At 47.4% G+C, this 143,007-nt stretch overlaps 6 protein-coding genes across 8 annotated transcripts in view; 5 read left to right on the forward strand and 1 right to left on the reverse strand.

The window, feature by feature from the left end:
- The first annotated feature begins 2,211 nt into the window (after positions 1–2,211).
- Positions 2,212–18,542, forward strand: LOC125740164 (tripartite motif-containing protein 16-like). Its single transcript, XM_049011015.1, has 6 exons — positions 2,212–2,919; positions 3,743–3,838; positions 4,875–5,107; positions 5,279–5,439; positions 5,819–5,878; positions 17,588–18,542. Exons 1-6 carry the CDS (start codon positions 2,329–2,331, stop codon positions 18,121–18,123), a joined length of 1,677 nt encoding a protein of 558 aa, XP_048866972.1. The 5' UTR covers positions 2,212–2,328; the 3' UTR covers positions 18,124–18,542.
- A 12,196-nt stretch (positions 18,543–30,738) lies between these two features.
- On the forward strand, positions 30,739–43,454 carry LOC125740157 (tripartite motif-containing protein 16-like). Its single transcript, XM_049011005.1, has 6 exons — positions 30,739–31,371; positions 32,192–32,287; positions 33,303–33,536; positions 33,708–33,867; positions 34,247–34,306; positions 42,577–43,454. Exons 1-6 carry the CDS (start codon positions 30,781–30,783, stop codon positions 43,107–43,109), a joined length of 1,674 nt encoding a protein of 557 aa, XP_048866962.1. The 5' UTR covers positions 30,739–30,780; the 3' UTR covers positions 43,110–43,454.
- Positions 43,455–49,487: 6,033 nt separating this feature from the next.
- LOC125739858 (stonustoxin subunit beta-like) lies at positions 49,488–50,937 on the forward strand. Its single transcript, XM_049010376.1, has 4 exons — positions 49,488–49,562; positions 49,814–49,926; positions 50,037–50,637; positions 50,913–50,937. The coding sequence occupies exons 1-4, from the start codon at positions 49,537–49,539 to the stop codon at positions 50,935–50,937; spliced, it is 765 nt and encodes a 254-aa protein (XP_048866333.1). The 5' UTR covers positions 49,488–49,536.
- A 1,186-nt stretch (positions 50,938–52,123) lies between these two features.
- On the forward strand, positions 52,124–61,213 carry LOC125740160 (metalloreductase STEAP2-like). Of its 3 annotated transcripts, XM_049011011.1 has the most exons (6): positions 52,124–52,945; positions 53,147–53,349; positions 54,242–54,753; positions 56,163–56,690; positions 57,938–58,102; positions 58,634–59,027. In XM_049011011.1, the coding sequence occupies exons 3-6, from the start codon at positions 54,250–54,252 to the stop codon at positions 58,916–58,918; spliced, it is 1,482 nt and encodes a 493-aa protein (XP_048866968.1). In that variant the 5' UTR covers positions 52,124–52,945; positions 53,147–53,349; positions 54,242–54,249; the 3' UTR covers positions 58,919–59,027. The 3 variants fall into 3 exon arrangements, with proteins under 3 accessions (XP_048866968.1, XP_048866969.1, XP_048866967.1); XM_049011012.1 differs by lacking the exon at positions 58,634–59,027 and adding an exon at positions 61,072–61,213 and having other exon boundaries at positions 52,124–53,349; XM_049011010.1 differs by having other exon boundaries at positions 52,124–53,349.
- Positions 60,412–79,643, reverse strand: ankmy1 (ankyrin repeat and MYND domain containing 1). Its single transcript, XM_049010999.1, has 17 exons — positions 79,568–79,643; positions 70,281–70,489; positions 69,359–69,505; positions 68,833–69,278; positions 68,432–68,645; positions 68,166–68,348; positions 67,137–68,080; positions 66,836–67,007; positions 66,118–66,453; positions 65,816–65,923; positions 65,588–65,719; positions 65,377–65,490; positions 65,122–65,287; positions 64,727–64,820; positions 64,537–64,572; positions 64,086–64,240; positions 60,412–61,308 (listed from the first exon to the last, which is right to left on the reverse strand). Exons 2-17 carry the CDS (start codon positions 70,437–70,439, stop codon positions 61,184–61,186), a joined length of 3,531 nt encoding a protein of 1,176 aa, XP_048866956.1. The 5' UTR covers positions 70,440–70,489; positions 79,568–79,643; the 3' UTR covers positions 60,412–61,183.
- Positions 79,644–85,794: 6,151 nt separating this feature from the next.
- LOC125739859 (ephrin type-B receptor 1-like) overlaps positions 85,795–143,007 on the forward strand; it is a 62,102-nt gene continuing 4,889 nt past the window's right edge. The window contains exons 1-2 of the mRNA XM_049010378.1: positions 85,795–86,049; positions 137,051–137,115. Coding sequence (XP_048866335.1) covers positions 85,992–86,049; positions 137,051–137,115 — 123 coding nt within the window. The 5' untranslated portion in view covers positions 85,795–85,991. The remainder of the gene's footprint in view (positions 86,050–137,050; positions 137,116–143,007) is intronic.

Below are 143,007 nucleotides of genomic sequence, written 5' to 3' on the forward strand. Positions count from 1 at the left end.
TTAAAGCAGACTTACAGTTTAGAGACGGTGCTTCAGAACACTGTTGAGGGACACGCAGAGGTAGCCTAATTCATACAAGCTCTCTCTCTCTGTTTCTCTTTCTCTGTGTCTCTCGCTCTCTTTCTAATAACTTCATTATTAACTGCATTAGTCTGCTATCAACGGCTGAAGCCTCCATTGCCAGCTTTAAAATGACGTTTTGGAACTAGCAAAAGAGTCGTTGGATGAGATGTGGAAGAAATAATCCTACTCACAATAGCGATTTAGGTAGAAAAACTGGACGAATCCCTTGAAATATATCATCTGATCGATGTCTTGAGGTGTGGCAACCGTAGTATAAGCGGAATAATTGACTCCGGACCGTTGAATTATTAAAAAATAATGCACACCCGAGGTGTCCCGTCGTCAATTATTCCTTACATATTCAATATTATTAACACCCTGGATAGAGGGACGTAGCAGGGGTGTCCGCTCTCACTGACCCTTTCTAACTTGTATATAGAACTGCTGTCCGAAGCTGTAAGACAAGATCTCTCTGTAGAGGGTGTAACAATAAGGGAAAGAGAACATAAGGTTTCTGTGCATGCTGGTGATGTGATGGTGTATCTCAGCAATCCAGAGCTCAGCCTTCCAGCCCTAATGCAGATTTTGGATATACAGTAAAACCTTGGGTTGTGAGTAACTTGGTCTGCGAGTGTTTCGCAAGACGAGCAAACATTTTAAACACATTTTAACTTGATAAACCAGCAAGGTCTTGCAATATGAGTATTAGATATACGCTTTGTCTGCCGAGCATCACATGATCACAACTGAGCTGATGGTTATTCTCTTTCTCTGGCTGTGGGATTGTGGGTAATTGTCTCCCAGGCTTGGTCTCAGTCGGCGTCCCTCACTCATATAAATTTAATAGAAAACACCGCCAATCAGCAATCAATAGGAATTGGATCGATATTGTTAAGGAGATGTTTAATATGGAAAGTATAACCTTTATGTTAAGACTGGAAGAATAAGCAGGACAGAAACTTTGGTGGAAATGGACCAGTTATTTGACGCAGGAAAATGTGGAACTTGTTTCTGAAAATAACAATGTTTTATGGGTTTATGGGTTTTATGGGAAATGTAAATTTAAATATATGTAAGTGAGTATGTCTGCTTTGAAGGCACAGCGATCACGTCTGCTTAGGTAAAGGGTGGGGAAACAGGTCAGTCCTGTAAGTTAACATTCTTAAAGTGAACTTCAGTTCCAACACAGTTCTTGAAAACTTTGGTGGAAGAAATTTTCACTCTGAATCTGGCCACCTTCCTAAGACTAATATACTGTCAGCACAGACACAGAAACAAAATGAAGAAAGATGATATTTATGTGCTACATCCTTTATTTTCATGTTTATTATATTGAACAATGTAAAAAACAAATTGGTGGAGTAACTGCTTACAAAAGCTTGTTCTGTCTAAACCTGACACAGTCTGTCTATAATTGTTCACACAGCCATTTTCTCTAGGCTTATGTAGGGATAAATTACATCATTTTTGTACGGAGGGAAAATGATTACACTGCTCACATCGGTTACTCGTAAACCAGAAAGAGGAACTTCTTTATTGGTGCAGAACAAATTTATACAAACAGACACGTAGTGCGTATAACGTACAGTAGGAGATCACATACGGTAACAATAATTCTTCAAACCTGCATGTTACACCTGATATCACACAGCACATTCAAATCCTATTAATTTTTTTATGGTAAATTTGCATCATCTACAGAAACACGCAAAGACAATCTTCTAAACAAACACAGAAATTCATTTTCAACAGACCTGCTCTCATAACTTTCTGTCTTATTTATGTGTACAAAATGAAATAGCAGGATTATAGCTTGTTTGCGGAAAAGCAATTTCAGTAACAGTCATACTCATAAAAGCTAAACAAATATCTGTTGTGTGTAGGTTGTGTACAATGTAATATTTAAATCACAAACTCCAGCTTCAGTGTTTGCCCAGTCTGCTCTTCTCAGTCTGGCCTCATTCCAAAACCACATCTACTGCAAACCACACCTAATGTAAACCACACCTACTGCAAACCACACCTACTGCAAACCACACATAATGTAAACCACACCTACTGTAAACCACACCTAATGTAAACCACACCTACTGCAAACCACACCTACTGTAAACCACACCTAATGTAAACCACACCTACTGCAAACCACACCTACTGTAAACCACACCAACAGCAGCCTGAGAAGCAGGAAGCTCCTCCCACTCTCACAAATAAAAGCAATTGTAAATGAAAACAAAAACTAATTCAATCAGTGTTCTTTGGAAAATGGCAAAAGCCAATGTCACACTGGATCAGAATGAGTTCACCTGTCCAATCTGTCTGGATCTACAAAAGGATCCAGTGACTACAGCCTGTGGACACAGTTACTGTATGAGCTGCATTAAGAGCTGCTGGGATCAGGAGGATCATCTTGGAGTTTACAGCTGCCCCCAGTGCAGACAGACCTTCACACCCAGACCGGTTTTGAAGAGAAACACCATACTGGCTGAAGTGGTGGAGAAACTGAAGAAGACTGGACTACAAGAAGCTACTCCTGCTGACCATTATGCTGGACCTGGAGATGTGGAGTGTGACGTCTGTACTGGGAGAAAACGCAAAGCTGCCAAGTCCTGCCTCGTGTGTCTGGCCTCTTACTGTGAAACTCACCTCCAGCCTCACTATGAGTCTCCAGCTTTTAAGAAGCACAAGCTGACTGATGCCACTAGACATCTGCAGGACAAGCTCTGTTCCCAGCATGACAAACCCCTGGAGGTCTACTGCCGTACCGACCAGCAGTGTATCTGTTATCCCTGTACGATGGATGAACACAGAGGCCATGATACAGTCTCAGCTGCTGCAGGAAGGACGGAGATACAGGTCAGGCCAAAAATACTCATATAAATGATAACATTTCTTTGAAATAAAAATGGCTTTTGTCTTAATGCATTTGATTTTATCTGCTCTGAAGGCACCAAGATCAAGTCTGGTTTGGAAAAGTGAAAGTAAAATGAACTAAATATGCAAAATGTTATAAAGTTTAAAAAGTTCTCATTGAATTCCTACTGAAAACTCCTTTAAACAGTGAATCATGTGGCTGCAGCTGGACACATACAGCAAGCAAACAGGGTTCAGAGGTTCACATACTGTTTGCCTGAGCATCTGAATGGCTGAGATGTCTGAGCTAAGAGGTTGTGGTGTGATTGTTACTGCCAAATGCTGTGGGTCCAGCATCTCAGAAACAGCCACCATCCTGGGATTTTAACACACTGCAGTGTGTAGAGTTTACTGAGGATGGTGCAATAAACATTAACACCTGTGGTGGGTCTTTGGGTGAAAATACCCTGTTAATGAGAGAAGTCAGAGGAGAACAGCCAGACTGTTACAGCTAACAGGAGGGTCACAAGTGCAAAAATAACAGCTCAGTACAATGGTGGTGAGTCAATGGGTCTATGTCCAGTTTATCCTACCTACAGTCAATAAATCATTAAAGAATATCCATTCATCCCTCCCTCGATCCATCCCTCCCTCCATCCATCCATCCATCCATCGCTTATCCCGGTCAGGGTCATGTGGAGCGCCTGGAGCCTTTACCAGGCAGCATAGGGCACAAGGCTGAGGTCCACCCTGGACAGGATGATTAAGGCATTTTATCTCTGCTGATGAAACAAACTTGTTTTCTCATCTTGTTTGCTGTCTGTAGAAACAAATGGGAGAAACACAGAAGGAATTTCAGCAGATAATTCAGATGAGAGAGAAGGACCTGCAGGAGCTGAGAGAGACTGTGGGCTCATTCAGAGTGAGTATGAACCTGAGGAGAAGATAACAGCTGGCTTGTGATCATCTTGAATCTCGACTCCTCCCCAGAGTCAACAGATTTATAGAGCTGTGTGGATTAATCACACTAAGGTCACTGTGGGTTATTCTGGGTCAGAGGTTTGGTGTGACAAAGGTGCCAGATATCAGTGTCACGAGACAGAACAGGAACAGGGCACCCAGACAGGGTGCAGTCAAAGAGCCAAATCACAGTATGGGAATCAAAGTCGGGGTTGCTAACAGAGATCGGAAAGCGGGTTAATCTACCCAGGGGAGTGAGGGAAAAGGGGAACATTCATGGGGACACAGTGAAGGTGAGACACTCAGGCTCACCTAGATGGGGGTCGGGATCAGCAGTCACTTGGGTGGGAGGGTCTATGAGATCAGGCAGACAAAGAGTCACAGGAGGAACCTCACAGAACCAGGGAGAACCGGGGCAGAGAAACGTTCAGCAGTCTAGCATGATAAGATGAAAACATCGATAAAGCCAGTTTACCCTGATTTATTCTACCAGTAACCAGGACTAAAAGGAAGCAGCTGTTAGTATTCAGGTGAGATACATCGGGCTGGGGGGCGAGGTTCCTGCAAGCGATGCAGGCTCCTGCTCAGAAACAGGGTTTAACTAACCTGGGATTACAGGGCTTATCCTATTTATATAGAAAAATGTCATTTTTATATTCATTTGAGAAAAAGAAGGTTTTCATATACCTGTGCAATGGAAATAAACACCATGAAGTTACCAATTAAACTGAGACCTAAAGGTGACACCCAACCTGCCACCAGTCTCTGCCAAATCCCTGCAGCTGACAGTGTATGAGCTTAATGAGTGATCATTTCCAATCAGTGCTGCCTGGGTTTCAGTACCGGAGGCATCCAGCATGGTGACGCTCCAAACCCCAGCCCTGTGCTGTTTTTATACCTCCTGTCAGCTCACATCACTATTGTACAATGAGTCTCTCTGGAGTCTCAAAAGGGGCCAATTTTAAATTGCCGTCCTCTGCTCCCTGTGTCACCAACAGAGCTCAGCACAGTCAGCAGTAGAGAACAGTGAGAGGATCTTCACTGAGATGATCCGCTCCATTGAGAGAAGACACTCTCAGGTGACAAAGCTGATCAGAGATCAGGAGAAGGCTGCAGTGAGTCAGGTTGAAGGACACATGAAGAGACTGAAGCAGGATATTGATGAACTGAAGTGGAGACACTCTGAGCTGGAGCAGCTTTCACACACAGAGGATCACATCCATTTCCTCCAGGTAACAGAATAGCTACTTTGGCAGTAAGAAAACCAGAGTATTCAAATAGATGAATATTTTAATTTGTATTTCAACTAGTCTGTCATTTTTCAGATGTTAATGGTCCTGCTCATTCCATTATAATACACAACTGTTATGATGAAGCTGTTTAATCAGACTGTGTGTCTGTCGAGGTGCCAGAGTTTTCCTGTTGTCCCTGACGCTGGATTTGGACCCAGAATCTTTGTCTATCCATACTGCTCTTTTGAGAACGTGAGGAAGGTGGTTTCTGAACTGAAGGATCAACTGGAAAATGTTTGCGAAAAGAAAACAGCAGAGATCCATCACACAGGTTAATGAATAAATACATTTTCCTGTCTGTTCATATAAATATAGACCATGCAGAGAGAGTATGCAGTGCAGTCAGCCTCATGTTTGTGTGACCACGTCAGTTTCTGTTTCTAATAAGACTCAATCTTTGTGAAAACTGATGATTTAGCTCCACATTCTACAGGCTGCAAAACCCAGATCACAGGAATGATGTTTCTTCTGCATCATAGAATCCAAAAATTTCTATTATGAGTAACTTACAATGAATTACAGCTTGTTGCCTGTTATTGTCCCTCATAATGATAATACCCTACTACTGGTGTCTCCACAGTGAGTGAAGTCCATCTTCCACAAGTAAATTCCTTTTACTCACATCCCTGTTTCTCTCTGTCTCCTTCTAGTTACCAAAGACACCGTCCTACCAGTATTAGTGCCCAGGACCAGAGCAGAATTCTTACAATGTGAGTCTGTTCACACACACACTTCTCTCTCCCTGTATGAGGTGGAGTGTGTTTTACTGTGTTTTATTGTGTTTCATTTTCTTCTGCTAGAGGAGCTTCTCTTTCTCTCTCCTGCTGCCTCCTTTCACATTTACATGAGCTGTTTATGTCAGTAGCCTTTGGATCCAATTGCAAGGCAAGTTCATTCAGGGGCTTTTCCACAGCACAGGAATGGTACATTTGGTACTTTACCTTTTCCACTGACTTCCAGCTAATGACCAAAAGGGCAGCGTGTGGCTCAGTGGGCAAAGCCTGCGTGCCTGTAATCTGACGGTCGCCAGTTCACACCCACCCTCAGCATGTCTGTGGGTTCCTGAGCAAGGCCCTTAACTCCCAGCTCCCTGGGCGCCACTACAGGTGGTAGTTCTTCACAGACAACTTACTCTACAAAGAGCAAGGTGAGGGAGGCATAAAAAGAGAATTTCCCCACAGGGATCAATAAAAGGTATCAATTATTATTATTAAAAGTTCCTGTACCCAAAGTACCAAAGCAGCTGCGGTACTTTTTTGGTACTTGAGGTGGGACTTGCAAACATGTTCATTGCATAAAACAAACAAATAAATGAATAGTTAATTGAAAAGAAGTTACATTGTAGAGGCAGCATATGACTAAACTCCTGCTGATTTAGTGCATTGAAAATAAACAGCAAATATTAATATTTTAAGCTCTGTTTATGATGAGCTGACAGTGTTAGCAGACCTTAGGTCTTCAGGAAACTTGTTTCACAGACGGGAGCATAGAGACTAAAAGCTGCTTCACCCTGCTTGGTCTTGATTCTGGGACACTGAGTAAACCTTTCCCAGATGCCCTCAGGGGTCTGCATGCTGTGTGACATTCAAGGAAATCAGAAATATATTTATGTCTGAGACCAATTAGTACACATGAATAATATTTTACAACGAATCCTGTGATGCTCAGGAAGCCAGTGCAGAGATTTAAGGACCAGGTGTAATATGCTCTTATGCTATTATGCAATATTATCTTATGGTCAACCATGCTGAACGGAGCACTGAGATCCAATAATACAAATCAAAAACAAGATTTGTGATTCGTCACTGCTGAGATGGATGTCATTTAAAACCTTAACACCTGTAGTGTCAGTGCTATGCTGTGGTCGAAATCCAGACTGAAAAGCATTTAAGGTCATTGTTTTGAACCATGAAAGAACTAAGTTGCTAAAAAACAACCTTTTCAGTGATCCTATAGTTACTTACTAAAGAGGAATCTAGGTTGGACTTTTCTAAAAGAGGTTTGATATCTCAGGTCTTCAGGGCCCTTGGAAAACGGCCTGACTGAAGAGAACTATTGACTATTTGTAGCACCTCTCATGCTGTACAATTAAAAACATCAGCATTAAAGGAGCTTGTAGGTGTCAAGGCAGCTGGTTGGAGGCCTAAGGTGTTGAACAGTTTCTGTCAAGGCTGCATGGTCTAGGTCAGGGGTCAGTAACCTGCGACTCGCGATCCACATGCGGCTCTTTGGCCTCGTGGCTCCAGCTCTTCTCAGAATGAGAGACACATTCACATTTTCATTCATCCATCCATCCATCCATTTTCCGAACCGCTTATTCCACTGGGTCGCGGGGGTCCGGAGCCTATCGCGGAAGCAATGGGCACGAGGCAGGGAACAACCCTGGATAGGGGGCCAGCCCATCGCAGGGCACATTCACACACCATTCACTCACACATGCACACCTATGGGCAATTTAGCAACTCCAATTAGCCTCAGTATGTTTTTGGACTGTGGGGGGAAACCGGAGTACCCGGAGGAAACCCCACGACGACATGGGGAGAACATGCAAACTCCACACATATGTGACCCAGGCGGCGACTTGAACCCGGGTCCCAGAGGTGTGAGGCAACAGTGCTAACCACTGCACCACCATGCTGCCCCTCAAATTTTCACGTCTTACATATTATTATAATACTTTCATGAAGATAAATGATTTATTTATGGTTAATATTATTATTATTCATTTAGATATTTCTTTAGCTATATGTGAGTGACTCGATCCAAATCGCCCTTCTGTGACGTCTTAACTGCATCATTTACATCTTCCTCAAAGTTATTCTCTACGACTGGATTACATCTCTGGTCAAATGATATTCTCTCGGGAGTTTTCTTCGGAGTTTATTCCGAATTCTTTCTTATACTTTCTGTAGTAAATTGTTACCATTCCTTCCTGAGTCTTCATAAAACCGGTATATTTTCTCTGATTTACTTATTATATCCTGCTGAGTTCAGAGTGGTGAGGACATTTTGCGCTGCTCGGTCAGCAGTTACAGTAGTGAAGTGCAGAGTGAAGGGCAGACAACTGCAGAGCCATAGGAACTTAACTCTAGAAAGGAGGTGTGACTGTGAAGACTATCACTACAGAACTGAATGTCGTAATATTAGTCACCTTTGCGCTCTTGCATGTTCGAGTGATTTACAATTGACATGCCCCCCCCCCCAAAAAAAAACTGTCTGTCTTTCTTTTTCGTAAATACGTCTAGTTTTGTTTTTGCCTTAATTGCATGTATACCTCTATACCATTAAAAAGTCGTATCTCAAACCCCCTTCTCTACCCAGCAGCTCTTTGTAAATCTTGGGTCAGACATTTAGGATAAAATGGCTCTTTGCTTTAAAAAGGTTGCCGACCTGCCGATCTAGGGGGTGGAAAAGTGCCACATATAGTGATTTGCCAGCCAAAGACCTGATACTCAGTAAAGCTTCATGTATTAAACACATTGTCTGACCCAGTCTGTAGGTGACACACAACTGCAGTCAGATTAGATAGAGTAGCTGTGGGCTTTGATGCACTTTGTTCCCCCTGAAGTCAGTCAGAACAGGAATGGCTGACACTGGGGCTACTCCTCACTGCCTAGTGTGGGCTGTAGCTACAGCAGTGGATCCAAACCAAGTAAGCGGGGGGGCTTAAGGGCCCAGGCTGTCCTAGATGTCAGCCTGCACTGTAATGCTGAAAGCAGGGAGGCTGCCCTCGCTTTGTTTGGGTAGCAGGAACTTTTTGGTGCCACACAGTAACTACTAATCAAGGCCTTTTATCTACATCCTTAAGCTAAATTCACACTACATGATTTTAGCCACAATTTTCTGCTTGATGACAATTTTTGGAGTTCGCTGACAAAACTCCCAGATTGGAGGCAAAATCAGTGTTCGATTGGTGCCGGCAAGTCAGAGCTCAATCACCATTTGTGACTGTTCAGAGATGTGACCTGACAGAGGCGCTGTTGCATTGCAGACAGCAGCCAAATTTTTGGAGTTGTAAATATCTCGACTTTGTTGACGACTCCAAATCCTGTAGGTGTGAAAGTGTTGTGCCTGATAATGAGCTACAGCCAATAAGGGCACAAGACACTGGGTGAGGATTGGTGTTAAAAAGGGGAAAAAAGTTACATTTATTTAGATACTGTTCTTATTGTTCAGGTATGTGTACGTGTTTATACATTCACACAGTTATTGTGATGTGTGTGTGTGTTTTTTGTCCTGTATGTAGATGGATTTCCATGCATTCAGGTGAATTTCTGTGTGAGTGTGATTTTAGACAACATCCAAAGATCCACTGAAACAGAAAATCAATTTCATTTGTCAGTTTCTTTTTTCTCTTTTTAGAAATAGGGTAGGTTTGTGTCTAAAGATGCCTAGTTTCTTAAAAATGGTAGTTTTAATTGGTAATTTAAGAGAAAAACCTTCTTTTTGTGCACTTGTCACGCGAAGTGCAGGACGGGCTGGACTGAAGATTGCTCAGGGAGCGCGAGCGATCCAAAATAGACAGGCAAGCAGGAATCGGGGTAAACGAGGGTTTAATCGGGCTTCGGGGAGCCGGGAACATTGGACGCAGACTAACATCAATGACGGACACAGGACTCGGGTAAGACACGGACTGAAATACACAGGACTGATTGAAAATAAGCAGACACAGCTGGGTACAATCCGGGAAACACACGTGGGTAAGCAGGGGGCGTGGCACACAGGAGGAGCCGACGAGCAGGGCATGACAGAACCCCCCCCCAAAGGCGTGCTTCACCGGGCGCGCCAGGGAGGAGGCGACAGACGGGACAGGGGAACTGGGACCTGGAGCAAAAAAAACAGAACCATCAACGAGAGACGGGAAACAGGACCGATGCACAAAACAGGGCAAGCGTGAGACGTGAGACAGGAGCCGACACAGGACAGGGAAGGCAGAAAGACAAACCAGGAAAGGGGACACAGCGGGAACAGGAGGAACAAAAGGACCAGGAGTGAACGAAGGGAACAGAGGAGGACGAGGAGCAGAGACGGGAGGAACAAAGCGAAGGGGAGCAGAGACAGGCGGGACCAAGAAAGGGGAAGCAAACGAAGGAGGGACCAGGGCAGGAGAGAAGGGAGAGAAGGCGGGGGAACAAAGGGGAGCCCGTGGGAGCCCCAGCGGGCGACGGGAGGCAGCCGGAGGGGCCGTAGGCGGCCGGGAGGCCGGAGCCGGAGGGGACCGAGAAGGGGCCGAGGAGACAGGGCGAGGGACCCGCGGAGGGGCCAGGGAGGGAGCAGGAGGGAGCACCGGGGACGGGGACGAGGGAGCTGGAAGGGGCCAGGGCGCCATTTGTCGATCCAAAATAGACAGGCAAGCAGGAATTGGGGTAAACGAGGGTTTAATCGGGCTTCGGGGAGCCGGGAACATTGGACGCAGACTAACATCAATGACGGACACAGGACTCGGGTAAGACACGGACTGAAATACACAGGACTGATTAAAAATAAGCAGACACAGCTGGGTACAATCCGGGAAACACACGTGGGTAAGCAGGGGGCGTGGCACACAGGAGGAGCCGACGAGCAGGGCATGACAGCAATAAGTGTACCTGTTTTGAGATTCGTTATTATTGTCCTAAGTCGGCACCCATAGTCTCCCCCAAACTGGCTGTGACACAGAGCATCTCCTCAGTCTGCGCTTAGCGCTGCTGGAGGGAGGTGAGTGTGCGAAGTGGTTCACAGGATGTTCATATTATGATGTAAAGACAAACTCACTTTTAACAGTAATGTTTGGTGTACAATTATATGGTTAAGCATTTGAAATCTATCCATTTTGAGAATGTTTCTATGCCTTTCATTTTAGGTTTATCATACAGGATGTACATGAGTTATTGTTTTTATTTTTAGGTTATTCTGGGCTACTCATACGTCATAAGTTGATGTGTTAATGCTGACGCTGTCTTGATATTTTTTGTCTTGGCATCATTGATGTCATTTTTGTATGAAGATAAACTACTAGCGCCTATTGAAATTTCTCACATTTTAGTAAATTAAAATATATGCCTCATTGCGCACAGGGTTACTGTTGACAGAAATGAATAATGTGGTCTCAAATTGTCAAGTGTATATATGTGAATGAGTTTGTATTGATGACCGATGGGTGGCAGCTGTGAGCTAAGCCGATGTTGTAAAAGTGTTAATAAAGTTTTTCCTCTTGACGGTAAAGAGACGGGAGTTTAACGTGTGTGTCAGTCCTCCATAAAGATATATACATTCGGTTTAGTATAATATTTTACACGCCATAACCGCTGTAGCATGTATTTCTGCTAACAGGTTATGGGCCCAGAGCAAATGAAAAGGTTTTCAACGATTATTTTTCTCGCTAAGAAAACCGTGGCAACATACCGAGTCCGTTTTTGTTGCGTGATATACTAGAACCATGAGCGGATGGGTAACCAAGTCAAGTAGTCGCTGGTCCCGGCTAATCTTTAATGGAGATGAGTGTAATTATGAACTGTGGGAGACAAAATTTTTGGGCCATCTTCAGCTGCAAGGGCTAAAGGATACCATTTTAACAGGGCCCATCCGCGACGAGGATGAGGAAGAGAAGAAAAATTCGGAGGCATATGGTGAATTAATCCAATTCCTGGATGATAAGAGTTTATTGTTGGCGATGCGAGAAGCAACAAACGATGGACGAAAAGCGTTACAATTACCGCAGGACTACTATGCAGGCAAAGGGAAGCCGCGTGTACTTAGTCTGTATACTGAACTAACCTCACTCCGAAAGTTAAGCAGCGAAAGTGTGATCGACTACATCATACGGGCAGAGTCGGCCATCACGGCACTGAGAAACGCTGGTGAAACATTGAGTGATGGACTATTAGTAGCGATAATTCTGAAGGGACTGACTGAATCATTTAAACCATTCGCGATTCATATTACGCAAAGCGAAGTACCGATTCCTTTTGCTGAATTTAAAACCAGATTACGGAGTTACGAAGACACAGAGAAAATGCACGCTGCAATGTCTGATGACAACGTGATGAAAGCGCGGATACAGCCGAGTGCAAAACCTGCTTCGGTGAGTATGAGTGATCGGGGAACCGAGAGTACCGATATAGTGTGCTTCAGATGCGGTATAAAAGGACACATGGCAAAAGCATGTCGACGCAAACAGTGGTGCAGCCGGTGTAAAAACTCCACGCACCGCGACGCGAACTGCAGACGGAAACAGCGAAGCGACAATGCAAGACAAGTGTCAGAGGAGATGAGTAGCAAGGAATGCGCATTCCGTATGAGCGGGGGAAACGCAGAGGTCCAACCGAGGCGCGACATAAAGCTGACTGGGGCAACCTCACATATCGTCACGGATATAACGAAGTTCAAGAAGTTTGACGATAGCTTCCACGCTGAGACACACTGTATAGAGCTGGCCGATGGCACAAGATGCAATGGGGTGGCAGAGCGCAGGGGTGATGCAGAGCTCAGCTTGATTGACAGCAAAGGACAACGCCAGACCACGACATTCAGACAGGCGTTGTACATACCCACAGTACATCTTTTCTGTAAAAGCAGCCACAGCCAATGGAGCAACTATTATCTTTAAGCAAGGGAAAGACATCCTTCAACATAGAGATGGTACAACATTCCTAATTAATGAACAGAACAGACTGTACTATTTACAAACACTGAATGATGAGTGTGTTGATCATTGTAAGAATTGTCATGACATGCAGACATGGCATGAGATTTTGGGGCACTGTAATTATGATGACATTCAGAAATTACAGGGAGTTGTTGATGGTATGGCAATCAAAGGTACACCAGACAAACCAGTACTACCCTGTGTATCCAGGGAAAATTTGCTCAGATGCGTAACAGGGAGCCAGATGTAAGGGCCAAAACAGCTCTTGAGTTAGTGCACATCAATTTGGCTGGTCCAATAGACTGGGAGTCTAGAGATGGGTACAGATTTGCATTGTCACTCACTGATGATTACTCCAGTACGATTTTTGTGTACTTTTTGAAAAATAAGAGTGACACAACGTCTGCAACAGAAAAATTTCTTGCAGATACTGCCCCATATGGGACAATTAAACGTATTAGGTCAGATAACGGTACAGAGTTCACAGGAAGGAATTACCAAGCCTTATTCAGCAAGAATAGGATTAGACATGAGACCTCAGCTCCATACTCGCCTCATCAGAATGGAACTGCTGAGAGAAATTGGCGGACATTGTGTGATATGGCACGGTGCATGTTTATAGAGAGTGAATTGCCAGAAGATTTGTGGACCTACGCAGTGCAGACGGCAGCTGTAATAAGAAACAGATGCTATAAGCTTGATTCAAAATGTGAGAAAGGAATCTTTGTCGGGTATGACAAAAATAGCCCAGCTTATATGGTTCACTATCCTGAAAATGGGAAGGTACAGAAACACAGATTGGTGAAATTCGTGACCAAGACCAAGTAGAGCGGGAAACACAGACGGACATTGACGATAATTTGGAAATGTTGAACAGAGTTAGTGTCACGCGACACTGCAGCCCGGTAAGGCGAGCCGACAGGAAGCAGGCAGACAGGCGAAGTACGGGGTAAACTGGGATTTAATAAGGGAATTGGGGGAACGGAAAGCAGGAAACATCTAACGCGAACTAACATCAATGACAGACAAGGCAAACAGGTAAGACCAGGACTTAAATAAGACAGGACCAAGCAAAGTAAATGGACAAAGCTGGAGACGATCAGGGAAGCACACGTGGGTAATCAGGGGGCGTGGCACACACGAGGAGCGGACGGATCGGGCGTCACAGAACCCCCCCCCAAAGGCGCGCTACACCGGGCGTGCCCGGGAGGAGGCGAAGGACGGGACGAGAACGGGAAACCAGAACCTGAAAGACAAAAGCAAAACCAAATCAACGGGGACCAGGGAACAAGACAGACAGGCAAAACAGACAAAGAGGCAGGAGCCAGGACAGGACACGACACAGGACAGAAAAGGCCGACAGACAGACCAGAAACGGGGACACAGAGGGAACAGGCGGGACAAAAGGAGCGGGAGTGACGGGAGGGAACGACGGGAAACCAGGAGCGGAGTGGGGCAGACCAAAGGAACGAGGAACAGAGGACAGCGGGACAGAGGCAGGAGGAGGAACAAACACAGGCAGGACCGGGGCAGGAAAGAAGGGAGAGAAGGAGGGGGAACTAAGAGGAGCCGGAGGGGCCGCAGGCGGCCGGGAGGCCGGAGCCGGAGGGGCCGCAGGCGGCCGGGAGGCCGGAGCTGGAGGGGCAGAGGAGACAGGGCGAGGGACCGACGCAGGGACGAGGGAGGGAGCCGGAGGGGAGACCAGGAAAGGGGACGAGGGAGCAGGAAGGGACCCTGGCGAAAGCAAGGAGAGGGGGGGAGCCACTGCAGGCAGCGACGTCGTCCGCCGCGCCGGAGCGGGAGGACCCGGACGCGACCGAGGAGCCGCCCTCAGGGGACCCGCAGGCGACCGCCGAGGAGGGAGCGAGGCAGGGCGACGAGGCCGGGAGGAGGAACCCGCAGGCGGACGCCAACCAGGCGGACCAGGACCCGCAGGCGCCGACCCAGCCGTAGCGCTGGCGAGCGAGGACGAGCCAGGGGGTCGGGCGGGAGGGACCCCAGTCCGACGTCTGTGCCCCCTCCCCTTGCGGGACACAGACATACCGACCCCCGGTCGGGGTCGATGTCGCCGGGGTGAGGGTGAAGGAGTCACAAGTAGGGTCCCCGAGGGGTCCCATTCAAGCTCCTCCACCTCCGAAGAGGAAGGAGCTAAGATGGAGTCCTCTGGGACCTCCTCGGGGACTAGGGCAGAAGGGACTGGAGTGGGGTCAGGGACTGGAGCTGCAGGCAGGAGGGGCGCCCCAGGCGTGGGCGCTGGAGCTGCTGCAGGCACGGGGAGCGCCCCGGGCGTGGACGCTGGAGCTGCTGCAGGCACGGGGAGCGCCTCGGGCGTGGGCGCTGGCTCTGGAACTGCAGGCGCGGGGTCCACCGGCAGAGGCGGTCGTGCCCCTGTGGGAGCCCCCTCTCCAAGGCGCGCTTCTCCGGGCGCGTCAGGGAGCGAAGGCGGCTGCTCAGGCGCCGGAGCCGCAGGCAAGGGCGGCGGATCGGGAGCCGCTGGAGCGCGGTCAGGACTTGGAGCGCGGTCAGGACTTGGAGCGCGGTCAGGACTTGGGGCTGCAGCAGGCGGAGGGAGCGCCTCTGGGGCTGCAGCAGGCGGAGGGAGCGCCTCTGGAGCGGCTGCAGCAGGCGGAGGGAGCGCCTCTGGAGCGGCTGCAGCAGGCGGAGGGAGCGCCTCTGGAGCGGCTGCAGCAGGCGGAGGGAGCGCCTCTGGAGCGGCTGCAGCACGGTCGGGAACTGGAGCGGCTGCAGCAGGCGGAGGGAGCGCCTCTGGAGCGGCTGCAGCAGGCGGAGGGAGCGCCTCTGGAGCGGCTGCAGCAGGCGGAGGGAGCGCCTCTGGAGCGGCTGCAGCAGGCGGAGGGAGCGCCTCTGGAGCGGCTGCAGCGCGGTCGGGAACTGGAGCGGCTGCAGCAGGCGGAGGGAGCGCCTCTGGAGCGGCTGCAGCGCGGTCGGGAACTGGAGCGAAAATGCCAGGGACGAAAATGCACTAAAGATTGTGAAGGAAATGCTCACTGGAAAATTTAAAATGAAAGACATGGGTAGACTGAAACATTTTCTTGGTATTGATTTTGAGCAAGACCATCAATGTGTAAAAATGTCACAGAAGAGATATGTGAAGAAAATTCTAGAAAGATTTGATATGCAACATTGTAAACCAAGAATGACTCCTAGTGAACAGAATTTGAGCTACCATGGTGGTACGGAAGTGATGCAACATGTCAAGAAATACAGAGAGGTTGTAGGTAGCCTTATCTATCTAGCTACATGTACAAGACCAGATCTCAGTGTTATTGTTAGTAAACTGTCTCAGTACTTTACAGAACCGACAGAAGAGCAATGGTGTACAGTTAAACACACACTGAGATATCTAAAAGGCACATCTGAGAAAGAGTTGTGTTACAGAAGAAGTGACAGTGACAAACTGGGAATTTATGCTTACAGTGATGCGGACTGGCAGCCGATGTAGCCGATAGACGCAGCACAACAGGTTTTTGTGTGAGCCTTAATGTGAACGGTCCTTTGGTTTCATGGAAAACCAAAAAGCAACCAACAGGTCTACGTGTGAGGCAGAATATATGGCTTTAGCTGCAACTACACAAGAATGCATGTACCTAGTTCAGCTGTTAGAAGGTATTGATGGATATCAGTACGAACCACCTGTGATATATGAAGATAATCAGGGTGCGATTGCATTGGCGAAAAATCCGGTAAGCAGACAAAGATGCAAACATGTAGATATAAAATACCATTTTGTTAGGTCATCGATGAATGATGGAAAAATACGTTTGATCTATTGCCCTACTGAACAAATGATAGCAGACGTGATGACAAAGCCTGCAACAACATTTAAGTTGATTAAGTTTGCAAAGTTTATGTTTGGAGAGTAGATGTACACAGGAGAGTGTATATGATGTAAAGAGAAAATAGAACCTACTGTATTTTTCTTTGAAGGTGATAATGTGAGAGCAAGTGGGGGTGTTGACAGAAATGAATAATGTGGTCTCAAATTGTCAAGTGTATATATGTGAAAGAGTTTGTATTGATGACCGATGGGTGGCAGCTGTGAGCTGAGCAGATGTTGTAAAAGTGTTAATAAAGTTTTTCCTCTTGACGGTAAAGAGACAGGAGTTTAATGTGTGTGTCAGTCCTCCATAAAGATACATGCATTCGGTTTAGTATAATATTTTACACGCCATAACCGCTGTAGCATGTATTTCTGCTAACAGTTACTCTGGAATACTTTAGCGCACAATGTTGCATCTTGCACACCCGGATCAGGTACATTCTCTCGATCTTGTCTGTGTGTTTTATCTATTCAAAGTTACCAGCCTGAGACTGAGCGCGAAAAGCAACACATTTTCCTTTTGTCGGGTTTTAAGGGTTATTTTTTGACAAAAGTTTATAGTTTTATTAACCTGTAATTAAGCCTGTTAATTTAGCATGCGCAGCATTTCGGCGCGTCTTCCCGCCTGCATCGCGCGGGTGTCCGACATTTCCTGAGCTATTTCACATACTTGAATTCCCACTTCGTTTTTATATTTTATGTATCGTACAGAATAATATCTTTCAGCCTAAACTGCAGTTGGGTCCCCAGCGAGTCTCTCAGCGCGGCGTGTCTCACAGCGCAGGGGGCAGCCGGAGCGCCGCAGACTCGGGCGGCTACATGAGTATATTGGGAATAAAATGTGTGTATTGGAGCGAGTTCTGTGTTAGTGAGTGTGTGAGGTGTGACAGTGATAATGATGGAGATGCTGGGCTTCGTCATGGGATTAATCGCTCTTCCTCTTGCCTACAGACTCCTGCCAGCTGACGCTGGACCCCAACACAGCAAACAGGTTCCTGTCTCTGTCAGAGGGGAACAGGAAGGTGACACGGGGGGCAGAGCAGCCATATCCTGATCATCCAGAGAGATTTGACAGCTGGTGGTGCCAAGTTCTGTGCAGAGAGAATCTGACTGGTCGCTGTTACTGGGAGGCTGAGTGGAGTGGATATGGAGTCTGGATAGGAGTGACTTATAAAGGAATTGGGAGGAAAGAAGGGAGGGATGACTGTGAGCTTGGAGCCAATGACAAGTCATGGATGCTGTGCTGCTCTCCTGACAGTTACTCTGTCCGGCACAATAATAAACAGACTGACATACCCATAGAGCCCTCAGACTCCCGCAGAGTAGGAGTGTATCTGAACCAGGCGGCTGGAACTCTGTCCTTCTACAGGGTCTCCTCTGATGGACTGACCCTCCTGTACAGCTTCACCTCCTCATTCACTGAACCCCTCTATCCAGGGTTTCATGTTTTGTTATTCTCCCCCGTGTCCCTGTGCATGCTGGGATAGCTCACTGTGTGCTGGAGGAATCATTTTTACCTCAGAGTGTCACATGTCGCTGCTTCTCCGCGGCAAAAAGGTAAAATCTCTGCTTTTTAACCAGTATAACCCTTTTTACTCTGAAGTGTGACGTATGTTAGACAAAATCAGTGACTGGGTTCAGGAAACTGAACAAACATGCAAATGACTGTTTTTCTCTCTGATTAAAATGTAATGAAATGTAATCCTGATTGGGGATTCATTGAGTTAAAAACAAAAAAGTTATAAATCACATTAGTTACGTTAGATTAAATCACTCAATCAAAATATAAGCAAGAATAAAAATTTCGTAACTAAAACGACGACAATCGACAAGCTAATTAGCAAATGGCATCTCTCTCACCCCCATTAAAACACAGGAAAAGAATCATTAAACGCCGTCCTTACTGTTTTGATATTGTTTGGTAAACAGACACATAAGCCGAGTGTGCTAGTGTCAGCTGTAGCTATATTTAAAAAAATCAACTTTTATAGATTTTTATGGCACTACCTTCATTGGAACTGTCTTAGAGCTTTCCACCAGTAAAAAAAATGTTGCTAGGCCTAATATTAATGCTTTTAGGAATTTTAAATTAGTGAAAAATAGCCATTGATTCGGTCACTGAAAAATAGGAATTTGTACTTGACTTTGTAATCTGATTCTTGGACGCTTCATTTCAAAATGCTCTAACTTGCTTAATTCTTACCCAAATTGCACAACTGAGGTACCATTGGGCAGCTTATGAATAGGATAATATAGAGTATTTTCACATTGTCTTAACCTAAATTAACCCCTTCCTTTCTAATGACAGTATGATGAGAGAATCTTCAAGGTTGATGAGGCATTTAGCAGATGGTTACCACACAATGATACTACTTTACATCCATGAAATTAGATGCTTTGTTAATGTAAGAGTTATATCTCATTTCTAAATTGGAAAAGAGAATAATTAAAGCTTGAAAAGTACTCAACCTTTAAAGAGTGGAAAGAAATCACATTTTAGACATTTGATCAAGATCTAAACTATGATTCTGGATGAGGTAAATAATCTTGCGATTAAACTAACATTAAATGTCCTTGAGGTGCTTTATTTCTCCCTGGATGGTTGGCCTTTTTCCCCAGGATTTTCGTCCGCCATGATGGATCCGCTGATCGGACCACCAGTCCTTTCGGTCCCTAAGAAAAGTACCTTTTGGACATGTATTTTTACATGAAACTTTGTCAGTGTATAGTTTAAACATAGTATAAAATGTAAACTTACCTTTTACACTATGCTAACAGACACGAGAGTTAGAATCAGCTGAATACGAGACAAATTCAGTATGTGCGAATCAATGGAAATTGTTGACAGATGTGAAATTCGAAAACGATGTTGTAGATGGGCATTTCCTCTATACCATAGCAGGGATTTCCTGGGAAATAGGCTTCAAACAACTAATAGAAAGCGCGCTTTCTCGGAGACACTCATAGGCAAGACCCAACCTCGCTAGCAGGCTACCTGGAGAAAATCGCTACCGCTGAACGCCGTAATTGTAACATAGCTATCAACGGTCCATGGTTATTTTTCTGAGCTCCACCCCATCACTCCCATCATCCATTTGTGTATCAGGATAACAATTTACATATAATGACTCTTACGTGTGTAATTATTTACTTGGTAATTAAAAATAAAGCGTAACACATTTTTACTCATTAAAAATACGGTTTAACTTCAAACAGCTGAGCCGCACGCCCCCTACTGCCATCCTGAGGTAACTGTGGGTTACTTTCTAATGCCAGAGATGACCATTAACGTATCTGACAGTTTCTCATTGTAGCGAGTGGTGGAATGCAATACTGCCAAATAGTACCAAACAATGGTACCAATAGCCACAAGTTAGCCCGACTATGCCACCCCAGGTATTACACCCAGAGAAAGTTCAATCGCCCTACCCCCGGGCAAAGGCACACTGGTCCGTTCACCATAGAAGCGAAGAGATGTTGTTCCAAACCCACACAATTTTTATGAAAAAGCAAAACCATAAAAGGAGTAGTCCGTCAATCGGAACACCATCGGCTTGAAATACAGCCCGCATATCAGCAGCCACTTCTTGCCGGAATAAAACTGGGCGCTGGAACCTATGACAGCACAGCTGAACCAGCAAGAATCATGCGGGTCACAGGTGGGGAAAAAAAAATATATATATATATAAAAAACTGCAAGCCACAATAACAAAAATCACACAAAACCCAAAAAAAACACTGCAGTCTAAAAAGGAAAAACAAAAAATACAAACCATTTACATTGATACACAATAAGAACATTTCTCATTCAACACATGACACCAAATATACCAAACAAAACAAACACAAGGCAATTAAAACAAAAGGAAAAACACAAACCTTTGAAAAGCAGGGGACCAGTCAGCCCCTCCAACACCCACTCTCACGCATGTGGATGCACACACCCCCCCAGCCAAACAGTCCCCCCCAGCTAAGGACCCGCTGACGAAACAGCCACCGCTAGGCAGAGCAGCAGTGGTTCCACGCAAGATGCAGCCGCAGTCACCACCGCGCCACTGCACACGAGACCCTGTGATAATAAGACAATAAGGTAAGGGCTAATTAATTATAATGTAACGCTATCTGCCCACATACAAACCAGGCAAAACGTTTAACTCACACCGCAGGAGAAATCCAGCCGTATTAATCCCAGCGTCAGGCGTCCTATCACAGCTTGTAACATTCACCATCCAGGGGCTAAACACACTGGTGTAAGATGTCCCGCCCACTAGTCTGTGGACAAACAGGGAATCCAGCAATTGAACTGACTGCCGAAAAGGAGCATAGAGCATCTGTGCCGGGGTAACCCTTATAGTCCGTGCGCCCTCTCCTATTGGATACTCACCTCCTGAACTTAATTGGGCACCCACCTCGTTTCCTCCTCCTGATACACCATGTATCATAGGATGACATCAAGTGACCTTCAAAAGGAATGGGAAACATTAAGTGCAGGTGTGAAGTGCACTGCTAGGACAGTTCGTATCAGGCTACTAGAAGCAGGACTGAAGTCCCATAAAGCAAGGAAGAAGCCCTTCATTAATGAGAATCAGAGAAGAACCAGGCCGCAGTTTGCAAATATATAAATTATTCACAGGCAAACACCCATAAACTGAGAAATGAGTAAAACAAACAATTCTGCTCTGTCCCACAATACACTTACGCTTGTTTGTTTCTCTCCCCCCTGTCTAATTTAGACGTGGTGCACTTGTTCCCCTGGGGGTGGGTGTATAAGGTGGGACCCCGGCTAAGGGGGGAGGAATCGATCCTGTGGCAGCCACCACGCCGGCTTCGGCTCTGCATCAGTGTTTCATTCTCCTTTTCTGTTCTGTTCTCTCCTGTTTGTGCTCTTTGTTAATAAATCACCCCTGACAATCCAGCATCCCGGGTCTGAGTCCGTTTATGCTGCGTCTGACAGCAGCCGGAATGTAACACTTACAGAGACTGAAATGCATGAGCATGAGGGTTTACAGCCTATATGCACAAGCATTTCTCACATCTGTGATATACTTACAGACAGCGACACACATGCAAACAGGGATATTTATCCCTCTGGTGACACAAACACAGACATTTCAAAAGCATACAAATTACCCCAGTTCCCCCCTATCATTTTTTTAATCACAAATAAAAAGTATAGATGCACATTTTCTAATAAATTATTAATCACACATCTATATATTGTACTGCTGTTTCTTGCACTTTTAAACTATTTTTTACTTTTGTTTTAAATGCCAATGTGCATTTTATGTCTGAGTTCTTGTACTTTGCGGAATGATGATACAGATAAATCTAAAAAAGTGTGTCGAATGGCAGCATATCACTATTCTATCAGCTCTACAAAATGCGCAGAAAATAAGGGGTCAGATCTGAGAGAAAGAAACGACTTAATGCAGCTCTTAGTGCAGCTCATACAGTAACTGTGTCCATAGGGAATAGTCACTGGATCCTTCAGTAGATCCAGACAGAGTTTACAGCTGAAAAGGTTCAGTTCCATTGCAACACTGGCTTCTGTCATTTTCCAAAAAACACTGATTGAATTCATTTTCATTTTATTTCCCTGTTTTTTACCCTGCTTCTCAGGCTGCAGTACAGTAGGTGTGGTTTTGGACTGAGGTCAGACTGGACAAACACTGGAGTTGGACTTTATGAATAAAACATTACATTATACAAACTACACACACAGCTGACATTTATTTAGCTTTTATAGGTATAACTGTTACTGATATTGTTTTTTCCCCAAACCAGTTATTATCCTACAATATGATATTGCTAAAAGATATATGGGGGGACGAGTTGCCGCAGTGCTTAGCACTGGTGCCTCACACCTCTGAGCCCCGGGTTCGAGTCTCTGCCCCAGCTCCATGTGGTGGAGTTTGCATGTTCTCCCCAAATTGCCGTGTGGTTTCCTTCAGGTGCTCCCGTTTTGCCCCACAGTCCAAAAACTGTCATGGATCGCCCCGGGGAATCCTTATCGTCATCCCAGCCACGCTCCCCGGGGATTCTGACCGATTGGACTTGCCTGAGGTGAAGAGCCCTATCGCCCCATTTTATCATCTTGCTGGTAGCTCCAGTTTAAGACATACCTCTCCCAGCTGTTTCAAGTTCTCTCTTGATCTGTACTCTATTTTTGGTGACCTGGCTTGCTGATCTATGCGAGATCTTCATGATGTGCCCTGAGGTCGAGCAGTTTTTCCTGTGTCCGGTTCCCTGTGTTTCGACTCCTGCTTCGCCTCCTAGATTCTGTCTGTCCCTCTCAGTACCGACGCCAATCGCCCGACCCTCACCCAGATTACTGGCCACGGTCTTTGGCTTTGCTCCCCACTTACCTGTACCTGAAGCTGATCTGCGTCAGTGTCTCTCTTCTGACATTCACAACAGAAAACATATTGAGGTTAATTGGAGTTACCAGCTCGTCCATAGGTGTGTGTCAGTGTGTGACTGTGAGTCTGAGTGTCAGTGTGACTGTGAGTGTTAGTGTGATCTGCAATGGGTCAACACCCCATCCTGGGCAGCTTCTACAATAGACTCCAGTCTCCCACAACTCTGTATAGGACACAGTATAGAAAATATATGGAAAGAGAAATTTTGAAGAAGGCAGACTGGTAGGAGAGAGCAGTTATACTTAGAATGAATCTCTGTCCATTTAAACCTTTTGTTAGTTTTTTGTTTGCTTTCTTCCCCAGATGAAGCTTATTTACATCAAAAAGCTGATGGGATTTGAAGCTGTCATGTGGCATCAGGTGTAACATACAGTTACAGTAGATGTGTGTGGAGTTTGCATGTTCTCCCCATGTCGTCGTGGGGTTTCCTCCGGGTACTCCGGTTTCCCCCCCACAGTCCAAAGACATGCTGAGGTTAATTGGACTTGCTAAAATTGCCCGTTGGAGTGCATGTGTGAGTGAATGGTGTGTGAATGTGCCCTGCGATTGGCTGGCCTCCCATCCTGTGTTGTTCCCTGCCTCGTGCCCATTGCTTCCGGGATAGGCTCCGGATCCCCGAGAACCAGTAGGATAAGCAGTTTGGAAAATGGATGGATGGAGGTTTAATATGTTAACTTATGATACTATGTAGTCCTGATTGCGTTGGTTGGGATGACTAATTCTCCCTGACCGGGTGACATAAGGCTGGCTGTTCACTGGACCTGCTGGGCACACAGGTGTATGTGCTGAAGGGGTAGATGATGGACGTTCAGGTTCAGCAACAGGAGCAGCAGCAGCAGATGTGCCTTGGGAAGGAGTTGGCAGTGTGTCGTCCTCCTCCACGGGAGCAGGTTCCGGAACCTGGAGGAGTTGTCGCCTGTTTCTGACAGGCAGTACCACGCGAGGCCACAATATAACTGTTAGGCTGAGGTGCAGGGCTGCGCATTACTGATAACCGGTCACACCCACAGGGTCATACCCACAGGGTCATACCCCGGGGCAGATTGCGCGTTTGCAGAAGAGCGGCCTGAATGTCCGTCCTCTCACGGTGCCATTTCTCCAGCAGATGTTTCGCGGATCAAACTGCCCGTTCTGCTAAACCATTGGATTGAGGATAGTGGGCACTGCTATGGATATGTTTGAAGTCCCATGAGTGGGTGAAGTCAAATAAGTCCTTGCAAACAAACTGGCTAGTGTTGTCCGCCATCAGGGTGGAGGGAACCCCATGGGTGGCAAAGTGCCTCTTCAGTTTCGCAATAACTGTGCGGCTTGTCATGTCATGGAGGTAATCCAGCTCATACCAGCCAGAATAGGAGTCAATGAGAACCAAATACATTCTTCCCCTCCACTCGAATATGTCCGCTGCTGTTATGCACCAGGGAAGGTCTGGAACGTCATGCAACGGCAGAGGTTCCTTTGTCTGATGGGGTCTCAGTGCATTGCAGGGTGCACAGCAGGAAAGCTGATACCATGTAGAATGGGTTTAATAAGGTAATAAGTGATAAAACACTTTATCCTAATTTAAGGCAAAGATAATAATAATATTGCTCAAACAGTATCAGAGCAGCAGCCTGATATCTATTGGCCACATCAGGGACAGGATTGCTGCTGCCCGTGTGCAGCTGTGCATTTGCCAGAGAAGCTGAACTAACATGATAATTTGTGAATTTTATCCATGTGTTTTGTTGGTGATTGAGTTCTGTGCGTTTCTCATTTCATGAGATAAGGATGACTTGACTTGCGAATTCATGCTTCACTTTTCCACTTTCGGTTGTGAATGAGGCAAAGTGGCCTAAATTTTGTCATTACAGGTTGGCTGCGGACGGCTGCAGACAGTGTGCGTGTCGCTGAGATTATTATGTCTAGTGTAAACTGCAGACGTGCAAGGAAATTGATTAGATATTTCCAGTAGGTGGCAGCACCGACTTTCACAGGTCAGCGATCAATGATGAAAGAGTAAAGGAAGAACAGCTGCTGTTGGTGTAGCAGTTGTGGTGAGCAGCTGGATGAGGAGGGAAATTTCATTGTAAGGATTTCAAAATACCGTGGAATTACCTTATTACCATAATACTGTGCAAGCCTAAACTAATAACTTTAAAAATGTTCATAAAAGCTTATCTATTTCACTATACTGCTTGTATATCTGTTTGTTGCAATGCATCTGCCCTCTCCTGGTCTGATTGAGTATCACTCTTGTACTGTACGGAGCACCTGACATGACCATCTACATCCACAGCCAAATGTAGCATGAACACGAGTTGCCATGTGCAGATCATCCACGAGGCTGAAGTTGGCTACTTATTCGCAGCTTCGAATTCTTTTGGGTTCTAATTAGCAGCGTCTTAAAACGTGGCTGAAGTTTTTCATTCACAGCTTCTATAGAGTTCAGGGCGGAAAAAGCTGCACAGCACATGCTGCACAGTTTATAATGAAGACATTTTGAAAATACAAAATAATGTATGAATAAAAAGTTTAAGTTAAAACACATTTATTTATTTAATTTCACAAATATCACTGTAATGTTAGTGGTGAAATTGCCCAAGCTTAATGTGATTTTCTTTTGGGACAGTAATCTGACAGCATGGCATGGTGAGCTATTGTACACATTGATTTGAATAAGAAGTCAAACTTCCATGTGAAATCTGGGGGTCTTATTCATCATGGGCCAGGCAAATGTGAATGCATAGTACACGGCAGATACACCTCCGTTAAGAAGCACTTTTTTGTTTGCTGAATAGGACTAGGTGTTACAGTCACTGACAATTCAGCACAGCACTTGCTTTGAGTGGGTTTGGAGATGTCTTCTGTGATGGGATGACTTGATGATGTCCATGCAGTGATGCTTCCACCAATATGACACATCCTCACTTGTGTAGCCCGGACTCATTGGATTTTTCGTCCTTTTATCACAAGACACTGTCAGCTGAGGCAGACCAACCACAGGCTGATCAGATCTGGGTGTGTGTCGCATGCTGCCTATGTGGTCATTTGGCAGCCCATACTGACTCCTTTCACTTCAGCCACAGCCAATGACTGCTACTTTCAGCTGATTTAGGTCAACACACAATTCCCAATCCCTGGCTGTATCCAGCAGGAATGAGTCAGGAGGTGAAGCTTTAGTCTGCTGTTTCTCCCCTTCCTGGATGAAGGATGTTAGTTGTGGGAAGGTGGTCTGGGCATTTGGGGGGATGGCACTGGTTGGCACTCTCTTGTGCTGTAGTGTTGAGGCCAAGCACTTCAGTACCTGGTTGTGGCGCCAAGTGTATCTTCCTGGCATTGAGGCAGGGGTGGCCAGTCTTATCCATAAATGGCCACTGTGTATGTATGTTTTTCCTATAACTCCCCAATTGGATCACAAATTAGAGGACTGATTGGCTGAAGAGTCTTCACACCTGGGTTTGAACAGCTGACCTAAGGTTTTCCCCAAAACCCTGCATACACACTGACCCTTTGTAGATAAGTCTGGCCACCCCTGCAATAAGCTGTTCTTATAACCCACTAGGATCTGAGCCTTTCTTCCATCCAGCTTTCTTACTACTGCTGGCTATGGCTGAATGGACTCTGGGCTCATGATTATTGAGTTTGTACCAGGTTGTGTTTTGGGTTTTCTACCTAAACAACAGCTGTAAACATGAATATGAAATCACATTTCCAATTGAGATTTGGTGGTCTTATAAATCTTGGGCAAGGCAAATACAAAAGGCATAGTACATAGTATGTGCGCCTGTGTTAGGAAACACTGAAATTAGCCAGTCCAGATTGGTTTGGTACCTGAAAAACAGCAGAGCCAAGAGACGAAAAGGGATCTAGTTCTGGGCGACTCGTCTGAAGAGCGTGTCCCTGTCTCTTTCTTCTGAAGATGGACACTTGGCTGGCTCCTCTTAAGGGCCCTCATTTGCCTTGGAGACTGCAGTGAAAATTAGGATCGGCTTGGTACATACATGGGGCTGAGGTGGGGTCCACAGACCAGGAGGGGGAGCTACGTGATTGTCTGCAGATGATTGAGGTCCCCAGCAAGCCAAGGGTGAAGACCCTATGGAGGGTGGAGACGTGTTGTTTGTGGACTGGTGCTCGCTCCGGTTGGAGGATGGTAGCCTGGCCATACTGTATGGCCACCTGGTGGAGGGAGCTAAAGTCCCCTCCCAATGGGCAGCCCAGGCTGCTGAATTGTTGTATTGACCTAAGAGTGTCATCTTGGAACAGGGAAGAGACTGAATGTATACACTGCTTCTCTGTATGCTTTTGGGGGGTGCCATGACCATGGGGCATTGTGGTGTGGAAAGATTTTTGAGGGAACTAAGTGTGGGGCAGCCTGGATGGGTGCTTAGTGTGATTCACTTGTGTTTTAGGTCTTCGGCACCAAGATCAAGGTCTGAACATACTGTCCTTGTGCTGTGCTTAAGCTACTGGTACAGAGGTTGTTTGCCTGTGCCTGCGACCTTGCCAAGAAAGAGAAGCTTCCTCAATCACGCGTTAATCATTCATTTGAGAGCAATATTGCATCTTATGGCGTGCCTAGTGTGTGGTGTGGTGCATGATCTCAGGGCGTTGAGATGACTGGAGCTGTAAAACATGCTGTTAAAAGTGTAGGAGGCTGGATGTGGGGGATCATGCAGGCCCCATGGGATGAAAGCCTGACCAAACCCTGCAATAGAATGGAAGGGGATGTCCCTAGGCCTATAGTTTTAAGGTATATAAGGAATTTCCTTCATTTCACTTTTTATGATGGAGATACTCTGCTGCTGTGACCACATACGAAATTCTTAACTCCATATACGGCTTTCTTGGTAAAATTAATGTAACCCTACTGCTAGAGTAGGGATCAAGTCAGATGGTGTTAGAGATACAAGTGTGCCAGTATTGAAGGGAAAGGAAACAAAGATAATCACATGACTCTAACACACTACTCTATGTCCCGATGGGGGGGGCAAGAACAAAGGTATATGGAGTTAAACAAGTTTATTATAATAAGAATATAAATCATATTATTAGTACCTTTAATGACAACTGAAATGACCGGTACAATAAATAAGAAAAGCTACTCCACAAAAGAATAGAAAGTATGTGTGGTGCAAATTGTCCTCTACCCAGGTACTTTATATGACCCATAATGAGCAGGTCCAGCTTATCTGAATCCTGTGTTGAAGAGAGGGTGGCCGATTTTCTGCTCCAATCCAAGGCTGAGACGATGTGCAGGGCTCCAGTGCCAAAGCAAAGCAGAGGCTGTGTGCTCAGAGATCTCAGGACCAGCTCGCCATCACTTTCCGAAATCCCAAAAAACCTGTAATCTGTAGTTCAGACAGTGAGCAATTCAACTAATTCGGTTCTGAGACCTCATTCATTTCCCAAACTGTTCAAGGTTAAATTGTTCCAAGTATTTTTATTAAATCAGTTGAAATAACTTAATTTTAAATTAATTAAATACTGCAAAAACATCTATTGACAGTCGTTAAAAATAGCTGACAATCCACATCTATGCACTATATAAAGTTTTACAAAATAGTAAAATATACAATATAGTGATCCCCCGTGTCATGCCCGGCTTGTCCGCTCCTCCTGTGTGCCACGCCCCCTGATTACCCACGTGTTTTCTCCCGATTGTACCCAGCTGTGTCTAGTTAATTTGCTCAGTCCTGTGTATTTCAGTCCGTGTCTTACCTGAGTCCATTGTCTGTCATTGATGTCAGTCAGCGTTTGATGTTTCCTGGACCTTGTCCTGAGAATAAACCCCGTTTCCTCGTCTTTTTGCCTGCCTACCTGTTCCTGCTCGCTCGCCTGCCCACCCGCCTGCCCACCCGCTCGCCCTGCGATCGCGAACGTATTATGGCGTCGCGTGACACCCCGCCTATCACGGAAGATGCATTCCACACTCATCAGCCAGAGGTGAAAATCCGCGATATAGAAAGACTGTATAAATAAACATTTTTTTCATATAGTTTAAGCCTTAAAATACCTCTCCCACACAATTTCAACATGTGTAAGTTTTACCTTCTCCTGAATGATCAAGGTCTTCCTCTGGCACTTAGGCTCACTACTACCAGAAGGCTTACAAGATGCCGGACGCTTGGGAGCCATCGTAGGGCTTAAAACAAAACTAAAATAATCGGACCACAAGCAAGGTACGTCATACGCAGAGAACTGGGACGTGTCAAGGAATAATCCACGATATAGCGAGGGCGCGATAGCTGAATCACGATAGAGCGGGGGATCACTGTATATTTCATGTGTGGGCTTTCAGGGTGAATCCTCTGGTTCTGCGCTTGCCCCCAGACCTTAGACACTCTGTGTGTGAAGTTTGCATGTTGCTCCAACATGAGTTTTCTCCTCGTCCTTCAGAGACTGAAAACATGTGATCAGCCAATTGTGATCTCTAAGCTGTCCTCAGTATATTATTGTGTGTGAGTGTGTGCTCTGCTATAAACTAGTATCCTATCTATTGTGTCCCCTGCCCTGTGCCACCTGGGACAGGCTCCAGGCTCCCCACCCCCCTGTACAGGATAAGCAGTAATGGAGGACGGCTCCACACTGTTCCAAAGAAAGGGCGCTCCAGCTCCCTTCAGGACTTCAGACCAGCTGCTCTCACTTCACGCCTCCAAGCTTGTGGGTGTGGTTCCCACTCCTGGTTCTGCATGTACAGCTTGCATGTTCTCCCCGTGTTCCTGTGGGTTTCCTCAGGTTTCCTCCCGCTGTCCAAGATCATGCAGTTTGGTGAATTAGTGTCTCTAAATTGTTCTATGAGTGAGTGTTTGCCCTGCAATGGACAGGCATCCCATCCAGGGTGTCCCTGCCTTGTACCCTGTGCTTCCTGTGACAGGCTTCAGGCTGTATCCCATAACCCTGTACTGGATAAGCGGTTATCGGAATTTGTTGGATATTTTATCTAGTATTTAATCGTTTTGTCCCTGGGGTTGGATGAAGCTGATCCATTAACTTTTGGCTTAAATGTGAGATTTTAACTTAATAGTGTTTAATAAAATTTATGTCTAAACCTATAATTGCACAGACCTGCATGTCACACATGATACCACATGATAGAATCAAATCCCATTACTTTTTTTGCAGTAAATCTGACACACAAATTTATTCTCAATAGTACTGCTCTCTTATACCACTCTACCTATTTTCCATCCACAAAATGAAATAGTGGGATTATAGCTTTTTTGAGGAAAAACGATCTCAGTAACAGTGGCTGGGATGACGATAAGGATTCCCCGGGGCGATCCATGACAGTTTTTGGACTGTGGGGCAAAAAGGGAGCACCTGAAGGAAACCACATGGCAATTTGGAGAGAACATGCAAACTCCACCACATGGAGCTGGGGCAGAGACTCGAACCCGGGGCTCAGAGGTGTGAGGCACCAGTGCTAAGCACTGCGGCAAGTCGTGCCCCCATATATCTTTTAGCAATATCATATTGTAGGATAATAACTGGTTTGGGGGAAAAACAACATCAGTAACAGTTATACACATAAAAGCTAAATAACTGTCAGTTGTTTGAGTAGTTTGTATAATATTATATTTTATTCATAAACTCCAACTCAAGTGTTTCCCAGTCTGCTCTCCTCAGTCTGGCCTCAGTCCAAAACCACACCTACTGCAGCCTGAGAAGCAGGAAGTTCCTCCCACTCTCACACACAGACGACTGTGAGAGAAAACAAAACTGAAACCTATCAGGGTTTGTGGTAAAATGGCCGAAGCCAGTTCAGCACTAGATCCGAACCGGTTTAGCTGTCCAATCTGTCTGGATCAACTGAAGGATCCAGTGACTACAGCCTGTGGACACAGTTACTGTATGAACTGCATTAAGAGCTGCTGGGATCAGGAGGATCATCTTGGAGTTTACAGCTGCCCCCAGTGCAGACAGACCTTCATACCCAGACCAGTTCTGAGCAGAAACACCATACTGGCTGAAGTGGTGGAGAAACTGAAGAAGACTGGACTACAAGCAGCTACTCCTGCTGACCATTATGCTGGACCTGGAGATGTGGAGTGTGATGTCTGTACTGGGAGAAAACACAAAGCTGTGAAGTCCTGCCTGGTGTGTCTGGCCTCTTACTGTGAATCTCACCTCCAGCCTCACTATGAGTCTCCAGCTTTTAAGAAGCACAGGCTGACTGATACCACTGGACATCTGCAGGACAAGCTCTGTTCCCACCATGACAAACCCCTGGAGGTCTACTGCCGTACCGACCAGCAGTGTATCTGTCTGCTGTGTGTGATGGATGAACACAGAGGCCATGATACAGTCTCAGCTGCTGCAGGACGGACGGAGATACAGGTCAGGCCAGAAACTTTCATGTAAATTGTAAAATTTATTTAAAATAAAAATAGCTTGTGTCTTTATGCATTTGAGTTTATCCGCTATGAAGGAACCAAGATCAAGTCTGGTTTGGGAAAGTAAAAGAAAAATGATGTAAAAATGCAAAATATTCTTATTAAGTAGAAAATGTTCTCATTGAATTCCTACTGAAAACTCCTTTAAACAGTGAATCATGTGGCTGCAGCTGGATACATACAGCAAGCAAACAGGGTTCAGAGGTTCACTTACTGTTTGGCTGAGCATCTGAATGGCTGAGATGTCTGAGCTAAGAGGTTGTGGTGTGATTGTTGCTGCCAAATGCTGTGGGTCCAGCATCTCAGAAACAGCCACCATCCTGGGATTTTAACACACTGCAGTGTGTAGAGTTTACTGAGGATGCTGCAATAAACATAAACACCTGTGGTGGGTCTGTGGGTGAAAATACCTTGTTAATGAGAGAAGTCAGAGGAGAACAGCCAGACTGTTACAGCTAACAGGAGGGTCACAAGTGCAAAAATAACAGCTCAGTACAATGGTGGTGAGTCAAGGGGTCTATGTCCAATTTATCCTACCTACAGTACAGTCAATCCATCCCTCCCTCCATCCATCCATCCATCCATCCGTTCGCATCCATCCATCTCCTGATCGCTTATCTGGGTCAGGGTCATCTGGAGCACCTGAAGCCTTTCTCAGGCAGCATAGGGGATAAACCTGGGGTCCACCCTGGACAGGATGGTTAAAGAACTGTATCTCTGCTAATGAAACAAACATCTTTTGTCATCTTGTTTCTTGTCTGTAGAAACAAATGGGAGAAACACAGAAGGAATTTCAGCAGAGAATTCAGATGAGAGAGAAGGAGCTGCAGGAGCTGAGAGAGGCTGTGGGCTCAATTACAGTGAGTATGAACCTGAAGAGAAGATAACAGCTGGCTTGTGATAATCTTGAATCAAGACTCTTCCCCAGAGTCAACAGATTTATAGAGCTGTGTGGATTAATCACACTAAGGTCACTGTGGGTTATTCTGGGTCAGAGGTTTGGTGGGACAAAGGTGCCAGATAACAGTGTCACGAGACAGAACAGGAACAGGGCACCCAGACAGGGTGCAGTCAAAGAGCCAAATCACAGTATGGGAATCAAAGTCGGGGTTGTTAACAGAGATCGGAAAGCGGGTTAATCTACCCAGGGGAGTGAGGGAAAAGGGGAACATTCATGGGGACACGGTGAAGGCGAGACACTCAGGCTCACCTAGATGGGGGTCGGGGTCAGCAGTCACTTGGGTGGGAGGGTCTGGGAGATCAGGCACACAAAGAGTCACAGGAGGAACCTCACAGAACCAGGGAGAACTGGGAAGATGAAAACATCGATAAAGCAAGTTCATCCAGTTTACCTGGTTTTATTCTACCAGTAACCAGGACTAAAAGGAAGCAGCTGTCAGTATTCAGGCGAGGTACATTGGGCTGGGAGGCGTGGTTCCTGCAAGCGATCCAGGCTCCTGCTCACAAACAGGGTTTAACTAACCTGGGGTTACAGGAGTTATCTTATTTATTTAGAAAAATGCCATTTTTATATTCATTTGAGAAACAGCAGGTTTTCATATACCTGTGCAATGGAAATAAACACCATAAAGTTACAAATTAAACTGAGACCTAAAGGTGACACCCAACCTGCCACCAGTCTCTGCCAAATCCCTGCAGCTGACAGTGTATGAGCTTAATGAGTGATCATTTCCAATCAGTGCTGGCTGGGTTTCAGTACCTGAGGCATCCAGCATCGTGACGCTCCAAACCCCAGCCCTGTGCTATTTTTATACCTCCTGTCGGCTCACATCATTATTGTACAATGAGGTTCTCTGGAGTCTCAAAAGGGGCCAATAGTAATTTACCGTCCTCTGCTCCCTGTGTCACCAACAGAGATCAGCACAGTCAGCAGTGAAGGACAGCAAGAGGATCTTCACTGAGATGATCCGCTCCATTGAGAGAAGACGCTCTGAGGTGACAAAACTGATCAGAGATCAGGAGAAGGCTGCAGTGAGTCAGGCTGAAAGAGACATGGAGATACTGAAGCAGGAGATCGATGAGCTGAATAGGAGACACTCTGAGCTGGAGCAGCTTTCACACACAGAGGATCACATCCATTTCCTCCAGGTAACAGAACAGCTACTTTGGCAATAAGAAAACCAGAGTATTCAAATGGATGCATGGTCTCATTTGTATTTCAACTAGTCTGTCATTTGTCAGATGTTAATGGTCCTGCTCATTCCATTACAACACACATTTGTTATGATGAAGCTGTTTAATCAGACTGTGTGTCTATAGAGGTGCCAGGGTCTTCCTGTTGTCCCTGACGCTGGATTTGGACCCAGAATCTCTGTCTATCCATTCCACTCTTTTGAGAACATGAGGAAGGTGGTTTCTGAACTGAAGGATCAACTGGAAATTGTTTGCGAAAAGAAAACAGCAGAGATCCATCACACAGGTTAGTAAATAAATACATTTTCCTCTCTGTTCATGTAAATATAGACCATGCAGAGAGAGTATGCAGTGCAGTCAGCCTCATGTTTGTGTGACCAGTTTCTGTTTCCAATAAGACTCAATCTTTGTGAAAACCGATGATTTAGCTCCACATTCTACAGGCTGCAAAACCCAGATCACAGGAATCATGTTTCTTCTGCTTTATAGAATCCAAAAATCTGTATTATGAGTAACTTACAATGATTTGTAGCTTGTTAAACTGCCTGTTATTGTCCCTCATAATGATAATACCCTACTGCTGGTGTCTCCACAGTGAGTGACGTCCATCTCCCACAAGTAAATTCCTTTTACTCACATCCCTGTTTCTCTCTGTCTCCTTCTAGTTACCAAAGACGCCGTCCTATCAGCATTAGTGCCCAGGACCAGAGCAGAATTCTTACAATGTGAGTCTGTTCACACACACGCTTCTCTCTCCCTGTATGAGGTGGAGTGTGTTTTATTATGTTTTATTGTGTTTTATTGTGTTTTACTGTGTTTTATTGTGTTTTATTGTGTTTTATTGTCTTTCGTTTTCTTCTGCTAGAGGAGCTTCTCTTTCTCTCTCCTGCTGCCTCCTTTCACATTTACATGAGCTGTTTATGTCAGTAGCCTTTGGATCCAATTGTAAGGCAAGTTCATTCTGGGACTTTTCCACACACCAGGAATGGTACATTTGGTACTTTACCTTTTCCACTGACTTCCAGCTAATGACCAAAAGGGCAGCGTGTGGCTCAGTGGGCAAAGCCTGTGTGCCTGTAATCCGACGGTCGCCAGTTGAAACCCACCCTTAGCCTGTCTGTGGGTCCCTGAGCAGGGATCAATAAGCAGTTTCAATTATTATTATTAAAAGTTCCTGTACCCAAAGTACCAAAGCAGCTGCGGTAGTTTTTTGGTACTTGGTACTTGAGGTGGGATTTGCAAACACTATCATTGCCTAAAACAAAGAAACAAATAAATAGTTATTTAAAAAGAAGTTACATTGTAGAGGCAGCGTTTTACTAAACTCCTGCTATTTAGTGCATTGAAAATATAGAGCAAACATTAATATCTTAAGCCCTGTTTATTGTCACGGGAACGGCGGCAGCGATCGCGAGCAGAGCGGCGATCGTGCGGAAGGAGCAGGCAGGCAAGCGGGATACGGGAAAACGGGGTTTATTCTTGGTACGAAGGCAGGGACACAGGGCGAGAACAGACATCGGGAAACATCAATGACAGACACTGGATTAGTACACAACAGGAACTTAAATACAAGAAACAAGGCAGCAGGAAACAAGACACGACTGGGCACGATCAGGAAATCACACGTGGGTAATTAGGGGGCGTGGCACACACTAGGAGCGGACGGAGCGGGCGTCACAGAACCCCCCCCCAAAGGCGCGCTACACCGGGCGCGCCCGGGAGGAGGCGAAGGACGGGACGAGACCGGGAAACCAGAACCTGAAAGACAAGGGCAAAAAAAATCAACGGGGAACAGGGAACAAGACAGACAGGCAAAACTGACAAAGAGGCAGGAGCCAGGACAGGACACTACACAAGACAGGAAAAGCCGACAGACAGACCAGGAAGGGAGAAACAGAGGGAATAGGCGGAACAAAAGGAGCGGGTGTGACGGGAGGGAACGACGGGAAACCAGGAACAGAGCGGGGCGGAACAAAGGGACCAGGAACAGAGGACGGCGGGACAAAGGCAGGAGGAGGAACAAAGACAGGCGGGACAGGGACAGGAAAGAAGGGAGAGAAGGAGGAAGGAAGGGGAGCCCGAGGGAGCCCCAGCGGGCGACGGGAGGCAGCCGGAGGGGCCGCAGGCGGCCGGGAGGCCGGAGCCGGAGGGGACCTCGGAGGGGCCGAGGAGGCAGGGCGAGGGACCCGCGGAGGGGCCAGGGAGGAAGCAGGAGGGAGCACCGGGGAAGGGGACGAGGGAGCAGGAGGGGCCCACGGCGAAGGTCCGGAGGAAGGGGGAGCCGCAGCAGGCGGCGACGTCCGGTGGAGGGCCGGAGGTAGGGGCCCCGCAGGCAACCGAGGAGCCGCCGTCGGGGAGCCCGCAGGCGACCGACCAGGCACCGGAGGGGGGAGCGAGGCAGGGTGACGAGGCATCGGAGGGGGACCCGTAGGCGACAGCCGACCCGGAGGGCCAGGACCTGCAGGCGCCAACCGAGCCAGAGCGCAGGCGAGGGAGGGCGAGCCAGGGGGCAGGGCGGGAGGGACCCCAGTCCGACGTCTGTGTCCCCTCCCTCTGCGGGACACAGACATACCAACCCCCGGTCGGGGTCGATGTCGCCGGGGTGAGGGTGAAGGAGTCACAGGAGCGGGGCCAGGGACAGGAGCGGGGCCAGGGACAGGAGCGGGGCCAGGGACAGGAACCGGGTCAGCAGGCGGAGGGGGCGCCTCGGGAGCTGCTGCAGCGCGGTCAGGGGGCGCCTCGGGAGCTGCTGCAGCGCGGTCAGGGGGCGCCTCGGGAGCTGCTGCAGCGCGGTCAGGGGGCGCCTCGGGAGCTGCTGCAGCGCGGTCAGGGGGCGCCTCGGGAGCTGCTGCAGCGCGGTCAGGAACAGGAGCGCGGTCAGGAACAGGAGCTGGCTGCAGTGGGGGCGCCTGCCCGGGAGCTGCAGCAGGCGGCTGCAGAGGGGGCGCCTGCCCGGGAGCTGCAGCAGGCGGCTGCAGAGGGGGCGCCTGCCCGGGAGCTGCAGCAGGCGGCTGCAGAGGGGGCGCCTCTGCAGGAACAGGAGCACGGTCAGGAACAGGAGCTGGCTGCAGTGGGGGCGCCTGCCCGGGAGCTGCAGCAGGTGGCTGCAGTGGGGGCGCCTGCCCGGGAGCTGCAGCAGGCGGCTGCAGAGGGGGTGCCTCTGCAGGAACAGGAGCACGGTCAGGAACAGGAGCTGGCTGCAGTGGGGGCGCCTGCCCGGGAGCTGCAGCAGGTGGCTGCAGTGGGGGCGCCTGCCCGGGAGCTGCAGCAGGCGGTTGCAGAGGGGGCGCCTCTGCAGGAACAGGAGCACGGTCAGGAACAGGAGCTGGCTGCAGTGGGGGCGCCTGCCCGGGAGCTGCAGCAGGCGGCTGCAGAGGGGGCGCCTCTGCAGGAACAGGAGCGCGGTCAGGAACAGGAGCTGGCTGCAGTGGGGGCGCCTGCCCGGGAGCTGCAGCAGGTGGCTGCAGTGGGGGCGCCTGCCCTGGAGCTGCAGCAGGTGGCTGCAGTGGGGGCGCCTGCCCTGGAGCTGCAGCAGGTGGCTGCAGTGGGGGCGCCTGCCCTGGAGCTGCAGCAGGCGAAGGGGGCTGTGCAGGCAGCGAAGGCGGCTGCACAGGCGGCTGCACGGGAGCGGGGTCCGCCGGCAATGGCGGCTGCACGGGAGCGGGGTCCGCCGGCAATGGCGGCGGCTGCTCGGGCTGAGCGGGGTCCGCCGGCAATGGCGGCGGCTGCTCGGGCTGAGCGGGGCTGCAGGCACAGGAGGCGGCTGCTCGGGCTGAGCAGGGGCTGCAGGCACAGGAGGCGGCTGCTCGGGCTGAGCAGGGGCTGCAGGCACAGGAGGCGGCTGCTCGGGCTGAGCAGGGGCTGCAGGCACAGGAGGCGGCTGCTCGGGCTGAGCAGGGGCTGCAGGCACAGGAGGCGGCTGCTCGGGCTGAGCAGGGGCTGCAGGCACAGGAGGCGGCTGCTCGGGCTGAGCAGGGGCTGCAGGCACAGGAGGCGGCTGCTCGGGCTGAGCAGGGGCTGCAGGCACAGGAGGCGGCTGCTCGGGCTGAGCAGGGGCTGCAGGCGGCGGGACCGGTAGATCCCGTGCGGGCAAGACGGACGTGGTCCCTTTAAGTGCCCGGGGCACACGCGGGATAGCGTCCCGCACCGCGCGGGCCCCCTTGTTGGCCAGCCGCTCCGGCCGGAAGTAGTACCGCTCGAGGGGCGGTAGCAGCTCAGCGGCAGCTGGGTGCTCTCCCCGGACTGGGGAAGCTGCCAGCGCAGGCAGCTTAGCTGCGGTGATGACGTCGAGGTCAGCCGGGGAGTCCTCCAATTCCCCGGTTAGGAGAGAAGCGGGGATGAGCGCGCACGCTCCCAAAACGATTGCAGGGGCGATCGCGTGCTTCTTCTTCTTCTTCTTCTTCCTCCTCTTTGTCACGGTGTCCGCGGGAGGCTGCTCCACGTCCGACAGGACGGACGGCTGGGGAACAACCTCCGGGACGCACCGTGCGTCCAGCCCCAACCTCCGCGCTGTTAGGCGCTGAACCAGCTGGTTGAGGTGGGAGCGCACCTCTCCTAGACGATGCCCGCCCTCCGATGGGGACATCGCCAGCAGGAGATCGCAGCTGTCAGTGGCCAATTGCAGCGCGACGGGGTCCTCCTGGACGTCGGGCTGGTTCAGCCAGTAGTGTACCTCTTGCAGCAGACCGAGACGTTGGCTCTCGGTCTGCTGCTGTGCCTTGTTGAGTTGGTCTGTCATTCTGTCACGGGAACGGCGGCAGCGATCGCGAGCAGAGCGGCGATCGTGCGGAAGGAGCAGGCAGGCAAGCGGGATACGGGAAAACGGGGTTTATTCTTGGTACGAAGGCAGGGACACAGGGCGAGAACAGACATCGGGAAACATCAATGACAGACACTGGATTAGTACACAACAGGAACTTAAATACAAGAAACAAGGCAGCAGGAAACAAGACACGACTGGGCACGATCAGGAAATCACACGTGGGTAATTAGGGGGCGTGGCACACACTAGGAGCGGACGGAGCGGGCGTCACATTTATGATGAGCTGACAGTGTTAGCAGAGCTCAGGTCTTCAGGAAGCTTGTTCCACAGACAGGGAGCATAGAGACTAAAAGCCGCTTCACCCTGTTTGGTCTTGATTCTGGGACACTGAGTAAACCTTTCCCAGATGCCCTCAGGGGTCTGCATGCTGCGTGATATTCAAGGAAATCAGAAATGTATTTATGTCTGAGACCAATTAGTACACAAGAATAATATTTTACAACGAATCCTGTATCACTCAGGAAGCCAGTGCAGAGATTTAAGGACCAGGTGTAATATACTCTTATGCTATTATGTAATATTATCTTATGGTCAACCATGCTGAACGGAGCACTGAGATCCAATAATACAAATCAAAAACAAGATTTGTGATTCGTCACTGCTGAGATGGATGTCATTTAAAACCTTAACACCTGTAGTGTCAGTGCTATGCTGTGGTCGAAATCCAGACTGAAAAGCATTTAAGGTCCTTGTTTTGCACCATGAAAGAACTAAGTTGCTAAAAAACAGCCTTTTCAGTGATCTTTCCTACAACAGGCAGGTTTGAAATAGGTCTATAGTTACTTACTAATAGGCCATCTAGGTTGGATTTTTCTAAAAGATGTTTGATATCTCAGGTATTCAGGGCCCTTTGAAAAAGGCCAGATTGAAGAGAACTATTGACTATTTGTAGCTCATCTGATGCTGTACAATAAAAAACATCAGCATTAAAGGAGCTTGTAGGTAGAGTCTCAAGGCAGCTGGCTGGAGGCCTAAGGTGTTGAACAGTTTCTGTCAAGGCTGCATGGTCTAGGTCAGGGGTCAGTAACCTGCGACTCACGATCCACATGCGGCTCTTTGACCTCGTGGCTCCGGCTCTTCTCAGAATGACAGACACATTCACATTTTCATTTATTAACAAATTATGATAATAAATTATTTATGGCTTAATATTTATGGAGGATGGTCCATTGCGCACTTCTGTAATGTCTTAACTACATCATTTACATCTTCCTCAGCATCATTCTCTTCGACAAGATTATGTCTGGTGAAATGATATGCTCTCCGGAGTTTTCTTCAGTAACTGAGATTGGATGTACGCTTTCGTGCTTTTTGGGATTCCTAATTCTTTCTTATACTTTCCGTAGTAAATTGTTACCATTCCTTCCCGAATCTTTATAAAAACCGGTATATTTTCTCTGATTTACTTATTATATCCTGCTGAGTTCGGAGTGGTGAGGACATTTTGCGCTGCTCAGTCAGCAGTTTCAGTAGTGAAGTGCAGAGTGAAGGACAGACAACTGCAGAGCCAAAGGAATTTTACTCAAGAGAGGAGGGGTGACGTCTGTGCGCAGGGCGAGTGAACCGGGAGCGGGGAATCAGAGTCAGGCAGACAGAAGTTCCCAAACGGAGTTTAATGTGGGCTTAGCACATAAACACGGAGAACACTTCACAACACTTTTATTGACTGGACTTGGGTAAACTGACCTGAATGCAGACTAAATACACATGACTAAGGGACGGAAGTGCAGAACAGCTGAGAACAATCAGGAATTCACATGAGGTAACTAGGGGGGCGTGGCAAACAGGTGGATCGGACGAGCAGGTCAGGACAGGAGGTGTGAGGGTGAAGACTTTCGGTACAGAACTGAACAATGTCGTAGTATTAGTCACCTTTGCACGGTTACATGTGCGAGTGATTTAAAACTGAGATGCCCCCCTCCCCCCTGAAATAGTCTTTATTTTTAGTAAGTACTTGAAGTTTTGTCTTTGTGTTAAATGCATATACACTGATATTGCATTAAAAATCGTATCTCAAACCCCCTTCCCTACCCTCTTTGTAAATCTTGAGTCAGACATTTAGGATAAAATGGCTCTTTGCTTTAAAAAGGTTGCCGACCTGCCGATCTAGGGGGTGGAAAAGTGCCACGTATAGTGATTTGCAGCCAAAGACCTAATATTCAGTAAAGCTCAGATTAATGTATTAAACACATTGTCTGACCCAGTCTGTAGGTGACACACAACTGCAGTCAGATTAGATAGAGTAGCTGTGGGCTTTGATGCACTTTGTTCCCCCTGAAGTCAGTCAGAACAGGAATGGCTGACACTGGGGCTACTGCTCACTGCCTAGTGTGGGCTGTAGCTACAGCAGTGGATCCAAACCAAGTAAGCGGGGGGGGGGCTTAAGGGCCCAGTCTGTCCTAGATGTCAGCATGTACTGTAATGCTGAAAGCAGGGAGGCTGCCCTCGCTTTGTTTGGGTAGCAGGAACTTTTTGGTGCCACACAGTAACAACTAATCAAGGCCTTTTATCTACATCCTTAAGCTAAGTTCACACTACATGATTTTAGCCACAATTTTCTGCTTGACATTGCTGCCAAGACCCCCAGATTGCATATCGATTGGTGCCGGCAAGTCAGAGCTCAATAACTGTTCAGATATTTCACCTGACGGAGGCGCTGTTGCATTGCAGACACCCGTCAGGTATTTGGAGTTGTAAATATCTCGACTTTGTTGACGACTCCAAATCCTGTAGGTGTGAAAGTGTTGTGGCTGATAATGAGCTACAGCCAATGAGAGCACAAGACACTGGGTGAGGAGTGATGTTAAAAAGGAGAAAAAACTTACATTTATTTAGATACTGTTCTTATTGTTCAGGTATGTGTACGTGTATATACATTCACACAGTTATTGTGATGTGTGTGTGTGTTTTTTGTCCTGTATGTAGATGGATTTTCATGCGTTCAGGTAAATTTCTGAGAGTGTGATTTTAGACAACATCCAAAGATCCACCAAAGCAGAAAATCACTTAATTTCATTTGTCAGTTTCTTTTTTCTCTTTTTACAAATAGGGTAGGTTTGTGTCTAAAGATGACTAGTTTCTTAAAAATGGTAGTTTTAATTGGTAATTGAAAAAAGACTTTTTTGTGCACTGAGTATATCTTTATTGAGAATCGTTAGTATTGTCCTAAGTCGGCACCCATAGTTTCCCCCAAATTGGCTGTGACACAGAGCATCTCCTCAGTCTGCGCTTAGCGCTGCTGGAGGGAGGTGAGTGTGCGAAGTGGTTCACAGGATGTTCGTATTATGATGTAAAGATAAACTCACTTTTAACAGTGATGTTTGGAGTACAATTATATGGTTAAGCATTTGAAATCTATCCATTTTGAGAATGTTTCTATGCCTTTCATTTTAGGTTTATCATACAGGATGTACATCAGTTATTGTTTTCAGGATATTCTGGGCTACTCTGATATGTCATAAGTTGACGTATTAATGCTGACGCAGTCTTGAAATTTCTTTTTCTTGATGTCATTGATGTCATTTTTGTATGAAGATAAACTACTAGCGCCTATTGAAATTTCCCACATTTTAGTAAGTTAAAATACATGCCTCATTACGCACAAGGTTACTCTGGAATAATTTAGCCCACAATGTTGCATCTTGGACACCCGGATCAGGTAAATTCTCTCGATCATGTCTGTGTGTTATATCTATTCAAAGTTACCAGCCTGAGGCTGAGTGCGAAAAACAACGCGTTTTGCTTTTTCGGGTTTTAAGGGTTATTTTTTGATGAAAGTTTATAGTTTATTAACCTGTAATTAAGCCTGTTAATTTAGCACGCGCAGCATTTCGGCGAGTCTTCCCGCCTGCGTCGCGCGGGCGTCCGACATTTCCTGAGTTATTTCACATACTTGAATTCCCGCTTCGTTTGCATATTTTATGTATCGTACAAAATAATAGACCGCAGGCTAAAGTGCAGTTGGGTCCCCAGCGAGTCTCTCAGCGCGGCGTGTCTCACAGCGCAGGGGGCAGCCGGAGCGTCGCAGACTCGGGCGGCTACATGAGTATATTGGGAATAAAATGTGTGTATTGGAGCGAGTTCTGTGTTAGTGAGTGTGTGAGGTGTGACAGTGATAATGATGGAGATGCTGGGCTTCGTCATGGGATTAATCGCTCTCCCTCTTGCCTACAGACTCCTGCCAGCTGACGCTGGACCCCAACACAGCAAACAGGTTCCTGTCTCTGTCAGAGGGGAACAGGAAGGTGACACCGGGGGCAGAGCAGCCATATCCTGATCATCCAGAGAGATTTGACATATGGTACCAAGTTCTGGGCAGAGAGAGTCTGACTGGTCGCTGTTACTGGGAGGCTGAGTGGAGTGGAGATGGAGCTGAAATAGGAGTGACTTATAAAGGAATCGGCAGGAAAGGAGGGAGTGATGACTGTGTGCTTGGAGCCAATGACAAGTCATGGATGCTGATCTGCTCTCCTGACAGTTACTCTGTCTATCACAATAATAAACAGACTGTCATACCCATAAAGCCCTCAGACCCCCGCAGAGTAGGAGTGTATCTGGATTGGGCGGCTGGTACTCTGTCCTTCTACAGAGTCTCCTCTGATGGACTGACCCTCCTGTACAGCTTCACCTCCTCATTCACTGAACCCCTCTATCCAGGGTTTGGGGTTTATGACGACTCCTCCGTGTCGCTGTGCATGCTGGGATAGCTCACTGTGTGCTGGAGGAATCATTTTTACCTTATCAGAGTGTCACATGTCGCTGCTTCTCCGTGGCAAAAAGGTAAAATCTCTGCTTTTTAACCAGTATGACCCTTTTTACTCTGTCTGAAGTGTGACGTATGTTAGACAAAATAAGTGACTGGGTTCAGGAAACTGAACAAACATGCAGAATGACTGTTTTTCTCTCCGATTGAAATGTGATGAAATGTAATCCTGATTGGGGGGGGGGGGGTTCCCCCTCCCCTGTAAATGTACATTTTATATATTTCTGTATGTATATTGTATTTGCTCTCTGTACACTGACAATAAAGGCTTCCTGTTCCATCCTGTTAATGTCCTGGTTCAGCTCTGCTCAAAGTGTAAATGAGTAACATAACGTATAATACAATTAAATAAATTCACTTTACTGTAATTGAACATAACTAACACGATTAGATTAAATAAGCATATATAATAACCATGTAAAAGGAGATGGGAGACATAATAGCAAAAACAAAAAATATTCAGAGTTACAAACAAAAAGTTATAAATCACATTTGTTACACGTTAGATTAAATCACTCGATCAAAATACTACAAGCAAGAATAAAAATTTCTTAACGAAAACGATAACAATCGACAAGCTAATTAGCAAATGGCGTCTCTCTCACCCCCATTAAAAACGGGATAAGAATCATTAAAAGCCGAACTAAGTCCTTACTGTTTTGATATAGTTTGGTGAACCGAGTGCGCTGGCTTCAGCTGTCCATCTTTATGTTTCAGGATAATTATAGATTATTTATATATCATGACACTTACTATCTAAGTACATAATTACACAGGTAATTAAAAATAAAGCGTAACACATTTTTACTCATTAAAAACACGGTTTAACTTCAGACGGCAGAGCCGCACGCCCCCTACTGCCGCCCTGAGGTAACTGCGGGTTTCCCGTTGGTCGCAGCACGTGAAACGCTGCGGTCCCTCAGTTAACGTCCTTATGACAACACGCCAGATATGGTTAACGGGTACAGTCATTATTTAACGCACAATAGAACATTAACCTGTTACAATTACTCAAAAGTAAACCTGTAAAATTAAAATGCATTAAATCTTTCTTGAATGAGCTTATGTAATATCAAGGAGAATGGACATAGTTGAGTTGATTTGCTGTTCTGACTGCAGCCTATTTTTACTTTAGTCTAATGTGGACAGCTTCCTGATTTACATCAGTAATCCACTGTATGTGATTCCAAATTACTAAACCATACATATATTCCCTTTTTTAGAAATCATGATTTGAGTGTCTTTTTTAAGCCACACAATTTAGGAATAAGATCAGATACAACAGAGGTGAAAAATAATTAAGAAAACACTCTATATTTTAAGAAGCAGAAGGTCACACTGAGCAGCAGGTTTACTTCCCGGTTCGAAATTTCTAAGACAACAATAACAAGAATAAGATGAAGCAGGAGACACTGGGAACGACCAGAAACCAGCCATAGATGACCGTTAACTTATCTGACAGTTTCTCATGAATCGTAGGATGACATCAAGTGACCTTCAAAAGGAATGGGAAACATTAAGTGCTGGTGTGAAGTGCACTGCTAGGACAGTTCACATCAGGCTCCTAGAAGCAGGACTGAAGTCCCACAAAGCAAGGAAGAAGCCCTTTAATGAGAATTAGAAGAACCAGGCCGCAGTTTGCAAATATATAAATTATTCACAGGCAAACACCCATAAACTGAGAAATGAGTAAAACAAACTATTCTGCTGTGTCCCACAATACACTCACAGCGGCATTGCAGCAATACAGATACATCACTGAACACAGTGGAAAGGTGGATTCTTACTCTGACGTCCCTCCCCATCCTCTAGTGTCGAGCTCCACATTCTGTGCTGCTGCCTCTGCTGGCGGCGTGTTTGTTTCTCTCCCCCCTGACTAATTTAGACGTGGTGCACTTGTTCCCCTGGGGGTGGGTGTATAAGGTGGGTCCCCCTAAGGGGGGAGGAATCGATCCTGTGGCAGCCACCACGCCGGCTTCAGCTCTGCATCAGTGTTTCATTCTCCTTTTCTGTTCTGTTCTCTCCTGTTTGTGCTCTTTGTTAATAAATCACCCCTGACAATCCAGCATCCCGGGTCTGAGTCCGTTTATACTGCGTCTGACAGCAGCCGGAACATAACACTTACAGAGACTGAAATGCATGAGCATGAGGGTTTACAGCCTATATGCACAAAAGGGGGGGGGGGGGGCTTAAGGGCCCAGGCTGTCCTAGATGTCAGCCTGCACTGTAATGCTGCAAGCAGGGAGGCTGCCCTCGTTTTGTTTGGGTAGCAGGAACTTTTTGGTCCCACACAGTAACAACTAATCAAGGCCTTTTATCTACATCCTTAAGCTAAGTTCACACTACATGATTTTAGCCACAATTTTCTGCTTAATGAGAGCTTTTGGAGACTGCAGACAAAACCCCCAGATCAGAGGACAAATCAGTGTCCAATTGATGTCGCAAGTCAGAGCTCAATCACCATCTGTGACAGTTCAGAGATGAGACCTGACGGAGGCGCTGTTGCATTGCAGACACCCTTCAGATATTTGAAGTTGTAAATATCTCGACTTTGTTGACGACTACAAATCCTGTAGGTGTGAAAGTGTCGTGGCTGATAATGAGCTACAGCCAATGAGAGCACAAGACACTGGGTGAGGAGTGATGTTAAAAAGGAGAAATAAAGTTACATTTATTTAGATACTGTTCTTATTGTTCAGGTATGTGTACATGTTTATACATTCACACAGTTATTGTGATGTGTGTGTTTTTTGTCCTGTATGTAGATGGATTTTCATGCGTTCAGGTGAATTTCTGTGTCAGTGTGATTTTAGACAACATTCACAGATCCACTGAAACAGAAAATCACTTAATTTCATTTGTCACCTTTTTTTCCCTTTTTTTTACAAACAGGGAAGGTTTGCATTTAAAAATGACTAGTTTCTTATTTTAAAATGGTATTTTTAATTGCTAGTTTTAAGAAAAAAAACCTTCATATTTGTTATTTTTCCGCATGCGCTGAGTGTACCCGGTTTGAGATTCATTAGTATTGTCCTATATCAGCACCCGTAGTCTCCCCCAAACTGGCTGTGACACCGAGCATCTCCCAGTGTTGCCAACTTAGCGACTTTGTTGCTGTATTTAGCGAGTTTTCAGACCCCGCTAGCGACTCGTTTTCAAAAGAGCGACTAGCAGCATATCTGCTGCCGTGGGCTCCCCTCCCGTCCCAAAGTGCTCACAGACGGCCGGTCTGCACACAGCAGCCCCGCCCAGCTGCAGTCAAAGCAGGAGATGTTCACCCCTCCGCATCCAGACTGCAAATAAATCGCACATGTGCGAAGCCGCCGCTGGCTGATCCTGCCCTGGCTTAGTCAGGGCGTGATGTACAGTAAATGTAAAAACCTTCTTTTTCTAAACTGGAAAAAAATAAGTCACCGATGTGACTCACACAGCCTCAGTCACTTACTCACCTCGTCCACTCTGTATGCGCCTCTCTGTGACATACGCTAAACATTCATCATGTCTCAGTCTAAACTGTACTCTCAGACATACAGAAAGGAGTGGGAATCAAACCCTGAATTCAAAGGCTGGTTGAAGCTGTGTATTGGAGATGCTACATGGGCAAACTGCCTGTATTGTAAGGCTGATTTCTATGCCAAACTTAGTGATGTAAAAAAACACACGACAATTCAAAACAGTTCCACCCAAACCACACTGCCATCAATGGTTAAAAACATTAACCATTTAGACATTTCTTTAGTTATATGTGAATGAGGCTGCTATCACTGAACACTGTTCTATGCTGGCATGTGATCACACTGGAGAAGCATGTAGAGCTGCTTTCCCAGACTCCACTGCTGCTACCCACTTCAAAATGCACAGGGCAAAGTCTACAGAAATGATTAATGGTGTTCTAGCACCATACTTTCTAAAAAAGTTGGTCGCAGATGTGGGTGAGCATCGTTCCAGCCTCCTCCTCGATGAGTCCACAGATGTAAGTGAGTCTAAGTACCTGGTGCTGTAATAAGATACTTTAGTGACACCAAGCAGACAATCGTGTCAACATTTCTGGGGCTGGTTGAGTTCGAGGGAGGAGATGCTGAGTCTATAGCCAGTGCTGTTGTGTACAACTTTTTGCCACATCAGCTGCTTACTCATTTAAGTCACTCAGTTGCTGAACATAGAGAACCTTGACCAAAATGATTATGAGCCACTCTTTCTGTGAGCCAGCACAGCCTGTGTGTATGTACTCCGCCAGAGTGTTTCTTTGGGGTCACTTTAGCCGGTTCCAAGCCCCGATTAAGGAGGAGGGTTGGAAGTGTGATATATAAAAAAACAGGAATCAACAGAAGAAAGTTTATTTGTGTCACGCCTGGCTCGTCCGATCCTCGTGTGCCACGCCCCCTCATCATCCACGTGTGCTTCCCTGATCATGCCCAGCTGTGTCCTGTTATTTTCGCCCTGTCTTATGTACATCAGTCCACGTCTTTCTCAGTCGAATGTCTGTCATTAACGTTATGTTATGTTGTGTAATGTCCGTAGCTGTCTCCCCTTCAATAAATCCCCAGCTTTCCCCGTCTTCCGCCTGCCTGCTTCTTCCTTCCCTGCTTCCCGCCTGCCTGTTTGCACGTCCTTACCTGCGAATTCATAACAATTTGTAATTCTAAACATATTTAGGGTGTTTTAAACCACTTGTTGTCTCTCCCACAACATTATTCCTCTCTCTTACAGCATCCATCAGAATTACATGCATATTTTATATTATGCAAATGAGGCGATGGCGCCGTTTAGCGACTTCTAGCGACTTTTGGGACAGACATAAGCTACTTTCCTTGCTGAGGAGTTGGCAACAGTGGCATCTCCCCATTCTGTGCTTGGGGAGGGAGGTGTGTGTGTGAAGTGATTTGCGGGATGTTCATATTTTGATCATCACAGAAGCACGCGACGGACCACCCTCATTCTCATTTATGTAGAGACTTCATAGACTAACAGCGGCCAGAGGAGACGAGGCAGGATGCCATGTTGGTAGATCCAGGCCTTAAACTTTCCAGGAAGCCCAGACTTGTCCACAGCCGAGAGCCACGTGTCAAGGTTATCTTGGCGTGCAGCGGTGTCCCTCAGATTGCTAGTGAAGAGCTTGCCCAGGCATCACATGGAATCTGAGTGTCTCCCAGGGTGAAATGGAACTGGTCAGTCACTTTTCCTTTCCTCAAGACTAAGGACCTGCACTTGCGGGCTTGAAGCTCATTCTTGCTCATTTAGTGAGTCGTTCAGGACCTTGGAGAAGTCACCTGCATCTGGGCACTGACGTTGTAGTTACAGTCCATATATGAGATCGTCCATATATGCTCTAATTGCCGGTTGTCGGGTGGCAGATCTGGACAACGGATCTCTGCAATCAACCTCCGCCGACTTCACAAGCATATTCATGGCCAATGCAAACAGGAACACAGAGATCATGCAGCCGGTGATGATGCCCTTCTCTAGACGATGCCACTCCAATGTTGAGGTCCCAGAGGACACCATCAGACTAAAGTTGTTATAATAGTCAAGGATGAAATTCCATATCTTCTCTGGGACGTGGTATCTGCTCAAGGCCAACTTCACCAGCTTGTGTGGTATTGATCCATAAGCATTGGCAAGGTCGAGCCACAGCACTGCCAGGTCCCCCCTTGCTCTCTCGTGCCTCTCAGATTAATTCAGTCACCAGCTCTGTGTGCTCAATACACCCTGGGATGCCTGGAACTCCTCCCTTCTTGTCAATGTAGGTGTTCTTCAGGAGAAATCCCATGAGGCGATTGGCAACAATCTTGAAGAAGGTCTTGTCAATATAACCTACAGATGCATATAGACAGATCAGTGTGGCCAAACAATATTTAATAATCAATAAAAAAGAAAAAAAATATATATTTAAATCCAGCATAATGGACTTCTGTATATAGATCCGGATTGAAATTCTCGAAACACTGCCATTTCGCGTATTGATTTCAAATTAGACCATGACCGCGCATTTTAAGGTGAAACAGACGGAAAGTGAATTTCCCGGAACAACGGCATAGCAGCTGGGATTCAGCCGTTACGATAATGGATGGACAAACTCACTTTTAGAGGTAATGTCTAGTGTACAATTATATGGTTGACCATTTGAAATCTTTGATTTTAGGCTTATTGCATTGTATCTACATGAGTTCGCCATATGTACTTTATCTTTTCATTTTCGGGACATTCTGGGCTGCACAGATATACCATAAGTTTATGTATAGATACTGACAGTCTTGATATCCTTTTTATGAGGAAAAACTACCCGTGCCTATTGAAAATTCTCAAATTTTAGCAAATTAAAATATATGCCTCATTGCGCACAGGGTTACTCTGGAATACTTTAGCGCACAATGTTGCATCTTGGACACCAGATCAGGTAAATTCTCTCGATCATGTCTGTGTGTTATATCTATTTAAAGTTACCAGCCTGAGACTGAGTGCGAAAAGCAGCGCATTTTGCTTTTGTCGGTTTTAAGAATTAATATTTTTAATAAATGTTGTTTATAGTTTTATTAACCTGAAATTCATCTTGTTAGTTTAGCACGCGCCGTCCGACATTTCCTGAGCTGTTTCACATACTGCAATTCCCGCTTCGTTTTTATATTTTCATTTCTATGTATCGTACAGAATAATAGCTTTCGGGCTAAAGTGCAGTTGGGTCCCCAGCGAGTCTCACAGCGCAGGGGGCAGCCGGAGCGCCGCAGACTCGGGCGGCTACATGAGTATATTGGGAATAAAATGTGTGTATTGGAGCGAGTTCTGTGTTAGTGAGTGTGTGAGGTATGACAGTGATAATGATGGAGATGCTGGGCTTCGTCATGGGATTAATCGCTCTTCCTCTTGTCTACAGACTCCTGCCAGCTGACGCTGGACCCCAACACAGCAAACAGAGTCCTGTCTCTGTCAGAGGGGAACTGGACGGTGACATGGTGGTTAGAGCAGCCAAATACTGATCATCCAGAGCGATTTGACTACTGGTCCCAAGTTCTGTGCAGAGAGAGTCTGACTGGTCGCTGTTACTGGGAGGCTGATTGGAGTGGAGATGGAGCCTGGATAGCAGTGATTTATAAAGGACTCTGGAGGAAAGGATCGAGTTATGACTGTCGGCTTGGATTCAATGACAAATCATGGAGTCTGTTCTGCTCTCCTGACAGTTACTCTGTCTGTCACAATAATAAACAGACTGTCATACCCATAAAGCCCTCAGACTCCCGCAGAGTAGGAGTGTATCTGGACTGGGCGGCTGGTACTCTGTCCTTCTATAGAGTATCCTCTGATGGATTGACCCTCCTGTACAGCTTCACCTCCTCATTCACTGAACCCCTCTGCCCAGGGTTTTTTGTTTATCCAAACTCCTCCGTGTCCCTGTTGCATGCTGGGATAGCTCACTGTGTGCTGGAGGAATCATTTTTACCTTATCAGAGTGTCACATGTCGCTGCTTCTCCGTGGCATAAAGGTAAAATATCTGCTTTATAACCAGTATAACCCTTTTTACTCTGTCTGAAGTGTGACGTGTGGTAAACAAAATAATTTACTGGGTTCAGCAAACAGAACAAACATACAAAATGACCGTTTTTCTCTCTGATTAAAATGTAATCCTTGGGGGAGGGGCTTTTCCCCTCCCCTGTATGTATATATTTTATATATTTCTGTCTTTATTGTATTTACTGCCTGTACACTGACAATAAAGGCTTCTTATTCTACCCTGTTAATGTCCCGCTTTAGCGCCTCCCAAAGCGTAACTGAGTAACATGATTAATCCGCGTCTCTGCAGCTTTCTAATCTGACATTTTATTAACTGCAAATCGACAAGAGAGTTAGAATAAAGGAAAATCTCTAGAATTAAAAACAGAAAAACGTAGTAAATCACATTAGTAACACACGTTAGATTAAATGACCAAAATACAACAAGCAAGAATAAAAATTTCCTAACTAAAACAGTGAACTGTCATAGCTGACAATCGACAAACTAATTATCCTGCTGCGTCTCTCTCATCCCTATTAAAATACAGGGAAAGGATAATTAACAAACCGAACTAAAGCCCTTACTAGGTAAATTAATGCCAATAAGTAATTATTTTTAAACAATATATATATACATATATATATATATATATATATATATATATATATATATATATATATATATATACTTTTATAAAAAATTAGGGTTTAACTTGAGAGAGCAAGCCACTATCCTCTGGATTTTGTGGGGCTCTATTCCCCCCTAAAAAGTGTTAAAACTTTCGGATCCCCCAATGAATCAAAAACGCTGAAAGGATGTGCAGTGGTTAGCACTGTTGCCTCACACCTCTGGGACCCGGGTTCGAGTCTCTGCCTGGGTCACATGTGTGCGGAGTTTGCATGTTCTCCCCATGTTATCGTGGGGTTTCCTCCGGGTACTTCGGTTTCCCCACACAGTCCAAAGACATGCTGAGGCTAATTGGAGTTACTAAATTGCCCTTAGGTGTGCATGTGTGAGTCAACGATGTGTGAGCGTGCCCTGCGATGGGTTGGCCCCCCATCCTGGGTTGTTCCCTGCCTCGTCCCCATTGCTTCCGCGATAGGCTCCGCCCCCCCCCCCCCCCCCGACCCTGTAGGATAAGCGGTTTGGAAAATGGATGGATGGATTCTGAAAGGACTTTTAAGTTTGAAACACAGTGTGTTTGTGGAACACTGCCCTCCTATGGGAAATAACAGCAAACTAATGCATTATTGAAGTACAGGGAGAAAATGCAAAGAGAGTAAACGCTGCAGCCTACAAATGAGACATCCATGAAATGTACTGTACAGTGATGCGATCCTTTTATGATGCGAAGTGTTAGCCGTAAGTGTTTGCAGGAGATCCTGGCAGGTTCTCCGGGATTCTCGCCCTCGTCGCCATTCGCCGGTTTCTCACTTAGGCTCCGCCTCCCGGATCTGGCCACGCCCCTTGTCTTCGGCGCTACTTCCTGTTGGTGCAAAGAAATGGCCGCAGTTCGCACACCTCGAAAGCTTTTGCTTATTGCTTGGATTTATTATTGGATTGTTGTTTGGTTTGATTACGTGTGTATGACTATTATTTTGGTTTTCGGATTCTGATTTCTGGCTTTGCCCTCTAGTACCTTCGCTCTGCTTTGATTTCTTTCCTGGTTTCGTTGATGTCTCGCCTGACTCCTGACTACTCTTTTGCTCGCCCCTTTGGATACTGTTGCTTTGGATTGTGTGTTTACTGTGTGTGTTTGTAACTTGGTGCGTAAAGAGTGACTGCTTTTTTGTTTTTGCGAGACGTGGTGATTTATTGTATGTTTTGGTAAGGAGATAGGTTTAGCCTTGTTGTTTCGTTTCCATTTGTTTTCGGTAAACAAATTGGTTTAGCTTAGTTTGGGTTATGCTCGTTAGATGTGTTTTTGTTTGTTGTTTTGGTCCGTGTCACTCCGGAAGTCTTGCATCTATTGTTGTGAAGTGTCTGTGTATAAAATATATATTTTTAAAAAAGATCCCTTTGTGTCCCGTGTTCCCTTTCCTCCGCCCCCGGTTGTCCTGTTCTTCCTTATTCCCTTTCATTTCTGCTACGCTCCAACCCTAGACTGGACAGTAGCAGAAGTTATCAGTTGATTAATGTTCCCTTTATTTCTGATGTGTTGCGGCACGTTCTGTCTAGCAGTTGTTTCTGTGGCAGTCAAATTCATATCTTAAGATATCAGAATTTGCGTTGCTATGACAAGAAATTGCCGTGCATTTTAATGTTTAATGAATCATGCATTCTCCATATTGAGGTAATTTCCTCTCATAACAGCGCAGAGGCATGTAAAATCAGTAATAATGTAAGCTATTGTGACAAGCAATCCTTTTGTGTATCAGTTATATGCTGTGTCCCTGGATATAATTCTCCTACTTATTATACAGTATTCTGTTAATGTAGCAGGTCGCATCATAATTGCGATTTACAACATTATGATGGGTTTAAATAATTTCAGGCCCCTAGAAATCTGCATAAAATTACCACACCGCCTTCCCACATCTCGGAGCAGATGCGCTTGCAGTTGCTCAGTGATGCGAGGGGTGGCGCTGTGAGCGGTACCCGCGCAGCATCTGCCCACACCGGGGACGTGACCGGGCGCAATGCCGTCGCCTTCTGCATGCTGAGCGATCCAGCCACCAAGGGCAGGGCATCGGCAAGGTAAGGAGGGGGAGGTTGCATTCAGTCCGTTAAACATTTGAAAAAGAAATCGGTGCAGACAGCATTACGAGTCCGCGCCTCGATTAGAAGCGACGTATTAATAAATGAAAATATCGTCTAATGTGCGGGGTCTCTCATTGCCTGTATAATCGGGACCACAAACAAACAAAATACACGCAGTGTTTCTTTTTTGGCGTATGTGCATCTAAATATTATAGCGATCACAAATAATATGCATTTTATTGGTGGATTCGCATCTTTGTAAACGCTTACAGTAACAGGTCCAATAACATGGAAACTAGTAATACGTCAATTGACTTAAAACGTGTCCTTAATGCACAGAGCTCGACATATAATGCGCGTTTTCTGTGAGCTGTAAAAACCACAAGGTTACATCATCGGCAAATATTTCGCTGGCATAATGTATGCAGCGAACAAGGTGCCATTACAGGGTGTAGCAAACATGAACGCCAGCGCGGAGCATCATCCACATTTGAAGAAGTTTCTCCTAAAAAATGCAGAAAAACGCGGTGTTGTTTTATAAAATGCAGAAACGCGATTTCAGCGATTGCTGGCACACCAAAAAAATAAAATGATTTATACAACGAGAACAGGCGGATGCTGATGTTAGGCGCCGGTGTGAGACGCACTGTCATACGCAACAGCATCCTTGGTGAATCCAGAAAGTTAAAAAAATATCTCAGCATGTCACAAAGCCGCTAGTTTTTGTACCAGGAGGCGTCACACTGCTGTCCTTAATCGCCTCTGCCTCTTGCTCTGAGTGGGTATGAAAAATTATAGAAAGATATTTATATACCAAGTTGATAAATTACTCACCCAGCTCTAAATCACAGGTGTGAGTCACTCTTATTTGTACCTTTGTGCTACCCAGAGGACTACATGATGGAGGCCATCTCCATGTTGAGTGGCGGCTCTCCAAGCTCCAAGGACGCGTTCCTCTCCGACTTTACCAAGAACGGGCCCAAGGGGGCGCCAGCGAGACCTGTGGTGGCCATCCTGGGATCGGGAGACTTCGCCCGTGGCCTGGCGCTGCGGCTGCTCCGTTGCGGGTACCGCGTGGCGGTGGGCAGCAGGCAGCCGCGCCGGGCAGCCGACTCCTTCCCGCACGTGGTGGACGTGACGCACCATGAGGACGCCGTCGCCAAGGCTGATGTGGTCTTCCTGGCGGTGCGGAGGGAGCACTACGCCTCACTGTGGGGGCTGCGCCACCTGCTGGCTGCCAAGGTGCTGGTGGACGTCAGCAACAACAGCCGGCCCAACCAGTACCCCGAGTCCAACGCAGAGTACCTGGCCTCGCTCTTCCCCGACTCCCTGGTGGTGAAGGGCTTCAACGTCATCTCCTCCTGGGCCATGCAGTCCGGACCCAGAGAGGCCAGCAGGAAGGTGGGAAACCGTGGGATGGGAGCACGTCCACCATTTTTAATTGGCACTATTGCTAGAATAAGCACTGCCCATCTAGCTTCAGATCATTAATGAGGCATATATATAATTACACAGCACATATTAATACAGCAAGAGACATATAAGGAGTGTATGTGAAATACACCATGTCCAGGGTGAAGCCCAGCCTTGTGCCTGTGTGAGGCTCACCAGCATAAGCAGGAAGATGGAAAGATATAATCTGTAAAAAAAATACTCCAGATATTTGTACTTAATTAGACCATTTGCCTCGAAGATGGATGGATGGATAATTTGCCCATGTTATAGATTAGTTGATACATAACTGGACACGGCATTATAATCAAAGTGATTATGAACTTAAGGTCATGTGCACAGGCGGCTCTTTCATCCTCCACTGTGAATACGGGGCTGTTTGGATGCTCATTCTGAGGTTTTGTAGATTTAATGCTGTCCCAAACGATTATTCTTTAAAGATTAATCTAGTGATTATTTTTTCGATTATTTGGCTAATCTAACAACTATTTTTTCCGATTGATCTCAGGACAAATTTATTAATAAGCAATTATTAGTCATTTAATACAACAATTCACTCTCTCCCTCATACACACAAATCTGAAATTCCCATTAACATTTCAATTTCTCCCATGTGCGAGCCTTTTTGCCACGTGTTTCTCCAGAGGCTCTGCTGGTAGACGCAGCCATGTTGCCTCGTGTGCGGGGAGGGGGGGGGATGGGGTGGAGCGGGTGGCAAATTTGCTTTTTGCAGGGTGGTAGGTGTTGTCTCATTAATATTTATGAGAGAAGTGCTATATGATTGGCCAGTGCATGCCTTACAAAATAGTGCGGCATTGTTGGCACCGGCGATATTAGACAAAACTATATCGGAATTCAGTCTATAATTGATATAATTTTAACGGTGCTAGCAGTGAAACAACTAGCCAGCTTATTAGCGGAATAACTTTGTATTGTAAATGAAAACCATGCTGCAGGTTCGATAAGTAACATGCAGTAGCTTTCGAGTGGTGAAGAGATCATCAGGTGTACAGTAAAGTTCAGTTATTAGCAGACAGATTGTGCGATTCTTAAAAGTGCTCCTGAGGGGATAAAGTACTTTCCCTTGCAATATGTTTAACTTATAACATTGCAATTACGAAACATTTACGTAGTTTTATGGGATGGATGGATGGATGAATGGATGGATAAATACTTTAGAAACCTCTGTAGAGAAATTCATCAGACACTATTTCCATTAAATCTGTGAATCTGATTCTCGATGCTTATGAAACCTTGTGCAGATATAAACAGCACTGACATACAGTGTCACTGGGGTGACAAGTCACATGACATGTCTCCATGGACACTGGGAAACAGCCCCACCCCCATCCCCCCAGGTGTACATTTGTGGCGACTCAGTGGAGGCCCGCGGGCAGGTGCTGGATCTGGCCCGGCGGTTGAACTTCGAGCCGGTGGACATGGGCGCCCTGTGCTCGGCGAGGGACATCGAGGACACGCCACTGCGGCTCTTCAGCGCCTGGCGCGGCCCCGTGTTAGCCGCCGTGGGGCTCTCCGTGCTCTTCTTTGCCTACTCGTTCACCCGCGACGTGCTGCACCCCTACGTACACAGCCGACGCAGCGACTTCTACAAGATCCCCGTGGAGGTGGTGAACCGCACGCTACCGGGCGCCGCGCTCACGCTGCTGGCACTCGCCTACCTGGCCGGCCTGCTGGCCGCCGCCCACCAGCTCTACCACGGCACCAAGTACCGTCGCTTCCCGGCCTGGCTGGAGGGCTGGATGCAGAGCCGCAAGCAGCTGGGCCTGCTGGGCTTCTTCCTGGCCTGTGTTCACGTGCTGTACAGCCTGTGCCTGCCGCTCCGGAGGTCCGAGAGGTACCAGCTGCTGAACACGGCCTTCCAGCAGGTATTGCTGTGCAAGGGGGTGTCATGTTAAATGCGTTAAGTGTTAAACCATATTGCAGCATGGTACACAGCATTAAATCATAACGCAGCGTGGTGCACAGAATTAAATCATATTGCAGCGTGGTACACAGCATTAAACCATATCGCAGCGTGGTGCACAGCATTAAATCATATCGCAGCGTGGTGCACAGCATTAAACCGTATCGCAGTGTGGTGCACAGCATTAAATCATATCGCAGCGTGGTGCACAGCATTAAATCATATCGCAGCATGGTGCACAGCATTAAATCATATCGCAGCGTGGTGCACAGCATTAAATCATATCGCAGCGTGGTGCACAGCATTAAACCGTATCGCAGCGTGGTGCACAGCATTAAACCGTATCGCAGCGTGGTGCACAGCATTAAATCATATCGCAGCGTGGTGCACAGCATTAAATCATAACGCAGCGTGGTGCACAGCATTAAATCGTATCGCAGCGTGGTACACAGCATTAAACCGTATCGCAGCGTGGTGCACAGCATTAAACCGTATCGCAGCGTGGTGCACAGCATTAAACCGTATCGCAGCGTGGTGCACAGCATTAAACCGTATCGCAGCGTGGTGCACAGCATTAAATCGTATCGCAGCGTGGTGCACAGCATTAAATCGTATCGCAGCGTGGTGCACAGCATTAAATCATATCGCAGCGTGGTGCACAGCATTAAATCATATCGCAGCGTGGTGCACAGCATTAAATCATATCGCAGCGTGGTACACAGCATTAAATCATATCGCAGCGTGGTACACAGCATTAAACTATATCTCAGCGTGGTACACGGCATTAAACTGTATCGCAGTGTGATACACGGCATTAAACCGTATCGCAGCGCGGTGCACCGCATTAAACCGTATCGCAGCACGGTACACGGCATTAAAACGTATCGCAGCGCTGTACTCAGCATTAAACCATAGTGTGGTACATGGTGTGAAATTTTATCACACATCAGTACATCATGTGAAGCTGTATCATAGAGGTATATTACATAAAAACATATCATACTACATAACATTACATAATATTATATTGTTCAAACCAATTTACATTATATAGGTTTAATCTCCCCCACGACCCAGTAGGATAAGCAGTTTGGAAAATGAATGGATGGAGGTTTAATCTCTGCGACTGGGGACATTTTCCTAACAGTTCTGCCCAAAATATATGGTAAACGGTTAAGCTGCAAGTTTCACTTACCTTCTCTCCTGCAGGTCCATGCCAATGTGGAGAACTCTTGGAATGAGGAGGAGGTGTGGAGAGTGGAGATGTATATCTCCTTTGGGGTCATGAGCCTGGGCCTGCTCTCCCTGCTGGCCATCACATCCATCCCTTCCGTCAACAGCGCCCTCAACTGGCGGGAATTCAGCTTCATCCAGGTGAGCGTGTGACACGTGTCCTTCGCTGCTGCTGATTGGTTGGCACACTTGCCTTCCGCTGCTGATGATTGGGTAGCTGAGAATCGTGTAATGGACTGTGACGATAGCTGCAGAAAAACATAGGCATTCACAAACCCCACCCACATAAATTACATACACACCTACAAACCCTGCCCACATCAGTGACATAGGCATTACCAAACTCCGCCCACATCTGTCATATATGCATCCGTAATCCCGCTCACATTTGTTATATGCGTCCATAACCCCACCCACATCTATTATACACACTCTGTGACTCCACCCACGTTATGTTATATATGCATTCATAACACCACCCACGTTAAATATTCCCCATTACTCCATCCACATCCATTATATATGCATCCATAACCGTACCCATATCTCTTAAATATGCTTCCATAACCCACCCACGAGTTGCACCCATAAGTTGCACACATAAACCCCACCCCCACGTAAGCAAGTGAGCCTGTCTGACCTGCAGACTAATTCCCCGCCCCCTCTCCCAAGTCGACGCTGGGCTACATCGCCCTGCTCATCGGCACGCTCCACGCGCTGCTCTTCGGCTGGCGCCGGGCCTTCGAGGAGGAGTCGTACCGCTTCTACCTGCCGCCCAGCTTCGCCGTGGCGCTGGCCCTGCCTGTGGTGGTGCTGCTGGGCAAGGGGCTGCTGCTGGTGCCCTGCGTGGCTTGCCGCATGCGCCGTATCCGCCAGGGCTGGGAGGCCTGGAGGCACCGCCGGGGGGGGCTCGGCTCGGCCGCCCACGTGTCCCCAGAGAGGGTCACCATCATGTGAGCGCGCCGCCCGGTCCCCGGCTGCCCGCTCGCCACCACGTGACCACGTTTCACTTTGAGTTTCACGCCATTCACACCCCCGTCTTAGAACCCAACCTCCCCCCCCCCCCCCCCCCGGAAATATCAGCAAGAACCCCTCCAAGAATCCCAGCCCATAATCCATGACCTTGTCCACATGACCTCCCTCATCTTCTCTGATTAACCATGACAACAGGCTAGCGATATGGCCCCCTCCCCCATCTATCACCGGGGAAACCCTGACAGACGTCAGTGCTATCTGCTCCCTCCATGCCTTTGTAAAGAGAGCGAGGAAGAGGCAAACTGAGGAGGGGCCCGTCTCAGTGGGCATGCTGGGAAGGGTGTTCCATTTTAATCTCACCATGTAAACAGCCATGAGCGGCCGGCGCTGCCTTCCCCAAATATGTATAAACGGGAGGACCTGGCTCTTCTGATCCGAGACCTGAAGATCAGGGGGCTGGGGGATGAATTTTACTACCGTTTGTAAGGCCTTCTGGGACAAAGAGACTCACAAAACAAGTTTCCCGCTCCAGCTGAGCTGAATTGCAAAGCCAGAAAAACACAACTACTGCACAAAACTGCGTTAAGCTAATAAGCCGGGTTACAGGTCTTGGGTGGGATGTGGGGGGGTTTGCTCAGTTGTGCTCTCTGCACCTCACAGTAAAATATATAAAGCAACTTCCGACTCAATATGAGAAAATATTTAGACGACTAGGAAACTGGCATCAAGTACTTTTCAAAAATGCTTGTACAAAGTCATGGGCCTCTTAGACCCCGTTGTGGGCGTCTTTTTACATGCCCGCCCAAAATGTTTAGATCCCTTTCGCATTCATTGCATTCGGTGTCAGGGCCACGCTGGTCTCCAGAAAGGCTACTGACTGACCACCAACACACAAGCCGGTCCTGCTGCTGCTTTGCTGCTTGTGGTCCCCGTGCAGAGAGTTTGCAGTGGACGTCGTCAAGCTGGCACCTCCTCCTCCTCCTCCTCCTCATGCGGCCTTTTGTCACTTTTGTCACAGATGAAGTGATTTGTTGTAATGTGTAAAAAAAAAAAAATCACTCACATAGACAGGACAATTGTCACAGGTTACCGTTTTTTCTAAGTAATATAACCATCCTGTGGAGTCAGTGTTTTGTACAGTGACCCAGTGATGCCAATAGTGCCCAGTAATGGACTGTTCAGTCTATCCCACGTGTCGTAAAATGACATCATCAAAATGCGACACCATTCCAGAATGTATTGTGTAGTGCTAATTAGGGATTTTCAAAGGGTCTGTGATAACTGTCAAACATACCACTTCCTAAACTTTTTTTATATTTGTTTTGTTTATTTTATTGCCATGCTTGTGAGGTCAACCATCTGTTATAGATGTGCCTATCCCACAATGCTCTGCCCTTACTCTAATGCCCTGAGCCATCTGCAAATTAGCCAGTGAGTTTCAGTTCATTACTACAGCACATTATTAAAGATGTGGTAAAGCTCTATACTGTTTATTTTTTATAGGGTTGGAAGAAACAAAATAGCCTTTGTTAGTATGCAGAAAGGTCAACCTCAGTCTTACACGCTATAAATGTTATCAAGCACTAGAGAAAACAAATGGTGATATCTACTGCAAAATTCAAGTACTCCTTTAAAGGCACAACAGCAGTTGCAACGCCTCTAAAAGTGAGTAATGATTACTTGTGCATTAACAGACATTTGTGTACCTTTTTTTACCCTAAACAAGAGAGTATACATGTTCTGAAGGCACACAACGCTGTGTATATATACTCCGCCAACTTCATGCCTTTCAGTAAGTATACGGCTAATATTTCAGTGAGTAACGTAGCCCATATGAGCTCAGGTTGTGTATGTCGTTCCAGAGCTTTCGTGACACGCTCAGTACTCACGTTCACTTTCTGTGCATGGCTGTATACTCATATATACACTATATGCCAATTAAAGGCGGTTTGCAGAAAGGTGTAACGTGCGTCACTCTTGCACAAGTTTTTTCGACCAGGCACGACTCACTAGCTGTGACGTGAGCAGAGTGACTTTCCTGCCAGACTGGCACCTCGTGGTAAACGTGAGATCATCCAGAGGGGAAGGAAATTCACTGCACATCTTTCACAGTGTGGCTGTATTGTTATTTTCAGATCACGGCAGTGTTCCAAAGATTCTCTGGAACCTCAGAGTACCCTGATTGCTTTTGCTTCATTGGACGGCCACATGTCATGTGATAAGTCTGATGACTCCCAGAACTGAGTCTCAGATGAAGCTGTAGTTTGCAGTGAGTGGCAGCGATCGCGGGGGATCGGATGGTGACTTCTTCCCCAGAACAGCGTGGGCGATTCTCGATTTGTCCTGTGTGCTGCTCCTGTTTTTCACCCGACCTGTGAAGACAAGACTGATCTTCAGTTACCTGACCCTTGATGATGTGACTCTCTTCTGCCTCTAAAGGCAAACCACTGTGTGTTTTATTAAATCAGTTATATCCAGGGTCATAAAATAAAACTATGACATTTTCATAAACTGACAAAAACTATAAATATTGCTTCCAAAATTTCACAGTACGTCAAATATTAAATACACTGGAAACCACTTACAGTGATCACATCTGTCTGGGTGTAATTGATCATGCGGATGATTATAACCGATTTTTTTTCTTGGTGTCTGAAGCAGATTACCAACTAACTGACATTTGTATATTTATTTCATGACTATAATGTAATAAAATGGACAACATCGCTATTTACAGAATTTTGACGATTTCAGTACAGTACAGCTGCTTCAAATGCTTTTCAAATTATAGTACTGTACAAATTAAATTACTGAACTGTATAATTCAAATATACTATAATGCGGTACTCTAAAATTTAATTGAATATTTATGTATTCATACAGCGCACTTTCACCATGTTACATTATATCAAAACACTTATTGTAGTTTCGCTGCTGCATCTCGGTGGCTCGTTTTTTGGCATTTTATCATAAGCTGTGATGAGTCTACATTTGTCAGAGAGAGAAACACTTTCTTTTTCCCGTCATGTTTTCTGTGCACATAGCATTAGCCTCAGGTAGCTAGTCAGAAGCACACGGGTTACCGCAGGGCAAAGTAGAGCAATCAAATTTTTAAAAAAGAATTCAGTTATTTTCCCATATTTTGTCATGTATAAAAAAGACCCAAAATGAACACTGTAAGCGGACTACTTGATTAGTATATAAGTGAATTATTTAAACAGTATTCGTACAGAAATGATTCTATCCTAAGCTTTTTCATTCGTATAAGTGGTTGATCACTCTAACCATGATCACTATAAAGAGTTTCCACTGTACGGTGGAACCTTGGAATTCAAAGACCTCTTAACTCGACCAACTCGGACAGCGAACGGGTCCGGTTGAATTTTTATTTACTTGTACCTTGACCGAAATATTGGAACTCAACTGTTCCTGTTAAAACTTATATGGGTTCAACTCTACTAATATGGACCTCGAATGGGTTGAACGAAGAAAATGTAACTGCAATTCGACCGAAAACTTGGAACAGGATAAAACGAAACCAACCTACTAAAGCTTGTACGGATCGAGATGCGTCTCTAATGAGCTGACAGAAAGGCAAAGAGACCTACTGCGATACTAACGCCTATGAATCGCTCTGTGTCGCAGTACCTCTCGACTGAGTTTGACGTGCGAAGCTGTGTTTCTGTGTTATTTTTGTGCTTCATGTACAGTACATTTAGTGATAGAGTAATCATTTTCCCTAAGAAATGAAGCAGTGATGGTAGCAAACCATCGAGGAAAGTGGTTTGGGTAACTGTAGAACTTAGAGAGGAAATTATAGCGAGACTTTAAGGTGGTGCACATGTGTCTGCTCTTGGTTCAGAGTGCGGGATTGTCATTGGTTACATCTCTTTTGCTTTTGCATGTGCGTATAAGTTTTATATTGATTGTTAATGCTTTTTATCATTAGGTAGGCAGGTAAGTTTAAACAGGTAATCGTTTGGGGGTCTGGAATGGATTAAACTCATTTACATTATTTCTTAAGGGGAAATTTGACTTTGATGAAAATCGCAACTTGACCAGCCTTCTGGAATGAATTAAAGTGTGTTCCAAGGTACCACTGTACTTTGTTACCATTTATAATACTATTTAAATTGTTGTTTTTCACTGGTCTCCCGCAATGTTACTTGTTCACCATTATAATACCTGGCACGTGGTCATTACCACGTAATGTGTTGTGCGTGTATTCATAAGGGATTCTCTGTGTTCATGGAGGATTCTCTAGAACACATAAAACACCTCTAAAACTTTATTTATCCCTTGAAATAAAATGACTAAAACATAAAAACTAAACAGAAATTTCTTTAAAATACTAATAAAGCCAAAACGGAAACTAAAAATTGATTTCAAACGAAAATTTAAAATAAAAACTAAAATTGCAAAAAATCTAAACTACAACACAGGTTTTGACCCAAATCGGGTCTCTTAGGCTGATTTGTGACAGAATATCTTACTTCAGCTATGCTCAGTTTTGAATAAGTACTCCATCATTGACCTGCCTACTACAAAATCAAAATCACTTAAGCCCTTTTTCTCAATGTCACTGAGTGTAGTTACTGTGTTTTGCCTTCGTAGGACAGTATAGCTCTTGGCTGCATGAGGAGAGATCAGCTGCCACCTTCCAAAGACAGCAGTCAAAGCTAATCCCTGGGATACCCTGAATAACGTGGAATATTTCTGAATCTGCCTTGGCCTGCAGCTGCGCCCTGATGCTCTCTGATGGTTCCTCGTGCCTCAGCTTGAGCTGCCTCTCTGTCGGGTCTGCCTCATCTATCCGCGCGTCGCTGGGTCGCTCTGGAGTCTCAAAGAAAACCCATGGCTGACTTAACCCTTTGTATCCTGACTGCCATTTGTGTAAATGCAGTAAGTGCCATTTAAGGGACTTGGATGCGCCGGCATTCCATTAGGAAAGCACTCTCGTATTCATAAGTCCTGGCACATGTCGGAATCTTACTCTGGTCTTCCAATGAGTTCTCACAGAGGATCCCATCTAACGTCCCTAAGGAAAGCAGGCGGTCGCCCATTGGCTCTTTCGGTCAGAATGGTCCATATGGTCAGTTCCGGGTATATTAACACACTAACAGACACGTCACACGGCGGCGGCTCTGACCCGTGAGGCGGACGCACTCCTCCCGGTGCCTGTTGCCCCAGGACTTCACCTTGCACGCCTCGCTGCAGTAGCTGACCTCCTGGCAGCGGCTGCAGGCTTTCAGGGTCACGCCCACGGAGCGGCCACACTGATAGCAGTAGCTGAACAAGGGCTTCCTGTGGACCGCCACAAGGGGGCAGGTCAGTGCACACAAATGAGTAATACAAACCTACAGACATCTTCAACACCTTGTTAATCTATGACATTGAAAGAAAATGTTGGATGTTATTGACATGTCCTCTTCTGGTCACTTTGGGTATTACACATTCCCACAAAAAAACTTGCAGCACCAGGGGTTTCTCTGTGAAGCTCAGTAATGAGCCTCTTGTTTGCCCTCAGAACAACAAAAGATACCAGGGTGTGACTAACCTGCGTGTCACAGGACACATCACCTGGCTGGAAGTGCAATTACCTGATGTAGGTCTTTGTCTGGGCTCTGCTCCCCGGTCTGTTAGGAGACAAGAAACACTCGTTCACCGGCTGCATATTAGTGTTTAGAATCACAGCAAGTGAAAATACATGTGAAATGGAAAGTAGAAGAATATCAACTAGCCACTAGAGGGAGCACTTGCATAGTATCGAATAAAGAGTATCTGACGTACATGGGGCTTCCCGCTGGGATGACTTCTCCTTGGGACACTTGGGAAGGTTTGGCCCCTGCTCCGATATACAGAAACTTCTGCACTGGACTGACACCTGTAGGGACATATAGTAGCTTTAGCTTGAAAGAGAACAAAAATTATATTAGTTTGCACAGCTAACAGAATTAGTATGACCCCACCCTTCCTGGAACTTGTAGAGCCATAATACCAGCCATATGAAAATAGCCTGTCTGGACAGCTGGCGGAGCCAAAATGGCCCCCATAAAAGCAGGCTGTAAGGTCAGGTAGAGCCAAAATGGCCCCCAGTAAATACATACTGTAGAGTCAGATAGAGCCAATATGGCCACCGTGGTCCCGGAGCAGGAATGCACTTATAGTTAAGGCTAGAGACTCACTGCAGACACCCTGCCTCTGCTCCTCCTCCAGCCGCTGGCGTTCCATCCACACTGTTGTCTGCCTCATCACATCACCCATCTGGTCTAGCAGCTGGCAACGCGAGTCGTACAACTTTCTCTCGGAGAGAGTTAGGGCATGGTATGGTGTGCAAGTGAGACGTCTGTCCTGCGGGGGTGAGGGGGACAGGGTGACTGACCGGGTCTTTGAACCTACTGAACATGTAAAGCAGTCCCCCCCACTCGGTTAAGGGGTACCTGCTGGTAGGAGTAGTGGGCGTAATCCACAGCCGTGCCCATGGCGCTGCTCCTGCCCACGTTCACCTCCACGGGCATCAGGATGTCTGCTCCGGCCCTGACCAGCTTCTCCAGCTGAAGGGGGAGAGAATGGCGGCCAGGTCAGAGAAGGGTCCGGCAGGGACACTCCATAAGCTCGTTCACAGGGGGACAGGGACGACGACTGACACACCAGCCCACTTTTATGCCGCCGCGGCCGCTCCGAGTCGTAGACGATGTTGGCGACGGCACACAAGGCGCTACCCAACTGTCGGGCCAGAGGTAGGTTGGGGTCCGCGCCCCCGGAAAGCAACTCGTCCACAGCCTGAGGGGCGGAGCAGAGGCACACATCTGTTTTGAGTCCTCAGATCCTCCCACTTCATTTGACAGGAAAACCATTGGACAGCTGTGCGTCACTCACCAGGTCGTTACCGCTGGCGATGGCCAATGAGAGGGGAGAGTGGCCACTCCACAGGAGGTCAGTGTTGGCCCTGTGCGCAAGCAGGATGCGGACCACGTCTCGTGTGTGCTGAAACATATGGGCAGCTCAACCAACCGTCTTCAAATACATGTAACTGTCTCCATTGATTTAAATGCCCACATTTTAGTCCCACATTTTTTAATAGCGTCCTTTATTATCAGGCCAAAATTTCATTAGGGTGTGGTGTTCAGGAGCACCCCCTAGCTACAGACGGAGGAATGGCAGGCAGTCTCATAACTTACAGCATGATCTGTGTCTCTCTGGCAAGCTATATGCAGTGCTGTCCTCCCCCCTTCCTCAGGGGGGTCCCTGAGTAGGATGCAGCCCTGAGGTGAGGGTCCAGAGGATCTGGCCATGTTGCTTCTGGATCCAGAGTGCGACCCCCTGGCACTCTGAGGGGCAACAAGTGAGGGGGAGGAGCCTGGTCGCCCAGCCACATCGTCCAGCTCGAAGACCTCATCGACGTCCTGTGCCCTGACATCGGGGTCAGCAGCAGTGGCAAGCAGCAGCTCCATGATCTGGGGTCCCTCAGGCCCCGGCAGGCCGGCCGCCACGTGCAGAGGGTACAGGCCTTTGCGCTGGAGAGTCAGGGTGCGTCAGTGCAGCTTAGCCCCAGCAGGTGGGGCAGTGGTTAAGGTCCGAAAGATCAAGGGTTCAGGAATCTAAGGCAGCCTTCCTTTAAACAAGGCAACTAGATTACCAAAACTCATCCATCTTACAAATAACATTTTAAAAAGTATCCATAACATTTACAGTATTCATTCTGGAGAATAATTTAAGTAAATGAACCAGAATATGAAATGGGGAACATTCTAGACACAAGCTGAGCTCTTTGGTAACACCACTTGATAAACTGCAGTCAGGTGACGGCTATCTTTAACAGACCAGCTGCCCTGATTGGCTGAACTTGGGCACACGGGTGTTACGTTCACCAAAGCCGCGGCGAGGCAGTTCAGGCACCTCAGGTGGCAACGGGATGTCAGTGCGGGCCCCGCCCTCCAGGAGGCGCCGCACACCCTGCACATGGCCAGCTTTGATGGCCAGGAACAGGGCGGGCACAGGGACCCTGCAGGCATTGGGGTCAGCCCCCCTGGCCAGTAGCAGTTCGATGGTGGCCCACAGTTCCCTGTGTCTGCTCGGGGAAGAGGCAGGTGGGACCGATTTTAGGATAATCTGATATTGAGCTGTGCTTTGGTCTGTGATTTATTATTGTTTCACTATGACTGGCAGTTAAGTAAGCATGGAAATTGCCCCCACTCACTCCATCTTCATGCGGGCCATCCTCCACACAGTCTCCTCTGCATTGCCCAGGTCAGCATGGCTCAGCCCCTCCGCAGTCTTCTGGAAGGCCTCCTCCGTCACATGGACGTGGAAGCTGGCCATGGACTGCATGGACTCGAAATCGTCGTCATCTGTCTCACTCCCCCCCTCCATCCCAGTGGCACGGGCCCAGGGTACGGACCCCACGGAGACATTGCCATCCAGCACCCGGATGGAGCGGCCCACCTGCCCATTGGACCAGCACGGGGCGGCTGGTGTGGGACCGTGCTTCAGGTTCACATGCTCGTGGAGGGTGACCTCACCACTAGGCTCAGTGACATCACGGAGGTGAATTTTGCCACTGCAGTCTGCCCCGATATCGTGGTCGACCTGGTCACTTAGATCAATCACGTTGTCGGGGTTGACATTTCTGCCAGGGTCAACCTCATTATCACGGTCAATGTTGCTGCCAAGGTCGACTGCATTATCTGGGTCAAAGTTGCTGCCAAGGTCAACCACATTTTCACAGTCGATCTTGCTGCCAGGGTCAATCTCTTTATCACGGTCAATGTTGCTGCCAGGGTCAACTGCATTATCTGGGTCAAAGTTGCTGCCGAGGTCAACCACATTTTCACAGTCGATCTTGCTGCCAGGATCTACTGTATTATCATGGTTGACTGCATTTACACGGTCGACGTCACTGCCAAGATCGACCACATTTTCACAATCAATCTCACTGCCAGTGCTGACAGCATCAACATGATTGATCTCATATCTACCAGTGCCTCTAAAGTCCTTTATATGGTCCATTTCGCCAGTGTGATCGATCTTACTACTGCCCCCAGTGGTTGGGACACATTTCTCAGGTTCTGATTGGCTAATGGTGGCAGCCCCCATGACTTTTCCCTCAAACGTGAAGGAGGAACCGTCACTGTCTGGGAAATCCTGCAGAAAAGGTAGAGGGGGTGCCATTTCGTGAAGGACTGATGGACATTAAGACCCCCCCGCTCTCCGAAGGATGTGGCCATACCTCCATCAGTGCCGGAGAGGGTCCCCTGTTGGGGGGGCGCTCGGCTAAGGTCTCAGTCAGCGTGTGGACGGGGTAGTAAAGCAGGAGGCATGACGCCAAGGCTGACACGCCCTCGTCGCTCAGCTTGTTCACGTCCGCGCCGCTGTCCAGCAGCATATGGATGACATCACGGTGACAATTCACCTGCAGGGAGGAGAGGTGTAACCCCATCTTGGTCTGTTGTCTCAGCCACGCCATAAGAACACATGATCGCACTGTTCCCTTACCGCGGCAGCGAGAATGGCCGTGTGACCGCGGGCGTCAGCCACGTCGGGGTGCACCGCGTCCCGCAGGGCCCTAGAAACGCTCTGGCAGTCCCCCTGCGCCGCCCCGACAATGAGATGTTCCGCACTCTCCTCCCGGGGCCCCTTGGTGCTGAATTGCTCCCGGGCCCCTGCCAGGACAGCGGCCACATCCCAGTCTTGGGCCACCGCTTCAAACCTATGCCAGCAAGGAGAGGGGGAGGGCAGTGAGAGACCAGCCAGAATACCACAGCTTGGCAGTCCAGGCAGGTAACTGCTATTGGACCTGCACGGTTTGATCTAACTTTGGTTTTTTGCCTCTGATCTTACTTGTGTCTGTGGGCCCCCATGTCAGTTACCTGTGGTCATACGAGTGGTACTCCTACCTGTGTCTATGCACGTGCTCCTGAATCCTCTGCTCGAGCGGCAGTGTGGGGTCATCATCCGGCTCCCCGCCCCTTCCCCCGAAAAAGAGGCGGTTCAGCTCGGCACGCAGGCACCTCAACAGGGGCAGGTGGTCCGAGTCCACGGAGTAGCCCAGCAGCCCGGGGGGCAAGACAAAGCGAGTGTCTCCCAGCATCTGGCCGGATGGGAGGGCAGGGTCTGCGCAGGGGAGCTCTCTGCCCCCATGCCTGGGTACTGCGGAGTCCAAGGCAGCCACCCCCCCTCCGAGCAGAGCCACATGCCCTGGAAAGTCACTCAGCGTGACGCCGCCCGGCAGGTGCCGGTACAGCCTGATCAGTCTGTCCTGGTGCCACAGCCCCACATCCTGCCGGCCGTCCGGGTAGGTGGCCACACCCGGGCCGAACCGCTGGCCGCTGTGATACAGGCCCTGCGAAGTGGGGGGGGGGGGGGCAGGTCAGTGCAGTACTGTCACACTGCCGTCATCAACAAGCCCAGCCTCCAATCTACCTGGAATACGGTGCCGTTTGGGAATTCCTGGATACCGTAGCCTTCCCTCTGGTTCAGGTAGAACTTCCCTACAAACCTGGCCCCTCCCGGCCAGGAGAACACGCCTTCCCCATGGCGGCAGTCCCTGTAGAAGGAGCCCTCGTAGACCTCGAGTTTAAAAACATGGATCTCTATTTTTTTTTAACAAAACACAGACATGGTAAACATCTTCAACTAGCTCTTCAACCATCTGCCAAAGCTCCCCGCTGACTACATGCTAGTAAAAACAGCACAGCTCTGTTTGACTCCATTTTTCAAATTCGATTCCAGTCTGTAAACTGAATCGGCTCAGCCTTTTACACTCACATTTACCACATACCTGGAAGCATTCAAATAAGATGAATCTTGACTTATTAACGTCATTAAGTCAGATAGCAGATGATCAGACATCGTGGTTGCACGTGTAAACCTGCCCCGAAACAAAATGTATTGTGGACACCCCCCAGGACAGCGACGGGGAAGGATGCACAGCGACAGGTGCGCAAGATCTTCAGCGGTCCAGGCTACTCGCTGATAGCGCCGGCGCATGCGCAGTCCCGACATTACATCTCCTATTTCTGCGGTTTTGATTCTTATTTATTTTAGTTTTAAGAAATCTAGTGTGCTTGTTAGTGTCAAATAGTTCCATCATTCTCCAGTCCGACGGTCACCATGAACAACCGAGTTACGACTGGATAACAGTAATTTAACCGTCCCCAGGGGGTAACTTTTTCATAAAACCTTAATTCCAACGTAGAAGAAAGTACACACCAACGAAGAAAATTGCTATCGTCGTTTTCATATCATTCGTGCATGTAGGCCTATATAAAGACGCAAAACGTGTAATGCATGTAATATAGGTTTACCGTACATTATACAAAAACGTGTCCCTAGTTGCACACACCTCTCCGTTGGGCCAGGTGAAGACCCCGATGCCTTGTTTCAGTCCTTCCACGAACTGTCCCTCGTACCTGCAGCCGTCCGGCCACACCTGGACCCCTCTGCCGTTTGTCCGTCCTGCAGGCTCCGTCTGGCCGGCGGATCCCCCCGCCGACTCCGGCATCCTGAGCTGGCTTACGGACCCTAAAAAGCGACGCGTCGGATGGGACAGTCCTAAGCGCCGACAAAACACGGCAAAAGCGTAAAGGGAGCGACGAACCAAGAGCAAGCGAATAAAGGATGAGCTGAAATTCGCAGGTGCTGGCAGCTCGGAGCTCCAGATTCGCCTGGGGAAAGTTTGGTGCGTCGGTAACTCGGGACGCGGACTCAGACGCGCCCTCCCAGCTAGGGGCTGTTGCTGGGGGCGTGCTTTAGTATATTTACTGCCTATTCTTACTGATGCTGGATCTGCGGGGTCGAAAACAAATGCCAGAATCCGCCAGTAAAGTGTGTAAATGGCTGTCAGTGGTCTTCCTCCAAACTGAATGTTGTTCGTTTGAACGCAAACGATTCCAAATGTAGCCTCTTCCCGTTAAAACACACATTCATTTAGTGCGAAAACGTATATGTAGGCATACTTGTAACTTTGTATTGTGCTAACGCTTTGTCGAATTAATGCAGTGTGGCAATAATCTGATTTTCTACAAAACAAACTGCCCAGGAACAAACTAGGTAGCAATCGATAAAGTTATACTAATAAACTAAGTCAGTGCACGCAATTATTTAACATACATTTAACGTATTTTACAACTGAAACATTGTAACTTAACGTTAATCCTTCTTTAAAAAAACGGATAAAAAGACAGCGAAGAACTCCGCTCTAACTGTGCTGCTGTGGATGTGCTGCGTCGTCACAAGAGGGCACCAGAGCAAAGGGAAAACGGGCGTCCCATTTTATTCGTTTGTATATACAGTACTGCATTGCCAAAGGTATTGGGACACCTGCCTTTATACACACATAAACTTTAATAACATCCCATTCTTACACATAGGCTTTAATATGGAGTTGGCCCACCCTTCTCAGCTATAACAGCTTCAACTCTTCTGGGAAGGCTGTCCACAAGGTTTAGGAGTGTGTTTTTGGGAATGTTTGACCATCCTTCCAGGAGAGCATTTGTGAGGTCAGGCACTGATGTTGGATGTGAAGGCCTGGTTCAATTCATGCCAAAGGTGTTCTGTCGGGTTGAGGTCAGGGCTCTACGCAGGCCAGTCAAGTTCCTCCACACCAGACTCGCTCATCCATGTCCTTATGGACCTTGCTTTGTTCACTGGTACACAGTCATGTTAGAACAGGAAGGGGCCATCCCCAAACTGTTCCCACAAACTTGTCCAAGCATGAAGTTGTCCAAATGGCTTTGAATGCTGCAGTATTAAGAGTTCCTTTCACTGGAACTAAGGGGCCAACCCCAACCCCTGAAAAGCTACACCATAATGCCCCCTCCACCAAACTTTATACTTGGTACAATACGGTCAGGCAAGTACTGTTCACCTGACAACTGCCAAACCTAGACTCATCCATCAGATTTCCAGACAGGGAAACGTGATTTGTCGCTCCAGAGAACGCATCTCCACTGCTCTAGAGTCCAGTGGCGGCGTGCTTTACACCACTGCATCCGATGCACTTGGTGATGTAAGGCTTGGATGCAGCTGCTCGGCCATGGAAACCCATTCCACGAAGTTCTCTACACACTGTTCTTGAGCTAATCTAAAGGCAACATGAAGTTCGAGGGTCTGTAGTTAATGACTCTGCAGACAGTTGGTGACTTCTGCACACTGTGTACCTCAGCATGCATTATCTCTGTTCTGTGATTTTACGTGACTTACCACTTCATGGCTGAGTCGCTGTTGTTCCCTATTGCTTCCACTTTGTTATTATACCAGTAGCAATTCACTGAGCTCCTGAGAGTGACCCATTCTTTGGCAAATGTCTGTAGAAGCAGTCTGCATGTCTAGGTGCTCGATTTTATACACCTGTGGCTATGGCAGTGATTGAACACCTGTATTCAATCATTTAGAGGGGTGTCCCAATACTTTTGGTAATATAGTGTGTGTACATTTACTTTAATTACATTTGCCTTATTTATCAGCCGGTTTTGTCTGAAGCGACACCGAAGTGAAGCATATAGCACATTACAAACATACAGATGTCAAGGACTCAACTAGGCAAAAGTCAAAGTTGGGGTTGAAAGTCATTCCAGTGACCATGGATTTCTGAGCCAACACTGATTTTCGATCTTAGCAAAATATTTGATAATATTTGAAAATATTTGGCGTAAAGTTATATTGTCAATGTGGCAGCTTGACATGAGATAAATTTAAATATTTTCTCGACAATTTAAAAAAAATAAATGCATATTAAAATAGGTGTGTGATGCATGTTAGAGACTATGAGAGGGACCAGACAGGCTAAGCCGGTGATTCCCTGGGGCCCCCGAGGCGGCCGATGACATCATACACTGAAGCGACAAATCTGCTTTATTTAGGTATTCTGTTTGTCACAGGGGGCGGCATGGTGGTGCAGTGGTTAGCACTGTCGCCTCACACCTCTGGGACCCGGGTTCGAGTCTCCGCCTGGGTCACATGTGTGCGGAGTTTGCATGTTCTCCCCATGTCGTCGTGGGGTTTCCTCCGGGTACTCCGGTTTCCCCCCACGGTCCAAAAACATGCTGAGGCTAATTGGAGTTGCTAAATTGCCCATAGGTGTGCATGTGTGAGTGAATGGTGTGTGAGTGTGCCCTGCGATAGGCTGGCCCCCCATCCTGGGTTGTTCCCTGCCTCGTGCCCATTGCTTCCGGGATAGGCTCCGGACCCCCCGCGACCCAATAGGATAAGCGGTTTGGAAAATGGATGGATGGATGGATGTTTGTCACAGTAAAGTGAAAATAAATTAATTGCATTTATTACATTTTCTTTGTTAATATACTAATTCAGACTTCACGCTAAATAATTGGTCATAAATTTTACTGTCAGGTGGGTGCGTTGAAATCTCCCCAGAGTTTTTTCGCCAATTTGTACCTTTGCTTGTCACCGGGGCTGCACCCTCAGGAGTCTGCCAATTTACCTGCAGGTAAAATGTACCTTTTAAGGTACAAATGGACTCCCCAAGGTACAAATAGTGTTGATGTACAATGAATGGTACAAAAATGTTCCTCGGTGCCCATGTCAGTCCCTTAAAAGGTGCGTTAACCCTTAAGGGTACACCCCCAGTGACAGCAAAGGTACAACTTGTTACCCTTTATTCCTTAGAGTATAGGCCCCCAGGGTCCATAGAATCACCCCCAGAGACCACATACCGAGGGGCTAGAATATGCTTTTCTTACAGAGAAAGCCCTGTGTTTAATTAAGCGTCTGGCCGCGTGGGTGGACTGTGTGCCACTACTCCACTAGATGGCAGTAGACGATAGCTCATTTCAAGTGTAACCCGATAGTGGCATGTCCTGGGCACCGAATAAAATGAGAGGGCCTGTTTTATTATCGTTATATTACACAGTGATTAAGAGTCCGTAGATAAGCTGTGAGTCAGAGCATCCACAGAGAGAGGAACAGGGGCCCTTATGCCTGAGTCTGCCTTTTAAAGCATAGATTTGGAGTGCTAGTTTACATTAGCATGTGTAGTAATGGCAAGGTGGAGCAGAAGCTACAACCCAGTCCCCCCGCATTATACACACTAAACCCACATCTATGTTTTCAGTTTTCACAAGGAGAATGATCTCAGTAGCTACGCTTAACTATATCGGTCAGCAGAGTGATGTAACTCGCTGCAATGCAGCAAAACTCACATTGCAGCCTTACATTTTTGAATGTTTTATTTTCCGTGCCTCTTTTTACAGTCGGACCACACATTTCAGCAAAAACAAATAAATAAATCAAGAGCCAATTTTTTCATTAATTATGTCAACCGGCATATAAAAATAAAAACGAATGCCCATTTTGGTTTATTATTCTGGGTATCTAATTTTCCATTTGCTTTACAAGACAAGTTAGGAACCCAACACTTTATCTGATATACTGGCTACAGTCCAGTGCTGATGCAAACCTGCGAAGTCCTGCACGAAACCCCAAAGTAAATTTCTCGTACAATAACTAAGCACTCGGCGATAAATAAACGATTCGGATTCCGATTGCGATAAAATGTAGGAGCGCAAGCCAACGCGAAGGACATCAAATGATCTTTCCCTCCGTCAGCGGCCTTACACACATCCACCCTGTGGTCTCACTTTCCCAGGCACGCTGAAGTTCATGTTCCGTTACTGGCGGAATCAACACCCAATCAAATGCTTGGTATAGCATCACGTGATCTGCACTGTGTAAAGCAGTCAGTGCTCTTGGGGAGGGCACATTTTGTTTTTATTTATAGCAAACATAGGCAGTCCAAATTACCCAGTCTTAAAGTTTATGTCCTAAAGTACTTCTTTAACAGCACTGCCCTCTATGTCACCGGGTGGATTTATGACTTTGACACCCAGATGGCTAACTACTATGCCCCCTGCTGGCCTAGCAGCAGTTAGAATATGGGTGGGTTACCATGAAGACGGTTTACTCATCAGCACGGCACTGGGACAGACTAACATCACACCGGTCACACCAGAAGCAGATGAAACCATCTTGAGGCACTGAGGATTTCTGCATTGCTTAATAACAGATCTTCAGATAGCCTCATTCCCCAGCCCCGTGCTTGACCTGCCCTTACAGACAGCTCACCTGCTTCGGAGGCACGAGATCAAACCTGGATCAAATGTCTCGCGACATGTTTTTATCTGCCCCACATATCTAGAAAAACGATGCCGCTTTTTTGAGAGACCCCCTGCTAGGGGACCAGTAGCCCCACCGCAGAAATGAGCAGCGACGTTTAGACTGTGAATCTACTTGTATTTGGGTCTGGCAAAACTTATAATGAGTGAATAATAATAATAATAATAATATAATGGCAGGCATTCGCAGTGATGATGATAAAAGTAAACAAAAAAGACAGCAAACAGAAAGCCCTAATTTTAAAGCTCTGTACTGTCAAACCCTATAAAGGGGACACGCCTCATACTCCGTAACTCCAAATGCTCTCAGCTGACCCACTTAATCTCCATTGAGGATAGAAGCCAGTTCAGGGTCAGCCAGGTTTTATCGCCTGAGGTGCTTTTTGGCTCACACCCAGCATCTGCGGATCTACCGAGGTTTCGAAGGGGCTTTTTTGTTGCCTGCTGTCAACTAGCCTCTATTTAACCCAATGACGCGATTGCGTATCTCACCTCTGAAGCTCCTTGTCAGTCTCCCCAGGCCATTGGCGTTTACACATAACCCCAAGACCTGCACTTGCCCTTACTGACTGTAGCTTGGAAGCTGCAGTCGTATCTGTCTACAGCTGTTCAGTCAATTTGTTTCCGAAGACGATAGGGAAAATACTACTGCGCTTTAAAGATTATTATTGCATAAAAAATAAAATTAAAAAAAATCATGGTTCATTCTGTATATTGGGCGGAGTCTTTGTTTGACGTGTGATTTTAATAGACCAATGAGAGTCTTCTCGGGTGACTGTTAGCCAATCAGTGCCGACATGAACAAATCAAACACCGACCACGATAATTTAGGCTTAAAATAAATACATTTTATATCTATTTTTCGAATGTAAAACAATCCCCTTTAGGGATGCTCTTAGTTGCTCGCGATTGAGGATTTTATTTTTTTGAGCAAAAAAATATTGCCGTATATTGCCATTTCATCGTTACACAAAGATAATTTGAAACTTAAATAAACTGGATGAAGTCACCTAAACAGTAGGTTAGGCTGCTAATCATTTGTAAAAAAATCCGTTAATTTTACTTTTGAGATTTATTGAGCAAATTTTTGAAAATTCTAGATAGTGAAAAAAATAAACATGCACAACTGAAAGCTTCTCATTTGAGAAAATGCTTTGCAACTGCAAGGCAAAGCACATTAAGCGCAGAAGGAACGAATCTTTCTGATGCAAGTGGGATGGGACATGAAACGGGACAAGTAAGGGATTTAGAAACATTATAGCGAGTCCTTGCCGCGAAGTTTGTGGAAACGCATTTGCACAACTGACGGCTAATTGCTTTTCTAATTACCGCTAATGGCGGAGAAGCCGCACCTGGAGGTAAAGATCGTGGCTGTGGATGATGCGGGCAGACGCACGCACGCGCGCGCGCGCACGCACACGCATATACACACGTTTCTCGTGCGGTGTGCAGTGCGGTGATGAAAACATCAAGACGCGTATGAATTTATTAAAAAGAAAAACAAACAAACATAACTGTAGCAATAATAACTAGCTTAGAGGGAAACTCCATGAAGCAGAATTATAAATGCAGGAGGTTTTAAATGTCCAGTTTAAGTCCAGTCATGACGGCCCAGCTCCTCCCATTTCCTGATTTGCTTTCACGGCCAGGTGCAGCCCCACGCAAGACCCCCCCTTCTTTATCCTTCTCTGTTTGTCCTATGGGGATGCCATGCCATACAGCTGAGAGACACATGGATGTTAAATGTGCAGTGATATAAAATGAGATTCGCAGATATTAGACGGGCACATTAATCCCCAGCTCTCAGAATAAAGTCATCCTTCTGTAGGAGGAGCTTGTCCATGTCTGCTTCCGCCTTGTAGAAAAACTCCATGCTGCGCTGCAGGTCCTGCAGCTCCTGGATCTTGACAGCGAGCTGGCCAGCGACCGCAGCTGACTCGCAGGGACGGTGGACGACGGTATGGGTGATGTTCAGCGGAGGTTCCAGGCTGAGGAGCCCCAGAGCACCAGGCTGGGCGGGTGTCTCGTGGATGGTCCGCCGGAGGTGCTCAGAGTATTTCTGTATCAGTACTGGGAGACCAGAGCGGTAGGAGACGGCGAGTGAGAGGGCGGAGCCCTGTTGGGCAGCGCGCAGACGCACCAAGTGCACGCGCATGTGCAGGTGTAGGGCGGCGCCGTTGAGCCACTGCTTGACAGAGGGCGACACCAGGTAACCCTCGGATGTCATGACATCATAGCGATCGGCCAGCTCGCGGGTCAGCAGGCGCTCGCAGCGCTCCGTCAGCTCCCGCATGCGGCCTGCGTCGCCCACCACCCGTGGCACCAGCTTCAGGTACTCGCTGACGATAGGTCCCACTTCTGACGTGTGGTCGGCACCAAAGATGCGTCGGATTGGGTCCTCCGCCATGGCCCCGCCCCCCGCCGCCTGCAGTGCTAGCGCCTCGAACAGCAGCGCCAGCGCCAGTGCCACCACTCCCACCCCCCCTGACTGCACACGGCCGCCCTCCCCGAATGTAGAAGCCAGGTCGTGCCGGAATGCCGATACCTGAGGGTCGGTGAGGGTGGCCTCCAGGGAGGCGTAGTGCTGGTTGAGGGCAGCAGCAGAGTCCAGTGACAGGTAGGTGGTGAGCGTGTGGTCCAGTGTGACGTCTGGGAGCACACTGGCGTTCCTGGCCACTGCGAACAGCTCGTCCACCACCCCTGGGGACGGATTGCAGCCGATGTTCCCCATCATAAAATCCTGGCTGCTTGCCGTCCGGGCTCTTCCTCCTTCTGCTGACAGTCTTTGCTCACTGTCCCCTCCCCCCACCCTACTTTCGTTTATCTTCTTTCTGTCCAGTTCTGTCACGTCTCCCCTCTTTCTCTCATGGTCCGCTCGTTCTGTTCTCGGCGCCCCTTTGCGTCCTCTAAACCACGGGGGACCCGTGATCCAGTGCTGTTATGGGCTGCAGGGCAGTGGACCCTGCTGGGTAAATATTTGCGTAGGACTGAGCACATGGTGCAATCAACTGCCGGACAAACAGAGAGGGAGAGAAAGCTCTGGAAAGTGGGGTCATTGTCCCTTGTGACCCATCACACACACTCCTCTTGTTTCTGTCCTACTTGTTCTGTTTTTTGGAGACACTTGAGGGAGTAGATTGTAAGCCCCCCCCCCCCCCCCCGAGGTGAAGAGATGTTGTGTGGACTGCTCACACTTGGTACAGAACTGGTTCCGGGAAGCTTCCGTTAGATGTGTAGGAATGGTCTAGAACATTTCACCTGACCTGACTTTTAGTGAGTCAACAATAAAATGGCTGATTTGTCACTTTGTAATGCATCTGCTTTTGACACAGTTGCGTAATTTGCATCTATCGTCTATATTCCAGTGGCAGTACTTTCCAGTGCGCTCCTCAGGATGCGATCCGATACCCTCCCAGAAACCTTGAGGAATCTACAGCTGCATCTGCTTTCAGGCCCCCCCCCCGGCACGTCGGAATGTGCTGCTCAGCCTGTATCTGCACGTGTGCGGTCATAAGCATCTCGGTCTCCTGTGTGTGTATTTACACACGCGTGTGCCTCCCCCATCCTCCTAACGCTCACCTGCAAAGTGAGTGCAAACGTCTCTAATCAAAATTCTGCCCCCGTCTCTACTTAATGGATGGCTGTGATATCGTGTCCCTGTATTCCCGGGCATGCTAGCACACCCTGTGTGGGGAGAGCAGTGAATTCTACACCTGTTTTATTTGTTTTATGGTTTAATACGGTTTAAGACGGACGTTTACTGTGTATCATCTCAGACGAGCTGATTTCACTTCAGGGCAATCCGTCTTCCTCTAGCGAGGGAGGTACTGATCTCTAACACTCTCCTCCATCATGCTTAATAACGTTTTCATTTATTCATGACAGAAGGGGAAATGGGCTCTGAACTTCCATAGGTGAGGTACACACAACTGAGGTTGACCCCCTCCTCCCCCCGCCACCATACCACCAGAACTCCCCCCCCCCCCCCACCACCACCTAGGAATGACATTAAGGGAGAGAGCTGATGATTTATTCACGACGTGGTATTAAAAGGAATCGCTCTCCCTGTCTCTCTCTCTCTGTCTCTCGTGTGTGTGGTCGGGCGATTTATGAACAAGCACTTTGACCCGGGCTGCAGGGTGAGATGATCCTTAAACAAACAAATGTCAAACGAAAGTCAGACAAATGTCAGATGAACATCAAACGAACAACACCTTTTTTTGCCACTTTTGGAGTGGCGGTACAGTGCACCTGCAACCTGAGAGGCGATGGAGGGTCGGCTTCTGGATCTTAAGGGACACATCTGACCCAGCCTAAGCAACACACTTCAATAAAAACATAAAATCTCCCCCCCACACTTTGTGCAGATACCTACACAAACAAATCATAATTTAACCTGCCGGTGGAAGCGTTTAAATGTCTATTTTATGCGTGTGCTTTTCGTTTGCTGGTAGTTTCCCGAGGCCCCTGTAATGCTGCCGTTATTCACTCTGACTCTTACCTTGTGAATGGCCCTCTTGTTTCAGTTTCACTCTTTTGCTTCCTTCCTTTGTCGTTTAATCATTCTGCTCCCTTCTTATCCGTCGTTTGTTTTGTCATGTCGATGGCCACGCCGTAATCGTTACCGCCGGTGTGTCCACCCGCTGTTTTGATTGACCTTGCCGAGGTCACGATCTGAGTCTTAAGGCGTCGATAGCCCTTTGCCGGCTGAGAGTAATAACCATGGAAACGACCATTAGCGGCGGCGGCTGAATCGAAGGAGAGGACGTCGAACTTCGGCCTTCCGTGCGGATGGGCGACATGCAAGCTGCCACGGAGCATCCATTCCGAGCAAAACAAATGTAAATGCTGTAACCTTCACTCCGCTACGTACAGATCCGGGATCTTTTCACCAATTGTTTTCGTCTGACGCGCTGTCTGCGTATTTAAAATGCATTTACGCTCCAACAGCCGATCCTGTACATGAACATAAATCTGAGATGTCTGTATGTTGGTGTTACACAGGGACACAGTTCTAGAGATTTAGAAGGAAATCAACCGCAAATTATATACCATCTTTTTTTGCTGTTTACAGTATTAAGTCGCGGAACATCAATTTCTAGCGAACCAGCAAACTCGGCTGAACTTCAGTGTTAAGCTGTCAGGCTGTATTCGACGATAATCACCAAGGACAATGTGTTATCCTAAACTCGCTATAGTTTAGTTATTATAGTATTATAAAGTTATTTCATAATAAATATTAAATATTTATTATAAATATGAATTTAAAGTTTTGTCTTGTTACCTCAATGTCACATCGGCTGTTTGAGGGATGTTCCAGTCTTTGTCCTCCAACTTGTGTGAGAACATGGGTTTCCACAACAACATTACCCAAGTTCTGGGCCAAAAACATAACACCAGGAACCCAAATGCTGGGTCTGGACTGGGTACTTGGGCTGAAAGGAACCAACAAAGCACTTGGGCAGAAAAAAATAACCTAGCATTTTTTTTCAGTGTGTGATTATAAATGAGTGAGTGTACCCTGCGGTAGGCTGGCCCCCCATCCTGGGTTGTTCCCTGCCTTGTGCCCATTGCTTCCGGGATAGGCTCCGGACCCCCCGCGACCCAGTAGGATAAGCGGTTTGGAAAATGGATGGATGGATGGATTTTTCTAAATGATAAAAAAAATGCACCAGATTCCCAAAAGATACAGGCCAATGTGTCAAAGAGTGGCTGCGTATTGAAGAGCCATGGGAATGTTTGGAAATAAAAGCAAAAGTGGGGTTGATTGTTAAGACTGTGTAGCAATGTTCTTACAAATGATTTATCATCAATTTGATTAACTCGTGATGGACCAAATAAATCAAAACTACTGATACGTTTCAGGGGACACCTGAAGCCAGTGTATCATGAGCTTTGCATTGGTGCCATATTTAGCCGTCAGTAAATCCATCCTTTGCAGCACTGTTACATAATAGCAATAGTGTGATAGTGCTGTATGATTTTAATGATATTAATTTAAATGTATATATCTGGCTTTCTGAAGTCCGGATCTGCTTAAAAAATGACTATGTCTCCTTAAAACCGATTGTGCACTGAAAGTGTATGTAGAGGGTCCTTTATATAAAACCAAAACAAGTGATTAAGCTCTAGGTCACGTCCTTATGATACCTTCATAAATATTAATGAATGCTTATGTCAACAGAGGCAGGTTGCTAGGTAACAGTTTCTGTGGTCCGTCACTACCTGAGGATGGGTGTGCGATGCTTTATGAATGACCCAGAAGTTGTGAAGGTCTCATTTAGAGTCGTTAATGAGAAGCGCTACCTGGTTCTCGCTGTATAAACTTTCTTTTGAAAGTGGGGGGTTTCCCACCTTTTCACAGCAAGGGGAGGGATGTGAGCGAGCAAACATGGTGCATGAGCTGGCCTGGGTTTATTGTTTCCGGGGCTCCACTGAATGTATGTTCCGGGAAACATCAACGCTGCTTGTGTTTGTAAAGTCTGCTGCGTCCTCATTGGTCACTTCATTGTTTGTGGTAAAAAAAAAAAAAAGGTCAGATTTCTATTTGAAATCTATAAATTTTTAAGTGATATGATAAAACTATTCTATTTTTGATTCTTTTTCTTTCTTTTTGTTGCAATTTTCAAGTGTACTACAGTTGCGAGGGGAGGGGCACACATGCATGGGGGGGACAACAGGACCAACAACAGTGCAAATAAAGGACAAAACAGTACTGTACTAAAAGAGAAGACGATGCGATAAAAAACATATATGAATTTTAAGCACCCCAAGGCCCGATACAGGTAACTGGCATTCATGAAAGAAAGAAAGAAAGAAAGAAAGAAAGAAAGAAAGAAAGAAAACAAAACAAAAAACCACGGAGGGGCCCATGGTCAACTGGCTCCCCAGCCACCGCTAATATGGGCTAACATTGGCTAGTAAGTACAATCAGATTTCCTAAAATAATAAGGAGCGTCTTTGTTTAATATTTAGTGTAGTGACTGTTTGTGGCCACCAGGGGAGTTGGGGGATCGCTCAGGGTCTCCATGCAAATGCACAGAGTGGTGAGAAAACACTGAGGCAAGTCCCAGCTAATCCAGGGTGACCTTCGTTTTTTTGTGTTTAGATCTTTAATGTGATTTGCTTGTCATCTGATCTGTTTTTCCATTTTTTTTTCCTATGCGCGGGGGGGCTAAAACTCCACACCTAAGGAATGAACAGCATGGACATGCCTGTCCCGATGAGATTACCCGATGCTGACGATGTAAGTGGCACGACCGCCTCATACCCATGTAAAGCGTCACGTAGTCAACAGCGTGAGACTCTCGGCACCTTTGCCTTGCAGTCATGGCCAAAAGTTTTGAGAATGACTTGAGTATGGGATTTCACAAAGTTTGCTGCTTCAGTGTTTGTAGATCTTTTTGTCAGATGTTTCTATGATAAACTGAAGTATAATTACAAGCATTTCATAAGTGTCAAAGGCTTTTATTGAGAATTACATTAAGTTTATGCAAAGAATCTATATTTGCAGTGTTGGCCCTTCTTTTTCAAGACCTCTGCAATTCGCCCTGCCTCTGCAACCCCACACATGAATGGTCTCAATATGCTTAACTGTTGGCATGACACAGGACTGAAGGTAGCGCTCACTTACCTCAGTCCTCAGCAGTTCAATCCCTGTACCTGAATACCTGACGCTTGCTGGACTTTCTTGGGTGCCCTGAAGTCTTCTTCACAACAACTGAACCTCTCTCCTTGAAGTTCTTGATGACCTGATAAACGGTTGATTATGGTGCAATCTTACTAGCCGCAATATCCTTGCCTGTGAAGCCCTTTTTGTGCAAAGCAATGATGACTGGACATGTTTCCTTGCAGGTAGCCATAGTTAACAGAGGAAGAAAAATGATTTCAAACACCACCCACTTTTTAAAGCATCCGGTCTGCTATTCTAACTCAATCAGCATGACAGAGTGAACTCCAGCCTTGTCCTCATCAACACTCTCACCTGTGTTAATGAGAGAATCACTGAAATTATGTCAGCAGGTCCTTTGGTGGCAGGGCTGAAATGCAGTGTAAATGGGTTTTTTGGGATTAAGTTCATTTTCATGGCAAAGAGGGACTTTGCAATTACTTGCAATTTATCTGATCACTCTTCATAACATTCTGGAGTATATGCAAATTGCCATCACAAAAACAGAAGTAGCAGACTTTGTGAAAAATTATATTTTTGTCATTCTCAAAACTTTTGTCCGTGACTGTAATTTGGGGTGGTGTGGGGGGGTTCAAACTCATAATTTCAATACCCGTCTCCATGTCTATTCTCTAGAGTGTGTCGGATAATCCTATAAGCAGTCTGTGAATTTTATTTAAATCGTTAATGCAAGAGCATGCAAGCAGAAGTTTTTCTTTATCTTGCATAAAGCTGATCTTGCATAACGCTTGTCCCCACTCTCCCCGGCGGTCACAGAGCACGTGTGGGGGTGAGCCAAGAGAGAGACCACCTTCACTCACAGGGTGGCTGCCGTGACCCCCCCACCTTCAAGCTCAGGTCAGACACCTCCGTGCAGTGCCAGGCCGGACCAGTCAGGGGTAGCAGCGAGTCGGGCTGCTTTCCTGACAGCCCCCTGCCCGGTCGGTCAGCACTGTCACAGTCACTGTCTCTGAGACTCTCGTAAAAAGCCTTTTCAAGGTGATAGATGTATTCTGAAGAGCCGGTACCCACTCTGCATGATCCGGAAGCCCGGCCAGTGCTCCATTCCCTCGATCTGCATCTTTACCCTGCCTCCCTAAGTGGATTTTTCTATTAAGCACATGACTCACATCATTAAAGTGAACAGGGGGGATGGTTTCTTGGTGCAGGTGTGGACAGATTCCCATTGCCTGCCTTAGAGAGAGGGCCTGAAGCTGGGGGTTGGTGACAGTAAAAGGGGGGGGGGGGCTGTCTCTGCCCACCCAATAGCCACGCCTCTAATTTGGATGCCCCCCTCCCACATCTCAGCTTTACATTATACATAGCAGCATCTTTAGAAGTGTTCCTGCCTGCGTTCTGTAGTATGAGCCGGTCAGCAGGAAAGCCGCTATATTCTTCGATCCTGATTTGGGGTCCTGCTCCTTTATCAACATCAGCATGCTCTTTAGCCCCCACACCCCCACCTTCTGAAAAAGACTTTGGTCCTGCCTTGATCCTGGAAGGTTTCTGAATCGTGTCACTTTTAATTCAGTACCAAACAGTCCCTTACTCCAAATCACATATATGGGAATAAAGTGGATGGTGAGAACTCACCTATGAGACAGGATAGCTGAGAGATGTAGCCTGTCCATGTTATTTTACTGTCAGCAGGTAAAGACATAACAGGCCAGTATGAAACAGACAGATATAACTGGGAATTGGAGGGGGGGGCGACTCCCTCTTTCAATGTCCTAGGGGCCCAGAGGGGTTCGGTTGCACCCCCTCCACACGCTATAAGTAATTGAAAAGAAACAGGTTTGCCCACCCCCACCCCAAATGGGGCCCATGTTCGCTACTTGTCCCGGGGGATGAGGCCTTTATGTCAGCCATCTGCTGAAGCAGCCTGCCACAATGGGGCGGGAGGAGCGGCCGGGTGGGGCGAGGTGAACCCGCAGATGTCATAACGGTACACTCGCGAAACGCCCCCCCGATCTCTGCAAAGCATTAAAAACCCATACAGCTGCTGAATATGACTGGATTGGTGCGGGACCACAGCACGGCAACAAGGAGACTGTATGGAGGGGTAAACGTCACCTGAGGATCAGGACGGAGACCCGCAGCTACGACAGCAGCCGGCACCCTCGCAGGATAAGAGAAACCTAAAGAGCTGTGCGTCCGGATACTACCAAATCAATCGTATTTTGTGACGACGTCCAAATGCGCGGACAGGACGGAGGACCCAGAGGGACAGCCCGCATCGCGCCGTCCATTCGCGGATCAGAGGTGGCCCTGCAGCGGGGGAAGACATCTCATTGCACTTTGGGGACATTTGGGATTTGGGTGTTAATCAGTTAAGCTAAATTCAATAATTTCTTATGTTTTAATTGTGTCCTGTGGGCAGACTGAACTAATTCTCCAGTCGACATATATTTCTCCTATTATTATTGTTATTATTATTAGTAGTAGTAATACACAAAATTATGAATTATATTTTATTAAAATTATACGTATATGTTGTGTGTTTATATTATTGTATATTTACTTTCTTAAAACCACAATTTTCCTTAAATCATAAAAATATAAAAATGTTTTATTTTCGTATTCATAAATTCATATTCACCCCAGAACCTTATTTTATTGTCCTAAGATCTCTAAGCCTATCACAGCAACACAGACCAGACGCGATGTAGTCGCATAATCTCAGCTCATTGCTTCCGAAAACAAGGATGTAATTATACCCCTTTTCCCATTTTTCTCCATTTCAATTAGTCTTCAATCGTTTCAAAAAAAAAATCACCCCCGCAAAGTTAACACCTCGTCTGCGATAACCTCAGACAGCCACAAATAGGCGCCCTTTCACTTCGTGTGGAACAGAAACCGGCTAGAAATGGCCAGTGAAAAGTTTTTTTTTATTATTATTTTTTTGCTGTAAACTAAAAGCGTGCGGGAAGGGGGGCGCTCAGTTACCATTGGTCTGAGACGTGCCGTTTGCACCCTGTGATTGGCCACAAGGTGTTAAAGGGGTGTGAGATGGGATGGGGGGTGGGGATGGTTGGGGGGGGGGGGGGGATTCTGTCAGCCCCCTCACATCCCCGTACCTTACCGACCACAGCTGCCTCTCACATACTATACTTACTACGGCTTGCAATGTGACTCAAAATACCCGCTACAGGAGCGCCGTTTTTGACAGCTGAAGGATTGTGTACGATCACGCCTCTTGGTAACTACGAAAGGGAGAAAACAGGGGGAAATCAAAAGAGGAAAATACCCTTTTGCCATGACAGTGGATTTGCTCGCGATTTTATGTGCAATCGCTATGGTTTCTGCAGTGGAAGGTAAATGATGCGTCTTCTATTCTCTTTTTTAATCCTCCCCCGTCGCCGGCTATCGCTGTGCGGAGAGCTCTGTGCGCGCCTCCGAGTCCGCGGGAATGCGATGCAAGGCGCTGAGGATAGAGGGGAACCCGCTACGGACAGCCAAACAAACACGTGCACGCCTTAAAGCAAGTTGCTGCTCCGTCTTACCCCTCTCTCCTCACCTCCTCTTCGAACCGGTTGTTTTAATGGACTTTGGTTTATTTGCCCCAGCCACGTTCACCGTGCAAAACTGCAATGCAGGGAGTGAGATGGTAAATTGCGTTCTCTCTTTGCCATTTCTCGTGCCTTTCTGGGGCAACTTTCCCTGCTTGTGATGTCCGCGAACCACTCTGATTTGCACCTAGCCCAGCTGAGGGCACCTGCGATTGCTGGTTCGTGCAGCATGGGTCCAGAAGCGTGTTTCTGTGATCGGGGACCACTGTTCACTCCGCGGGTCATAAAACACACTTTGCATCATTGGCAGACATGGGAGAACGAAAGACTTTTATTGTCGGCAATATAGTGTCTACGTAATAACAGAATAGATCAGTTACAGTGCCATTACTTTTGAACTATATGTATTATTATTATTATTATTATATTGGCATATGCAGGTTATCCCTACCGGGTACGGGATGTCCAACAGGTATAATTCGTTAATAATGAATAAAATCATCAAAATTTGTGGAAAGATTCAGTTCGTGTTTATTTATTTTCCGTTATGGTTCACTGAAAAACGCTGTAAAAGAAGCGCCCATGTAGTATGCATTACTCCTCTGTACTTAAAAAAAAAGACAAATGACGCTAATATAAACCTTTACTGCAGGACGCTTTCATGCGCGTCTATAAGTTTAATCAGTGGGATTCAATTAGGTAAGCAGAAGCATCGTAACATACCGTCAAACACAGGTTCAGTGAGAGATGCTGACGACACGTAGCCCATTTTTAGTGCCAGGACACGATATGTTGATACTCCATAAAATAAAGATTTCTCGTGGTCAACATAATTTAACGATCTGTGTGTTTTGGGGAAAACGGTTTGCCCTTTACGTTTAGTACTCGGCGCACCGTCTGCGCTTTCATATCTGCAAATGTCTGTTTTATAAAATTGTATCGCAGAGTTGAAATGGATCAGCAGTGCCCCGCGTACAAAGCGAGTCTCATGCCCGGAGTCGAGCTCTTACGCCCCTGTGAAAACGCACCTTTTAACGCCCTGATCGCAGTTACCCTCCTGTTTATACACCGCGTGGTGGCAGAAAACGAGCAAACCCCGTTTTGAGTTTTGATGGTCCGGTTACACACGCCTGACAAGAAGACCATGCTTGCATCATCCCTGTGAGCGCTTCTTGTTAAGCTTTTCTAACTAATTCCATTCTTATGTTGTTTTAGCGCTTGATTTTCATTGATGATTGAATTTAATACAGAAAACAATATCGATTAAACGAAGGTGAAGGTCCGCTCCCTTCAACGGAATACTGTACCCTTTCGTATCCCATATGCATATTTAATGTAGTTATCATAATACATCTTCAACGGTTTGTTTCCGATTAAGCATATCGCCTTACTCTGGTTTGATTCTGGATTTCATTCATGCGGCCCCATGCCCGCATTTATAACAGCATTGTTTATAGTGGACAGGTTCTTGCTTGTTTAATCTCTGCGATCTCTGAACTCTGGACTGACTGCAAACCCATTTGTGCAGTGAAGAGGAAGCGGCGCACTTGGGCAGCCGAGCTCTTGAAGACAATTTCTACACTCCTGTGTACGCCTTTGTATTAATTCGTTAGGTGATTATTCAGCTAATTGTTACGACATTACTATTTTCGACCAGTATTACATAGGCCTATATTTTTTTGCGATACCCTTATGTATCGTGTATTTCCCACATGTCCTGAAGGCTTAACGCAGGGGGTCAGAATTCAGCACTTTCTACTCTCAACTTCAATTTTCTTCTCTCGTTCAGAAAAAGATGAAATAAGATATTGACACAAATTATTCTTGTGTAAATGCCACAGACGCCTTGGAGGCCACAGAAAAGTCATATATAATCATTATCCTGTACTGACAGCTGTGAAACCCCAACCTCCCTGTCTGTCCGTCTCTGGCTTTCTCAATAAGGTATTTTTTTTCCAAAATGGCCTGAAGGGGATTGTTTCTTGCAGCGATAGCGCTTGGGTTTTTCGAAGTGACAGAGCCGATTCGTGTCCCGTGCTGTCTGGGAAGGGCTGCGGGCCCCCACACCAATCCCCAGCTGCTGGGGACGGGTGGAGGTTGGTGTGCAGATGGTGAAGAGTGGCAGCACCAAGCTTCGCCATCTGCTGTAGACCCCGCAGAGCAGGTGAGCTGTTCTTGGCGCGATTTCACGGCCGACACCCACCCCCCTCCCCAGCCCCCATTCTCTAGTATGGCCCGTCTCAGGGGTCATGGAGCAAGTACGTGGCGTGGTGGCTGATACTTGCGTGTCTACATACGTGTGCTTAAACGTCGTCTGGCAGACAACATGACAAACCTCATGTCACTGCATAGCATGCTGCGAAGCTCAGCGGTCAGAGACCAGGAGCTGGTCCACCGCATGGACCGGTCCTGTAACCTATGTCCCAGGTCAGGAATGCAGGAATCGTAAGGTTCTTACTGCAAACTTCCAAAACCGGGAGATTAATGTCTGGGATTGTGCCAGAACTACTTAGCAGGTGGTTAAATGCGTAGGAATTATACCTGTGGCTCCAGGTGGTGGATTTTTAAACTGTGGTTACATATCAATCCTTAGGAAAGCGGTCAATCGGAAACTCTGTGGTTAATTAGTCATGTCTGTCAGGGGCTATCGGTTATTGCAGTGTCTGGTTCTCCTGCATGGTGCAGTGTCACATCAGGCCAGAGTCTCTTTCTGTGCCTCTCGCTGTTGACCTGGTAAAGGCGCTGGTGTCTGCAGTGGGGAGATTGTTTCTTAATGAACTGGCTGACTAATTAAAAAAGCTTTTGATGGTAAGAGAGAGAGAAAAAATGACATTATGGTGATTAAAGACGAGGGCTCTCTCATAATCAAAGAAAAAACATCACATAACACACAGGCAGTGACACACACAGCATAAGTTCCGATAGAATCAGCAGTTTGGTGTAATAATTACATTCCTTGTCATCTCTCTCTCTCTCTCTCTCTCTCTCTCTCTCTCTCACTCTCTCTCTGTCTCTCTCTCTGTCTCTCTCTCTCTGTGTTTCTGTCTTTCGGTTAATAGTTTAAGACGAAAACATGCCTAGTTTCCATCCCCCGTCACATGGGATTGGGGGGGTGCATAGGGGCTTTATCGTGAGTCTTTCTTTCTTCTGCACCCACCCCCCCCATCCCCACCTCGAATCTTTAGTTGATTCGGTTTTATTAATCTGAATTACATTTCCCTACACATCGCTAAAGCCTCTGCAGAAAATAATAATTATAATGTACTTAGACATAACAATGGGAATAATCATCCGTCAGTTTGCAGTCCATTCTGGGTAATTATTGCCGCGGCGATCCTGAGCGCGTCCCCGGACACTCCGACGCAGCTTCCGCGGGACGCTGACTCTCAGCGCGCTCACGCGCTAACTAGAGCCGGCAGAGGCGCGATCGGGAGCGGAGCGAGCAGAGCACGACGCAATCCCGGTACAGTGCAAGTAGGAGTCTGCACCCCCACCACCCCTATGTGTCTTCAATAGGGGGGGCGGCATACAAATACAGCGAACACCGATAAATACAAATTACTTTTAAAAGAATGGAGAAAGAAATGTAGGCAACGGGATGATCAACTAAGATTTTTTTCGGAAGTAGGACGTCTGGAGGGAGGACTTAGGTGTATTTATCTATCATGTATTTCAGTTTTTTATCGCCTCTTTAAAGGCCAGAATCAGGGGGCCGCTACTATCAATTTCTGGGAGAATTAGTATCTTTCTGGGGTTTTTATTGCGAAGGAGGAGATGCTAAGTCGCCATGACGACCTCTCCTGAGTGGCCACGGAGGCGAGACTCTCGACAGATCCATTATTTTTTAATGTCAGCGTTTTTACACCTCATGACTTTTTTTTTTGTTTGTAGGAGGGGAGGGGAGAAAACGAGGCAATGGAATGACAGCAGGTGGGGGGTTGGGGGGGTAGAGAAAAGGAGAGGGACAAGGAAAAGAGAAATGGGAAGAGGGAATCGAAGAAGAGAAGAGGAAAAGGGAGGAAAGAAGTTAATGAGGGAGGGGTGCACACTCCCTGCTTCTGTGACCAGTTCATTGTTTCGCAATTACTGTTGACAGAGCAGGCTGGTTGCACGGTGGCATGCGGGGTGGGGGTTGCAGGGCGCCAGCACTGATGGGTAGCAGAAGGTGGGGAAAGCAGCTCCACTGTGATGGTGTGAGGATTCTCCTCCCCCCCTATTTCAGATCCCAGTCCTGCTTTCTCTGAGGCACAGAGAAGGCCCCTCTGTTTGGGGCCCCCTACCCCATGAGGAAGGAGCCATCTCTGCCCTGCACTGGGCTACAGTTCCCTCATTCCCTGTTGGTGTCAGATGGCCGGTTTAATAGATGGACCATGAGTCCATTTCCGAGGGCACCTTGGAGCACTCTGTTTGTGGCCCTCTGTCTGCGTTTGTTGTCGTCTTGTGTCTGGTCGGGACCTATAGTGATAAGCTGTTACTGATCTTTTTCTGAGTCACACACCGGGTTGTTGGGAATAATGCCTTTGGTAAAGGGGCGGGGCTAATGACAGACATTGGGAGGCGTGGCTTAAAGACACCCTCATGTAAGCGTGTGTTCAGCCCAAGGCCCTGTCTTTAATTAGGTTCGATTCAGCTGTTGGGGTCTCATGTGATTAGATGCCTCGTAATGTTTTTAATGTTCATCGAGGTTCTAGGTGGAAGAGCTAGAGTAGAGGAACAGCCCGGGTCTGTGATCAGGGCCCTTTTTCTGTTACTAACTATCAGCCCGCCTGACCGAGTGATTTATGACATTAAAAGGGTTTTGGGCAAGAACAAGGTAGGGAGACCAGGGTCACCTGTCTCTGCTCTGGATGAAGAAGCTTCAGAGTTTCTAGACTTTGATATGGGTCAGAAGCACTTTTTATAGCCAATCACTTGTCAGTTTCTTCCCAGTAAAACAGACCCCTGATTTGCGTTGCGGGAATTTGAACTCGTGTTCTACGTTTACACTATCCCCTTACGATGAATCCCTCTGACTTCCATCAGTCTGATCTTGGGTGGGAGGTCGGGGGGAGGGAGAGGCGAGGAGGTAGTGCAGGCGTGGTGGACAAACAGGTGATGGAGCGGAGGTGGCAGAGATGACCGGCGTGAGTGATGGCTCTGGAGGCAGACGCTTCCAGCAGGCAGAAAGGAGAGCATTTTCAGGTAATTAAGTATTGATTTTTAAGCAGCAGGAATAATTAAAAACAAAAAAAGGAAAACTGAAGACAGCGTGACTGCCCCCTGCTGCCCAAAACGCCTGGGAGATTGACTGGATAGAGAGCAGGTTCGATGTGCTACAGGAGGTCAAGAACACACATGCAACCAATGAATGAGTGCACATGTGGGCGGGGAGGGGGTGCGGTCACACGACTGTTGACATCCCCCTCACATTTAGATGAGACATCTGGTGCCGTAGCAACTGGGGAAACATGATTAATCCCTTCTGACCGGAGGGTGATTCTAAGATTCTTTAAAGTGGGAGGTATGAGATGGGCAGTAATTCAAACAGAAGGTCCAGCCTTGCTAATAGCCAATGATATGTTTTGAACAGGTGGGTGACAGGGGAGTGGGTACTCCAGGGGCCAATCAGCTTTCATCTGGGCCCAGTGTCTCTGTCGCCCTGTGCATGCCCCTGCTTCTGATGCTGAGGGAAAATTATAGAAATGTTTTGAGAATTTTGGGTCTAGAACCGAGTGCCCAGAGGTGGCTGTAATTGGTGACTGGCCCAGTCATGTGATTGATTCCCAGGAGTCTGGGAAATTGAGTCTTATGGAAAGTGATAAGAGCAGGGCGCATCAGCTTTGGCCGCTGATTCCTGCGTATAACTCATGCGTCTGAGAGCCGTAGCTGTATGATCTTTTCAAAACAACCCGCAGATGCACCTTATCCTCCACACAGCGCCCTCTGGGGACGCCTTCCGGCATGGCGGACCCGTGTCCTCATGGGCTCGAAGCCCTGTCCGAACTGTTTCCATTAAAAGAGCATTAGTGAAACACAAATGTGAAATGTCTGATTGCTCGGGCTTGTTAATTTCCTGTAACTGGGGCAGCCGTGCATTGAAATTGTAGGTCAGCTATATATATCTTGGTATATGCATGCTTTTCCCATGTCCGGCTGTAATCCAGGAGTCCTCTGTCATCATCCAGTGAGGTGAAAGGGATTTTATTTCCCAGTACTGCCAGGTCCCCTCTGCATCCCCCCCCCCCATCTTTTGTGGGAGGTTTCGATCTCTCGATTGAACTGAAGATCACGTCTCTTCCGGAGGTGCTATATATTTGGGGGTTTCTATTAAAGACAATAATGGAATTCCACAGCACAACCAAAATACAGCCAAGAGTCTGTGTGTGTGTGTGTGTGGGGGGGGGGTAGACGAGGAAAAGTCAGCAGGGGTTAATGGTGTTTAAATGCCCCCCGGGGGGGTTAGGGTTAGACAGACAGACTTCTTGAATGGAAACGAGTCAGGTCATGTTTCAAGGCTAAATGTTGCAGGGCTGAAGGGTGAACAGCGCCCCCATGGGGTAAGGAGCTGCGCTTGCATTCCTGCCACATATCCTTAATGTGACAGAAATGATTTATTTCTCATCTGCCTGTACCAGGGCATCGCTTCCTTGACGAGACATTGCACATTAAGGGCGTCGTTGGGAGTGTTGCTGTTGTAGCACACTGCTCCTCCTTCACAGCCAAGCCCAGACGCCGCCGTGGTTACGGCTCTCGTTAAACCTTTCATGGCTCCATTTATACGGCCCACTAAAGCCCTTTATGGCTTTTGTTTTGAGTTCTTAAACACATTAATGCCCTATTTGCTGAAAAAGGGGAATGGAATGAGTGTTTTCCAAATAGCTTCATTTGCAGTGGGTCTGAGCTTATCTGAGCTTAGCATTGTGTTTCTACTGGTCCCGGGTTTTTAGGACCATGATCAAAAATGCTGCGCTAGCAGTGGATAATTAATGTGTATGAAATAACACAGATACAAAATGAATACTACTTAAAAATAATCAAATGGCATAATAATAAACTGTAATTGTAACCATGATGATAAGGCAATTAGAGTAATATGTTTGTGCCACACGGTGGGGGAGGTGCCTTAGGGGTGGAGCTACCTTTAGGGGGTGTGGTCATTTATAGATTTTTAGTGGAGATCACTTGTGGGAGGAACAAAGTGGGTTGACCGGGTAATTTAATGGGGATGATTTGTGGGTGGGGCAATTTCCCAGAGGATGTGTCCAATATTAGTTTGGATGATTTCTGGGTGGGGCATATCCACAGTGGGCGTGGTCACTTACCAACATGGCTTCACTGACCATGAGTTCCTTTGTGTCACAGCAGCATAATTTTCCTTCACTTTTGCCCCCCCCCACACTCAGTAAAATGAGAGCTGGTGATATGCTTTTGGGGACTCCGGTAAACCGATGATGGTTACAGTGGGAGGGGTCATCTAGGACAACAAAGGCTTTATTATTATTATTATTATTATTATTATTATTATTATTATTACTCAGTGGTATCGGAAGGACATGTAGATTCAGAGAGCCCAGTCCATTAGTGGCGCCCTAAAACATGGGGGGGGCTCATTGGCAAAATCTACCATCTATCTAGAGGGACATTTTGCCTGGGGCCCCAGAATTTTGAACCCCCCCATTTTTATTATTATTATTATAATAATCCATCCATCCATTTTCCAAACTGCTCATCCTACTGGGTCGCGGGGGTCCGGAGCCTATCCCGGAAGCAATGGGCACGAGGCAGGGAACAACCCAGGATGGGGGGCCCAGCCCATCGCAGGGCTATTATTATTATTATTATTATTATTATGTGCTTAATAGATGCAGGGGGCACTTCTTCAAAGAAAATACCAAACAGGCCGCCATCCCCTATAAACAGCACCCCCCCCCCCCACTTTTAAAAGTGGTACGCACCCCATTCTCCCCTCCTGTGTCTGAAACGGGACGGCCTGCGAAGGATCCATCGCTGAGAACGAGCGCAGCCTGCCACACTCGTCTCCCTCTCTCTCTCTCTCTCCCTCTCTCTCTCTCTCTCTCTCTCTCTGCCTCCCCGCTTCCTTTTAGCCGTTATTAACATGCAGCTTACGCAGTCCCAGGCAGCTGTTGCCGGGCTTGCTCGCGGCAGGGGTGACGAGAGCTTTTCAAAGGCATCCAAGCAAATCATTTTTCCTTCTGCCGAATGTGTCCACGCTGCTCCGTTTTTTTTTTTTTTCTTCTTTTTTTTAAGAAGAATTCTTTATATTTTCAGTGAGTTAATTTATGCTTTTATTCTCATATGGGTCTTTCGGAAGGAGCTATTCTGTGGGAGAAATTAAAAAAAAAAAAAAGTTACTTTTCAAAGACTCAGCTGATCAAAAAAAGATAAACAGCTCGCTTCCGAGAAACGACGTGTCTGTAAACGTCTGAGGTGAAAAGGGACTTATGCTTTTGCCGGCTGATATGATTGGTTGACAGCTGGGACTGGGAATTGACGGTTAGAATCTTTGGAGGGGGGAGGTTCATGCACACCCCCTTGAGACTCCAAACGTCTACAGAGGGTTAAAACGGCATGTGCTGATCCCCACCATTAGGAAAGAGCAAAGGTATCAGCCCCTCCTCAATCAAAGTGGCGTGGTGAAGTGTGAGCTGATTAAGTCCACTAGAGGTCCCCAGGATAGGCACCAGGGGGGCACTTTGACAGTAGATCCCCCCAGTTAGTTAGAGATTAATCAAGTTTAATCAAGTGAGAGCAATGTAAAAGGCCTTCCCATCTGCCACCAGGCTGGGCGGGGATCCCCCAGGGGGGCTCCTGACGCACGGTGTTTTGGCTCTGTTTTGCCTCCCCCAGGTCTGGGCCGGTGGGTGACTGAGCGCTTTGAGGGATGGAGACGCGGAAGCCGCGCAGCAGTGGGAAGTTGGGAGCCGATAGCAGGAAGAGCCGAGACGGGGAAGGAAAGTAATCCAGAGGCGGAATCATTAGCTGTGCGCTTAGGCTGCAGTGACAGGAGCAGAATATGAGTATTTGGGTGCCGGAAAATGACTTTTTCCCCCTCATAAATGAATGCCTTAATTATGCTAATCTCATGATTCCCCTCTACTGTCAAATGACTTCCAGTTGGTGGAGAGAGGGGGGTGGGGGGGGGGGGTGACGACGACACGTCAGGGTTAATCCCGCTGTTGTTGCCCCTGACCTGCTGAGGTGGGCTGGGGGTGGGGGGCTGGCTTTTATCTGGGGTATGACACGCCATCTGTCAGCCACCCCAACAGGGCATGGAACGTTCTGGCAAAGTGAGCGAAAATGGTCGAGCTTTCGCCCCCCCCCGCCTGACGCTTACCTGTAGATGCATCTGCATCAGCTTTTACACAGATCAAATTACTTTGTCTGATTATGAATCGGCTGTTTACCCCCCCCCCTCCCCCCCCTACGAGGGTCCAACTTCACAGCCTTTTGCAGGCTTAGTGCAGGCCTAGTTTTTATAGGCCAGTTCTGGAGCACTGCAAGAATAGCAAGAGAAATACCACCCATCTACAGTCTGGATCCCAGCGTCTGAATACACATGTGTGGGGGCCAAGCCAGTCGTCAAAGCTGCTAAATTTAGGATGGAAAATAACTGACTGGATTTTTGGACAGTAGTCGATCCCCCCCAACTACTCAGGAATACCAGCCCTCCATTGTCACATCCTCTGTTCACCAGCACCCCCCCCACCTCGATTTCTCAACTCATCTGTGACTGCGGAATTGCGCCGGCCCCCACCCCTCTGTTTCGGCTCTCGCTGCCGCCCACGTGAAAATCCGGCTCTCAGCTCCGAGAGAAATCCGCCCGAGTCTGGCAGAGGCCCTTTATGTGGGAATCGGTGTTACCCTTCATGTTTCTGTGTTAGTATCTCGCCACTGCATGCAGACCTGGAGCTCAGGCTGGCCCGTCCATGCGAGCGTTACAATCGCAAATACCGAGAAAACTGGGTCTCATTTTGTGCTTTTTTTTAGTGTACTGACAGTCTAAGCAAGTGGCCTGCCCTAGTTCTTTTTCAAGTGTTATTAAATGCTGTGTGATGAGTGGCAGGGAGCCTGCTGCCTTGGAACCAGGAGGTTGTTGGTTCAAGTCCCACAGAGACCTTTAAGTCGTTATTGAAAATGGCAAAGTAGCCAATAATGTTGGTATTGAGCAGCTAGAAGTGAAGGTACTGGCAAAATTGAGTGGGTTTGTCTACATAAGACATTGATGGAAATTTTCATATTTCATTTTCTGTTGGATAAATTGCTGGTTGGCGTAATGTAAATTACGCTGCCGTTTTATGGCATTTGAGGATTTATGGGAATCGGAGGATTAAAAACTGAAAAAAAAGCGCAGGATGAAAATTGTCTTTTAGGCTTGTCGCATTGTTTTAATATTTTGGGGGGGGGGGTGTTTTTATGATGACATAACATTGACAGCAGCGAACGTGGTCCAGCAAAGATGGGTCAGCTGTCGGCAGTATGATGGAGACACTCATACGCTTAGCAGTTACACCCCATAGACACCAGCAGCGATATGGGAAATGAATCCCCTTTACTGACTCCAGTGAGCAACATTTTTCAGCATAATGTCAGTTTTATGTACATTCCCTGTCATTGTGTGTAGGAATGCTTTGAAAAGAAACATAAAATATTAATACATCCGTCTTTTTCGGAAACCGTCTTGGGGAACCTGGATCACATCCTGTGAAGTATGGGGCAGGGGGCAGGGACACCTCATATCTCTCTCAACAGACACACGCCTCTAGAGTCACCTGTGTGTTTTCAGGGATTTTGTTCTCTTCACTTTGCTATTTCATGAAGGTGTAAATATTTTCACTTTTGAGCTGTTTGTTTGCCCATTCGTTCATTTGCCTTCTTGTTAGTTAATTATCCTATTTGTTAGCTCGCTTAACCGTCAGTTCGTCTACCTATTTGTTTGTCAGTCTTTTAATTTGTTTTCCTGTCAGTTCATTAGCGTATTTGTTTGCAATTCTCTTACTTTCCTTGTCTATTTGTTGTTTTGCCTGTTTTTTGGTTCATTTTCCTGCTCACTTGTCAGTTCGTTTGCTTATTTGTTTGCCAGTTGTTTGTTCGTTTACCTGTTTGTTAGTTCATTTTCCATTTGTTAATTTGCCTGTTAATCTGTTAGTTCATCAGCCCTTTTATTAGTTTATTTGCCTGCTTGTTATTTCCTTTGCTGGTTTATTAGTTCGTTTATCTGTTTGTTAGTTCGCTTGCCTGTTTGTTTTTGCCTTCTGTTCGTCTCCGTGGCACCAAAAGTGTGCTGCTTCACATGCCAATCCGACAGCCACTCCTTTGTTCCCCCAGCACATTTTGATGAAAATCTAGGTCAGTATGTGACACGAGGCAAGTGACAAGCAGCAGAATATCCACAGGCCTGTAATTTAACTTTTAAAAAATTCTTCTCGACTAATAACACCTTACTGGGGACTAGTGATTGGCCTCTAGCACTGCCCCCCCCGCCTCGCTCACAGTACAACATCTGAAAAGCGATTTTACGAGTAGAGATGGTCGAAAAAGTAATCAGAATGTGATGTGTGTGTTTTTATCTCTAGACATCTGAGAGCATCGGGGAAATTGATGTTTTCAAAGAGCACAGTGGTGAAAAGTCATTTTATTTGACAGGTGTCCGCAGTCCTGCACAAAGGGGCTCAGTTATGGGGCCTCATAACAAGTCCCATTTTCTGTTGCTGATGCTGGGTGGGGGGGGGTCAACATTTTATTTCTATGGAGCAGAAACAAAGGAATGGAGCAGCTCAGCTGCCGGGATGCGACGGTGGACTGGAATTTAGTAGCATATGGGGGGAATTTTTTCATATTCGGTGGGCATTTTTACCCCATCAGAGGCCATGCGATGTCTGTATGAAAAGCAAGGACTGCTGTGCGTTCCAGGTTGCTATAGCAACGTCTGTAAGGACACCACCCCAACCCTGCCCGTCTTTTCAAAACCACGCCCACATTAATAGGCCACGCCTACTCTACCAGGATTTAAAGGGGGACAGTAGGATTGAAAAGCCCTGATTTGTGACTGATAGATGTTTTTCCTCTCAGTAACCTCTCTATGCCAAGGGGGACCCATTACAGAGAATAAAATGAGGCCCCTTGGCCCCCATCCCAGTCCCTCAGGAAAAAAGTACGGTAGTTCCACACCTCAAGAAAATCTCTTAATGTCCCAGCGGGGTGAACATCACACAGACATCCAGCAGAAGGTCTGTCTATGGTGGGGGGTGTTCTGTAATACATAGGGCTGTGAATCATGTCTGCATGAGCACCCCCATCCCCTCAAGGTTACAAACTGATGCTATATTTTCCCAGGTCTGTAGGAGGCACTGTCTCTTGCTGCACCGGCAAGAACTCTCCGTTCCGTAATGCAGTCAGAGATACCACCCAAGATCTTCTTATTATTATGAGTACACATCCATCAGCCCTTAGTCCCCCCCTTCCCTAAATGGCCATCCGAAGATCTCCTGATATTTGACAGCCACTTGATAGCCGAAGGTCCCATTTCTCAGTATGACTCTGCTTCAGGATCAGGGTGGGATTTGAACCCACAACCCTACAGGTGCGAGGGTACAGCGCTCCCCACTGAAGGATTCAGACATCTCAGATTTTTTTCATTATTAACTCCATTGTTTTCCATCTTCATTTCGTTGTGTTGTCCTTATGGAAAACATGAAGTGCGCATCCTGGGAGTGGATTTCCCGGGGATAGGGGGTGGCGCCCTACCACAGCGCCCCCTTCAGGGTCCTCTGTGCCTTTTTTTGTTGGCTTGCATCCGGCGAAGCTCTAGTCATTTTCCCGAGGCTCAAGTAAACAAGCTAATTAAAGAGAAATTTATTCCCTTGATCCCTCCTGGGGGGGGGGGGGGCACTAAGAGAGCCCGTCGCTGATCTATGGCCCTGTAACTGCAGCCAAGTAGGGGGCAGAAAGCAGGGTGTGAAATATACACACTGGTCCTGGGATCTGAGAGGCCTGGGTCCCATGGGGCCAGGGCGGGGCCCGGGAGTATGTACAGCGTGTTTACTTTGGCATGCTTAAGATAACTCTGTTAGCGTTAATTTGCCCATTATGGCAAGCAACTTCTCAGCAGGGTTTGTTTCCTGCTCCGGCAGGAAGTCCAGCCATCACACCCAGGCCGGATCAGAAACAGCAAGTGCCTAACCCTGCTATTACCATACAGAAACCATGAATCGCTGCGCATCCTAGATCACAGTGACTCTCCTGATTCAGCCGCAATCTCTAACTGCTTAAACTTCTTCAATGTGTTTTTGTTTGTGCATCACCTTCCCAGAATCATACTGGGAGAGCTGTGTGCCCCATGGAGCAGTGCATTGTGGGTAAATTGCATGTACAGAGGAGCAGGTTCTGTTTTCATCGTCTCCTTGGTGGAGCAATGCATTGTGGGTGGGAATCTGTGTTGCGGAGCAGTGAATTCTGGGTAAGCTGCTGGTGCAGTCTGACCAAGTTCAGTTATTATTTTTTTTCCTGGGAGGGGGTTCTGAGGATGTTGGGGGGGGCTTGTCGTTTTTTTTGGCTATGTCCCCCCACCCCATCCATTCGGGGAGGAAGTCAAGTGTGTGCAGTGAAGCGAGTGACTGCTAGCTGCCAGGATTCATCTCTGCTGGCTTTATGCCCCCTCCCCAGTTCCTGCCCCCTGCCCGGTCCGTTTAGCTTCCCGTCACTGCCGTAGCTTGCTCCATCCGGCCTGTCATGGGGCAACCCAGGGGGATGGGGGAAGGGCCACTGACATGCGGCACGCACATGAAAATGACAGGCAGATGTTGCTGGCATGGCGGCCCCTACCCACAATGCACTATGCTCAGCCCTCTGTACACTAAATGCTATCATCCTCCCCCAAGAATTCAGACAGACATGGTGGCAAAGCGATGATATGCCCTGGTTTTAATTAGGGAAAATCCCAATCTGTTGGCACCCTCGTGGTTCGTGGTACCATTATCGAGCAATCACAGGCCACCTCCTAGCATCGAGTGTTGAGCGTCACCGGAGCGATAGACAGGAAATTAGGACCATAATCATAAACTGAGGGATGCCCGTAATGGAGCCACAAAGGACTGGACTATAATGTACAGCAGCGGGCAAAAGTCTAGAAATGCCTGCTTTTAATGTGTCTGTCTTTATGTTAGTTCTGTTATTCACCTCATAGTACAAACCCTTAAGGCAATGAAGTAATATGTATCAAATATTGCAATGACCAAGAGAAATGTTCAACATCTCGAAATTTTCTCAAATATTAGACTTAAAAAATGCCCCCCTTTTGATTCAATGGCAGCATTAAAGGCTCTTGGCATTCTTTCAACCACCTTCCAGATGTAGCCACCTGGAATGTTTTTATAACAGTCCGGAAGAAGTTTCCACAAGTAGGCCACCTTGCTCTTACTCGTCAATCCACCTCATCCCGAAGAGCTCTATAGGGTTTCGGTTGGGGCATTGTGGCAGGCAGGTCGTCTGTAACAGCACTCCATCTCTTTCCTGGTTCACAAGATAATACAGCACATACATAACTTCCAGGTGTGCTTAGGCTCGTTACCTTGTTGATTTTCAGTTGTTGTGTCCAGACTTTCGTTGGTACGCTGTCTGCTCTATGCCAGCTTTCTGTGCAAAGGCAGCTACAAGAAACTGGCCTTCAGCTTCACCGCTCTGGCCTTGGGGGTCCTCCGCCCCGCTTCCCGTCGGTCTGCCCCATGGGACTCCGTCATGTGTCCCATGGCTGTGTGCCAGTCTGTCACCTGGGCCTATAATAATTGATCATTAATTAATCATTTACAGGGCAGTGTGTGGCTCAGTGGACTAAACCTGTGTGTCTGTATTCAGAAGGTTGCCTGTTCAAACCCAGTCTCAGCACGTCTTTGAGCAAGGCCCTTAACCCCCAGCTCCCTGGGCGCCCCAACAGGTGGCAGCCCTTTGCAGACAGCTTGCTCTACAAAGAGCAAGTTGAGGGAAGACAATTTCCCCACAGGGATCAATAAAAGCATCAGTTATTATTGGCAATTAATTATCATTAATGCATGTTTTTCATTTAATTTGATGGTCCAGTGAGACTCCTGCTTAACTGTCAGCACATCCTCCTACAGGAGGATGCGATCAGGACTTTGTGACCTCGTACAGATGCGGCTATATGGAAACCCGGGCATCGTGGAGTCATGGTGATGCGATCTCCGTGGAGACCAAACCTCCCAATAAAACAGCAGCTTATTGTGAACTTGCATCTGGCTACAGTTTGCTTTTTCGAATGGGGGGGTGTGTCTCTCCCGGCACACGGTGTGTGTGTGTGTGTGTGTGTCCCCTTTCTCTTCACCTGCACCTGAAGGACTGTCAGGGAACGACAAAGCGTCTGGCCCACATCCCTCACCGATCCTCTTTATATAATTACAGGATTCGTTATGTGCTTGAAACGAAAACATCCATTTCAGACAGTCGAACGACGAGACAGAAACAAAAGAACACCTCCTGCTCCCCCCCCCTCGCCGTTCCCTCACTCCATCTATCGAAAAAGTGCTGTCCCAATTGGCCAATCTGTTTCTGCCGAACAGGACCCCCCTCCCTTCCCCTGTCTATCCCCCCCACCTTTTTACAAAGTGGTACCAGGAAGCAAAAGCGACTGACTAACAAAAATATAAACGAAGGCCAGTCCTCTGTATGGATGCCTTTGAGTTTGGCTCAATGGGAGCTTTATCAGCATGACATGACCGTATTGACTGAGCTCGCACACCAGGAAATGACATCGAGTAGCAGCATAAAAATGCACCGGGGCATGGGGGAGGGGGGGTCTGACTTAGGGGCCAAGGAATACAACCAATTGCTCCCCTGTTTCTCACAAACCTGTGCATCGATGCACTTTGACAATCTTGCTCCTGATTGGTTTGCTCAACCCCGGGTCATCGAGGAACAGGCTCCCCTAAATGCAACCCTCACCCTATCCTCAGCACTCACCTCCCAGCTCGGCGAAAACAAAGCAATCCGGCAAGCATTGACAGTAAGATAAAGCCACCGTAAGCCTTTCTTCATTCACAATGGGAACGCCGGCAGGCAAAGTAATTGCTTATCGATTCCCTGCATGCGTTTGCGGGGAGCGGTATTGCCGCCCACCGCCATTGGCTGTCGATGTGCCCTCCTGCAGTGATTGGAACATGACTCCCCGTGATTCTTTCACCCACTTTTACCGAATAACTTTCCGGAATGAGCAGCTGTGGTCAAAAAATTAATACAGCTGGATGCTTGCTGATTCAATTCATGGGGGATAGCCTCATGGTAAAAAATACTGATGCTTCATACTGCATTATATAGCGCCTTTGTTATGCAGATATGCAGCTCAGAGTGCTTTACATGTCTGCACAAGCCACTGCAGTATAATAAATTATAGCAAACATATGAGGAATGAATAAAGGGATTCAGCACAGGTAATTTGAGAATAATTACAGTGCAATAAATAGTTAAGGTAATTAAACCAAGAGGAAATGAAAGATTACAAAAACCTAATGAGACACAAAATGATTTGACAATAGAAACAAACAAAGGAACAAAGAAATCAGAACTAATAACTTTCCAGACATGAGGGGAGTAGAATATACGACCTTCTGAGTATGTAAGAACTAGAACATATGATTACCAGGGAATGTAAGGACTAGAACCAATAATCACATGGGCATATAAGGACCAGAACATATAACAACACAGGTACCTGAGGACTAGAACGTGTAACCACCTGGATATGCAAGGACTAGAACACATAACAACCTTGGTACGTAAGGACTAGAACACATAACTACCTGGATATGTAAGGACTAGAATTCACAACCATATGGCCATATAATTTATTTTTATTCTGTGCTGTGAGGTTCTGCAGGAACAAGTAAATGAATTGACCATGTTGTTAAAAAAGTGGAAAAGCATTACAGTGCAACCCTCTGCAGTCCTGGTCTGAAAATCAACTAGTTTTTACTGAAGATGCGACGACACCCCTCACTGTCCCGTGCCTCCCCAGATCACGGCTGACTGCCGCATCCAAACGGGTGTCCTGGGCCCTGAGGCCCACAGCTTACGGCCCCCCATCTCTGGCAGGTGTCCCTGGCCACCACTTGCTGACAGCAGCCTTAACGCGTGATTTATGTGTCTGTCCCGCGGCTGATTTCAGGACACGATAAGTCCTCCTTATCGAGAGGATGAAGGTTACGCTATTACCTGCTCTCATGCTCGCGTTCATAATCGGCATGTTTCTGTGAAGGTTGTTTTGCAGGTTATGTGTGTATCATCCTCTGTGAGTGAATTCCAGTGCATGCATGGAAAATGGCCATGTGATGCTGTGTTATCCCATCTGTTTCGGTCGGACTCATCAAGAGAATTCTTTAGAGAGCTTAGGGTTGTGGCACACGGCACTCTGGAATCATGCGGAATGTTGATCCTGAGGCTGGGGTCCGCATCGTTCACCTTACGTGGCTTATTAGTCGAACAGGAGCAGTGAGATGTGTAGTCGGAGGAGAAAAGTTAGATGTGTGGTGGGAGGAGCCAGTAAAGTTCAAAATGCTTCTCCTTTAACCACAAGTTGGTTTCTACAGGTTTACAAGTGGTTTGAGCCCCTTTCAGTATCTACAAGAGTTTAGTGGGCATTGCAGATGTTTCAGCTGAAGGGGATGAGAGGGTCTCTCTGCAGGTTTAAGAGCCATCTGTGTGGTGGCGTGGGTGCGGGGGTGGGTGGGGGGTTACCTGAAGTGCATGAGCAGATGTGCGGGCAGCGAGGACCACTTTCCGGATGCCGGCTGCAGAGAATCATCTGGAAGGGCGCCGGGTGTGTGGGTGTCACCAGGGCTGTCCTGCCAAACTCTGGAGGTGGCTAGGGGGTGGGGGGGGTGAGGGGATGGGGGCTGGGGAGGGCTTTATATAAGAGCCATTCAGGACATGGGAGGACATGGGTGTGCTGCCTCCCCCCCCGGCAAGGGAACGCGAAGGTGCGGATGTGAGGATTCGTGACGGTGGCATTTTGCATCTGATGGAGGAATGCAGGTGGGCACGGGGCAGAGGTTGGGGGCGAGAGCTCTCCATCCCACAGCTGGGGGACTGGATCCGGCCAAATCCTGGCAGAGATAAACTAGGTAAAAGTGCATAAGCATGAGTTGGGCACTTTGGCTCAAAGGCTGTGTGAATAACAATTAAAAATACATTAGTCATTAATAATAATTAGCCATGGATGGGACATTAATGATTAACTGAACGTTAAAGTGAATTATGTGATTATTCCTATGCTGTGTGTTTTTTTTATGCATCAAAAGTGTTCACTGGGGTTTTTAATTGTCTTTGTGGCAGAAAATGGGCCCGGGGGGGCGGAGTCATGGGGAGGGCGGGCACAGAGGAGCAGCCAATCAGTAGCGTGCTCACACTGGTAGTAAGGGCAGGGGGCTGCGACGTGTGCTGCATCGGCGGGCGCATCCAGCTGCGGAGGCATGGCAGACTCTCAGTAGTGCTCCCACTAATTAGCGAGTGCTGGCAAGGACACGGTGGGTGGAGTGTTACCCCCCCCCCCCCCTCAGCAGAGGTCAGAGGTCAAGGATCTGGCCAGACAGCCTATCAGGAGAAGCTGTAATCAGAGTGTAAAACATTACTTACAGTACTCCTACTCAGTGCCCCACTGTAACATGAAGGTGGTATGTAATGTATTCCTTTGTGTTCAGTAATGAGAGTGACCCCTCCTTAGCTTGGGGGGGCGTCTTTCCCCATCCTGGGGGGTGAAGAACTTCAAAGGAAGGAAGACTAAAAATTCTACTCAACCCTGTCATCCCTCACTTCTTTTTCGCTCCTGTTTTTCCCATCATTCTCACCCCCCCACACCCATGCTCATAGTTATTTCCTCCCCCCTTCCCGAATGCTTTGCTTTCCATCAAGTTCCTGTTGTGAAGGGGAGGTGGGACCCTTTCTGATGTAGGATGCAGGGACTGAGCAGAGCTGCCACTCCTGTTAGCATCCAGGCAGCCGCCCGTTAGGAGGTGTAGCGTATACACACACACACACACACACACACACACACACACACACACACACACACACACACACACACACACACACAGATCCACACACACTTCACAAGTCCCAGTGACTGTACCCATGGACTGGCAGTTCAGGACCTTGCACGATCAATCGTACACCAGCCCTGGTAAGTTCTGCCACACACCTCCTGTGACTGAGCCCTTCCTGTGCAGTAGCCGTACTCCGAAGTATTTCCCTGCTCTGCCTATAATTGTATGCAAGTCAATCAGAAAACTCCAAGTTTTAACGGTCAAATATTTTGCCTGCATCACATTCTAAATCCAATGGCATCGATATGGAGTTGGTCTCCCCTTTGCAACTATAACAGCTGGCATACTTCTGGGAAGGCTTTCCACAAGATATTGGAGTGCGTCTGTGGGAATCTTTGCCCATTTATCCAGGAGAGCATTTGCGAGGTCAGGCACTGATGTGGGATATGAAGGCCTGGCTCACAATCTCTGTTCTAGTTCATCCTAAAGGTGTTCGATATACTTGAGGTTATACTGGCTCTGTGTGGGCCAGTCAGATTATTCCACACCAAACTCACCCAACCATGTCTTTATGGACCTTGCTCTGTGCACTGGGGCACAGTCATGCAGGAACAGAAAATGACCTTCCACAGACTGTTCCCACAAAGTTGGAAGCATAGAACCGTCCAAAAATGTCTTACCATGCATATCCATATAGTGTTTTTACTTATTTTTGAAAACTTGTCTTCCCATCTGACATGCTAGGGGCAGTTGAGGGGGGGCGAGGGGGGGGGGGGGGGCTTGAGGTAATCTCTGGGCAGACTGAGCCAGTTCATGCTGCCCCTTGACACCAGGCCTGGATATAGGATTCATATCCACTGGGACAAATGAAATCTTTTACAGATTTTGGCCCTATACTTGTAGCTGTGTGGTAAATATTCAGCGAGCATAAATGCATCATAGCTGCTCTAGATGAGAAGGACTTCTGCGAAGAGCATGCCAGACAGCTGTCTCATTGAGGCGGCTTATCGCCCGCGAGGGGCGTGGCCACCAGTGTCGCGCAATAGTACAGTTTTCACACCTGCCTGGAATGGCCATCTTTTCCTGATGTGTCTCAGAATATCAGATCTTTCGCCTCGAATGTCTCGGAACGACCACAGGAAGTTTTCTCTAAGTCGTACCAGGTCATGGTGGCTCAGTGGCAAAGGAGGCAACACAGTAGGTTATGAGTTTGAATCCCAGCACTGTGAATGTGGAATCTTCCTGCAGTCCTGAATCGGTGTCTCTAAAATGTCCGGCAGTCTCAGGATAACCTTCAGGCTGGCTGTAGCCCTTATGGAATAAGCAGTTATAGAAACTGACGGACAGACCCTGAGGTTAAGGAAGAAGCTTTATTTTCACTCTCTTTTAGACCCTAACTGTAAATGCCTGATATGTAAGTCCCACTCCGTTGCCAGATCCACCCCAGTAATAACAAGGTCCCTCCGAAATGACGGTTTGCGTTACACTGAGAAGGTTCTTGCCGGGGTAAACTCTCCAGTTCCCAGAAAAAAATGCTGGGCTGTCAGAACGTCTTTGACGAAACAGAACAATAACCTGTCCAACCCTCCACAACTAAAAAACTAAAATGGTGGGGAAAAGGTGGAAGAAAGACAAAACAAATGAATGGTGTAACCATTGGGGGGGGGGGTACTTTGGTGCATCTAAAGGTTAATCTAGCAATAATTCTTCGCCGGCGGGAAGTCCGCAGTTCCTCCGTGACACATAAACGGTACTGTGGGATTACAGATTTGGGGTTAATTGCATTCTGTGAAAGGCCAGAGGAGGCATCTCAGTATGGGGGTGTTTTTTTCCCTTCTTGGCTCTGTTTGAAGCTAAAATTCTGACCTCACCCACCCCCCCCGAACTGGATTTCCCCTGGAACCTTTTGTCGATCCATGGCTGATGTGAACGTGGGCCATAGTCTCAGGGTCCCAGGACATCTACAACATTCCGGCTACCTGGCGACAGGCCTTTTAATACGGTTATGCCGTTCTCTGAGTTGTCTTCCTGTTATCCAAGAAGTCGCACAGGAGAGTAAGGGACATTGAGACCTCAGTACACTTCCTGCTGGGTGAAAAATGTCCAAAAATGAAGTTCCACTTCAAGCATGAACATTCTGCGCCCATCAGTTTCACCGTAGCCTTGAAACACGATGATCGGAATGCCCACATCTCCTCTACGTGTATATAAACAGCCCCCAGTCAGAGTGGTAGGGGTCCTGGCGGAGCTGTCTGCAGACCTGCATCTTCGCCTGACCAGAATTGGTAAAGAGGCCGCCTATTTAAGATGGAAGGGTACGTGAGACTGGTTTGGCAGGGGTTCAAGGAAGAGCAAATGGGATAGGGCCAAGGCGACGAATCAGAGGAGAGAGGGATGGTTCTGAAAACCCGAACAGCACTGGGGGGGGGAAGACATGAGGAATATGTCAGGTGTAGAGCGTGCAGATCCTGAAATATGGCCACTTTGTTCTGCTTTGTTCTCATTGTTTCTTTCCAGGTTCAGGATGTAGTTTTCGCTCAGATTTTTGGTGAGCGCAGATATTTTCCCCACCCATCCAGAAATGCACCCTGTCACATCAGAATGGGCGATCTGCGCCGAAAGGCCCCGTAACGGTCTCACGCCATCACGTCTATCCTTATCATCACACCTCAATCACTACCCACCCATTTCTCTGGCACAAATAGCCTTGAGCGTGGGAATAATGTGTTTTTTTTCCCAGGATACACCTCACTCCCGTTATCTATTGTGTTCTCCCTCAGCCTCCGAGCTGGAGAGCTAGAATATGGAACACGGTTCACACTCAGCATAATGTAACTCCGTAGAAGAGCCCTTAGCTAAGACAGTGCTGATTCCTGTATTCCCCACATTCAGTTTTATTCAAACCATCCTCCGTAGAAGTCAGTGAGAATGTCAAGTTTAGGAGGTTGGACAGACCGTAGTGCGATGCTGGTGTCAATTCCTCAGCTGAGTCCCGTGAATCTGAAACCCAGAATGCCAGGGAATCTGGAAAGTTGTCCTGATCTACAAAAGCTTGCAATCATTAAGCTGAATTACTTCTGAGTCAGATGTGACTCAAAAATAGAGTCACCAGCTTGTACCTTTCCTGGTCACTGGGGCTGTACTCACAAGGGTCTGCCAGTTGTACCCTTAACTGTAGGTAATTGTACCTTTTAAGGTTCAGAAATGGACTCTGAGGAACATCCCAAAGATACAAACTAAATGAATTAATAGATGGATGGGTAATATGACAACATAGGTCAGAACCCTATAAAAGAGTCACACTATGATTTTGTACTGTATCAGAGATCAGTGATTTCACACGATGGGCCCATTCCAGTGATCCTTAACTGAGAGATGAAGGTGATTCGTTTGATTTCCAGCCATTCCAAACAGAAAATTCATAAAGAATGAAGATATCGGCGATGAGCTGTATCCGCCTTGCCTATCAGAGTCTCCCTTTGCAGCCCTGGGGTTGGTGAGATCTAGAGCCGTCGGCCAGCCTAATCTGTTCTAGGTCTGAAGACTTTTATGAAGAAAGGTTGCTGTCTGTGGAACTGAAGCACACTGGTTAATCATATAGGTCTGTATTTTACAGCCACTTCCCAAAAAAGTCACGCATGATGATAATAGTGAATATTCAGGTTGGGGGTGAGGTCATGCTTTGTTCCATTGTTTTCATTGTGTTCCCTGCAGGAAGACTTATCATGCTTCTTGTCCATGTCACAGTTCTACTCTTAGAATCCAGCATGTCTCATGGGGATCAGAAAGAAGAACGAGAATGTAGAAGGGGGAAACAGGTGTGTGGACGTGTGCACACCATCCACAGGGTTCATGCATCATGCTGGAGATGGTGGAAGGGGGAGGGAGAGGGGAGGAGCCCGCTCAGCCCCAAAAGCAGAGAGCATTGCCTCTGCAGCTCAGATGAAGCATGGTCTGAAGGTCTTTGTCTGACAACCCACCCCCTCTTCAAAAGACGTCCACTTGTCAGACATCATTATTATAAAGGGAGCTTGTCAGTAGGAAGGGGGAACGTGTTAAAGGGGGTGAAGTGTGCTGTTAAAGTGAGGATGTTAACCAGGGGCATTTTGAAATACTGTGGCACCTCAGTTCTCGAACTCATTATAACTCGAATTTCTTAAAAGTCGAACCAACCAGTTTTGAAAAAAATTGACCTAGAACTCGATCTGAAACCTCCAAGTCGAACCATGAACGTCGACCTAAGATAACTTGTACTGTACGCGCGGGGAAATGAGTCACGCGCACGTCTCTCAGCCAGGGACGGATTATGGGTTGTGTGGGCCCCTGGGCAAAATGTTTGCGAGGCCCCCCCCCCCCCACCACCACCAGCACCACCACCACAACCACCACAATTCAAGGGCCCTTGGCAGCCAAAAGCCCTCCCTATAGGGTCAGGGGCCCTTGTAGGCAGAGGATCAAAGAATGTAGGCCCTCTAAAATAGACAAACGAAAATACATTGTTGATAACGCTTCGGTCTCAGCCTCATATTCGCTGTGATAGCATCGCTTGTTGGTGATAATTCTTTTTTATTGAAAATATCAAGTAATACACTGCACTTTATATCATTTTGGTAGCCATTGCTGACCAAAAAGTTACGCAAAAGTTGTAGAAATGTTACAACCTAAACGTTTGTGATTTACAAACAAACTAACGAATACAGAGTAATAATAAAAATAAACAATGGCATGGCATAGTCTAGTGTTGGCGCATTGTTGGGGCATGGCTTGGGGTCGTCACGATCTGCCGAGCCGGGACCGGGGAATCAGGGACAGGACTCAAGCGATCGGCAAACACGGGGTTTAATTGAGACCAGGCAGAACAACACAATGACGTTACAATAACCAGACTGGGGAAACAAACTGAAACGCGGACTAAATACAGAGGACTGATGACAACAACCAGAAACAGCTGCTCACACGGGGATTCCACACGAGGTTAACAAGGGGGCGTGGCTCACGGAAGAAGCGGATGATCGGGGCAGGACAAGGGTAGTGTTGGGGTACATTCTTTATCGTTTTGGAAGCTGTTAAGAAAAAAATGCTCTTCGTGTTTTATTCTGTTCATTTTGTGTTTAAATGCTAAAAAAAACATATTTAGGTGTAATTATTTTGGGCCGGGAACCAATTAATTGGTTTTCCATTATTTCTTATGGGGAAAATTCAATCAGAACGCAAACTTTTTAGGATTCGAACCCGAGTTCTGAACGGATTAAGTTTAGGTTCCGAGGAGCCACTGTTTCGCAATGTATTTTAGACTTGTAGTTGCTGGTAGCATAATACTTGATCATTTTGGCATGATTTTTTAATGTTTGTTGAAATTTAAGCAAAAAAAAAAAAAAAACACAACCACAGAATATTTAATTAGAGTTTTTTACTCAGAAGAACATGCACAATTGAATCCTGCGATGTCACAAGCTCTTTGTAATTGCTTAATGACATTTCAGGTTAATATTTAAGTCTGTGTTTCTGTTGGCTGCGTAATATTGGATTGTTTCAGCATATGTGTTTTTCAGAGAGGATAGGAAGGTGAGCCTCAGTTTACGCTGGCATTTAGAGTTTAGGTGAGAACAGGTTTAGATTCTGATGGCCGGGGGTAAGATTCTGCTAATATGAGTGTTTATTGGTAGACTCAGTGTATACCTCTGACAGGGACTGAACTGCTTGGGATTACTGTTAAGGGAGAGATCAGTAGGTTCGGATATTAGTCACCAGAGGTAATATTCTGTCATTTGTATATACACAGTCAGGGGTTTCTCTCACACAGGAGCTGTGTTTACTGTGATTAGCATTGCAGGAGAGCTTATGGTTTGGGTCTGGTCCTGGTCTCCATAGTCTTTGGCATAGTTCCCTCTCCCTGTTTCCTAATTAAAGACATGACATTCTTCTGTATACAAGCTGACGCACACGGTTTTTTTCCGCAGGCTGCGTGCGGCCGCGTGTCCGTGCGATCCAAGCCCGGCTCCAGCGTTCGGCCTCCCGCACTGCGGCTACACGTTGCCCCAACTCTGCCACTCAATTGCCGCGATAATCGAGTCTCTGTGGATTTTCTCCCATTTTCCCGCCTTTTTTGAGGAGAAAATTGCCCCATTATGTTAGTTATCATTCATGAGGGAAATTGCCCAGAAGAACGATATCTGTGTGATGGACTCCGCACTCCCCCCCCCCCCATATCTACCATTAGCCGCCCGCCTCAGGATTTTAGCTTTTAATCTGCAGATTTGGCCCGACTTCACCTTGCAGGAGTTGCTGTTTTTAGCTCCTGCCGGCTTCCAAGCCGGCTTCCGGACACTTCTCACCTGCTAAGGCGCCCACCACCTCCGCAATCTCCACATCGCTCACAGCTTCTCGTTAATGGGCAGCGTGAGCATTGATAAGGGGGATATCTCAGGGCGTGACGGGAAAACTTCAAATTGGGAGGTGGGGGGGGGGGGGGCACAGCCCAAAGCTCAATTAAAAGAAACAGATAAGGAAGGAATGACGGAAAGCCGATTTATCAGCATTGAATGATTTGCTGGTTTGCCGGAAGTTTCTGCCTTATGATTAGCCAATGATTAGCCAATCTCTATAGGACTGGGGTCATAGAGCATATGGCTGGGTTTCTGTCACCTGCTTCCTTTCCCATGACTCGTGGGGGAAGGCAGCCTATTACAGTACATACACATGCCCTGTGCCATTGTTTACTCAGTATATATGACAGATAGACTGTTTCCATGGAAACAGTCTACGGTTGGGGTATTCGGATATATCTTTTGAGTTTCGTCATTCTTCACTTTGGCATCGGGTGGGGCGGGGGGGGGGGGGTAGGCGGTTCCAGTGGCTCACTCTTAGAAGCCAAGATGTCCTATTGATCCATTTTCTTTCTGAGTCGTCGCGTGTGTGACACGCTGGAATTGGCAAACGCGCTCTTCTCCCCACCTGACAAGCATGCAAATGTAAAAACATGAAACGTGGCAGCAAGACCACGGATGAGATGATGAGATGTGAGAAATTAAATGCATTATAGGAGGCCTGGTGTGTCTGACAAGAATCCTCGGGGGCTGCATCCATTGGTGCATATGATCACCTGACGTCTCCAACTGCCCCAGCATCGCAGCTGCTCATTGGTGTCAGCAGTCTAGAAATATATTATTATTTTTATTACTATTGTTGTTGCTACGTAGAATATTAGTTGACCTAAGGGATTAATTAAGCTTATCTAATGGAATGTAACCTAATCTAAAAATGTAGTGCAGCTTGCCTGAACATATGCACCTATACTCACCCAGATGAGGTTGATCTGAAGGTCTGTAAGATTTTCCACACTCCCCTGAAGGTGACCGGGCAGGATCTGACACCACTGATACGGAACTTGAGCTTGAACCCCGTGATAGATTTCTTCAGGTTCTTTCAGAGTCGAATTATGAGGCAGGTTCTTTAAGCTTAAGCAGTTTATTAAGACAGAATGATGATGCTACGGTTCAGCATCTGTCTCTACCCCCCTGAGGGAAACAGGCCCTTTATCTCTGTTCCTTTGTACAGACTCCTGGAGCCGGGTGGGTCAGACGGCCTTGGTGAGAATGAGGTATATGAAACAGGCAAAGAGCATGATGTGAGGAAGCAAGTAGCAAGGACAAAGGAATATAAAAAGAAAGGAGTACGAAAGCTATAAATGAGTGAATTAAATGAAAAATAATTAAATAACTGCAAATTAACTATGGAAATCCCTCACCGCTCACGAAAACCACAACATTGGTTTCGCCATATTTAAAACACTGTCGATAAAGTCTGAAGCGGATGAGGCTATTGCACCATATATAACAGAGTCATAATCTCATTGGGTATCATATACAGACATTGAATTAGCTGCGGCTTTTGTATAAATTGACATACGGGGCAGGATCAGAGAGCAGGGTCTGTTAGAACCAGGGCACCCTGAAGCAGTTGGGGTTAAGGGTCTCGCTCAAGGGCTTAACTTTCATGTGGTTATTCTGGCAGCCATGGAGTTTGAACCTAGGACCTTTCTGGCGATGAGCAGCGATTCCTAACTCACTCGACCATATATATATGTAAGTGCTTATCGAGGATAGGGTTGTGCTGATTGTGTCTTTTTCCAGATGTACACCAAAACAAGGTGTACACACATGCACCTGCATGCACATACACATGCTCGACCAATGCGTGGTTGAGGAGGCTGCTGTCACGCAGTGATCTGCGTGGTGACACTCGCCGGTACCTGGGGTGACTGTCACTGGCCAGCCTGCGGTATGGTCTACCAGGGTTGGCTCTGTGTTTGCCCAGCCATTCCCCCCTTCACCCGTTAATGGGTCTTCTATTAAAATTTATCAGCTCACCCTCGCCGGCATCCCCCGCTGTCAGAGGGGAGGACGAGGCCTTCAAGGGTGCTGGGGGATATCTGATCTTCTAGCCCCCACCAGAGGGAAAAAAAATTACAGTGGCAACAACGAATATTAAGGAAGCGGCAGGTGAATGGACGGCTATGTGGGTCAACATAGCCTCTCTCTGGCCTGAGGAGAGCTTCCTCCGCCTGATTGACCGCCTCAGGTCCATGATCTAGCCCTGCTTTCCCCCCTCTTCTCAGGAGACCTGCAAAACTTTGACTTTAACACCTTCTCCATGTATTCAGCTAGGCAAATTCACCAAAAACAATGAGGGTACAACAGCCGGTCCCTAATGTGTTTACTGGATCACGCGTCACAGCGGTGAGCCGCAGGAACAGAGAGGCAGTTTCGGAAAGAGAAATTTTAAACATCGTAAGGTTATACCCAATGGAGTAGCACCTTTCTAAGACAGAGAGCGGAACGTTTTTGGAAACCTTTCTTCTCGCGCCGTTTTTCTCATGATGTGAAAACCTGAAGCCAATCAGGACGGGCTTAAGGTTCACATCCTCGAGAGCCTCTATTTTAAACTGCCGCCGTTTCAGGGCTTCTCACCTTTTCTTCTGGAACTTTCTTCCCACTCAACTTTCAAAAAGAAACATTTTTTTGAAGCCACCCTAAGCACCACGTCGGCTGGGAAACAGACCGCCGGGAGCGGCTTGCATCCATCTGGCTCTCGCCCGTAGGAAAGAAGCCGTCATCCAGGCAGATGGTTAAAAGCACGTCCAGGGTCCAGGAAACAAACATGCACTTGGAGGCGGAGCCTCTTGTGGCCAGCCATGAAATCCACGATTAATAAGGGTGGCTTCTTTCTGAAGTGCCAGGTATCATGTTTATTTACAAATGTGGCATGCGGGTGTTGGAAAAGAGGGGAAATCGGAATATATTCAGAGCCAGAGGAAAAGATTCTGCTGTGAGCGTGCCATTCAGTTGTGAATCTCTGAAATCTGTAAACACAGGTTATGTGATGCTGGGTTGATTCTGCTTCTGGGGCATTCCGGAATTGCTCAGGTGTAGAATAGGAAGACATTAAATGGCTCTGGGCCAAGCCTTGTTCTCGAGATGGCGAGGGGACCTTTTTCATAGAATCAGTGGTCCTTTATCTTAGGAGGGGTGGGGGCGAGCCGTCTGGCAGCTGGTTGGCCACCTCTCCCTTATTTGTCTCTGCCCCCTGCGATGATCGGCCAATGAACAGCGATGTTGGGAAAAAGGAAAATCTGAGGCCTGTTTTAGTCACAAATACACACACAAACACATACGCACAGATGCACCACAGATGCCGACAATATGCACAAATCTGTCCCTGTCCTTAGGCCAACACTGAGCTAGAAAACTATCCGTGATCTCACGCAGTTCAGGGCAATTTGTCGTCCTCAGACACGCCGTGCCTCCTCCCACAGAGCGAACACTCTCCAAACCGACGGTAACCGGCAACAACCAACTGTAAATCCAGCTTGCCGTAGAAAAGCACGGCCTGTGATTTACGTTGCACCCGTCTCACTTTTATAGACTCCCGTGTGTCTCTTCCCTTGTGACTATTTCATCTTTCAAAATCCGACTGCAGTGTAAGTGATGATGGAATGATCTGGAATCGCAGCAATTGTGGGTAGAGTTGGAGGCCATTTATGGAAGATCCCGCTAATAGTGGGAGGGGGGAGGAGGGAAGGCTGGAGGGGGTCAAATCACAGAGCAAGATTTTGGTGTTGGTGGTGGTGGGGTCTCTTTTGGAATCTGTCGACAGGATCCCTTTCCCCCACAGATTTAAAACCCCAATTCCAAATTTGAGTGCTCTACCCTTGGACTTTTGCATTAAACCTGAGAAGGGTCCAGTCCCATCCATGGAGTCCTTTACCATGTGCCCTGTGCTACCCAGGATAGGTTCCAGGCTGTGGAATGGATAAGCGGTGATGGATGGATGGATGGATGTATGTATGACTGCAGTGGTGAAAAAAAACATTCACATCCCAGCAATCTGAGTCCCCCCCCCGCCCCACCTCGCACACATTCCGCAAGATGTGATGCTCCAGCCTTGAGTGGGGAGTGATGTCATTGACCCCATTTGGCTTCTGACAAAGCTCAGCACCCCCCGAGGGCCCGTCACGCTTCTCGATGCAAGCAGTTTCTAGAACTTTCCTGCTCACATACAACACACCCTCCAGTTCCCGCCTCTCATGGATGAATCAGAATCCCTTAAAAACATTTCAGTGCAATATAACATGAAGTACCGTCTTGCACCAGAAACTGGAACTTCCTCAGTGGTTGTTAACAGCCCCCCATCCTTCTACTCTGTGGGTTAAATGAAATGAGAGGCAATATCCCAGCAATGGAACTTTCCAGAACTCCCCAGTTACATTGGGGCATCACTGGGGCGAGGTGACAGAATCAGGGCAGAGCTTCACAGTCTCCAGCAGGGGGAGTAGTGGCTAAAGCCAGGCGTTGTCACCAGACTGCTGCTGATCTGTATCCTAGAGGAACTGCTCTCACTGCCTCTGCAGGGGGGTGACTCTATGTGTGACAGGCCCAGTCCCCCTCCCCAGGCCTTCCCAGCAGCTGTGAATTTCCCGCAGAGTCCGGGAGGCTGAAACTCCGTAATAAACTGCACACGTCAAACCTTGAACCACATCCAGACTTTCTAAAAGCCCAGCTTTGTGTACAGACAGCCTATAATACTTCCTGTGATTTAATTGTTCTGAAATTTATTAGTAAGATGTACAAAGCACACTCCAGATAATGCATGCATAGAGAACTCTGTAGTAATAACCTAAAACAAACACTTAAATGTCTTTACAGACATCTAAGCTCAGTTTTTCATAATGCATTATTCAGAACGTGTAAATGTGCTAAGGTTGTTTTATTATTAGGAGCGAAAAAGGAAACAAGTCCTAACGAAAACAAACACCATCGCTTCAAGAGCTTAGCTGACACATTTCACTTCCTTCTGTGAGTCAGCTGGATGCATCTGATTAGGCACATTACTCATGGGCTCTACAAGCGGGACCCCACTGGGATTTGAACCAACAACCTTCCGGCAACAAGTCTGTTTTTTTAATCACCACAGTGCTTGAAAACCTTTATGGTTTAACTTACATACGTGGCAGACAGTATTGTGTTAGCTGATAAGTTCTGGAGATCAACTCATTGACTCGCATCAAGTCAATGATAATAGAAATGAGATTCTTCTGTTTGAATGGGCTTTGATACTTTAGGGTTTTTATGAAGCGGTCAGAGCAGAGCTGCACAGTCTGGGAGATGCAGGACAAGGCCAAGGGATAATGGTTGCTTCACACTGAAGTTGTGCTGTAATCATAAGATCACTGGTTCAAATCCCAGGGCAGGCAGAATGATTGCATTGCTGGACCTTTTAGCAAGGCCCTTAAACTGCAATTGCTCCAGTGACTAGACTCTCAAAAATGTCCATCACTTTGGATAAATAATTGATATAATTTGCTTAATAAATAAAATGTAAATGTGGTTCTGTCAGGTTCGCTGCCCTTTATTAAGGGTCCCAATCTGTGTGTGCATGTGCACTTTGTTATTAGAGTGTGTCTTGGTAACCCAATAGGCGCTCTGTGTGAAAGTGTGTCGTTCTCCCCCCCCCCCCAGCCCCTGGAATGCGTGCTGTCAGAGTTCCCTGCAGGAAATGCCGAGGGTGTTTTCATTCATGTCAGACTGGCGGGTCTTGACCCCAGTGTAGGGGTCTGGCTGTGTACGCTCGTCTGTCATCATCCCGCTGTGGATGTCAGGGCAGCACTTCATTGCTCAGAAATCTGACAGCTTGTTACAAAAAACAAAATGAGCTAAATAAACTTAACGCTAAGCCTTTAGTCTCTTGCCCCACATAATGAAGAATTTAATTGTTAACTGTTATATTTGATTTAATAATGTCTACTTAATCGTTCTCAAAATACACACTAAATAATTAATAGGTAACTGAATTATTAACTACTTTGAACACTACCTACAGTCACCGGCCACTTTATTAGGCACACCTGTCCAACTGCTCGTTGACGCAAATTACTGATCAGCCAATCACATGGTGGCAACTCAATGCATTTAGGCATGTTGACATGGTGAAGACGAACCGCTGCAGTTCAAACCGAGCTTCAGAATGGGGAAGAAAGGTGATTTAAGTGACTTTGAACGTGGCATGGTTGTTGGTGCCAGACGGGCTGGTCTGAGTGTTGCAGATACCACTGATCTTCTGGGATTGTCACGCACAACCATCTGTAGGGTTTACAGAGAATGGTCCGAAAAAGGGAAAACATCCAGTGAGCGGCAGTTCTGTGGGCGAAAATGCCTTGTTGATGCCAGAGGTCAGAGGAGAATGGCCAGAGTGGTTCGAGCTGATAGAAAGGCAACAGTAACTCAAATAACCACTCGTTACAACCAAGGTATGCAGAAGAGCATCTCCGAATGCACATCACATCGAACATTGAGGCAGATGGGCTACAGCAGCAGAAGACCACACCAGGTGCCACTCCTGTCAGCAAAGAACAGGAAACTGAGGCTACAAATCGCAAAGGCTCACTGAAATTGGACAATATAAGATGTTGCCTGGTCTGATGAGTCTCGATTTCTGCTGTGACATTCGCATGGTAGGGTCAGAATTTGGCGTCAACAACATGAAAGCATGGATCCATCCTGCCTTGTATCAACGGTTCAGGCTGGTGGTGTAATGGTGTGGGGGACATTTTCTTGGCACACTTTTGGCCCCTTAGTACTAATTGATCATCATTGCAACGCCACAGCCTACCTGAGTATTGTTGCTGACCATGTCCCTTTATGACCACAGTGTACCCATCTTCTGATTGCTACTTCCAGCAGGATAATGCACCATGTCATAAAGCTCGAATCATCTCAGACTGGTTTCTTGAACATGACAATGAGTTAACTGCACACAAATGGTCTCCACAGTTACCAGATCTCAATCCAATAGAGCACCTTTGGGATGTGGTGGAACGGGAGATTCGCATCATGGATGTGCATCCGACAAATCTGCAGCAACTGCGTGATGCTATCATGTCAATATGGACCAATATCTCTGAGGAATGTTTCCAGTACCTTGTTCAATCTATGCCACGAAGGATTAAGGCAATTCTGAAGGCAAAAGGGGGTCCAACCCGGTACTAGCAAGGTGTACCTACTAAAGTGGCCGGTGACTGTATATTCATTGGCAATAAACCTAGCTATCATGACAAGGGCACACATGAACCAATCAGCTTGTATGTTGTATGGACCAGGAGGTGTGGTTTAGAGGTAGTTATATTGCATCAGGTCTGTCATAATCAATTTGGTTTAAAAACCCAGGAGATAAGGCTCGGTGGGTGGGGTTAGGGTTGCTAAACATTGATAGATTTAACCTGCTTCTCATGGGTCACCCTATCTCAAGCCTAGGGCAATGATTGGTTGGACCTTGTTCATCATGAGATTTGAAGCCTATTTTCTCCAATCACTGCACAGGAGTGAGCTTGAGGGAAGCACAGAAAGACAAGGCTGATGGTTTATAAGAGGGAAAGAAAGTGAGACTCTGAGTGATGTGCCATTACCCTCCACATCTTTATGGGTATCATAGGATTGGGCACAGACATAATGGACATAAGAACTGACCTTGGATCAGTATGATAAATCAGGAATTTTAGGCTTATTCTGATTGGTGGTTAAGGAGGAATAGGAGTTACGGATGTTGAGGGAGAATGGATAGAAAGCAGAAGGAGACTTGGAACTGCCTAAAATTCCTGCCCCCGTTCATCTCTAATACTGCCATGATCCGGGATCCTCTCAGACGTCTGAGGAATGGAATTTCATGAGGTCGATGTTTTCAATTAGCCACACTTCCAGTTTGATTTTTTCAATTTTTTTTATTTTTGCCAATTACCATCTGGATTCTGATGACTTTGAACGATCAGCTTTTAATTACACCCCACCCTGTAGGAGGAGTTTGTTGGCTGAATTGTGACTGGCCAGCCACTCAGCGTGGGCGGGAATCTAGCATGGGGTTAAATGGCAGGACATGCAGAGCGATTACGGCAGACCGATGCTCATACATACAGGGTAGCGTCCAGGGGGAAAATGAATACTAATCAGGCATAAAATCCTGAGGCCTGTAGCACAAAGCTGTAGCTTTGGGTTAGCAAGATAACCTGTCAGATTTAAGGTGGTCTGGGATAAATGAATATATTTGGGGTAAGTGAATTTAAACTGGGGCACCTTAAATCCAACAAATCTCACTTCATGACACAAGCCTCAGTGAGGGGCTAAAGACACAAACAAACAGGAAGGGAGCATCGGGATGATGCAGTGAATCCAGGGGTGAGAGACATCAGTAGGAGAGCAGCTCCATAAAACACTCCACATGCTGCATCTGTCACAGACAGTCAGCATTTCCCCCCTTAATCCAGAGCTCATTAATATTCAAGCAGAATCTGATCAAAATCAATTACTAACACTGTGCTGTGCCCCCCAAGCTCACACTCACGTCTATGTGTGTCTGTGTGTCTCACGCAGAGCAATATGGGGGAGCAAAGAGAATTTCCTCACAGGAATTAACAGAATAGCAGTATTCTATTTTATTTGCTAAAATCAAATAACGAACACACTCTTAGGGAGGGTAAAGTCACAAATCTTGTATCTTATCATTGAGATTCCATAAAGAAAAATAATCCATGGATGAGGTACCAGGGCTGGACCCAAGTGAGGAGGATGAGACTACAAACAAACGCAGGGTCAGAAGGGCTGCTACCAGAATTCAGGATGCTAAGCTAATTAAACGTATTTTTATATAGCGCCTTTCCTGTGTTGCGGTTGGCCCCAGGTGCTTAACACAGAGTCAGACACCGGCGTTCACCAGCACAGCAGAGTTTAGGTTCACAATGATCAGTGAGTAAGAGCCAGAAGACAAAGACGGAGAGGAAACGAAGCAGCATCACTGGATTGTAGGAGGAAAGAAAATCCCTCTGTGGTGTGTACAGTTACACAAAGACTACTATTAATGTAGGCTAAGCTAAAGCAAGAAGTTTTAAATAGAGACTGACTGGGCATCCCTCATAGATGCTGGGGAACCATAGAGAAGGACACCGTGACTGAAGGCTCTGCGGCTGACAACCTTTATCGTCTCATCCTGCGAGAAGGACGCTCCTGTCACAGCAGGCTGATCTGCTACATACAAAGGCAGAATCATTCAGGAGGCTGGAAGATACCGTTATTTAGTCATGTTTCTGAGCTGTAAACTAAAAACGGAAGAAAAATGGAGGATTTGGACAGCCGAATCAAATCAGAAAACTAGGGTTTAAGCAGTCAAAAGAATCAAGATGCTTACGCATGGCTGAAGGGAAGCACGAACTAGAGTGAAGTTAAGTAAGAAGAAAGATTACCTGCAGGTGTGAGTGATTACTGAAAAGGAGCACCTGGGTGGGCGTGGTCAGATGCATGTGGGCGGGGCCTGAAGGAAGCAGATACGGTCTGAGGTAGGTGGGTGCGGCCAGTGGCAGAATTAGGATTGGGAATCAATCTGCAGCTAATAGTTAATGCATAATCAATCCATTGGTCTGCTAGAATGAAAGCCAGGGGTGGAATTCAGATTCCACAGCTGGTGTGTGGGATCCCATCCTTCAGCGGGGCAGAGTGCTTGTTGTATACAGGGAATGTGGGGGATCTTCTAGCCTGGATTGGTGTATCAACAGCAATTTACTGCTAGATCGGGGTGACCGACATTGCCAGTGTGTAGAGCATCCAGTCGTGCTCTCTATCAGCTGGGGATCAGTAGCATGTCCTGCGTGATTGAGGTGGGCCATTAGCTCTGTGTCCTTAGCACCGCTCTGAGGTCTTTGCGTGATCGAGGTGGGCTATCAGCTCTGTGTCCATAGCACCGCTCTGAGGTCTTTGCGTGATCGAGGTGGGCTATGAGCTCTGTGTCCATAGCACCGCTCTGAGGTCTTTGCGTGATCGAGGTGGGCCATTAGCTCTGTGTCCATAGCACCGCTCTGAGGTCTTTGCGTGATTGAGGTGGGCCATCAGCTCTGTGTCCATAGCACCGCTCTGAGGTCTTTGCGTGATCGAGGTGGGCCATCAGCTCTGTGTCCATAGCCCCGCTCTGAGGTCTTTGCGTGATCGAGGTGGGCCATCAGCTCTGTGTCCATAGCACCGCTCTGAGGTCTTTGCGTGATCGAGGTGGGCCATCAGCTTTGTGTCCATAGCACCGCTCTGAAGTCTTTGTGTGCTCAAGGTGGGCCATCAGCTCTGTGTCCATAGCACCGCTCTGAGGTCTTTGCGTGATCGAGGTGGGCCATCAGCTCTGTGTCCATAGCACCGCTCTGAGGTCTTTGCGTGATTGAGGTGGGCCATCAGCTCTGTGTACCGCTCTGAGGTCTTATCTGAGCCCCAACTCAAGCTGGTGAATTAAAGATAGGTCTGGTGTGAGCTCAGAACTTCACCTTAATGCTAATTAAGGGAACGGACATAGCAGAACATGCCCGTCCAGGGACCTGGAACTGGGCAGGGCTTGGAATTCCTTAAGAAAGAGTAATATGTAGATTAAACACAAAGAAACAGAGTTTATGTGTATTTCCCTGGGGCCTGTATCATGAAGTGAGATTTATTGGTTAGCTATATAACTTGTCAGATTTAAGGTACCCCACTTTAAATGAACTTTATCTTTGTTCACTAACATTTAGCCTAGACTACCTTAAATCCAACATTATCCAGCTAACCTGAAAATCTAATTCTGTGATACAGTCCCCTGCTTAGACCCCTGTCCCACCATATCTGTGGTAGATTGGTTCCAGGACCCCTTCATGGTCCACAAATTCCACAAATTATCAAGTCCCTTATGTAAAGTGTCATAGTATTTGCATATAACTCCCGTATATTTTACATCATCTATATATTACTTGTAATACCCAATGCCTAAAATAACATGGACATTTACCTTAATAGACTCTGGGTCATATATAGAATTTTAACCAGCATCATCTTTTGTTGTCAGCACAACAAAGCATTGTGGGTAATGAGAAAGGAGAGTATCTCTGGCTTTCAGTCTGACCAATACAGCAAACCTGAAGGCAAGGAGCGGGAAAAATGAATGAAGTCATCATACTTTTCAGCCGCCCCCACATCTGACTGAAAATTACGATAACCTCCCTAAATTAAACTTTCAACGTAGCACTCGGGATGCGGCAAATTCACATTTTCTTGTTGGAATTTCCTGGATGTTTTTTTTCTCTGAATGTTTTCGATCTGCAGATGATTGAATCTGCGGATATGGAACCTGTGGATGCAGAAGACCAACTGTATCCTGAAAACATAGCTAGTTATGTTCTGATGTCAGTGAGTTTAATGTGGTATTCCATCCATCCATCCATCCATCCATCCATCCATCCATCCATCCATCCATCCATCCAAGTACTTATTTAATGCAGGGTCACTATGAGCTGGGTGCCTATCGCAGGAAACAATGGCTATAAAGCAGGAGACACTATGGATGTGATGTCAGTCCATCACAAGAAAGAAGGGGACACCCTGGTTGGGATGCCAGTCCATTATAGGGCCCGAGGCAGGGGACACCCTGAACGGGATGCCAGTCCATCACAGGACACGAGGCAAGGGGGACACCCTGGATGGGATGCCAGTCCATCACAGGGCACGAGGCAGGGGGACACCCTGGACGGGATGCCAGTCCATCACAGGACACGAGGCAGGGGGACACCCTGGACGGGATGCCAGTCCATCACAGGACACGAGGCAGGGGGACACCCTGGACGGGATGCCAGTCCATCACAAGACACGAGGCAGGGGGACACCCTGGACGGGATGCCAGTCCATCACAGGTCACGAGGCAGGGGGACACCCTGGACGGGATGCCAGTCCATCACAGGACACGAGGCAAGTGGGACACCCTGGATGGGATGACAGTCCATCACAGGGCACGAGGCAAGGGGGACACCCTGGACGGGATGACAGTCCATCACAGGGCACGAGGCAAGGGGGAAACCCTGAACGGGATGCCAGTCCATCACAGGACACGAGGCAAAGGGGACACCCTGGACGGGGTGACAGTCCATCACAGGGCACGAGGCAAGGGGGAAACCCTGAACGGGATGCCAGTCCATTATACATCCTGCTCTGACGCTTGCTGTTGAATCAACTTAGAGACACTAATCAACTGAAACCTACACACTAAAACACTCAATGCGAGCTGTTGCCTCATTACCCTAGAGCGGGGCTCTGAGTCTGCTTCTGCTTGGCGTGTGTGCAGGTCGCATGTGCAGGCTTCCTCCTGCCATCCAAAGACATGCAGTTAGGCTAAGTGGTGTCTCAAAATTGCCCATAATTCTGAATATATAGACTGGCGTCCTGTTGACTGTGTCCTGTGCTGTCTGGGACAGGCTCCAGGCCCCCCAGTGTCCCTGAACAGGCTAAGCAGTTGGAAGACGGCCGGAATATTTCCATTTAAACCCTCATCGTCGTTTCCTCTGCACCCACAATCACTCACTTAGCATTCACTGCACATACAGAATCTACAGCACTATGCAAAAGTAGGCAGTCAAAGAAAATGATGTTTAAATGATCTTCATGTCAGTGTAAATCTATGATATTATGTCTGTCAAAGTTTGTCAGTTTAGCCATTTCAAAACCCCTCCTTAAGTTACCCCAGGATTTTTAGCAATCATCCAATACACTCATGCGTTACTGACTCGACTAACCCATCTCATATGGATAATTAATACATCATTGAGTTATTAAACTAATTAAGTTAATTATTTAAGTGAGCTGGTGGTGAACATTTACATATATATGGAATGACTGGGGTGCCCCTGAGGAGAGGTTTGGGAACTGTATTGGTGTTCATCTACCCATTCAGCAAATTATCAGTAACAAGAAATTCTTGTCACTTTTTATTGTGTTACTGTTAATTTTTATATGTTTTAATGGTAAATTGTGTTTTTTTTTTCTTTTTCTGAGGAAATGCGTTTACTACTCAGATAAATAGGATTAAACATGTGATTTTACTGCCTAAGACGCAGCGACAGGGAAGGCTTAGCGACATGCAGCATTCATATCTGCGTAGCACATTAGCATAGCGTGCTAGCATCGGATCAGACCCACCTCATGGCGCTATCCGGCAGAGCGTGGCGGAAGGGGCGGGGCATGGGGCGGGATGTGGGGCGGGCCTTTGGGGTGATTATGAGCTCTGGGGAAGGGATATTGAGTGGAGCGGCTCCCCTCTATGGTGCTGGATCATCCATCATGGTGTCAGCCAGGGAGCTAATGAAAGCTAAGTAGGCCAGCCTTAAAGGCCTCTGGTACTATCCTGGCCTTTTTTCTAGCATTGCTCTTGTTGGTTTATGCATCTGTTTGTTTTCTGTGAACTTCTGTTACGAAGGTTAAATGGCCAGCTAAGCCACCCCCCCCCCCCCCCCCCCCGCTCCAGTCCTCACCCTCCTTGTCCACCATCTCCGTTGCCCTTGTGAGATACAATTGCATCTGCCGTGATTCTGACCGTAACATGAACCCCCCCTAAAATAACAATGAAACCATCTGATGTGGGAATTTTGGAGTGAACTACATATTTTTAGGGAAGTATATAGCTACAGCTTCAGGGCCGAGAAAGCAATACTGTGTTAAAAAATGTTGACACGAGGGAGCCAGGGCCTGGTCAGGGGTTACTATCATGGCACAAGCAAAAGAAGGTTATTTATAGGGTCAACAGGAATGAAGGACCAATGCAGATGCACAGTGATGGTCACATGACCCACGACATGGGGGAAGCAGCCTTCCGCCTTTCCCATAACCTCAAAAAATAGAATAATGGCACAGCTACCCTTCACTTGCAGCTCAGCTCGGCTGTAGCCCCAGTGCTGTGAACACCGAGGCCCCCTGCTGGCCTCTTTGCTTTGGCAGTGTCCCTTCCTGTTTCTGTCACCGGCGGCGGCGGGTTGCCGGGCGACACCAGATCAGCCAGGGCCAGTCAGGTTGAATGACGGGGCAGTTCTGGGCCTTGTCCTCTGCCACAGCTGCTCTGACGCCTCCCCCCCCCCCCCACCCCCTGCATTTTCTGACCCCACCCCGTCACTCCCATCACTATCTCCGACACGGCTGAGTGAACCTGAGGCAGGAGGTTGTCACGGTGACGGCGGGAGGGCGGGTGGGTTAGTGGATGCTCTGCCCTTCAGTATCCGTGGCAAAACTTTCACCTTGCTCCGTGGTCCCGCAGCAGCGATCACAGCCCTCCGGGGAGCCGGGCGTATGTTTGCGGCTCAGTCTCGCTTCTCCGCTGTCTGACTAATCGCTGACCACTCGCAAAATCAATACCTCGCCTGCAAAGGTGCAGGGAAAAGCATGGCTTCTAATTAACACTACATATTTCAGCCATTATTTGTCAGGTGAATAAATAATGAAAGCATTTTAATCAATAGGGCCGCTTTGCTGGCATCCCATCCACCTTGTTCCCTATACTGCCTGGGATAAGCTCTAACCCCCCAAGACCCTGAACAGGATAAGGAGCTAGAATATGGGTGGATGGATGGATGGACAGGAAATAAGGTAATCAGATACCCGCATGGACAAGCTGCTGCAGAAATCTGTAACCTGTTTCCCCCGGAAAGACTTTAGTCTGTGATCAAAATGATTCAGATCCTTACAGGAGAAAAACTATGCTAGAGATACTTGTTTGACTTCCATCATCTTTGCAGGTACACAAATGAGTATGAATGAAAAGTACACAGTAACGTAGGTGCACAGCTGCATAAGGTCAGGCAGTCAGATGACCCTGAAGGGTATATTCTTCAAAAACTGCTGTGATTGTGTGGTGCGTTTTTTTTTTTTACATACTTTTCATAACATATAACTTGAATCGCCATTAAGGCCATCTATGATGGCGTTCCTACACTAATTCTTTCCAAAGCTCTTTGTAACATGTAACAAAAGGCGGAATAAAAAGGTGAGCTGAACTGGATTGTGGGTAAAATATCTGCTGCCATTGATTTATCTGCAGCTTCGAAATGCTCCGACCTGGAGCCAGTGCTGATGAGAGGACTCCTGGGGCCTAATGACCTTCTCTGTTTTAGGAAGCAAAGCCTAGGGCAGAGCAATTAATTAGTAACACCCCCCCCCCCTCCACCCCCGTGGACGTGTTTCCTGACTGTGCAGAAATAAAGCATGCGGAGGTATGTATGTGTGTGCGTGGGGGGCTCTGTCACGGTGAGGGGTCAATCTGTGCGGAGCGTGCGGCGTGTCACAGTGTCAGTCCAGCCTCCTTCCGTGTTACGATGTTCCTGCGCTGTAAACTCATTTCCTGCACCAGCGGATCCGAGGCCAAAGGGATGGGAGGTGCGGGAACGCCTCGGCAGGCCTGGCTGACAGAAATACAGCTTTCCTCGATGGCTGCCCTTCTCCCTGCTCTGGCTCCGGTGGGGATCCATCTTTTGTTCTCTCCTCTTCTGCTTGGAGTGGCCGACAGGATGGGCCTTGGATTGTTGCGATTAGCCTGACTAGCATTCAGATTTCCTCCAGACCCGTTTGGTGGGTTTCGCAGTTTGTCACACGGTAGCTGGCCTGGCGTTACAGTCGGGGAGTCCCGAACCTGCGTCACCGAGAAATGATAGTCATGCTAGACTGAGCCGGCTATGTTAATAATGAGCACCTGTCCCCAAAATAAAAAAAAAATGTAAAACGACCAGGCAAAGCTGTTAAAGCCTCAGATTTAAGTTCCTCTTTTACGTTTTTCAGTTTACAGAGGACAGGAGTGTAATGAACATGCAGACATCTGAGTCACATGGGAAAAGGTGAAAAAATAAAAATAAAAGCAGGAAGCCACCGCAGAAAGTTCTGGTAGCCGTCATGAAAGGGGCAGGGAAGCTGAAATGGCCGGTAAGAGCCGCAGCAGTGGAGGGCTGTGGAGAGACGTTTCCTCTGACTGAGTAATTGCTTAATTAAAGGTGCTGTGATTGACTTTGGTCTGCGATAGAACTTTCCATATGGCAGGTGTGTATGAGCAGAGTTTTAGCGACATTCATATGATGTTATGCTTCATATTATGGGGAAGGAAAAGCAAATTTTATCTCCCATGTAGCTGGGAGAGGGCTGGGACTGGCAATATCCAAAATACCTGCATTTCCAAAGACCTTTCACATCCCTTGGTGACAATCTGGCACTTTGGCGGTAATTTGGGGAGAAGTCAGGCGAGAAGGGGCTGCTAGCTGTGACCTTTTGGTGAGGCAGCCGCGTGAAAGGTCACGGCCTCCTTTGGAGTTTCGTCACCCTTGCCGATCACACAGTTCAGAAACCTGAGAACAATTCGCCGAGATCGGCCGACTCAAAACCGGCAGTCCAACATTTTTGTTACCTGCATGCTCCGTTCATGTTATTGCAGGTCAGTCATTTTCCCATCGTTAAAACGAGTCTATCTGACAACGGATTAAAACTAGACGTTGCCGGCGAAGAAAGGCTGGGGCAGCAGCACCGTGGCGATTTCTTACACGGTTACCGATCGTCACGGTTACCGGGCATCACATCCATTCATCCACGTGCAGAAAACATATGGCGTAGCAAAAGCTCCAATCCTTTAGGGAATATAGAATGTGCCAAAAACCACAAACCTAAATGATTATTTAGTCATTTGAATGGGGGCTCGGAAAGGTATTAGGGTGGGGGGGAGGGGATCCTGTTTCTGAGTGGATGTTTAATTAACGCTGTGGCAATGACTAGAAAAGTGTGTCATGATTAGCTCTGGATGGCTCAGTCAGTTTTCACTCACTGGATACGTATTTAATGGCTTAAATAATGGCAGGAATTACTGGAGCGCTTTGGGAAGCTCGACGCTCCGCCTTGATGAATGCTAAGTATTCTGTGTCGTATTATCCCTGCTATTATTCCTTGATGGATACAAGCTTCTGCCGGCATCCGTTAGCACAGATGTAAAGTTTAGCGCCGAAACTCAACCCCCGGGAACCAGTTCGGAGGCTTTAAGATGACAGGAAGAGATCCCGTCTTGCCAGCTTGTGTACGTGGCTCTTTATCATACTGTGGGCCAACCGGGGACAGGCGGAGGTTGCGGTTTAACGAGGTGTGTGTCCGCTTGGGCGGGGTGGCGGGTCGCTAATAGGATACCAAGATGTGTCGTTGACAGCTGGAGAGCTCAGAATCGTCCTGGCGAACCGAGCCCTGCATCCCAGGCGTGCGTGTCTCTGTGTAACTGTGTGTGTACAGACCTCTTTAGCTAGTTAAAGAATGTGTCCGATGCCCAATGCGAAAATGCACCAGAACTTATCTTATGAAGAGTGACTTTTAACAGATGAGGCACATGGATGTTTGGCTTGGGCTTTGGGGCTTGTTACCAAGGCGGGATCTGCTGCCTGTCCAGGCATTGGCGTGATTTTAAGTGCCTGTCTGGTGGCACAGCGGCGTGATCCCTGTGTTTATCTCTGTTTATGAAGATGGATATCGCAGAGCTTTAAATTCAGTACTGCAGTATTTATTCGCAGCCCTCCAGATTGTTTACTCACAGTTCAGTCACTTTCACATAAAATGAATCAGAAGCAGCATTAGGGAAGAGAACACAAGGCTTAAGCTGACGGTTATCGTCGGTCAGGAGTGCGGCTAGAGATTTTAGGCCCCATGAATGCGTATCATATTGGGCCCCATATTCAGGTCAATCATGTTAACGTTTTTTAGAGCCTCTGTCAATCAAGGAATTGTCCTCAATCCCCCCCACTTTACGTCGCCCCTGATCACGGTCACTCGACTCCCCAGACTGATGGAGCAGCATCACATCGGCTACGAGAAACCGACTGGAACATTCCATCGCCATGGATGGCTTCGGTATCTCAGCGTCGATGACAGGATGTGGTTTGCTCAAGAAAATAACAAATGTGTGTCAAGCATCTGATTCTTCGCCCTCAGAGGGCACCTCTGTCAAAGCCAGCTCCCATCAGCCCCTGCGGGCTACTTTTGCATAGGTTAGCGTGTCTCTTGGAGGTATTTCACCACCGTCATGGAATGGAGAGGTACCTATATTTCGAAGCCAGTTCTATGTTCCATTCCCCTGATGCCAACCAGGAGAGCTTCTCTGGGGACCAAATGGTGGCCAAGTGTAACCATCCATGAGTTTTTACCGCCACACTGTCTCTGTGGATGCCATCCCAGCTGGTGTCTTCACACTCCACGATTACCCCAGTGCGTCGGCTTAGCTTGGAGTGTGGGGGAGGGCTTCTCCACAGAGAGTACCCCTGCTACCTCTTTACGCTTCAAATGAATTTCCTCTCAGCCGGGAGGGTGCAAAATGGAGGCGTTCGATCCCGTGAGGGGAGGCTGCAGTCTTCTTTGTGGTGCGGTGCCATATCCTGTCTGCGTGCTCTCATACACAAATTTTCCTTTTGGCTTATTGATAATTGACATGTTGTGGATGACGATCGCCCAGCATCGCCAGCATGGCCATACTTAAGAGCGAAAATGTGATTAACGGGCTGCTGTGTCCTTCGCAGCTTATCATCTCATATTTGTCATTGCTGGGGTAATTCCCAGGCTCTACAACTTAGTACGAGAAGCCATGCGGAAGTTGGGCTGATTAAGGAATGGCAGGTTCTTTGATAAGAAGCATGAGTCAGTTGTAGATACTGAGCAATAAATGAGTATAATCCTTCAGCGATGATTTTAAACGTAACTGCCTGGAGCAGCGGAGAGCTCCAAAATAGTGACGTCCACCCCCCAATCTCCCGGGCCGGATGTCCCGTTTGATTTTCAAGCGGCCCTGGTTCACCTATTCCGTGGTGTGTGTGGTGTGATTTGCTCGCCTGTGCACCAGATTTTGGGCCAAGGGGGGGGGGGTGGTTTGCAGCACAGTGGCAGAGTTGGCCATCTGCCACAGGCACTTGACATTTCCACAGCACCGCTGGCGGGTCTCCAGCAGACGTAAGCACCCCAGACACCCATTAAGGACCTCTTTGTCGCTTTCCCGGCTCTCTCCCTCACCTCGGGAGCGTGCCGAGGGCCTTTTACTCCTCAGGGGCTGACGATAACGATGAAGTCCGCTTCCACCGGGCTTCCGAGAGTAGGGGACCCCAACCTTTTGATGACCGTGGACCGGCATGAAATGTACAAAAATTTCACAGACTGAACGATTACACACGATTGCTTGCTAAGAATTATTTGCTAACTACTAACATTTTCACGAACTGTGGCTTGCAGTAAAAATTGTCAGTCAGGCAGGTTTTGCTGGGGCAGCTTTAATTAATAAGCCTTAATTTAGCCATTTCCATCTTTTTTTTCCAGGATGCTGGACCCTGAGGAGAGTCATAAGATAGAAACTTGAAAACATACAGCTCATTTTGGAAATAAATCAACCTCTCCCTCTATCCCCCAGTGTTCAGTCGCCCTGTGGTAGGGATTCCCTACCCTAGTACCCACCACCAGGGGTCGCAGAATGAATCCGGTCACTTTCTGAATGTCCCTAAATGCCAGCGTTGACTAATTTAGGACTCCAGAGATATCACTTTTTGGTCTGAGCTTTGACCTCAGTCAACCATCTGATGAATGTTGTATAGTGTCATCTGAATTTACCCAGAATGCCTTGCTGCGACCCCACTCCCAAACTTCTGTAACAGAATCTTTGTTGCTGGTAGTTTCCCCGATCCTGGGGTTAAACTCCCAGCTCCAACTGCACAGGGACGTTCTCAACATGCAGTCCACCCCCCCAATGTCAGCAGGTCATTTAGAGATCTCCGTGTCCCCCTGCCTGGTCCCAGAGCGAGCCGCTAGTTAGACCTACTCCAATCAGAGCACTAATTGATTTAATTGGGTCATTAGGCACTTGGCTCTCCACTTAGCCGGCGGCATTCAGCCTACCTTGAGCGACCGTGTCGCTGGCCTACTTCTCGTTCCCCGGCACCGGTACCTCTTCCGCGACGCCCTGGATGTGAACTGCGTAAGGTCAGGCGTGCCGTGTCCACAATCTGTTCAGAGTCTGGGCGTCCCTGGCCTGGCGCCGTGGGACTGGCTGTCCGATTCAGCGTCAAGATGGGCGGAGAGGCTGTTTTTGAAGCTTCTGAGATAAGGTCGGAAAGCGAGACCCTTGTTGTGCTTTTGAAACTCCCATCCGTGTAAAATGCCAGTCACCCACTGCGGGTGTTGCAGGCTCCGGTGACCACTCCTCTTCATCTTTGTGGCAGGCAACAGGGGGCAGTAGTGAGCATTATGGAGCGCAGAGCCTGCTATCGACCAGAAGGGGAGGCAGCTGGTGACCTTGCCACCCTGACCGTGAACCCTGATAGGACTAATAATCACTGGGAGGGTGTTCTGATCAGGCTCTGCGATTTGCAGGAGGGATCTATGGCACCACGTTTGTCTCTCCAGAGGTCTGCCTCTGATGCTCCGCCAAGCGTCCTCGATAACAGGCGGCCACCATGTTGCCATAGAGATGGTAGACTATCGATCAGTATGCCCTAAGCTGTCAATATGACATGTTGTGCTCTTTTTTTGACTTGTAATGAAAAGTGCCATTGTGTGTCGATTCCGCAGCTTGATTGGGGTTAGTGTCGAACTCGTTAAACGCCCGGGGGACTGTTTAAACTCCTGAATCGAGGTGGGGTGGCAGTGGTGGAGGAGCGGAAGTAGCTAACAGGGGAGCGGCTAGCAGGGGAGCGGCTAACAGGGGAGCGGCTAACAGGGGAGCGGCTAACAGGGGAGCGGCTAGCAGGGGAGCGGCTAACAGGGAAGCGGCTAACAGGGGAGCGGCTAACAGGGGAGCGGCTAGCAGGGGAGCGGCTAACAGGGGAGCGGCTAGCAGGGGAGCGGCTAACAGGGAAGCGGCTAACAGGGAAGAGGTCCCCAAGGGGATACATCTCTGCCATCTTGGCTAATTTGCTTCTTGAATGTCAGACCAGGACTTCCATCTCAGAGAGCAGTTGGGAAAGTTGTTCTGGGCCTGGGCTTGTGTGGGAGGGACCAGAACGCAGGTAGGAGGGGTTGTGCGTCATAGGTAATTTTATCTCTGTCCCAAGAATTATGCGTGATGAGCTTGTGTCACACTCGTTTTTATTTACTACAATGGCAGGTGAAAAATTGTCTGACAGACTGAACTTTGTACAGTCTGTTCATTTATAAACGAGGGGTCGTCCTGCTTTGAAGGTACATCTGCCAAGATATTCGAGACGCTGATGTAAGAACATGATATAAAGTCACAGTGGATGGAGACTAGCTACTTCAGCCCATACTGCAGGACTTTATGTACCCTGAAGGGAGAAACATGCACATTCTGTTGTCCTTCCATATCACCGCCCCCCGGTGGCGTAATCCAGAAATGGCATGTTGGCTGTCAGATGTGGTTATAATTCACAGATTTAACAAGCTTGGTCTCATTTATGGGGAGAAAAATCATTAGTAAGTATGTTAGTCAAAATCACTGGTGTGAAGGACATTGTTAGCCCGATGGGTGGTAATGGGGGGGGGGGGGTCAATCTCTCTCATATTTCCCTCTCACACCTTTTCAGTTACCCCCCCTTCCCTTTTTCTGTTGCTCTCCACACTAAAGGCAATCAACTTACGGTGGAGAACGTGCCGCGAAGCATTGAGCCGGCCCCCCGTCCCCCACACCAACACCGCTCCCCCCCACCATCTTCCACAGTCGGGAGTTCTCTAATTGGCTCCATTCCCCACACTGGAATGGTGCTACCGTGCCTGCAAACCTCAATTCAATTTGAGCTCCAACTCCCCAAAGTTATTAATTGATAAAAATCGCTTGCACGCACATACAGACACACTGGAATTGGTGTAATTTACTCCTTTTACTTCACTGTAGAGCACTGGTTAACTATGGGAGATGTATATATTTAACCTAACTAGCTTAACTAGCTGCTCTCACATTTGTTAATATGCTGAGCAGCCAGTGGCTTCCTCTGTATTAAACACAGATACAGATTAAATGCCGTTACTGTATTGTGAGCACAGAAATTCCCTCCTGCGTCTCGTAATTCCGAAGGCAAGGACTGGAATTGTATGTTTGTGATTATTGCATTGTGGGGACCAGATGTCCCCACAATGGGATGAAAACCTGTGACAGTGAGGGAACACTGTTACCTCTGGCTGTTGTATTCACTGCCCTTTGTCCTATTGGTCCGAGGTCTTTGTTGCTTTATGCTCTTTTATGCTTGTTTTTGTTGCCTTGCTGCAAAACCAATTGCCCTCTGGGAACAATAAAGTTCACTTGACTTGAGTTTTAACTTTTTACCTTTTGCGGACACGTTTTAGGTCCTCAAATTTATAAAAATCTGTGACTGCAATCAAACACCTACAAAGGCCAAAAGTCTCGTATTTTGGTTGGTTACTTATGGAAAAGCTGCGTAGGGGTAAAGATCGTTATTGTTGGGATTTGGGTAATGCCCATCTAAATGAATGGAGATACCCCACAAAGATATGCATGCGTAAATTGTGTGAGACTGTGCGCCCCCCAGCCGTGACCTCCCTCAGCGAGGCCTCAACCTCGCGGTCTTGTAGCCGAATTTGCCTCAAATGACCTCCTGAAGCAGTTAAATGATGGAGAGTTACATGTTGGGCAGGGCATCTATGAGTATATGAGTGTGTGTGAGTGTATGACTGCGTCTTTAACCCAGTCAGCCAGGGAAACATTGGGCTTCTACCAACCGAATGTCACATCAGAGTACCTGTTACCGGAAGAGACAGGGAACCGGGCAGCTGGGCTGATTAACACGCTCTCAATGACCGGGGGGATGTATAAAAAGGGCTCCCCATTTGTTTACGTGGTTATCATGAGGCCAGGTGATGTGGTCATTCATATTTCCACAACCCTGAGCTTTACACAGCAATGCTGTGCTGACATCCCCAGTCCTTCCTCTAAAAATGTGATCACAGAGGAGCTCTGCAGCACTGAGTGGTTAAATCATTTTATCCTCTATTTATGAAGACTCACAATGTCCCCTGAGCTGTACCACAGGGCTCTGAAGCAGACTGGCAAACACCACGTTATTAATACCCGTTTAATCCACTGGAAATCTGACTACGGTACTGTGAATACAATGTGAAACATGATGATTTTTACAAAGGAGTGTAGAGTGATGGAAGCGAGGGAAAAATGAATGGGGGCTGTTTATGTCTCTGCAGGTTAGGATCTTTGCCCACTGCTGGAAGGTCATAGGTTCAAATCCCGTGATTAGCGGAATGATGTCACTCTTGGGCCCCTGAGCGCAGCCCCTAACCCTGAAAGACTTCAGGAGATTGGCTGATCTGCTTTCCCAGTTGTACATCACTATGGATCGAAGCGTCTGCTAAGGACATAAATGTCACTGTATTATGATCCATATTTGGATCCGGGATCCGGCACTGGTATGTTATATGGGTTTGGAGCAACTTTGTCGAGATGCCATACCTTATGTACACTATGTCAGGATATTTCTTGATCCCATGGCAACAGGTGACATGTGATTGTTGGATGAAAGCATGCGGATTCATAACAGGCCGTGGAGAAAGGTCCGTCTTTATAGACGCAGTGGCATCGTGGTCAGACGGGCACACCCGGCGAGGTCCAAGTGGGTGGCGATGGGGGAGGTTTACGGGCATGGTGTGGGGCTCAGCAGTGCCCTCTGTCACGTGGGGTCCCTGGGGTTATGAGACCCTCCCTACACACCATCGCTGCCATCATGGTGCCCCCCCCCCCCGTCGCCGCGCAGTGTTGGCAGACATTAATAAAAAGTTATAAAAGAAAAATGTCCCATCAAAAACTGCTGTTTTTATGGGGCCCTGTTTCCAGGAGGCTTCTCAGGTGAAAAATGGCAGTGTGTCTGTGTGTGCATGTGTCTGTGTGTGCATGTGTCTGTGTGTGTCCGTGTCTGCATGTGTCTGTGTGTATCTGTGTCTGCATGTGTCTGTGTGTGCATGTGTCTGTGTGTGTCTGTGTGTGTGTGTCTGTGTGTGCATGTGTCTGTGTGTGTATGTGTCTGTGTGTGCATGTGTCTGTGTGTGTATGTGTGTGTCTGTGTGTGCATGTGTCTGTGTGTGTCTGTGTCTGCGTGTGCATGTGTCTGTGTGTGTATGTGTGTGTCTGTGTGTGTATGTGTGTGTCTGTGTGTGTATGTGTGTGCATGTGTCTGTGTGTGTCTGTGTCTGCATGTGTCTGTGTGTGCGTGTGTCTGTGTGTGCGTGTGTCTGTGTGTGCATGTGTCTGTGTGTGTCTGTGTGTGCATGTGTCTGTATGTGCATGTGTCTGTGTGTGTCTGTGTGTGTCTGTGTCTGCATGTGTCTGTGTGTGCATGTGTCTGTGTGTGTCTGTGTCTGCATGTGTCTGTGTCTGCATGTGTCTGTGTGTGTCTGTGTGTGCATGTGTCTGTGTGTGTATGTGTGTGCATGTGTCTGTGTGTGTCTGTGTGTGCATGTGTCTGTGTGTGTATGTGTGTGCATGTGTCTGTGTGTGCATGTATCTGTGTGTGTCTGTGTGTGCATGTGTCTGTGTGTGCATGTGTCTGTGTGTGTCTGTGTCTGCATGTGTCTGTGTGTGCATGTGTCTGTGTGTGTCTGTGTGCATGTGTCTGTGTGTGTCTGCGTGTGCATGTGTCTGTGTGTGTCTGTGTGTGCATGTGTCTGTGTGTGTCTGTGTGCATGTGTCTGTGTGTGTCTGCGTGTGGGTTTGGCCCTCTCTGTTGACAGAATATTACATTAATCGCCTCGTGGCAAACTCCTTTGGAATATCTTCGACACAGTCAGATTTAAAATTGGTCCCTTCTTTTCCACATCCCACACTGATGCAGGCCTGTCTATCTCACTCTAGTCTTCGCCAGTTAGGATTTGACAAACCTCAAAGTAGCATACAGGTTATATAATATCGATCAGTGCTGGACTGGAGTTAACAGGCACCGATTGTGAAAGTGTTTCCTCCTGTCTACCCCTGGGTTACGGGTTCGAGTGCCTTCTCTTTGCACTGATTTCCTGTCCTTGGGAGCTTACCACACAGCCTGTCCTTCTTTCCACGTCTCTCTTTTCTGCCATCATATCAACACACCTGCACATTTCTGTGGACGTGTGACGGCGGGAAAAAGGGCACTTGAGCTTTTTGTGACGTGGAGAATCTGGCCCCCGTATGCGGGGGGGGAGCGGGGGTGGTTTGCCTTTGCTGTTCTTGCGGGTTTGCTTCAGGGGTGTGTCATGGTGGGCATTTGCCTTGACTGATGTATATTGAATCTGCTTTACCAGATAAGACAGATATGCATTAAATGGCACAGCAATATGTGGGCAGACAATTATGGGAAGACAAATAAAGCACATGTTTGGGTGTGAGTGTGTAAAAAGGATTATGGGAGGAGGTGTGGCTCTGGCAGCTTGAGACACTAACCCCCCCCCCCCCTCTTTGTGCAGAAACGGTGATGGACACGCGGACAGCCACGGCAGAGCTCGGCTGGACAGCGTACCCAGCTTCAGGGGTAAACACTCTCTTCTTATTCTTGCTGTTGTTCCGGACCCTATTCGTGGACCCCATTCCTAATCTTAACCCTAACCCCAAAGGCAGGTGGGGGGTCAGAATCCTTGCCTGTGGAGGTCCACTGGGACGCCTCTATATGAGCACATTTTGCCGACGGTGATGACTGACCAAACACTACAACCCCCCCCCCCCATCAAGCCCCCCCCAGGAAGTCAAATAGAACTATCAGCGTGAGTCACTGTGTATTAGAGGAACACAGAACTCTTGCAGTTACTCTGAGTTTAAAGGGATATAATTATTAATCTCTCTTGTTTGTACTTGCCTCCCGTCCACCGTGATATTAAAGGGCACTTTCAGTCTTTAAGTGATTTGGAAACTCTGGACCGGTCTTCCTTTGAAAGCACGGAGAAGGACTGTCATTGGTCAGCTCTGACCTTCGGTGACCTTCAGCTTCAGGGAAGATTTGATCCTGACTGGATCTGGGGTCCGTTGGGGTGGATGGTCTGAGCATTACCCAGGAGGAAACCTCAGTCAGGTCGGGCCGCCACCAGAACCTGCTTTGGGTTCTTAGATCAACATCCTGCCTCCAGGCCTGCCAGAAAGTTAATTGAAACACTGACCATTTCTTTAAGCCTTCTAGCTCAGGGTTTCTCAATCCAGTCCTTGGGGATCCCCAGACGGTTCACGTTTTTGCTCACTCCCAATTGTGTATCCCAGTACTTTAAATATATATATATATATATATATATATATATATATATATATATATATATATATATATTAATATTAAAGGAGCCTCCTTACTCAGTACCACAGAACAGACAATGAAGCACTGTAATGACTCCTGGCATCCTGTCTAGGGGTGGGGGCCCTTCCCCGTGCTGTGTGATGCCTGGGAAAGACTCCAGCCCCCCCCCCCCCCCCCCCGATCCTGTCTAGGAGAAGTGGTTGGAAGAAGTTCAGGTTAGGTGAATTAGTGTTGGTAAATTCCCCTTAATATTTTATATGTGCCACCGTGCTGTTTCTGGAAAATACTCCAGGTTTGCTGCCAGATGGATGGATGGATTGATGGATGGATGGATGGATGTATGGATGGGTGGGTGAATGGATGGATGGATGGAGGCCCCCAGTGTCACCGCACCTTTAAATACCATGCAGAGATGTGCATTATCCTTTATTAATAACATTTTTCACATAGCTAAACATCCACGGCCCCTAACATACAACATCATCTGCTTTATGTGCTTTGCACTGTACGATTAAAACACGGTCCCTAACTTCAGAGCATCACAGGCACAAAGGATGCTTTCAGCACATATATTAAAATTTAAGCGTTAGCATTTCGCCCTTTTTTGCACTCTCTTCTCATCCGATGGGGAGTCAGTTGAAGGGGAATGCGGCACTTTGATTTTTAGCTGTAGTTCCTGTTCACACTGGTTCCTACTGAATTAATATGGATTATAGCTCATCTTCATCCAGTTTATCAACACGGGCTATAGTTAGCGCTTAGCTAGTGCTGTTTTTCCATTAATGAGATTATTTACCATAAAGCACAACAGCCTTTAACTCAGTGCTCCATTATAGGTATGGTCCACAAACCCACCTAAATCCTTTTGGCTGCTGTGTCGGCCATAGTGCAGAGCCTTTAATGTCTGGGTTGGGTTAAACTTCCAAAACCCCTGCTAAGCATCAGCGCCCCCTACAGGCGCCATATGGAATGGAAGTGGAGAGTTGGGCAGGCTTGTCTGCTTGATCCTTTGGCGCACAGTCAGGTGGTGCCAGGAGAGTATCCCAAGCGAGATGGTGTGTGTGTGTGTGTGTGTGTGTGTGTGTGTGTGTGTGTGACAAACAGCCCAGCTGCAGTTACGGAGCCGCCACAGGGACCCCATTAATCATGTGACAGAGGATGCTGCGGACAGGGACGAACTGCCGGCCAGTCAGAGCTGAGCATTCATTCATCACCGAGCTCTGTGCCGTCTGGGGTGCCGAGACAGCCAGGAGGGGGAGGCTGGCATGAGAGATGCTGAGTCTTCCCCCACTAGTGCAGGTGTAGGGCTTGTGGCGGGACGTGTGGAAGCAGTGGGCGGGGCCACCTTCCGACAGCTGCTGGATCTGTTGATATTGCCCCTTTGGCCAGTAGGGGGCGTTATAAACTAATAGGGGAGCTAAGGGGGCTTTAAGGTTTTCTCAAGGATTAAGGATGACCTTGGGGTTAAGGGGTTGGGGTTAGTTTTACCCGCGCCTCATTTAAATGTGACATTTCATTCGCGTCCTGGCCAACTTTCATCTCCACGGCAACACAAAGAAACGTGTCCCTTGTGCTGCGCTGGGATGAATTGCTCATTTCACCATGGCTGAGCAGCCAGCCTTGCCCCCTTCCTCCCAACAGCTCAGTCCTTTTCTCCTCTTTCTTAGCAATGCCAGTACCGGCAAATTGGGCAAAGGATTCGCCTCTGTCTTTTTCCCTCGGGCGCGTCTCGGCCCTGTTCACAGCAGCGCCGGCTAGCTGGGGAACATGCTAATGTTCTGTCAGATTATCCCACTAAGAAGAAAAGCTCCAGATCTATGTTAGGAGAACCTCCACCTCGTATCTGCATTCTACTGGGAGAATTTAACTGGTTTACAGTTATTTCCAGCTGACTGGAGCCATTGGCTATATTTTTAATTAGATTTCTTTCCGAAGGCACGTGGTCACTTCCCAAAGCCTCTGAATCCCAGCTAACTCCAAGCTGCGCCCCACCCCCCCGCCCCCCCCTTGCTGAACTAGCTAATCTATTACTCTTATTATTACTCAAAGCTGGCAAGTTTTCCAGTAAGGAAGTCATTCGTATGGCTCATTTACTTTGCAGCCTCCTGTGTCAAGCTTAAAGTTGTGAAATCATTGGGTGTTTCCTGGCATCCTGTGCTGGGTGTCCTCTGCCTCATACCCTGTGCTTCATGGATAAGGCTTCAAGCTCACCCTGCAAGGCGATAGATAGACAGATAGATAGATAGATAGATAGATAGATAGATAGATAGATAGATAGATAGATAGATAGATAGATAGATAGATAGATAGATAGATGGATGGATGGATGCATAGATAGATAGATAGATAGATAGATAGATAGATAGATAGATAGATAGATAGATAGATAGATAGATAGATAGATGGATGGATGGATGATGGATGGATGGATGGATGGATGGAATGGGGAGTGAGTGGCTCAGCAGGCTAAGCCTCTGTGCCTGTGAGTAGATGATCGCCCATTGAAGCCCCAACCTTGGCCGAACAGTCTGTGCACCTGAACCCCCAGGTCCAGGGCTGCTGCACATTACCTGACCCTGCGCTGTGACCCTCCCCAAGCTATGGAGAGCAAGATGGGGTTGGTGAAGAGTAGCATTCCAATGTACCTATACTTGTGTCAATTGCAAATAAAGCATGTTTGTTGTTGATATCCAGTATATCAATATTTTGAGTCCATGCATCAGTCTCTGTTTCATATTTCATATACTAGACTTTACATGGGGTTTAAGCAATCACCCCCCTGTCAGAAAGTAGTGGATGGATACTGCATGCTTGCTAGCTACCCCTCCCCCTCCCCCCACCTTGTCTGTCATTTAAGATGTTGGGTTCTGAGCTTCACTGTAGTGGTCACTCTTCACTGCTGAGAGTTAATATTTCCCCTCTTTGCTGACCTCACTGATGAGCTCCTGCAACCTTCTTGAATCGAGGGTAGCCAACATCACGCACAATATCGAGTTGGGGTCATGCTGATTCGCTGTTTGACCCCTGCTGTGACCACAGCGTGACTCTGAGCGCCTCACAATCTGAGAGAGAAAAAGGGAATCCTATTTCCTTTGCAGCTACCACATCCGGCTGCTGCTGAGGTGACATACAGTCACTCACATAAAGACCTGAATCCTTCCTTGAAGCAGCGGCTCTTATCTTACCGTCACCCATAATGCATCAGCTGTCCGCGTGTTTACCAGCTGTGCGAATTACTTTGTGTTTATCTGTGCTGGATTTCATTTGCCAAGTGTCAGGCCCCTTTCACGCATGATAACTGCACGTTATGTGTCAGAAATGTGATGGTAGTGGGCGCAGGGAACAGGATAAGCAATGTAAAAATGCATACTCCCCCCACCCAACCCTGCACCCCCTTCCGACTATTCCACCAAGGTCATGCCTGGGGAGCAATTAAGGGGCTGTGGAATGCACCACACTCTCACTTTCTGCTGAGTTTGCTAAATAGCTCTCCAGCTTACTTACAACTATGTACAGTTATGTATTAATAATGCATGACCCTGGGGCAGACCAGGAGTGACTTACGATGCACTTATAGTAGACCTAGACTGACTCAGAGCACTCAAGACAGAGCCAGACTAACTCACAAGACCCAGAACAAACATAGACTGACTCAGAGTACTCAGAACAGACCTAGACTAACTGAGAGCACTCAGGGGAACACTATACTGACTCAGAGCACTCAGGACAGACCTAGACTAACTGAGAGCCCTCAGGAAAGGCTTAGACTGACTCACAATGTTCAGAACACACGATACCCCTCAGCGCCAGGGTTGCAGGTTCAAATCCAGCCTCACCCAGTCTGTTGGCATTTTCTCATTATGTGCATCTCCTCCCAAGTTGACCCAGTGATTCTATGTTGCTCTTAATGATGGACTGGCCAGCGTGGTTCTGTACTTCTTCAGACAGGGTCTATGCCACCCAAGTACTGATTAGATGATGTAAATGAAACCGAGCATGTGTGAGATGGCAGTTATCTTAACGAGAAATGGGCCAGAGTCCAGTTTGAGACGGGCTTCAGTGCAGGCAGGGGTCTTGTGTGAGGATGTAGATGCTGGGACAGCATTCTACCCGGCAACCAGCCCAGTGACGCACAGTGAAATGAGGCCATTTGGGACTCAGAACTGAAAAAACAGCAGGGGGGTGTAATCGACCCCCTTCCCCCTTGTACAGACAACGTGTTCCAAAAGCTTCTCCGAGATCACTATCAGGTACAAGCAGTTGGACTGGAGATAAGACACCCTCCCTACCCCCACCAGACAAAGCAGTCTGGGCCACCTAGTGGTATTAATGGTCCCCTGTGGTCATAAGGGACAGGTTACTCTAAACCTGATGAATGATTACCAAGGCAGAATGTGAGATAGTAGCATATATATATATATATATATATATATATATATATATATATATATATAAGCAAAGGGGGTTTCATTTGTGTCTGGAGTCTCTATAACTCATTAATCATGTCTGCACCCTCTTCTTCCTCACCCTCCCCCGCCCACCGGGTGGCACAGTGGGCTCTATTAGAGAGAGACCCCTACTGGGGAAAATAGTGCCGACTTTAGGGGTGTGGGGGCTTTCTGTCAGAGACAAAGGATGGAACCATCATTTGGCCCCCCCCGGGCACTTTTGGACAACTCTTATGAAAGCTGCTGTCAGGCCGTTTGTTATTTTGGAAGTGCAACCTAAAGGGTTACCATAGGAACAGACAGCCTGGTTACTGCAGGTTTAGGTTAAGGTAATTTCTTTATTTCCTGGGCTTCAGTCTCGGCTTCACAGTACCACCAAACCAGAGGGACCAGCCCAGCCCTAGAGCCCCACCCCCAGCTTTAGAGACACGCCCCCAGCTTTAGAACCCTACCCTCAGCTTTAGATACATGCCCCCAGCTTTATAGCCCCACCCCCAGCTTTAGAGACATGCCCCCAGCTTTAGAGCCCCACACCCAGCTTTAGATACACGCCCCCAGCTTTATAGCCCCACCCCCAGCTTTAGAGACACGCCCCCAGCTTTAGAACCCCACCCCCAGCTTTATAGCCCCACCCCCAGCTTTAGAGACACGCCCCCAGCTTTAGAACCCCACTCCCAGCTTTAGAGACACACCCCCA

This window comes from Brienomyrus brachyistius, chromosome 4, assembly GCF_023856365.1.
Source record: "Brienomyrus brachyistius isolate T26 chromosome 4, BBRACH_0.4, whole genome shotgun sequence".
In the NCBI taxonomy this organism is placed as follows: Eukaryota; Metazoa; Chordata; class Actinopteri; order Osteoglossiformes; family Mormyridae; genus Brienomyrus; species Brienomyrus brachyistius.

Bases quoted from the DNA above. Each gene is read 5' to 3' on its own strand.
- LOC125739858 (XM_049010376.1), top strand. From the start codon at position 49,537: ATGTTGCATCTTGGACACCAGATCAG. The intron at 49,563-49,813 runs GTAAATTCTCTC...TGTATCGTACAG, and splicing joins CATCTTGGACACCAGATCAG to AATAATAGCTTTCGGGCTAA. The intron at 49,927-50,036 runs GTGTGTATTGGA...TCTTGTCTACAG, and splicing joins GAGTATATTGGGAATAAAAT to ACTCCTGCCAGCTGACGCTG.
- ankmy1 (XM_049010999.1), bottom strand. From the start codon at position 70,439: ATGCCGGAGTCGGCGGGGGGATCCGCCGGCCAGACGGAGCCTGCAGGA. The intron at 68,349-68,431 runs GTAAGGGAACAG...TCCTCCCTGCAG, and splicing joins CGGCCATTCTCGCTGCCGCG to GTGAATTGTCACCGTGATGT. The intron at 64,821-65,121 runs GTGAGTCTCTAG...ATGTCCCTACAG, and splicing joins GCAGAGGCAGGGTGTCTGCA to GTGTCAGTCCAGTGCAGAAG.
- LOC125740164 (XM_049011015.1), top strand. From the start codon at position 2,329: ATGGCAAAAGCCAATGTCACACTGGATCAGAATGAGTTCACCTGTCCA. The intron at 3,839-4,874 runs GTGAGTATGAAC...TGTCACCAACAG, and splicing joins AGACTGTGGGCTCATTCAGA to AGCTCAGCACAGTCAGCAGT. The intron at 5,879-17,587 runs GTGAGTCTGTTC...TCTTGCCTACAG, and splicing joins CAGAGCAGAATTCTTACAAT to ACTCCTGCCAGCTGACGCTG.
- LOC125740160 (XM_049011010.1), top strand. From the start codon at position 54,250: ATGATGGAGGCCATCTCCATGTTGAGTGGCGGCTCTCCAAGCTCCAAG. The intron at 54,754-56,162 runs GTGGGAAACCGT...CCATCCCCCCAG, and splicing joins CCAGAGAGGCCAGCAGGAAG to GTGTACATTTGTGGCGACTC. The intron at 58,103-58,633 runs GTGAGCGTGTGA...CCCTCTCCCAAG, and splicing joins GGGAATTCAGCTTCATCCAG to TCGACGCTGGGCTACATCGC.
- LOC125740157 (XM_049011005.1), top strand. From the start codon at position 30,781: ATGGCCGAAGCCAGTTCAGCACTAGATCCGAACCGGTTTAGCTGTCCA. The intron at 31,372-32,191 runs GTCAGGCCAGAA...TCTTGTCTGTAG, and splicing joins CAGGACGGACGGAGATACAG to AAACAAATGGGAGAAACACA. The intron at 34,307-42,576 runs GTGAGTCTGTTC...TCTTGCCTACAG, and splicing joins CAGAGCAGAATTCTTACAAT to ACTCCTGCCAGCTGACGCTG.